Below are 144,179 nucleotides of genomic sequence, written 5' to 3' on the forward strand. Positions count from 1 at the left end.
GCCCTATTAGCAAGGGGTTCTATGTAGCAGACCTCTGTAAACGTTAGGGAATAGCAGAAGGTACTAGACATAGAAGGTCAAAAGATACTAGAAATAGCTGTAAACCAACAGTAGTCATCCCTCTTCTTATTTCACTGTTTAGTAGTTTTCTTAAGATTCTAGCCTGGGAAGTGGTTTGGTGCTCCTCATTTTCCTTTCCCATGCCTAAATACACATCCTAGTAATAAAGCAAAATACTTTGATTTCCCCTCTCCTGAGCATATCTGAAATCATAAGTGATTATTGTCCCAGTTACTAATAAAAGTTTTTTCTTGATTATTTAAATAATTTATTATTATATTATAAATATATAATAATTTTTTAAAATATGTGAGCTTTCTCTTCCAGGTAAAATGTGCTTCAGTGATATACAACTACATAAGATACTACAAGCCCACTATAACAATTTTCTTATGTGTTCTAACAGTTAACAAACTTCAAAAGGCTTATGAAGGGGTTTTATTATAGGGTTACATTATTTGTAAGATCAAATGATAATCTACTAGCTTTCAGAGACTTTCTCTAGCTAAAGTGTCAGGCAGCAGGAAATAAAAGGGGGTGGGAGAGAACCTGCATCTACCAGAGCTCTGGGGCTCTGGGCAGTCAGATGTGGGTGACTGCAGTATACTCTCTATGCTGCCCAAGTGAGCATCTGGCTGTGGAAAGCCATGGAACCCCAGTCCACGGGGCTAGAGAGGGAGTAATTCAGGGTCCCTGCGTCTCACAGAGGCCAGAGACTACAGGTTCTCAGTCTTGGACATCTCAGACATCGTTGTGTGTCAAGGAAGAGCTCTGAACAAAGTAAAGGCCCCGGGGGCAGCTCAGTCAGTCCAGGGTCCGAAGGGAGAAGAGCGCAGGGGGGAGAGGGAGAGAGAAAACTGGGTGGTTCCCATGAAAGATACCTTGGGCCATTCTATGGCTGGAGGATAGGAAGACCTTCCAGAGGGAAGTTAGATGTGGCTCTTTAGGGGAAGGCCTATTCCATCATTCAAGCACTGTGGGTCCTGATTAGCAGAGATGGTCTATGGTTTTAGAGCTTTATTGTAGAAAGGCATAGGGAAAGCAGAAAGGTAGAAAGAGGGAGGCTGACCATTGCCACATGGAGAGAGGGGAGAAGGGAGAGGGAAAAGGAGACCTAGAAATGAGAATAAGAGAGATGAGAGCTTAAGAGAAAGAGGGGCCAAGCAGTCCCTTTTATAGCGGACTGAGCTATCTTGCAGTTACATGGTAGCTGTGGTTACCTGACTATTGTGAGGTAACTGTGAGGGTGGAGTCTAGACAGAATGCTAGGAGCTTGGGACTTTGCAAGAGTGGTAGTCACAGGATTATGGATTTGGTGGCTCTGTGGTGTCAGGAACCTATGTCTGTCTGGGAGCATGGCTCACTGTTCCATCCTTGTAGAGTTTCTACTGGGTCTCCGGAGTAAGTTTCACTCACCCAAAAAACAAGCTGCCTTTCATGGTCCCCACACTAGAGGACATTGAATGTCTTTGTAATAGGAAGTACTGCTCATTAATATCTGTAAGGTAGAATATGAAAACAATGTACACTTTCAGGATTGTTCTACATTGAGTGAGATGTAAAACACAGCTTTGTTACTTAGATTATGACCTAATATGTGAGATTATAACTTGATAACCTTTAGGCAGAGGGTGAGCTATGTCTTGAGAAAATTCTATTTTGTTATGTGAAGAGAGTTTAAGAAGAGCAGTATCCTAGCTGACTACGTGCCTTGTGCTTAGTTGGCTTGTCTGCAATCATTCTTACTTTTTCTATCTCATACTTATAATGGTTCTCCGTGAGAGGTTTCATTTCTCTGACTCCAGTGTCATTCCAGTTTCTTTTATACCTTTAATATCTCCTTCCCATGACTCTATCTTTTGAACTTTAAATCTCCTCACAAGTCTCTCATCTTTGCACATTTTTCTAGATTAAACAAAAAAAAAACAAAAAAAAATTTACACTATATCTGAGCTGCTTTCATTTTGTTACATGAGAAAGTTTATAGTATTGATATAATTTGCTTCTGAGTTAGTACACAATAATTGTTTAAATTGTACAGACAAGAGTGGATCTTGATTTTAATATTTTTATTCAAATTTATATATATATAGGGATAATGTCACTTTTTTTCTGGTGCTGAATGCAACAGACATAGGAATTGAAAAAAGAAAACAAATGTTAGAAAGAGCAATAAGTGCTTTAATAAAGATGTGTTTTTTCTAAAATTTTTATGATATTTTTGTGAAACCAGCATATATTTTTATGTTATATGTTGACAGAGGACTATGAAACATTTTTTTAAATAAAAGTTTTTATCAAATGTAGAGATTGTAGCCAATTTGATCATCTGAACTTTGGATTCTTTTAAAAAATTTCATTTGCTAATCAAATGAAGACACAACCTTAAGAAATAGTAAATAATTATATCTCCCCCAAATTCTAGTTCATCATTCTGTTTGCTAACATCACATAACATTATGCACATGTCTTAACCAAGTAAAATTATATGTGCTTTTTATATAGCCACATTTCAACAATCCTCTCAATGTTATACAACAGTACATCATTGCATATCTTAAAATATGCAAATATGCAAACAAAAGCATAATTGTGTGTAATAATATTAAATGTATATTTATAACTTAGCATAATATATGTATAGCTCCCCGGTTTCACTCAGTAAATTCCCAAAATGGAAAAAAAAAGTCTATGCCAAGTCTGTAGGTAATAAAGCATGTCTAGAAATACGAAAATAAATCACCACAGGAAGATGGATTGTTGAATGAAAGGTGAAAGAACTGTTCCTTGTACAACAATCAGGAATTCACCGAACAAAACAAATTATTCCCTGTCAACCATTTAAATAGTGGCCTCTGAGAAATGAAAGGCTTTTTAAATATAAAAATCACCTACAAAATGTGTACAGCACTTTGCACATCAGATAGCATGATAATAAATTTCATACTTCTTAAGCTCACTTCAAATAACATTCCACTGCTTTGCTTATTTTATTAAAATAAAATGATATAAGGGCCTTTTCTTTTCCCCATTGAGAGGATTTCTGTAAATTTGTTTGTCCTTGAAAAAATTGGCATTGCTTGGAGATTACAAGACATTACTGGATAAAGGCAAATGCAAGAAGAGCTACCCATAAGTTACAGCAAACAAAATAAGAAATATATTTTACCTATGTATGTTATTTATGGGTAAAATAAATTTGGAACTCATTTATAATATCATAATGTAAATTTCTGAAAAGTTATTCCAGAAATCGTTTGGATGACTATGTTTTTATAATTTTACAGTAAAATAAAACAACAAAATGGTGCAAACTAAATTGCAAGGTTCTTTGTATTCTAAGATCAGTGACCCCTTTACTGCTTTCAGTTTTGAATGGCTAGTGGTGAGAGCTTATGTGCTTTGTCTCTTACACTACATTTCATCCTTTTGGGGGTACTAAAATGTTTCTGTTCTAATAAAGAACAGATATTAACCCTACTTGATTCATAAACCTAACTCACTGAGGTAATTGATTCTCCTAAATGGGTTTAAATATATATGCCTCTGCTGTTCTAAACATTCACTCACTGCAAAATTGATCTGGGTTGTCTGCCTGAGACTTTGTCTGACCTTGAGTTCTGTAGGACTCCTGAACTGACGAATCAATTACACTGCTCCAAAATCACCTTGGCTCCCTTTCACTTTTTCTTCTTGTTTATGCCAAAATACCTACAGACAGGCAGAGAGTATGTCTTAAAACGCCAGACAGGGTGTCGGTCAGCCATGACTCTTTTGAACTAAGCATTCTGAACCCTAATGAAAGGAGAGCTAGCTTTTGAATACTAGATGTGTTCTTACTATATGCCCTCCTCCGACCCCTCTCCTCCTTGAGATACCCAGTGATGCTAATGATAGCACTTGTGATCATATAAAAATATGATACATAAATAATACATAAGATGTTTATAACACATAAATGCTTAGCATTTGTTTTGAAAGGCCATAAAATATTTTAAATATATTTCAACTCTTTTATACATTATTGAGCACATATCATATATGTATTGTCCAATAAGCTCAATACTAGTTCCACAGAAGACAATACAACCAACAACTAAAGTCATTGTTATCCCCTTTTTGTGTCTTTGCTGAATTTTTGAAACATGATTTCACTATGTTGGTCCAGCAGGCCTAGAACTCAAAGCCTCTTCTAAAGATTCCTCATCAATCTTCGCTTTATGATTACTCATGTGTGCTTCTACACCCAGCCTCGACACTTTTTATCCTGATAATTTTTTTTCCATTTTTTATTAGGTATTTAGCTCATTTACATTTCCAATGCTATACCAAAAGTCCCCCATATCCACCCACCCCCACTCCCCTGCCCACCCACTCCCCCTTTTTGGCCCTGGTGTTCCCCTCTACTGGGGCATATATAGTTTGCAAGTCCAATGGGCCTCTCTTTCCAGTGATGGCCGACTAGGCCATCTTTTGAGATATATGCAGCTAGAGTCAAGACCTCCGGGGTACTGGTTAGTTCATAATGTTGTTCCACCTATAGGGTTGCAGATCCCTTTAGCTCCTTGGCTACTTTCTCTAGCTCCTCCATTGGGAGCCCTATGATCCATCCATTAGCTGACTGTGAGCATCCACTTCTGTGTTTGCTAGGCCCCGGCATAGTCTCACAAGAGACAGCTACATCTGGGTTCTTTCAATAAAATCTTGCTAGTGTATGCAATGGTGTCAGCGTTTGGATGCTGATTATGGGGTGGATCCCTGGATATGGCAGTCTCTACATGGTCCATCCTTTCATCTCAGCTCCAAACTTTGTCTTTGTAACTCCTTCCATGGGTGTTTTGTTCCCAAATCTAAGGAGGGGCATAGTGTCCACACTTCAGTCTTCATTCTTCTTGAGTTTCATGTGTTTAGCAAATTATATCTTATATCTTGGGTATCCTAGGTTTGGGGCTAATATCCACTTATCAGTGAGTATATATTGTGTGAGTTTCTTTGTGAATGTGTTACCTCACTCAGGATGATGCCCTCCAGGTCCATCCATTTGGCAAGGAATTTCATAAATTCATTCTTTTTAATAGCTGAGTAGTACTCCATTGTGTAGATGTACCACATTTTCTTTATCCATTCCTCTGTTGAGGGGCTTCTAGGTTCTTTCCAGCTTCTGGCTATTATAAATAAGGCTGCTATGAACATAGTGGAGCATGTGTCCTTCTTACCAGTTGGGGCATCTTCTGGATATATGCCCAGGAGAGGTATTGCTGGATCCTCCGGTAGTACTATGTCCAATTTTCTGAGGAACCGCCAGACTGATTTCCAGAGTGGTTGTACAAGCCTTCACTCCCACCAACAATGGAGGAGTGTTCCTCTTTCTCCACATCCACGCCAGCATCTGCTGTCACCTGAATTTTTGATCTTAGCCATTCTGACTGGTGTGAGCTGGAATCTCAGGGTTGTTTTGATTTGCATTTCCCTGATGATTAAGGATGTTGAACATTTTTTCAGGTGTTTCTCTGCCATTCGGTATTCCTCAGGTGAGAGTTCTTTGTTCAGTTCTGAGCCCCATTTTTTAATGGGGTTATTTGATTTTCTGAAGTCCACCTTCTTGAGTTCTTTATATATGTTGGATATTAGTCCCCTATCTGATTTAGGATAGGTAAAGATCCTTTCCCAATCTGTTGGTGGTCTTTTTGTCTTATTGACGGTGTCTTTTGCCTTGCAGAAACTTTGGAGTTTCATTAGGTCCCATTTGTCAATTCTCAATCTTACAGCACAAGCCATTGCTGTTCTGTTCAGGAATTTTTCCCCTGTGCCCATATCTTCAAGGCTTTTCCCCACTTTCTCCTCTATAAGTTTCAGTGTCTCTGGTTTTATGTGAAGTTCCTTGATCCACTTAGATTTGACCTTAGTACAAGGAGATAAGTTTGGATCGATTCGCATTCTTCTACATGATAACAACCAGTTGTGCCAGCACCAATTGTTGAAGATGCTGTCTTTCTTCCACTGGATGGTTTTAGCTCCCTTGTCGAAGATCAAGTGACCATAGGTGTGTGGGTTCATTTCTGGGTCTTCAATTCTATTCCATTGGTCTACTTGTCTGTCTCTATACCAGTACCATGCAGTTTTTATCACAATTGCTCTGTAGTAAAGCTTTAGGTCTGGCATGGTGATTCCGCCAGAAGTTCTTTTATCCTTGAGAAGACTTTTTTCTATCCTAGGTTTTTTGTTATTCCAGACAAATTTGCAAATTGCTGTGGGGAGCGGGTGTGGCGGCAGTCCCAAAGGCGCCAGGGACTGCAGCTAAGTCATATGACTTGCACCTGACTTCCTCATATAAGACACAAACATCTTGAGTGCTGCGCAGGTGTACCAGGATTCAGGTGAATCCAATTTGGTGGAGATTTGCCCCTGCTGCCCTGATTAGCTGAGGCTGCGTGCCTGGTGAGGCGGCGTGGCCTGCAGTGCGTGGATGAGAGAGAGTATAAAAGGAGTGAGAGGCCCAGGGTTCGGGGGAGATATAAAAACAAGGGAGATATAAAAACAAGGGAGATATAAAAACAAGGGAGATATAAAAACAAGGGAGATATAAACAGGGGAGATATAAAAACAAGGGAGATATATAAACAGGGGAGATATAAACAAGGGAGATATAAAAACAAGGGAGATATAAAAACAAGGGAGATATAAAAACAAGGGAGATATATAAACAAGGGAGATATAAAAACAAGGGAGATATAAACAAGGGAGATATATGGAGAAAGAAGAAACAGGACTGAATAAATGTGTGCAGAAGGATCCTGTAGCAGCGTCGTTCTTCCTGGCCAGTTGAGCGCGCGCAACAAATTGCTCCTTCCAATTCCTTGAAGAATTGAGTTGGAATTTTGATGGGGATTGCATTGAATCTGTAGATTGCTTTTGGCAAGATAGCCATTTTTACAATGTTGATCCTGCCAATCCATGAGCATGGGAGATCTTTCCATCTTCTGAGATCTTCCTTAATTTCTTTCTTCAGAGATTTGAAGTTTTTATCATACAGATCTTTCACTTCCTTAGTTAGAGTCACGCCAAGATATTTTATATTATTTGTGACTATTGAGAAGGGTGTTGTTTCCCTAATCTCTTTCTCAGCCTGTTTATTCTTTGTATAGAGAAAGGCCATTGACTTGTTTGAGTTTATTTTATATCCAGCTACTTCACCGAGGCTGTTTATCAGGTTTAGGAGTTCTCTGGTAGAATTTTTAGGGTCACTTATATATACTATCATATCATCTGCAAAAAGTGATATTTTGACTTCCTCTTTTCCAATTTGTATCCCCTTGATCTCCTTTTGTTGTCGAATTGCTCTGGCTAATACTTCAAGTACTATGTTGAAAAGGTAGGGAGAAAGTGGGCAGCCTTGTCTAGTCCCTGATTTTAGTGGGATTGCTTCCAGCTTCTCTCCATTTACTTTGATGTTGGCTACTGGTTTGCTGTAGATTGCTTTTATCATGTTTAGGTATGGGCCTTGAATTCCTGATCTTTCCAGAACTTTTATCATGAATGGGTGTTGGATCTTGTCAAATGCTTTTTCTGCATCTAACGAGATGATCATGTGGTTTTTGTCTTTGAGTTTGTTTATATAATGGATTACATTGATGGATTTTCGTATATTAAACCATCCCTGCATCCCTGGAATAAAACCTACTTGGTCAGGATGGATGATTGCTTTAATGTGTTCTTGGATTCGGTTAGCGAGAATTTTATTGAGGATTTTTGCATCGATATTCATAAGAGAAATTGGTCTGAAGTTCTCTATCTTTGTTGGGTCTTTCTGTGGTTTAGGTATCAGAGTAATAGTGGCTTCATAAAATGAGTTGGGTAGAGTACCTTCTACTACTATTTTGTGAAATAGTTTGTGCAGAACTGGAATTAGATCTTCTTTGAAGGTCTGATAGAACTCTGCACTAAACCCATCTGGTCCTGGGCTCTTTTTGGTTGGGAGACTATTACTAACTGCTTCTATTTCTTTAGGTGATATGGGACTGTTTAGATGGTCAACTTGATCCTGATTCAACTTTGGTACCTGGTATCTGTCCAGAAATTTGTCCATTTCGTCCAGGTTTTCCAGTTTTGTTGAGTATAGCCTTTTGTAGAAGGATCTGATGGTGTTTTGGATTTCTTCAGGATCTGTTGTTATGTCTCCCTTTTCATTTCTGATTTTGTTAATTAGGATTTTGTCCCTGTGCCCTTTAGTGAGTCTAGCTAAGGGTTTATCTATCTTGTTGATTTTCTCAAAGAACCAACTCCTCGTTTGGTTAATTCTTTGAATAGTTCTTCTTGTTTCCACTTGGTTGATTTCACTCCTGAGTTTGATTATTTCCTGCCGTCTACTCCTCTTGGGTGAATTTGCTTCCTTTTTTTCTAGGGCTTTTAGATGTGTTGTCAAGCTGCTAGTATGTGCTGTCTCCCGTTTCTTCTTGGAGGCACACAGAGCTATGAGTTTCCCTCTTAGAAATGCTTTCATTGTGTCCCATAGGTTTGGGTACGTTGTGGCTTCATTTTCATTAAACTCTAAAAAGTCTTTAATTTCTTTCTTTATTCCTTCCTTGACCAAGGTATCATTGAGAAGAGTGTTATTCAGTTTCCACGTGAATGTTGGCTTTCCATTATTTATGTTGTTATTGAAGATCAGTCTTAGGCCATGGTGGTCTGATAGGATACATGGGACAATTTCAATATTTTTGTATCTATTGAGGCCTGTTTTGTGACCAATTATATGGTCAATTTTGGAGAAGGTCCCGTGAGGTGCTGAGAAGAAGGTATATCCTTTTGTTTTAGGATAAAATGTTCTGTAGATATCTGTCAGGTTCATTTGTTTCATAACTTCTGTTAGTTTCACTGTGTCCCTGTTTAGTTTCTGTTTCCACGATCTGTCCTTTGAAGAAAGTGGTGTGTTGAAGTCTCCCACTATTATTGTGTGAGGTGCAATGTATGCTTTGAGCTTTACTAAAGTGGCTCTAATGAATGTGGCTGCCCTTGCATTTGGTGCGTAGATATTCAGAATTGAGAGTTCCTCTTGGAGGATTTTACCTTTGATGAGTATGAAGTGTCCCTCCTTGTCTTTTTTGATAACTTTGGGTTGGAAGTCGATTTTATCCGATATTAAAATGGCTACTCCAGCTTGTTTCTTCAGTCCATTTGCTTGGAAAATTGTTTTCCAGCCTTTCACTCTGAGGTAGTGTCTGTCTTTTTCCCTGAGATGGGTTTCCTGTAAGCAGCAGAATGTTGGGTCCTGTTTGTGTAGCCAGTCTGTTAGTCTATGTCTTTTTATTGGGGAATTGAGTCCATTGATATTAAGAGATATTAAGGAAAAGTAATTGCTGCTTCCTTTTATTTTTGTTGTTAGAGTTGGCATTCTGTTCTTGTGGCTGCCTTCTTTTTGGTTTGTTGAATGATTTCTTTCTTGGTTGTTCTAGGGCGTGATTTCCGTCCTTGTATTGCTTCTTTTCTGTTATTATCCTTTGAAGGGCTGGATTCGTGGAAAGATATTGTGTGAATTTGTTTTTGTCGTGGAATACTTTGGTTTCTCCATCTATGGTAATTGAGAGTTTGGCCGGGTATAGTAGCCTGGGCTGGCATTTGTGTTCTCTTAGTGTCTGTATAACATCTGTCCAGGCTCTTCTGGCTTTCATAGTCTCTGGTGAAAAGTCTGGTGTAATTCTGATAGGCCTTCCTTTATATGTTACTTGACCTTTCTCCCTTACTGCTTTTAATATTCTATCTTTATTTAGTGCATTTGTTGTTCTGATTATTATGTGTCGGGAGGAATTTCTTTTCTGGTCCAGTCTATTTGGAGTTCTGTAGGCTTCTTGTATGATCATGGGCATCTCTTTTTTTATGTTTGGGAAGTTTTCTTCTATTATTTTGTTGAAGATATTAGCTGGCCCTTTAAGTTGAAAATCTTCATTCTCATCAATTCATATTATCCGTAGGTTTGTTCTTCTCATTGTGTCCTGGATTACCTGGATGTTTTGAGTTAGGATCCTTTTGCATTTTGTATTTTCTTTGACTGTTGTGTCGATGTTCTCTATGGAATCTTCTGCACCTGAGATTCTCTCTTCCATTTCTTGTATTCTGTTGCTGATGCTCACATCTATGGTTCCAGATCTCTTTCCTAGGGTTTCTATCTCCAGCGTTGCCTCGCTTTGGGTTTTCTTTATTCTGTCTACTTCCCCTTTTAGTTCTAGTATGGTTTTGTTCATTTCCATCACCTGTTTGGATGTGTTTTCCTGTTTTTCTTTAATGATTTCTACCTGTTTGGCTGTGTTTTCCTGCTTTTCTTTAAGGGCCTGTAACTCTTTAGCAGTGCTCTCCTGTAATTCTTTAAGTGACTTATGAAAGTCCTTCTTAATGTCCTCTATCATCATCATGAGAAATGTTTTTAAATCTGGGTCTAGATTTTCGGTTGTGTTGGGGTGCCCAGGACTAGGTGGGGTGGGAGTGCTGCATTCTGATGATGGTGAGTGGTCTTGATTTCTGTTAGTAGGATTCTTACGTTTGCCTTTCGCCATCTGGTAATCTCTGAAGCTAGCTGTTTTAGTTGTCACTGTTAAGAGCTTGTTCTTCAGGTGACTCTGTTAGCCTCTATAAGCAGACCTGGAGGGTAGCACTCTCCTTGGTTTCAGTGGGCAGAGTATTCTCTGCAGGCAAGCTCTCTTCTTGCAGGGCAGGTACCCAGATATCTGGTGTTCGAACCAGACTCCTGGCAAAAGTTGTGTTCCACTCACTAGAGGTCTTAGGATCTTGTGTGGAATCCTGTGTGGGCCCTTGCAGGTGTCAGGTGACTCTGCTGGCAACGTAGCCCGGGGCTCGTGTGGAGTGGAAGGGGTTTGTGCCCCAGATCAAGCCCGGGTAGCCTGCTTCCCTATGTACCACAGTCTCAGGTTCTGCGCAATTGGATTGGGGCAGGCGCTGTGTTCCACTCACCAGAGGTCTTAGGATCCCGTGGGGAGTCCCGAGTGGGCCCTTGCGGGTGTTGGGCAAGACTTATCCTGATAATGTATAAAAGTTTTCTATCTCTAATTATCAGAGTCTGTATTGTAAACTCAGGGGGAAATTTTTGTGTATATTCTATGATTTTTTTATATTCAATTATAATGGATACTATTTTGGTCCCAATTTTAATGAGACTATAAGTGTTTGCTCAAAAGACTGTTAAGGGCATGATATGTATTTTAAAAGTCAGTGGAATTTTTATTTTACCTGAGTAAAAGTTTTTATCACAAATAGTTATCTTCCCTCTTTCTTTACTTTCCAATAAAGTTTCTGATAAAGGCCTACAATGAGTGGTCATGAAATTTACACCTTTGATCCTTCTATCAAAACTGATTATATAGTGTGTAGCATTGAGAACAATTTCCATGCAATTATTACACTGACATTTATCAGAATAATGTTCCTTGACATTTACCACAAATTGTACTATTTAGAATCTGTTCCTTGAATTATTTTTTAAAGTAGCCTCAAAGTATTTGCTGTCAGAATAAATTGCATATACTCTATATGGACTTTGATTATTTTGCAATTTTTCCTTTATTTTGAGTTTGATATCTTCACATAGTACAAGATTAGTTAGAATTTTACTGAAACTGGCATTCCTCTGGTAAGCTCTATTGCCTAGACTATGGCCAGCTTGACCACATACATTAATTGTAAAGTGTCTTTAAGCTTGCCTCATCAGTGTAAAACATGGAGCAGAGGAAACATCAGAATTTCCTCTCAGAAGCTGTCAAGGAAAACTGATGGGAATCATTTCCAGAGAGCATACATTCTTCTGACAAGATTGTAGAGCTTGTTGATTTGTTTTGTGCTGTTACTTTTTAAAATTTGCACTAGGTCTCTGTTTAGCAGTTTTATTAGAGCAGTAACCACAATTCAGTGGCATTTTGAACACTTTAGGGGTGTACCTTTGACAATAACAGCATTTCTTAAATCTAGTCTTAGAGGTTAGAAAACAATTTTCTCTCCATATACTAAGAAACTACAGAAATAGGTGAAAATCATAGGGATTTTGCAAAAATGACAAAATATCATTATGCATAGATTCTAGATATTGGATTATTTCTCATAATATATTTTATTTGAAAAATCAAGTTGTTCATATATTCATTATATCTATTAAAACTTTAAATTTATAATAGAGTTGAATATGCTCAATATCAAAAAACCTCTAATAATAATCTTAGTGTTTAAAATATATTTTTATTAATTCTTTGAGATTTCATAAGTGAATATAATGTATCTTCATCATGCTTACTTCCCCCCAGTAACTCCCCTGAATCCTCACATTGTCTTACTTTTTCAGAGAAAATAGAAAGGTAACAGTGACGGAATAAATAATCATGACAGTCTATGATTATGGTAAGGTCATTCAAATCAACACATTAATATTTATAATGTGTGGAATGATAATAATGGAAGGTCCTAAAAATTCATGGTGTTATGCAATCATAGAACTTGTAGATTATTTTAAAAGTCACTTTTGTTGTCATGATCTCACATTGAAGACAATAGGGACAGACTCTTCTAATTGATCTTCAGGAGCACTTAGAATGTTCAGTATGATGCCACAGAAAATAAACTTTGAAGTGGATATTGAATTGATTTAGGAATTGCCATGGATAAGTAAGTTAATAATTAAAAGTTTGTCCTGTATGAGATGTCAAAAAATATATATATTATTATATATAATATATAATATAATATATAATATATTATAAAATAATTATAATTAATATTATATATATATATAATTGCTATGTTTCCCTGAAAAAAAAGAAATGTAAAAACACTATAAAATTTGATTTAAAATGTTATATGGGGCCCAGCAAGCTAACTCTTTGGCTTAGGGTGCTTACCTACTGAATAATGTTCAGATGATCAACTCCTAGTAAGTTGTTATCTAACATCCACATGCATACTGTGGATCCATGTCCTGTTTCCCAAACAAAATACATACAAAAAATAAATAACAAATAAATAATCACTGAATACAAAATAGAAGAAATAAACTACATATAAATCCCAAGCTCCTTGCTTTCTTAAATCTATGCTGTCTTTCACAACTGAATAAATTCGAATTACATTTGTTTTGTTTCTATGTATCTCAAATAAAATATCCTCATCACACATGGAGGCATAATATATAAATGCTGTTACTGTATGCAATAGCCAATAAACGTTCTATCCCTTCACGTTTTCCTTCAGATTGACAATAGAAGGCTTTTGTTTTTTTAAATCAGGTCCAATATGAAAAGAACTATAGACTAGCTATCCCATATCCTTTGAACTTTTAGAGAATTCTGTAAAAGTATTGTTTATATTCCTATTGCTTATGTTCACCTTGGAAGCTTACTCCCTCAGTCTGCTAATCCAAGCCTAATCCTGGAAGCTTCTAGCTCCATAGACTCTCACCTGGCCCTGACTGCTTTTAGCCTCTGATATTTCCTGCTGTGTGAGCTTCCCTTTTCTAGTTCCTTCTGAACTGTACCTGGTTTGTTCAACTGAGCTATTCCTTTCTAAGCTGGCTGACTCAAACTGGCTTCTCTCCTAGGCTCTCCTAATTTGCTCTTCTTGACCTTATACTAATTTTGGCAGTACATTATAACTTTTCCTATTCTCTGGCTCAATCTTTCTTCATGCTGTCATGCTTGTTCTTTCTCTGAATCTTGATCTCTTTAAGTACCAGTTTTCTCTTTTTCTCTCCTTACCCTCTCTTAATTAGTTTCACTTCCCTTTCTCTTCTCATGAGAATTAGGCATATACCTATTCTGTCAAATGTTTCTCTGATTTGTCACTTTGTCTGCTGCTAAATTAGACATCACTCTCTAACATGGGTGTTCCTTCAAGCAACTAACTTTATTTACATTGTGTGGGATTAAAGACATATACTAAGGCTGAGCCGCACCACAACAGATACAACTTTTTCTTGGTAAATAACCCAATTTCAGATTCACAGTGAGATCAAATCTTGCAACAGAATTTTCAAAAGAAGTTGCATCCAGTCTTAGTAATTTGCTCTAGTTTATTAAACCACTGTAGTATGTAATACTCACATGTATACTAACATACTGAATCAATACTGACTAGATCAATTTGTTGGATCTTATTTTATAATACATGATGTTTATTTGCCTAAGAATACATTCATGAACATAATCTTTTCAAAAATATAGTTGGGTCTTAAGGTGATAGACAGAAAGAAAGAAATAACACAAGTATTTTTTACCATTGAATTAGCCTGTATTTGTTGGGGTTTTGTTGTTGTTGTTGCTGTTTTTACAGATTTACTAACTTAATCATATTTTTCAGGCTACTGTTGAAAGTTGGTTTCAATCTCTAAACATAATTATCAAAGATAAAATATAGTTTATGCGAATCCTGTTTTGCTAGAGAGTATCTGTATCCCAGTAACAATACAAGCTTGGGAAAAACTGCAATTGCACATAATTCACTGTCTTAGTTAGGGTTTTATTGCTGTAAAGAGACACTATGACCACAGCAAATCTTATAAAGAAAAACATTTTATTGGCATGCTAGCTTAAAACTCAAAGGCAGGCATCAGAAAGTGACAGCTGCACTGAACCTGTCCTGAGCATCAGAGACTGCCAAGCCTGATGCCACAGTGATAAACTTCCTTCAAAATAGCCATACCTTCTTCATAAAATCTATACGTCCTAATTCCATATGGCCTAGCATTCAAACATATGATTCTCTGGGGGCTGTCCTATTCAAACCACTACACACACACACACACACACACACACACACACACACACACACATTAAATTGCCTAGATATAGAGAGTAACATGGAAAGTTCATGTTACTCTATTTATTTAACCTCTTATATTTCAGCACTGAGCTCATATGATGCCAATACCATTCTACTGTGATTAACATAGCAATTTCCAGAACCACCCTAATTATCTAAGAAAATAGAAAGTTGGATTAGCTATATTCTTTTCTCATTGCTGGGCATCTTTGATACTAGATATCATATGTAGCAGAGCCATCAGGATTGAATTTTAATACACAAATCATTGCATTGCTCAGGAAAAAACTCTACTTGTGAGTAGAGAAAAAGATTAATTAAGTAAGATGAAATGGAGAGGTGAATGATTTAAGTATTGAAAATACTTACATGAGAAATTTGGTTAGAATTTATAGTAATGTGATAGATAATATGCTGAGTTAGCAATAACTAATGTATCTACCTCAATGTGTGAACTAGCCATCTACATCAACACAACACAGAGAGAAAGAAAAGCACATGTCTATGTCCAAGATCCTTTTATTTGGATTCCCTCTGACTAAAATACAAAATGACTTTGTATTTCCCTTGTCTGTTTTCATTGTTCTTTGCTGAATTGTGTTGATTTCATGTTGGTGCCCTGGAAGGCTTATTCTTTGACTTTTAGCTATCACCTTAATTCTTCTCAAGTGCATTGCAACAAATAGTCCCTTCGGAACATGAATAGTAAAGTGAGCATTGTTGTCAGAAAGGAAAGTCAATGCTGACAGCACAGACATGTATCTTTGGTTCTTGGAACAGTAGACATTAACATTTGTTCATTACACTTAACTACTAGACAGAATATTTGTGAGAGCACAATGTTTTGAAAGTCACTGATTATGAATTCTTAATTCAGTCTTTGTTGCACTTAGTGATTCAATCAATGCAACTGGGCAAGACATGGATAAAATTCCAATTCTTTCTCTCTCCTTTTTTCTCCCTCTGCCTCTCTACTCTCCACTCTGTCTCATTTCCCTTTCTGTCTCACCTCCCCTTCTCTTTCTCTTTTTCTCTCTCTTCTCTTCTTTTTATCTCCATTTCTCTTCCCCCCCTAGCTTTCATTATATTTCTCTCTTTTTAAATTTCACTTATTTTTGGAGCAGTTTTATGCATATAAAGTGTTATAGAATTAGGTCAGGAAAAAAATATCAGTTGGCATTTAGTTCTTTCCAAATCAATGAGCAGTTGAAATGTCCTTTTCATAGAGGAGACTCCTCAGCCAGCAGGGACATGCAAATTGAGCTTACTCTAAGATTCTATCTCACTATAGTCAGAATGGTTACATCTAGAAGTTCTTGAGAGAAAAAAATGTGAATAGCTAGTAGATATTTTTTAAAATATTCAAAATTGTTAGTGATCTGAAATTTTTAAATTAAAGTGCTCTGAGAACCTACTTAAACCCACATTGCATGACTATAACTGAAAAAAAACCAACAACATATTAGCTAATATGTTAAGAAAAAGAGGAAAGAATGGAAATTTGTGTGACTACCTTGGCACTCGTGGTGGTTCCTTATAAAATTAAAATTAGAACTACTGCTGGCCAGTCTATTCCACACTAAGTTACAAATTTGTAGCATTTTGAGTCTTAATATCAGAGAAACCATGTTTAATAAGATACTTATCACAATAGCTAGATGTTCATGAAGAGATGAATGGATGATGTCATTGTAATGCTTTTCTGCAGCACAGTCTTTCTAGCCAAGTTACTGATATCTTGGGACATGCCTCTGTGCCCCCTTGAAAAAGATCTTCCCAAGCTAAGTTTGCGATAATGCACACACACACACACACACACACACACACACACACACAAACACATACCATTCATGAGTATTCAACTGCTACTGCCTATTAAATGTAATCTCAGCATGTTGTTTTGGAGAGGGATTAAATTATATGAAGGTGAGTAAAGACTAGAGATGGTGCTTCATCTGTGAAGCTATAGGGAAGCTCCTCAACCCTGATGGGTAAAGTTTTCCAGGTGCTATCCATTATGGAAATACATACATCAATGTAAATAACCTCCCACCTATGATCTAGGAGAAAGCTCATTAAAAATAATTTGTTCCTCAAACAATGTTGGAATTCTAACTGGGTTTGATGTAAAGAGTTTAAGAGAAAAGGAGGTATTTTAAATTCTTCTCCTGGAAGGGAATTTTAGCAAAGTTATATATGCACAGTAAATACTTTTCAGCCACAGAGTAAAAGAAATGGTGATATTTTCAGAGGGAAAGATGTAACTGAAAATTATACTAAGTGAAGTAACCTAAACTTTGAAAAACAAATACAGTATGTTTTTCCTTATACAGAGATTTTAGATTTTAACTTTCATGTGTGAGTACATATGTATCTGTGAGTATGATTCTAGGTTGTGAAACTAGAATAAAAACAAATGAGGAGAAAAGGTGTTTCCAATGTAGGATGATGGCAATAGAATACATTTGCCATAAAAATGAAATACGGATCATTGAGTTAAACAAGGAATGAGCAGGTGAGGGTAGAAACAGTAGTCAATAGGAGAACAATGAAAACAAGGCATAGGCTGTTATGGATATATTGAGGCATGTGTCCTTGTTATATGTTGGAGCATCTTTTGGGTATATGGCCAGAACTGTTATAGCTGAGTCTTCAGGTAGAACTACGTCCTATTTCCTGAGGAACCACCAGATGAATTTCAAATTGGTTGTATCAGCTTGCCATTCCACCAGTAATGGAGGTGTTCCTCTTTCTACACATCCTGACCAGCATCTGCTGTTACCTGATTTTTTTTATAATAACCATTCTGACAGATGTGTGATGGACACTGAGTTGTTCTGATTTGCATTTATCTTGAAAACTGAGGATGCTGAACATCTCTTTAGGTGCTTCTTGGCCATTCAAGATTCGTCAGTTGAGAATTCTTTGTACCTCATTTTAAATAGGGTTATTCTATCTAAATTCTTGAGTTCTTTTTATATGTTGGATATTAGCCCTCTACTGGATGTAGAGTTGAAATGATCTTTTCCTGATCTGTAGGTTGCTATTTTGTCCTATTGCTAGTGTCCTTTGACTTACAGAAGCTTTTCAATTTTTTTGAGATCCCATTTGTCAATACTTGATCATAGAGCCTGAGGCATTGATGCTCTGTTCAGAAAATTTTCCCTTGTGCCAACGTGTTCCAGATTTTTTGTTTGTTTGTTTGTTTTTTGAGACAGGGTTTCTCTGTATAGCCCTGGCTGTCCTGGAACTCACTTTATAGATCAGGCTGGCCTTGAACTCAGAAATCTGCCTGCCTCTGCCTCTGCCTCTGCCTCTGCCTCCAAAGTGCTGTGATTAAAGGCGTGCGCCACCACTGCCCAGCTCCAGATTTTTTTCCACTTTTTAAATTTTTTTTATTAGGTATTTTCCTCGTTTACATTTTCAATGCTATCCCAAAGGTCCCCCATATCCACCCCCCCAATCCCCTACCCACCCACTCCCCCTTTTTGGCTCTGGTGTTGCCCTGTACTGGGGCATCTAAAGTTGGCAAGTCCAATGGGCCTCTCTTTGCAGTGAGGGCCGACTAGGCCATCTTTTGATGCATATGCAGCTAGAGTCAAGAGCTCCGGGGTACTGGTTAGTTCATATTGTTGTTCCATCTATAGGGTTGCAGTTCCCTTTAGCTCCTTGGGTAATATCTCTAGCTCCTGCATTGGGGGCCCTGTGACCCATCCAATAGCTGACTGTGATCATCCACTTCTGTATTTGCTAGGCCTCGGCATAGTCTCACAAGAGAGAGCTATATCTGGATCCTTTCAGCAAAATTTTGCTAGTGTGTGCAATGGTGTCAGCGTTTGGAAGCTGAGTATGGGATGGATCCCTGCATCGCTAGATGGTCCATCCTTTCGTCACAGCTCCAAATTTTGTCTCTGTAACTCCTTCCATGGGTGTTTTGTTCCCATTTCTAGGAAGGGGTAAAGTGTCCATACTTTGGTCTTCCTTCTTCTTGAATTTCATGTGTTTAGCAAGTTGTATCTTATATCTTGGGTATCCTAAGTTTCTAGGCTAATATCCACTTATCAGTGAGTACATATTGTGTGAGTTCCTTTGTGATTGGGTTACCTCACTCGGGATGATGCCCTCCAGGTCCATCCTAGGAATTTCATAAATTCATTTTTTTAATAGCTGAGTAGTATTCCATTGTGTAAATGTACCACATTTTCTGTATCCATTCCTCTGTTGAGGGGCATCTGGGTTCTTTCCAGCTTCTGGCTATTATAAATAAGGCTGCTATGAACATAGTGGAGCATGTGTCCTTCTTACCGGTTGGGACATCTTCTGGATATATGCCCAGGAGAGGTATTGCTGGATCCTCCAATAGTACTATGTCCAATTTTCTGAGGAACCGCCAGACTGATTTCCAGAGTGGTTGTACAAGCTTGCAATCCCACCAACAATGGAGGAGTGTTCCCCTTTCTCCACATCCTCACCAGCATCTGCTGTCACCTGAGTTTTTGATCTTAGCCATTCTGACTGGAGTGAAGTGGAATCTCAGGGTTGTTTTGATTTGCATTTCCCTGATGATTAAGGATGTTGAACATTTTTTCAGGTGCTTCTCAGCCATTCGGTATTCCTTAGGTGAGAATTCTTTGTTCAGCTCTGAGCCCCATTTTTTAATGGGGTTATTTGATTTTCTGGAGTCCACCTTCTTGAGTTCTTTATATATATTGGATATTATTCCCCTATCCGATTTGGGATTAGGTAAAGATCCTTTCCCAATCTGTTGGTGGTCTTTTTGTCTTATTTCTTCCATTAGATTTAGTGTATCTGGTTTTTTACTTGGTTTGCTTTGTTGGTTTTGTTTGTTTGTTTGTTTGTTTGTTTGTTTTCTGGTTTCCCCTCTTAAAAACCCCATCTCATCCCCCTTACCCCTCCTTCTATGAGGGTGTTCTCCAGCCACTCACCCACTCCTACCTCTTCGCCCTCACATTCCCTTCACTGGGGTATTGAGCCTTCACAGGACCAAAGACCTCTTCTCCCATCGATGCCTTACAAAACCATCTTCTGCTACATATGCGGCTGGAGCCATTGGACCCTCTGTGTGTACTCTGGTTAATCTGGTTTTATGTGGAGATCCTTGATCCACTTGGACTTGATCTTTGTACTAGGATATAAGAATGTATTAATTTGCATTCTTCTGCAGGATGACTTCCACTTGAACCAGCACCATTTTTTGAATATGCTGTTCCTCCCTTCCCCACTGGATGGTTTTGGTATTTTTGTCAAAGATCAGGGGACCATATATGTTTGAATTCAATTATAGGTCTTCAATTCTATTCCCTTGATCTACCTGTCTTTCTCTGTACCAATACCATCAAGTTTTTAATCACTATTGCTCTGTAGTACAGCTTTAGGTCAGGGATGGTGATTCCTCCCAGAAGTTCTCTTAGTGTTTGGATAATTTTCCCTATCCTTGAATTTTTATTGCTGTAAACAACCCAGATGTCCCTCAACAGAGGAATGGATACAGAAAATGGGGTACATTTACACATGGAGTACTACTAAGCTACTAAGAACAATGACTTCATGAAATTCACAGGCAAATGGATGTAACTAGAAAATATTATCCTGGGGCTGGCGAGATGGCTCAGTGGTTAAGAGCACCAACTGCTCTTCCGAAGGTCCCGAGTTCAAATCCCAGCAACCACATGGTGGCTCACAACCATCTGTAATGAAATCTAATGCCCTCTTGGAGTATCTGAGGACAAACACAGTGTACTTACATATAATAAATAAATAAATCTTTTAAAAAAATTAAAAAAAATATTATGCTGAAGGAGGTAACCCAGTCACAAATGGACACACATGAAATGTACTGACTGATAAGTGGATATTAGCTCAAAAACTCAGAATACCAGCTATACAAATCATAAACCATATGAAGCTCAGGAAGAAGGAAGACCAAAGTGTGGATGCTTCAGTCCTACTTAGAAGGGGGGAAAATAATTAAGGGAGTTAGAGAGGAAGGGAGGGACCTGGAAAGGAGAGAGGAGGGGGAGGGAACAAAGGAGGATCCAGGAGAGAAATAGGGAGGGTCAGGAAATTGAACAGAGCTGTGTAGCAGTGGGCAATGGGGAACTACAGGTAGTCACTACAAAGGACCAGATGCCAAGGAAGCAAGAGGTCCCCAGGATTCAACAGGGATGACATTGGCCAAAACATTCAACAAAGGGGAGATAGAACCTGTAAAGACAATATCAAGTATATAGGCACAGCCCCAGGTTGAGGGATGGAGCCATCCACACATCTCAATAATTTTAACCCATAATATTTCCTGTTTACAGGTAAAGCAGGGTCAAAGAGTGGAGCAGAGACTGAAGGAAAGGACATCCAGAGACTGTCCCACCTGGGGACCCATCCCATATGCAGCCACCAAACCCAGACACTATTGCTGATACTGAGAAGGGTTTGCTTATAGGAGCCTGTCATAGGTGTCCCCTGAGAGGTTCTGCCAGAAGCTGACCTATACAGATGTGAAGACTCACAGCCAACTATCAGGTTGAGCACTGGGACCCCAATGGAAGAGCTAGGGGAAGGACTTACGGAGCTGAAGAGGATTGCAACCCCATAGGAAGAACACCAATATCAAATAATTGCCCCCCCCCAGGGCTATACCACCAACCAAAGAGTATACATGAAGGGTTCTATAGCTCCAGCTTCATATATAGCAGAGGATCACTTTGCCTGGTATCAGTGGGATGGGAGGCCCTTGGTCCTTTGGAGACTCAATTCCCCAGTGTAAGGGGATGCTATGTCAGTGAGACAGGAGTGTGGGTGGGTGGGGTTTCAGCCTAAAAGAGGCAGGGGGGAGCTGGGATAGAGGGTTTACAGAGGGGAAACTAGAAATTGGGACAACATTTGAAATGTAAATAAATAAAATAACCAATTAAAAAAGCAAAAGAAAGAAAGAAGGAAAGAAAACAAGGCATAGATGAGGAAACAGTGGAACAGTTTTTATTGTGGACTAAGTTAACACAAAGAACAAAGGCATACAGGAGTTCTACTAAAAGCCATATAACAAATTCTATCCCTGACCCAGCACCCTTCAACCTATATGCACACACTTAAATTGGTGTAACTTTGAGGCAATTGTACCTCCCTATGTGTTCATTCTAGCTAGGGATGCTATAATACATGTTGGGATGCTAATGGAGAAAGAAATCTTACTGTTCTGAGGAGCTAGCTAGGAGTGTGGTTCCTAGATTGTGATGGCTATCAGTGGTCTTCTGGGAACAAGAAATCTAGTCCCTTCCCTCCATCTTGTACTAAGAGAATATCTAGCCAAGCTCCAATATCTCTGTGAGAGACATCTGACACACAATTTTAACCCCAGGTGGAGATGTCAAGGGTAATTTCTGCTAAACAGCATGAAGACCTATCTGCTCCTGAGAAGGAAAGACCTCTAAGGACCCAGTCTGATTTCCAGACAGAATAGAGCCCATTCATGCAGAAGGTTTCTATGCAAACTAGAGTTAATTCATTCAATGCTTATCATTCTTCGAAGTATAAAAGGCTTCAAATCCACTAGCTGTTGTGACTACTGGTGTCATTTCATGTAAGTCTCTCATGAAATGGTCCCATTGATCTCATACTATAGGTGGTATCACATATAAGAATATGTAAAGCAGAAAAGTCAGCATATGGATTGGGAAAGAACACTGCAGAATTCTGCAGATGGAACATATTTTTGTGGGCACTTTGCAGATAGCAACTCATTTAAGAAATATTTACCCCCAAATATGGGCATTTGGTTTTGTGATTATTTCAGTTGAACTCAAGAAACTATTATTGTAGAAAGGGCTCACCCTTTCTCACCAACCTCTTCTTTCTTAGTGAGAGCACACTCTAAGAATTATTTGAGAGAAGCAGTCTTTTATGTACTAGAATGAGAAATAACCCTTCTCCACCAGCAACACAGAATTGTTGCAATGGACCTACACAAATATTCTTACCGAGACAACCTTTCTGTCAGCTTTACAATTCACCTATATCTTCTAGTGATATCCTGGAATGGGTTGTCCCATCCTGTAGCCTTCTGTCCTATCCTTTCTTTTCACAGATTTATGATTCTTTGTCAAAAAAGATATAAAAGTTTCCTGCTCTTTCATTTCTTTAAATTTTTAGTATCCTGTGAGGATCTGCTTGTACCTGAAGAAGAAGAATAAAAAGGTGTATGATTTTTCTCTTGTAAAAGTAAAATATAAAAAAAAGAAAGAGAGAAATATCTAAATTAAATAAAGCTGATAATGATTTATATTCACATGTCACATTTTGGACATTTTATCTAAATAATCTGTTCATATAAAATTATTGGCTATGTTCTAAATGATTTGAAGTTGAGGACACTACATTTATATCTGATCACTTTCATTTACTTTAAAATATCTATTTTTATGTGTATTTATGATATGTGTGCATAAATGTGTGTTTGTTTCTGTTTGTAAATTTCAATACATACGTGCATACTACTCTTGTGTGAAGGTCAAGGGACAACCTTATATTTAGTCAGAATTATCCTACTTTCTTTGAGACAAAGTCTTTTCTTATTTACCACTGTGTACTCTAAAAGAATAAAGGACTCTTGAGTTTCTTTGACTAATCTTACCTTAGGAGCAAAGAAATTATAGATATGTGTTATAGCACCACTCATTGCACAGGTTTTTGGAATTTGAATTCAGGTTTTTATGTTTTCCCAGCAAGCCCTTTAACAACTGAACTATAGCCCCAGCCTTTCTTTCATTTTTAAACTTGTAGTCTAGATTCATGTTTGTGTTTGACACATATTGTTTTGAACATATTGTTTTCTCCACAGATTTACTTTGATTCTTTTCTGAAAAACATCAGGATAAAACTTCTATGACACTGTCCCTATGACTCTCCTTTTCTAAGCCATTTTTTGTTGTTGTTGCTGTTCATTATCACTTCATTTACAATATTGGTAGGTTATACTATCCTTCTTTGAATCTTTTTATTTGACAATTAGTGTATTCATTCAGAAGGCATATTTTAAAGCCCTAAACTTAAGTGCACTTTGTATGTATAAGGAATATTGTTTTCTGAAGTACAGTAACTTCTGAATTGGTAATCTTTGCACTGCAAAATATTACTTTCACCAAAATATGCAGGTCATGGTATGAATTAGTCCCATGTGATATTTCTCTTTGTGTAACTCTGCTCTTATCTCTTTATCCATCCATCTATATACTAAAAGAGACAAATATATATGTATATATAAATGAAGACTATTAGTTCCATTTCTCTGGCTCATTTGATAATCCCAGGATATATATTGTTAGATCATGAACTACTAAAATATATTAGCAAAATATATTTATTTATATATTATATATATGTTTATATATAATATATTTATATGTTATAAATATATTATATATATATATGTTTGTATATTAAATTTAAAAAAATTAGAAGTCAGTAAGAAAATAATCTAAAAGTTAGTAAAAAATATAGATTATCAAAATTCTGTAAAACAGCTGGGCAGTGGTTGCACATGCCTTTAATCCCAGCCCTTGGGAGGCAGAGGCAGGCGCATTTCTGAGTTCAAGGTCAGCCTGGTATACAGAGTGAGTTCCAGGACAGCCATGGCTATACAGAGAAACCCTCTCTTGAAAAAAACAAAAAACAAAAACCAGAAAAATAAATTAATTAATAAAAAAATTCTGTAAAGCGACAATAATATGTGAATGATAATTATAAACAGTATGTGATATGATAAAATTACAGATATAAATAATGAATATCATTATTCATCAGTTAAACTGCAAAAAAACTCCAATTTCAAGGTACCAAAAATTTGGGTGAATCAAAATCAGTAAGATTTTTGTCAGCATAAATTCATGTAATATGAACAAAGATGAAGAATCAGTTTACCAAGTCTTCTCCTATTCCAATTCTTAGGTGTTTTCTTCTTTTACATTTTTGAATCTGTATCTTAAGCTGTTCTTAAATTCACAAGACTCCCTAGCTCATTTGTTGAGAGCTAAAATTACAGGATTATACCATGACATTCTACCTTTACACTTAAGTAGAGATATCTATATTATTAGGAGAAATATCCACACATATTTTCCTCAATCACTTCCAGATATGTTCATTTGAATCCTCTATGTGAGTTTAAAAACACATTTATTCATACTTATTTTAAATAAGAAAAAAACACATATGACATTTAATAAATGAAGGAAACTAAGCTGAAAATCATCCAAAACATATTGAAAAGAACAAGCTATAATAACAAAAAATGAATTTGTTGGGTGTCAGTAAATAAGGGGAAGAAAGAAATAACTGGATTGGAAAAAAAGATAAGGAAATACATAGGATGTTGAATTTATTCTAGATAATATTGGGAACTATGGAGATATACTTCTATACATTTGTCAAAACTTGAAAAACGTAGCTACTATTGTTAAATTATTTAGAAAATTGATTTGGGGTGTAGATTTAAAAAATGATGAAGAAAACTAAATTTTCATTTGCAAGTGATAATCACTTGGAAATAGATGCTTTGGTAAGCATGTGTTCAGTTTCCTCCCCGTTCAACTCAAGTACTGCACCTGGTGTAGACCAAAGCAATCCATCCTTCCTCCATTAAGAAAGTTTCCTTTAGGAAACAAACTACTTCTCAGGGTAGGTCACTTGCCCTGTAGTAGATGGCCAACAGAAAATAAACTCAAAGGTATCTTTGGAGGTCCTTACCTCATAATTAAGTGTTGGGACTCTTCCTTCCTTCCTTCCTTCCTTCCTTTCTTCCTTCCTTCCTTCCTTCCTTCCTTCCTTCCTTCCTTCCTTCCTTCCTTCCTTCCTTTCTACTTTCTACTTCTTTCTTTCTTTCTTTCTTTCTTTCTTTCTTTCTCTTTCTTTCTTTCTTTCTTTCTTTCTTTCTTTCTTTCTTTTTTCTTTTTCTTTTGTATTTGTTAATAAGGCAAATGTTTATTAGTTAATTTACTTTCCTACCTCTCTTTCTTGTCCAAGTCATTACCTCTCACTTCCCCTTCCTCTGACATTCTCCTCTTTCTGCTAAGAAAAAGAGAGGCCTCTTATTGATATCAACCAATCTGGGCATATCAAGTTGCAGTAAGATTTGGCCAACTTCTCCTATTGAGGATAGACAAGGTTAAAGGAAGGGGATCCGAAAGTAGGCAGCAGAGTCAGAGACAGCTTTTGCTCCTGATGTTATGTGGCCCACATGAAGACCAAACTTTATAAGTGTTACAGATGTGCAGAGGGCATAGGTCTGTGGGGCATTGGGCTATGCACAGTCTGGTCTCCAGTCGAGCTGAGGTCTGAACCTCAGAGTGGTGATAATTCACCTACATGGCAGGGTAAGCATTCCCTCATCCCTCCTGGACTCAAGGCTCCTGTCAAAGTTACACACACACACACACATACACACACACACACACACACACTCACACACAGACCCTACAGAAGAAGCGTGGTTAGTAGTCACTTAGACAATGTCTCAAGCTTCTGACCTTCAGGCTAGACTGACCTTGATTATGTAATTGCACCCTGATTGGCTGAAAAACTGTATATAAGTTTATGTGTTGAGCAGTAAAGTTAGATGTGTATCCTGAGTCTCCAGATTCTGAATCCTGGGATTCTTCATGGACTCTGTCTCCACTCCACACCCAGTTACCTAGCAACAGTAAAGATAACAGCCTACCATAAGAGTGGCTGTTTGACCCTACCTTGCTCTCTAACCTCTCCTCATTCTCTCCTCATTCTCTCATCTCACTCTTTTACTCTCTCCTTATTCTCTTCTCTCACTCTCTTGCTCTCTTTCCCTCTTGCTCTCTCCCTCTTACTCTAGCCTTTCTTCCCTCTCCTTTTCCTCCTTCTGTCCTTTCTCCGTGCCTTTTTGTAATAAAGCTCTAAAAACATATTCTGTCTCTGTTCATCAAGGCCCGCTGCACTTGGACGATGGGATAGGTTTTTTTCTAATCTGATGGAAGCCTTCCTGTGCTCCAGTCAAGGCCTGGACTTATGACTTTCGCCTGCATGGGGACTTCTCTCCCTCTGCCCTCTCTTCTGTAAACACAGGGCTGAGGGTGTCACCCCGGGGCTGCTGGTATGGGGGCTACCCCTTGTCCACCCTCCGCCAAGTGGGGTCAGTGGTTTAGATGCCCACCGGGGACCAAGTGGAAAGTGTCTGGCAGCCCTCCCACGACCACCTGCCCAGAGCATAGAAGGAACTCTGGCCGGAAGTGGGTTCTTTACCTTCCCCTCCTTCTCCTGCACCCCCCCTTTTGTTCCCAACATAGGTCCATTCTATACTTACATTCTGGTAGGTCGTTCAATATCTGTGAGCTCCTATGGGTCCAGGTTAGTTGATTCTGTAGGCTTTCACGTAGTGTCCTTGACATATCTGTCTCCTATCACCCTTCTTCCCCATCTTCCACAGGGTTATCAGAGCTCCAGACATAATGTTGGATGTGGGTCTTTGAGGCAGCAGGAGCAAGGAGATGGGAGGGGTGGATAGTGGAGTGGAGACGGAGTCCATGAAGAATCCCAGAATTCAAAATCTGGAGACTCAGGGTACACATCTAACTTTACTGCTCAACACATAAACTTATATGCAGTTTTTCAGCCAATCAGGGTGCAATTACATAATCAAGGTGGTCAGGCAGGGCATCACAAATGTTGTCCAGCTGAATCTAATCAGCTTGGCCAGAACTCTGTAGGGAAGGGGCCAATCACCCAGGAAGATATCCATGAAGATGGAGAAGAAGCCATCGCCCTGTTGTTGGGTCCTTTTTTTTTTTTCCTGTCTCATTGGTGTGTTGAGAGCTATCTTAGATCATGTACAGTGTATGGTCGATTGGAACTCCAGGAGTCATGGAAATATATGGTGCTTTGCTCTCCATCCCATTTTTTTCTCCCACCAGGTTTATCTTTACATTCTCCACAGGTCCCCCTTTTTTCTTTATTACAAGGCTGAATACTTCTAGTAAAAGGGATTTGATGTGTAGCTGCTGAACCTTTATATGTCAATGGCACAGATTATAAAAAACACAATTCTACCTCCAACAAGAATAAAAGAATAAATGAAAAGGTTTGCAGGGGAAACAAATTGGAGTAGCTTTGACCCTACATACTTAAAAGATACAGTCATTTGTCCCAACCTAATAACATCTACATGAGTAGCATTAATTGAGAAAATAGTATTATTCAGCTGGTAAATGAGACAAAGAAATGGGGATTTCCATGTACCAGTTATGTAGCTATGTAAATTTAGTGCTGCCATATTATAAAGTGTGTTTGCTATTATGTCAAGCAGATAGTAGGATAATGTGGATCACAATTAACTCAAGCAAGATCCTGTACATGATTAGCATTGTCCTTTAAATATTCCACTTGATATAAATTTAACACACCTAGCTGCAAGAGTTGATTTACCTTCAACTGTTAATCAATGTAAAGGCTATCAGAGTAGAGATATTGTTAAGTAAATTGGCCATCTGCACAGAATGTAAGTCTATAATTACAGGGGCTATGGCTAATGAGGCCAAGAGCCTCACCATTTTGCCAGCAACAAAGAGAAATATGCCAAAATCACTTCTGTAGAAATGTAGAGATGGGGCAAGATTGGAAAAGACACATTCTAGCCATCATTGCATTTACAGGGACCCAGATTAGTGGTGGTTCCTGGAGGAGCATGGCAGTATCTCAGTTCACAGGATCCCAACAGAAGAAGAGCACAACTAATCTCTTAACAGTTTAACTTGGTGTTGGAAGTGTTGCTTTGTAACCAAGTCAGGAAGAAAAAAGGAGGCCTCATACAGGGATTCCCAGTGTATATCAAATTGGGGGCTGCTCCCCATGAGAAGTATGGATGGTAGTCCAACAACTCTCTGAGTAAGGTATGGTATGATTTCCTTCAAAGAAGAAGCCATAAAAAGAACCACCATGAATAAGAATGAATGGGTCATAATCCAAAAAAGACCAGGAGCTGAAGAGATAGTGCTGGCCCTATCATAGAGAGATAGAGAGGCTAATGATCAGTGGGTTGTGAATCTCACTGAAAAAAAAAAAAAAAGTAAGACGTCTGTAACTTACCAAAAAATTGGTCAGATGTATTGTGCAATTTTGGCCCCCAGAATACACTCAGAAGGCCACAGGTACTGATGAATGTGCTCAGAAATATCACATACATGTAAGTTTCCGTTCTGGACAAAGGTACCATCTCCCACATAGATTTTATGAGTCAATTAAGAAGGAGACCTCTGGGTGAGCAAAAGACATATAGTTGGTTAAAAGGGATGAATTCCTTGGGGATGATTGAAAAGTTCTTTTAAGGCCCATCTTGAAACTATTTATAAAAGTGTACTGGAAATGACTTGTGGGTTTATAACCTTTAGAAGGGGCACAATTGGGATATCCCAATATTATCCCAATATCCTCTGGGTTCACACTGCAAGTCTATCCAAATAGATAAGGCACATGTTACTGAGAGACCAAATATTTAGGTTCAGACTTCATCTTAGAAAACCTGACTTAAGTTTAAACTCAAGTAAACTAGAAGTCCAGTACCTAGCTCCAGTATCCATGTTACCCCCAATATAACCTGAGCCTTGCTCCAGTTTCCAGACTACCCTCAACACCTGTGTCTCCAAGTTAGCCCCCAATTAATCCAGCATCTAGCACAGATTTCCAGGTTTTTCTCCAACAATTCTGTACTTCCAGGTTACAAGTCCAACCCCCATCCCCGCCTAATAACCACCAATTATTAGGAAGGTAGAAGTTAAGTTTAAGTTTTCACTCCCAAAATCAGCCAATTATGGTAAAGGCCACAGTAATCCCACATTTAGATGCTTGCCAGGCTACAAACAGTCGCCCCTCGCTTGCCCTTCTCTATAAAACCTTGTCCCGATGAGTGTTCTGGGCTTTTAGCCACCAGATCCTTCATGTGGGTCAGCGGTGAGTTAAGCCTCAAGCTTGTGTATAAAGACCCTGGATCTGCTCCTGACTGGTCTTTTGGGGTTCACGAATCTCTCCACACAACATTGCTATTTTGGCTAGAGTAATAACGTCCAGTGGTCAGTTTTGTTCAGGCAGAATCCTACCAGACCAGACCGTTTGTAAGAAAGTATGAGACATTAAAAGTTTCTTTAGGATGGAATTAATTAGAAAGCGTTCTCTCCCATCACCGGGTTAGTGCAGTATATCACAAGGAGTCTCGAATCCGAACTCACAATGTGTAGTAGAACCTGAGGATTTCTCCCCTCTGCCCATGGAAGGAGAGTAGCATCTGTCTATGAATTGTCTGCTATAATGGCACTCATGAACAGATGAATAGAGTATAGGACCCTGTCTCTGCCCGGTCGGGGGACATTCAATAGTCTTGATTTAAGAGGATATTGAGGCTCACCCAAGTCACGTGGGGGTCGACAGAAGGGCGGCTTAATGAGTATGTCCTCTCCACTGGTGTTATCGCTGTGGGCCTTCCCCTGTTGATTGATAAGTCTGGAGACTGCTGCTCTGTTGCTGATGGGCATTTCTCTTCTGCATTGGGTTCACTCAATGAGCAGATCTGCAATGTGGTCTTCATTGGCTCCATTGGTTCCATCTGGGTCGTTGGTAGTACAGGCTTCATGGATTAGCCAGGAACTCAGATAGGTTTTTCAGTTCCTTCTGGGAAGTTAAAAAAACAAACCCACATCCCATAGTTATCAGCCAGGCCAGTCCTACCCAGGTGTTGGTTAGGGGAATCCTTCCAATAAACCAAGGGTAAAGGGGTGATCAGGGGCAGTATGGCACCACAGTGCTATGGGCAGGAGATAGGCCTTGTCAAAATATTAAAAATTAAAGGTAAATAAGGCATCTGTTTCTTTTTCCTGAGGCCTTAAACCTTGGATCTCCTGTATTTCCCACTTTATCTGTTTGCTGTTGTTGCTGTTTTTTGTTTGTTTGTTTTTGTTTTGTTTGGGGGGAGAAGTAAGCATGTTCAATGATACATTGTTCTTGGGGGTTGTGAAATATTGCAATGGAGTGGCGTATTCCCCATTCTTTGCAGAAAGAGGCAAATTTTCCACTGACCTATTGTCTGTTTTTATAGCATAGGGCACATTCATCACTAACATTATAGTTTTCATGGACACAATGACCATTCTTGTATTGTCCTTTAGTTCTGCCTTGACAAAGATGTAAGAGGAATAGGTACTAATTTGTGTATGTACATATTTGTGGTTGCCGAATTCTGGAATGTGCATCAGATCCATTTGCCACAGGGCATTTAGTCTAAGGACTCATAGTGGTTCATTCTAATTGGCTGGAGGGGTTCCAGGGGTAGCAGTGCTTCACAAGCAGTACAAATTCATATCAAATACGTGTACAAGGATGAAGTTAACTGGGGAAGCAGCTTGTGCAAGGAAATGGCAAAACTGTGGAACTGAGAGTGAAGGTTTTCAGCCTGATCTAGTGGTGATGTGAGAAATGATGCCATTAGGCTATCGGCAACAGTTTGGTCTTATGAGCTGTTAGATATCATCTTATTTGGGCTGATGAACAAATAACACAGTCTCAAAGTGAATAATTGCCCCATGGAAAGGGATGAGAGATTGTTGGGCCTTCCAGTTGTATGAGTAGGCCAAAGAGAAGGGCCAATATTGCATAGCCTGATTGCCCATTTTTATAAGGCCGTATGCTATCAGTGGCAGAGCCACTGTGGTATCAGGGAAGGTGGCTTTCAGATTTTGGGTACTCATGGTGAGATGAGGAAGTTGGGGGTCTCCTCTCTCTCCTCCCTCCAGTAAAGTGGTGTACAATGGCCCCAGTCCCATATGGTCTGAGGATCCTGGAGCCAGTGCTAGCACTGTCAGGCCTATGGGGGCAAGGGTAGGGGATGTGGAGGAGAAAGGTCTTGGAGAAACAGGGCCACAGTTGAAGGGTCTTGGAGGATTGACTTCTTCTCAGATTCAAATATCTCCTCCTGTGTTTCTGTTTTCCTGATGGCCAGAACATATGAGGTGGGTCTTGGGGAAAGAAAGGCTTTTATCCATCATGTGTGGGAGTGTGGATCCTCCACTAGATTCCAAGTTCTCTACAGAGGGCCACCATAATCTGAAGGTGGACCATTCAAAGAAGCTGACAAGTTTTCTCCTTCAGTGGTTAACTAGGATGTTTAACAGGGTAGATCCAGTCTGTCCAATGTCTAAAATTGTCATCAGTTCAAGTCCAAGAACACAATGAAATAACCAACACTAATAAACATAGAGAAAGACAATCAACACACAGACAGTCCTTCTTCCATGGTGCAGTTACAGTTTCTCCCTTCCACAGATGCTGAAACCAGGTTATAGCAAGACTCAGTTTCTACCGACACTGTCTTGCCTTTTTCAAATGGAAAGAAGCCCTCTTGACCCCTCTGTGGGTGGCCTGAAGCATCCTTCAGGAACCCTGCAGTTGCAGTCTTAAGGCTCATCTGCCCACTGCACTTGACCACACCAGACAATGTAGGTTCTTTGAGCCCCTTGGCGCTTGCAAGGAAATCAAAAGTTCAAACAGACTTACAGACTCAGACTTTGACAAACAAGAACAGTGGTACCAGCTGCAGACCTTCAATTCACTGTTCTCCCTACGTCTCCACAGTGGCGGTTAAATTCCTGGCCTATGCACCACTCAGATGAGCTTTAAATATTGAGGAACACCTGAGTGACTCAGTACATTCTGAGAAGTTTTTACTCAAGAATGTTCCTGTGGGTAGAGAATGGAATTTGACCTAGCCTTGACCCCAGGTGGGAGGGGAAGCTGTAAGGAGGGTACAGGACTGGAAAAAGCCCGTATGGATCCTCACTCCCATTTATTTGTCTCCAAATTTTATAATGTCATTGTTTTTAAGAGTTGAATAACACTACATTGTGCAAAATTTGTGGATATTTTTATGAGTCTATTGTCTTTTTTATATCTTCTGATTAGTATGGTTGGAACAATACATCATGTCAGATATTAAATTGGCTATACCAACTATCTACGGTGTTCATTTTCTTGGAATATTTTTAATGATCCTTTAATCTTGAGATGATGTCTATCTTTGATTTTGAGGAATGTTTCTTAGATGCATCAGAATGATGTACCTGTTTTTGAAACTAATCAGTTACTCTGTGTTGTGTGTTTTTTTTTTTTTCCAAAGAATAGAGGCCATTCATACTGAAAGTTATCAATTGGCATTTGTTATTGTATCCCATTATTTTGTTGTTGTGGTATGGGGATTTGCTTTTTTGCTTTACTCGTCCAAGATTAATTATTCTTTGTGTTTTAGAGCTAGATTTTAAATTGATACAGTTTAAATTTTGTTTTATCATGAAATATCTTTCTCCATATTTTGAGTGAATTGATTGGTTTTATGTCACCTTGACACAAACCAGAGTTATCATAGAGAATGTTATCTCAATTGAGAAAATGCTTCCATAAAATCCTTCTGTAAGGTATTTTCATTATCTGTAATCTATGTAAGTGGGCCTATTGTGAATGGACCCAAATATGGGCTGATGATTCTTGCTTGTGTAACAGCAGCCTGAGAAAGCTATGTGCAGAACGTGAGTAATCAGCATCCCTCCACAGCCTCTGTTTCAGCTCTGAGCTCCAGGTTCCTGCCTTGCTTTTGTTCCTATCCTGACTTCTTATTTATATGAAAAACAATTGGAAAGTGTAAGCTAAATTAAATCCTTTCTTCCCCAACTTTCTTTTAATCATTGTGTTTTATTGCAATGATACAAATCATAACTAAGATACTGCAATTGAATGTTTTGGTGGGCTGGTGTCTGTGGTCTGTTAGAGTTTGTAAAATATTAGGATCAGGATCTATTGCCTATTAGGCTTCCCATCAAGTTTTATTCTAATAAGTCTGACATTATCCATTATTTTTTTCCCAACTTTCAATGTTCTCTTTTGCTGGTACGGTGTCCATTTAGTGTCTCGATTATTTTGTGAAAAGACTGCTTTCACTTATGATTCATTACGTTTTGTATTCTGTTTAACTTTGTACATTAACAAGTATCTCCTTTCATATATGGCAAGGTCCAGCTTCAGTCTGAGAGAGGGTCCTGAAGTAAGGGTGAATGAATGCAGGAAAAAGAAAAGGCTCAGAGTCAGTGATGGATGCAAGTTGAAAGTTCTGTAATAGCTCTCTCTTGAAGATAAAAACCCAGTCTTTATTTACTACATTGTGTATGCTAGCTACTTCCTTTTACATTGCCTAACAATTTAATCATTTACCCCACTTTTCATTTTGATCATTGCTCAAATCAGCATTTTATGATCTTAACTACTTATCTCTTAAAAATAGAAGCTTAAATACAGAGCACATTTAAGGCAACTGAACCAAACAGCAAGTTAGCATGTTCTAGGTTCTTTTCTAGGTATGTCAGATCCTATGTGATTTTACAGTCCCACACCACCTTTAGAGCTTCCCCTCCTACCTGTAGTCAAGGCTAGGCCAAGTTCCATTCTCCACCCACATGAACATTCCTGAGTAGAAAAAATCATCTCAGAATGTACTGACTGATGGTTACCTGACCCTCTGGAAAGTCCCAGGTAGAATTTAAATGTGTGTCATGCTTGCTAGCCAATAGATTTAAATGTCAAGCTGCTTAGCCTATAAGCTTGAACTGTAACCTTTTTTATGTAACCTGTGGGCCTAAAGATTATAAAAACAGCTTGTAATAGCCATTCAAGGTCACCTTCTTAAGTAATTCTCCTTGAGAGACTAATTAAATGTTGACGGCAATGCAGAAAATAAACCTCTTGCTTTTGCATTGATCTGTGTCTTGGTATCTCACTTGGGGGCATCTCGAAGTAAGAACCACTGACCTAGGGTTAGGGCCTCACATTTGGGAGCTCATCCAGGATTTGAGGAGACCCCTGAGTAACCATCAAGTAGGCTGATCAGAGCGGAAAAGACCAGGCTCGGTGACAGGTGTCAACTTGTGTTTGTCAGTGTTTATCTCTCTGTCTTTTGCTTTCACTTTTGCCTCATGATCATGGTCTGGAAAGCCTCTGGTCTGGTGCAGTCAATAGCATTAGGTAGACATGCCTTAATGCCATGGCCTTAGGGAGTCTGGAGGATACTTCAAACCTCCTGGAGTGAGTTGAGAGGACTAAGCTCCTTTTAGAAACAGCAAGACACAGTATTGGAGGAAGCTGACAAAGTCTTGGTATAACCTGGTGTATTAGTTAGAATTTTACTGCTGTGAACAGACAGCATGACCAAGGCAAGTCTTATAAAAAACAACATTTAATTGGGGCTGGCTTACAGATTCAGACATTCAGTCCATTACCATCAAGGTGGAAGCATGGCAGCATCCAGGCAGGCATGGTGCAGTAAGAAACATCCCTCCATGGACTCTGAATCATCTCCTGCTTCTTGACCTGCTTGAGTTCAGTGATGAACAGCAATGTGGAAATGTAAGCTGAATAAATCCTTTCCTCACCACCTTGCATCTTGGTCCTGATGTTTTGTCCAGGAATAGAAACCCTGACTAAGACATCTGGTTTCTATGTCAGTGGTGAGGTGAACTGTGTTGATTGTTTTTATCTGTGTTCTTGGACTTGGACTGATGACAATTTTAGAAATTGGACAGACTGGATCTACCCTGTTAAACATCCTAGTTAACCACTGAAGGAGAAAACTTGTCAGCTTCTTTGAATGATCCACCTTCGGATTATGGTGGCCCCCTGTAGAGACCTTGGATGTGTAGGTGATGAGAGCAGTAGAGGTAAGAGTCTTCAGGCAACAATTACTTGGTCACTCAGAATAAGTACCCTGTATAGTTACCTGGAAGAATCTAGTGGAGGACCCACACTCCCACACATGATGGATAAAAGGCTTTCTTTCCCCAAGATCCACCTCATAAGTTCTGGCCATCAGGAAGAAGGGAAAATGTGAAGAGGGATCAAGACCTGAGAAGAAGTTGACCTTCCAAGAACCTTGAACAGAGGACATATTGCTCTAAGACCTTCTTCTCTATTGCGTCCCGCTCGACCAGCAAGAAAGACGCAACAAACCAGAATCTTCCGCGGCAAGAGCTTTATTGCTTGCTTCTCAGGAAGATCTCGAACCGGGAAAATGGCGCTGCTTTTATAACCCGCAGCGTGACGTTTCAGCACCTGATATGGCGTGACAGCTCCCGATTCGTTGCTTGCCCATCACCCCACTATTACACCCCGAGAATGGGAGTGACTAGGAGTGAATTCACTCTCGCACCTGCGTACAAGGCTTGTTTACTAGTTAGGCACAGCGGAGGCCCGCGCCATCTTATAATGGCGATTGCTCGCGGCACACACAGCTCTCCTCAGAGATTACTGGCAGCAAGCACGCAATTGCTCGCAGCACGTACCGGCTTTCCACACTTCTCCATATCCTCCTATCCTTAGCCCCCACGGTCCTACAAGTGCCAGCACCCACCGGCTACAGGATCCTCAACACATATAGGACTGAGGTCATTGTACATACATTTACCAGAGAGTGGAACAGGAGGAGACCCTCAACTTCCTGGTCCCATCATGGGGACCTGAAGTCTGAGAGCCACCTCACCTAATACCAGTGTTTTTCTCCTGCTGAGGGCATTTGTGGCAGTAGATGATAAGTGAATCAGGCTATGCAGTTTTGGCCCTTTTTTTTTTTTTTTGGCTGACTTGTACAACTGGTAGGCCCAACACCTATCTTCCCTCCTTTTCAGATAACCACCAAGAGGCAGGTTAATCTATTTGAGACTTTTATCTACTCATCAGCATACCTGGGATGATATCCAATAACTCATGAGAGTGTTCTTCATGACTGAAGAGTGAGAGAGGATAATTCAGGAAGCCAGAAAGAATGTCCCCTGAGACACAAGGGGCACCATTGATTGACCAGGCTATCATCGACATCGGGTTTCTCCTGACTAGACCTGACTGGGACTTTAATACAGCAGAAGGTAAAGAGCACCTGAAGGTCTACTGCCAAGCTCTATTGGCAGGTCTCAAGGGGGCTGTGCAATGACCCACAAATTTGACCACGGTACCTAAGGTTAAGCAGGGACCAGAAGAGTCACCTACAGCCTTTCTAGAGTGACTTATGGAGGCATCCCATCAGTACACACCCTATGACTCCAGCAGCAAGAATCACAATGCTACAGTGACTACGGCTTTTATAAACCAGGCTAGTAGAGATATTACAAAAAAAGCTTCAGGGACTATAGGAACTACAGGACAAGCCTTTGAGGGATTTAGTGCAGGTAGCTGAGAAAGTCTACCATAACAGGGAGAGAAAGGAGGAGGATCAGAGAAAGAGAAAAGAAGAAGATGAGAGGGAGATAAAAAAATAGGAAAAGGAAAAGTGACAGGAAAGGAATTTACAGGATTACTAATATAATCTTGGTTATATTAGATAGGGAAAGCAGAGAAAGAGACTCTAACCAAAGAGAGACAGAAAACCCCTTGAAAAGAACCAATGCACATATTGCAAGGTGAGGGGCCACTGGGCCAAGGAGTGTTCCAACAAACAGAAGTTATGGGTGGGAAATCCCAAGACATTGGAAAAGTGCCTCAAAACAACAAAGGTGTTAGCCCTGAATGAAGACAGTGATTAAAGGATAAAGGGTTAGTACCCTCCCTAAACCCAGGGTATCTCTGAAAGTGGAGGGGAAACCAACTAAATTCTTGATGGACACATGGGGTCACCACTTGGTCCTCCTTCAAGCTGATGGCCCTGTTTCAAAGAAAAGAATCTTAGGTCCAAGGGGCCACTGACACCAAAATGTACTCATGAACTATCCAAAGAGTGGACCAAGGGATGGGCTGGATATCCCATTCATTTAGAGTTGTCCCAGACTGTCCCTACTCTCTGTTAGGATGAGGCTTACTCTCCAAGATAGGGGCCAAGATATACTTCCTGCCTGATGGGCCACAACTAACTGACCCAAAAGGAGAGCCCATGGGTGGAAGAAAGATCTCTCTGACTGACCTCTGCTGGGAGCCAAGGCTTCCTGCTTTACAGACGAATGCATATTTCTCCATGAAGGTCAGAAGAGTGAGTGCTGCAGTGGTAGACCACTCAAATGTTATCCGGGATGAGCATTTATGCCCCCCCCCCAGTCAAAAGCAGATGCAATTGCCCTCACAAAAGCCTTGGAACTTGAGGCTGGCAAGAAAAGTTACCTCTATACTGATAGCAGGTATGCCTTGGCCACAGCCCTCGTTCATGGGATTATATACCAAGAGAGAAGACTGCTTAAATCAGAGGGAAAAAAAGTGAAAAATAAGCAGGAGATCTTGAATCTCCTAGATGCCTTGATGAAGCCATCAACTATGAGTATTATTAATTTCCCAGGACATCAGAAGGGAAGAGACTCAGTGGCCTGTGGCAATGACCAGGCAGATAATCTGTAGGAGCCTATCCAGAATATGGGCCTGCAAGAGACATCTGCAGCCTCACTTAGAATATACTGCAGAAGAAAGGACTCAGATTGAAAGGCATCCTACCAACTATTACCTAGAGAAGGAAGAGCAAAGGTACACACAAGGAAAAACTATACTTGTCAGAAAGCAAGCAAAATGCTTACTAGACCAAATGCACAGATGGACTCATTTAGGTGATAAAAAGCTTGTCCAAGCAGTTAAGGGATCTAAATTATATATAATGGACCTCAGGTTTTGAGACAGAGAGATAGTAGAACAGTGTAAGCTATGACAGCAAGTGAATACTTATGCCAGGAAAATATAGTTACAAATACCTTCTAGTGTTTGAGGATACTTTTTCTGGATGGGTTGAGGCTTTACCCACCAAGAAGGAAACCACTATCTCAGTAGCCAAAAAGATATTAGAGAAAAATTTCCTGAGGTTTGGAGTGCCCAATGTAATTGGATTGGACAATGGCCTTGGTTTTATCTTTTATCTCTAAGGCAAGTCAGGGATTGACAGAGATATTGGGGAATAACTGGAAGCTCCATGTTGCTTACCATACCCAGAGTTCAGGGCAGGAAGGGAGAATGAACACAGCCCTAAAAGAGACCTTAACTAAATTGTCCTTTGAGACTCTCAGTGACTGGGTGGTGCTCCTTCCCCTGGCCCTGTTCCAAGCCCAGAAGAACCCCCACCATTTTAACCTGACCCTTTTTGAGATCCTGTTTGGTATCCCAACTCCCTTGTTGTCCACTAGGCCCTTTCTGGAAATATCTTAACTCACTAATAGGAACCTCTTCTTCAGTCTCCAAACCCTTCAGTCAGAACAACATGAGATTTTCCCCACACTGTCTGCCTTAAATGCCTCAGAGATGCCAGAGGCCCCTCACTTGTGACTGTGTTAGGAGGCCTCATGCACAGTTGCTGGAACCCTGATGGAAGAGGCCATTCCTGGTGCTGTTAACCACTCTCACAGCCCTCAAGATCGATGGTATTGCTGCCTGGGTGCAAACCTCCCATGTGAAACCTACAGATGCCCAGCTCCCCAGCATCCAGGAAATGCTCCTGGATGGTACAGAAGACAGACAATCCACCCATACTCAAGATCAATCTCCTGACTGCCTGGTGCTACCTTAGGATTCTGGTTTCTTACCCCATCCTATGTGCCCATCCAAAAAATCCTCTTATAGCACTCACTATCTCCCTTCTGTTGGGGTTGGGGCTGCCCAGTGCAGCCACCAGAACTTTGCTTTGGTCTTATAAAGGAAAATTATGACAGTCTGAGAGCAGCTATTGATTTAGATATAGAGAGAATAGAAACCTCTACCAGTCACCTTCAAGAATCCTTGAATTCATTATCAGAAGTAGTACAAGTAGGGGGGAATAGGATTTAACTTTTCCTCCAGCAAGGATAGCCATGTGCTGTCTTATCTGAGGAGTATTGCTTTTACATAGAACATTCTGGGGCTGTTAAAGATTCCATAGCCAAGGTGAGAGAAGGACTGGTAAAGCAGAAGAGAGAAAGAGAACACAGTCATGGCTGCTTCGAGTCTTGGTTTAACTTCTCTCCTTGGTTAACTACCCTCATATCCACCTTGTTAGGACTTTTTATTTTTATGCTATTGTTGACCTTTGGACCCTGCATATTGAACAATCTTACAGCCTTCATAAAAGAGAGAATAGGAGCAGTGCAGCTGATGGTTCTGCTGAAATAATGAGAACCTGAGGACAGGATCTAAAGAACATGAGTTAGTTATCCAAGACCCCTGAGCATAGCTCCAGGTTTGGAGCTTGTAGAAGAAAAAGTGGACAATGAGGGACCCTCTGGGGCTTTCTAGTGCCATAGCCTCCTTACAGTTTCCCCCAACACCTAGAGTCAAGGCTAGGCCAAGATCCATTTTCCACCCACATGAATGTTCTTCAGTAACATTCTTGACCCTCTGGAAAGTCCCAGGTAGAGTTCAAATGTATGTCATCCTTGCTAGCCAATAGATTTAAAGGTCAAGATGCTTATCCAATAAGGTTTAACTCTAACCTGTGCCCCTGAAAAGTATAACGCCTGAAGTAGCCATTCAGGGTTGCCTTCTTAGTAACTCACCTTGAGGGACTAATTGAAGGTCGACCCCAATGTGGAAAATAAGCCTCTTGCTTTTGCATCGATCTGGGTCTAGGTGTCTCACTCAGGGGTACCTCAAAATAAGTATCACTGAGTAACAGTTGGGGTCTTACAGGCACAGTGCTAGTGGTGTCAAGTCTAGATATAGATGATATTTTTATGTAAGAAAATTAACTTTAAGTATAATAGTTCTTATAATTTATTTTGCTATTTAGCAAGCTCTTTTTTATGCCAAATGAAAGAGGCATTGAAACTCATTTTTATAATTTTTGCTACATCAATATATCCCTTTAATCTTCAGATTTTTTTCTTTTGTTGTCCCGGTAACTCCAAGGCTTATTACCAGGAAGTATTTATTGATCCTAGAAAGGAAAAATAGCATTAAGCTATCATTTTTTTCTTGATACCTGACTTTTGTCCATCCTCATCCACTATTTGGATTACACACAAAGCTTCCTTCTTTAGGGAACAGAACATCTCTCAAATTTAGGTTTTTTATTTTTTTATGGCTTCTGTGGAGAAGACCACCATTTTATCAGTAACATTCTATATCTGGATTTAAGAGGGATTAGATAGGCTAATTCCATGACAGGCTTCAAATTCAAAGTTAAGGAGACTAGGCTAAATCTCTGTTTTGAAGAACTGGGTAATTCCAGAAAAGGCCAATCCTCAGAAGCTGTCCTGCCACCTGGTCTGAGGCAAGGAAAATTCATCAGTAGCTGTTTCCACACTTCCTCAGCTACTTCCTCAGCAAATTTCTGACCCCAATACCTCAATAATGGGATATCGATAAAGGCTGCCTGAGACAGACTTTTGCTTTGTTTTTGTTTTACTGGGAATGTCCTGCATCTGTCTGTATGTACTCTGTGCTTTTTGTCCTCTCATACAAATTTGTCTTTGATTCCTAGGATTGGACAGCCACTAAACGCCCCACTAGGCTTGGTCCTGAACCATTTTAAGGACTTCTGCCAAGTTACCGAAGACTCCAGTCTTTTTGTTTGTCCTAACAAATTAACCATCTTTTGAAGGAATGAATGGCTCACCTATAAAGTAGGATGGTGTGAGGAGGGGACTTTACATCTCCCATTATTTACAGGGTGAAGGTTTAGTTTATGTGACATTGGGCCACACAAACTAAGTGCTATGGGACTCGACACTTCCCACTCTTCTTCCTCTAAAGGAGGGTGAGAAAGCCCCGACTTGGGACTTCCCACTGGGCCTTAGGGGAAGACCCCAGAGTCCTACTCCCTGCCCAGCCAATTAATGAAAAGGTTACCAGAACCACCAATCATTAAATGCCTAGTTGCTGTTGCTATAATTTACCCTCAAAAACTGTATAAAAAGCTTATGAAAGAAAGAGAAGGGGTCACCTCCTCTCGGTGCAGGATGACTTAAGTGTCATGGAAAAATAAACCTCTTGCTTTTGCATTGAACTCTTGTTCTCTAGCCTCAGTTGGGAGTCTCCCGGTAGCTAAGTCTCTCTTTGAGTCTTACAAGGATCAGCCTTGACCTCCTGTCTTGCTCCCCCTTTCTCTTCCTGAGGAGGACCTTCATAACTCTCCTTATGTTCCTGCTACCCCTGTCACTGCCCCTGCCCAGCCAGCACAGGCAGAGGATGGAGCAGACCCTAACTCCCCCTGACTTTCCTGACTCTACTTAGAGTCCACCTAACACTCTGGCCCTTACTACCCAGAGGGCTGACTCTACTACAGCCTTATCCCTCCAAGCTATAAGGAGCCCCAAGATGCAAAAGGGAGACAGCTCATGACATATGTGTCATTTGCCAGTAATAGTCCTTACAATTGGAAGTTGCAGATCTCCCCAACTCCCTTTTTGTTTGTTTGTTTGTTTGTTTGTTTGTTTGTTTGTTTGAGACAGGGTTTCTTTGTATAGCCCTGGCTATCCTGGAAATCACTCTGTAGACCAAGCTAGCCTTGAACTCAGATATCTGCCTGCCTCTGCCTCCCAATTTCTGGGATTAAAGGCATGTGGAACCACTTCCTGGCTAGATCTCCCCATTTTTACAAAGTGTCAGCTTTCATGGGTCTTCTAGATTCCATCATGCTGACTCATCAGCCCACCTGAGATGACTGTCAGCACATACTCTAGGTCATCTTCAAGTCAGAGGAGAGAGAGAGAGGGGATTGTTGGATCTGCCTGAAAATTGGTTCCAGGAGCAAATGGGCTGACCACTCAAGTTCAAGCAGATGTTGATGAAGCCTTTCCTTTGACTTGACCCAAATGGGATTTTAACACTGCTAAAAGTAAGGAGAGGCTCTGGGTTCTTTGCCAGATTCGGATGGGGGCCTAGAGAGGCTGAGAAACAGCCCACAAGTTTATCTTAAGTAAGCCAAGTAAAGTAGGGAAAGAATGGGAGTACAGGGGGAATATCTAAAAAGACTTTTAAAATCCTATAGGAACTATACTCCTTTTAACCCAGAAGCCAAAGAATACCTGTCAGATGTAAACATGGCTTTTGTTAACCAAATTGCCTGTGGTATCCCTTGGAAGCTTTAGCCACTGAATGGCTTTCTGGCCTGCCCCTAGCATCCAAAAGCCAGACTTTATTTGGCAAGACTAGGAGAATGGCTTCAAGGGACAAAAGGATACAAAAGCTCACCCACCACTTCTGAGGAGGCACTACATGAGAACTTGGGTGAGTGTCAGTAGGCACACACTCAAATAATGTCAGTATGTATTTCTGGCCTCCAACTTGAAGACATACCAGATGGCCACATGAGGCCTGCTATAGGAGCTGAGTCAAGTTGGCTACTGAGTGTCTGCTAAGAAGCCCCAGCTTTGTTGACTTGTGGTCACCTGTCTGGGGTACATATTCAAGGGGGGGGGGCTTGTCAATTCATGCTGTTGGACACCTCAGAAGCAAACCATTTTTAGCATCCCATCAACCCAAAGACATGTAAGGGAATTTCTGGGATCTGCTGTGTTTTGTAGACTTTGGGTGCCAGGTTTCTCTGAGATAGCTAACCCATTATATGATACCACCAGGGGTCAAGAAGACAAAATAGAATGGACCCCTAAGATGGACATGACTTTTAGGACTCTGAGCAAAGACATTTGAAAGTGCTAGCCTTGGCCATCCAAGACATCACAAACCTTTCCTTTCATCTGTATGTGTATCAGAGAAAGGGGATAGCAAAGAGTGTGCTAACCTAAACTTTGGGACCATAGAAAAGTTATGTGGTTTATTTATTTAAGAAGCTGGACCTAGTGGCCCAAGGATGGTAAACCTGCCTCCAGATCATAGATGTCACTGACCTGCTAGTCAAGGATGCTGACAAAATAACCTTGTAACAGGAACTTGTTATCACCACCCTCATTCCTATCTCAAGAATCCATCCAGCTGGTGGCAGTTCAATGCCAGACTGGTGTACTTTCAGGCTCTACTTTTGAATTCAACTTGCATAAGATATAACCCATCATCTATCTGCCCTAAGCCCAGGTACCCACTATATGATCCATCCTCAAACATGCAGCATGATTGTGCTATAGTTCTGGTGCACTGCCAGTACGTCAGGCCAGAATTGACTGACATAACCTGGACAGACGATGAACTATGTACTTCTCAGATGGATGGGAACAGCTTCATCCAGAATAGAGTCAGGTATGCAAGGGTGGCAGTAATGAACTTGGACTCTACAACTGCTTTTCGGCTGGGAAATTCATCCCAAAAAGCTGAATTAAAGGCTCTAACTCAGGCTGTAAAACTGGCAAAAGGAGTCATAGCTAATTATGGCTTCCTCTCAAATTGGTCGTAACTCATTTACTCAGCCATCAGAATGGGGCATCATTTATAGCCCGAGGGAAGAGGCTAGCTGTTAAAGCTGAAAGAAAGACCACTCAAGCTTCCACTGCCAACATCATGGTAGCTTTGGTGACACTACAGGCTCTGAACCATCCCTGAATATAGTGATGAAGACAAATGACATCAGGGGAAATGCCAAAGAGTTTACAGAAGAGATGGGGGTGTTTGCTGAACTCTGAAGGCTGCAACATCCTACCTAAGGAGTTTGCTAAGCAACTCATCCATCAAAATCATCAAGCTTTATACATGGTCACTAAAAACTGAAGGGATTGCAGTGAGGGGCAAGGTATGAAATATTTGACCCTTGGTTGATCAGGTAATCTCAGATTATCTACTGGTTCTGAATTCACCTCTCCCTGAACTTAACATAGAACTGTTGGTTTCCGGACAGGGATTCTACATTGGAAATAAGGTACCATCAGCCTATTTATTTCCACCTCTGTAGGCACACTGTAACCCATACTGTTGCAGGACATATCCTTCCTCCAGAGAATACTTGGTGGGCTTGCACCTCAGAGGTAATTCAATGCATTTATGACCTGGTTGGGTTACAAATACTATGGAGGATTTTTATGTTCCTGTATAGCTTATACCCATGGTGGCTAGTTACACTGGGGAAGATCTTTCAACCAGATAGCACCTCTAAACATGTATCCATTTCCCCTGTTTTACTAGGTTTTCTCCTTGACATAGGGCTGGCCTGAGCTGCTAGTATAGGGACTGCAGCCCTAATCCTCCAAAATGAAAATTACAAAGCTGTGCAAATGGTGATAGGTGCAAATATGCAGGAGATGGAAAAGTACATCAAGGCCCTGCAGGATCCCTTATCTTTCCTGGCAGAATTAGTCTTACAGAAGATGCCTAGACTTGCTGTTCCTCCAGCACGTAGGACTCTTTGCAGCATAGGTAAGGAATGTTGTTTTTATGTTGACCACATAGGGGTAGTCAAAATATCCATTGCCTTAGGCAGAAAGCATAAAAGATAGATATTCCTACTGATGTTAGCTTTGACTTGTGGTCCCTATGTTAGCAATGCTTTAGTTGGGTTTGTTAAGAAATTGATTTATTCTCAAACAATACCAACCCATAGAAACATCTCAAGGATTTGAAATGGCCCAAAACTGAAAAGGGGGATGAGAGGGAAGAGATAGACAGATTCCATGACAGTTGGAGTTAGGGAGACTAGGCCTAAATCTCTGTTTCTAAGAACTGGGCAATTCTAGGCAAGTCCAGTCTCAGAAGCTGCCCTACTACCAGGCCTGAGACAAGGACAATGGATCAGCAGCAGTTTCCAGAATTCTTAAACTCAGCAAGTCTCCAAACCTCCACAGTGATTTTCCAGCTCACTTGCCCTGGTAATGGATTGTCCCTAGAGATGGAGCAAGATTCAGGTCACCTAGCGTGGAATCTCTAAAGGTTCTCTAAATCAGGCTGGCCAGCTAACTTGGTTATCTCTCTATCTTGGTAATTGGAAACCCCAGAATCCTGGACTTCTGAATAATAAAATTCTCTGTGCATTTACATACTATTTGAGTCCAGGATATCATTCTTCAGTAAATCATAGACCCTTACAATCTGAACCTTGTTTCTTTATAACTACTCCTTTCTCTTTAGCGATCCAGGTTTTCCCTTTCTTTACCAAGTCATATGAGCTTCCCTTATAGCTTTAAGGTTGAGGTGACTCATTAGTGGATCTGTGTCTGTTCATTTAGGTCTGTGAAGCCTGAAATTCTCTAAAGAAGACTACTTACACTGATTTGTGTATTCTTGAACTTCTTTTGAACTCAGGTTTTCAGAATTTTTTTCCCAGAGCCTAAGGGCTGCCCTAAATGTCACAGTGTCACCATATTGATGAGGGTCACAAGATACACTTTTGAGAATCATACTGTTTCTGAATTGTAATGAAGTCATTAATCTTTTTCAATTAATTAATTTAAATTTCATATTGTATTCCCCCTACACCCCTCTACCCTCGAACTGTTCCACATCCCATTCCCCTGTCTCCATGTGGATGTCCCCACCCTTCCACCACACCTGACCTCTAAACTCCCTGGGGCCTCCAGTCTCTTGAGGGTTGGGCACATCACCTCTGAATGAACACATACCTGGAATTACTCTACTGCATGTGTGTTAGGGGTCTCATATCAGCTAGTATATGATGCCTGTTTGGTGGTCCAGTGCTTGAGAGATCTTGCGGGTTCAGATTAATTAAGACTGTTTGTTCCGCTACAGGACTTCCCTTCTCCTCAGCTTCTTTCAGTCTTCCTAATTCAACAACAGAGGTCAGCTGCTTCTGTCCATTTGTTGGGTGCAAATATCTGCATCTGACACTTTTAGCTGCTTGTTAGATCTTCTGGGGTATGGTCATACCAGGTCCCTTTTTGTGAGTGCTCCATAGCCTTAGTAATAGTGTAAGGCCTTGGTAGCTCCCCTTGAGCTGGATACCACTTTGGGCCTGTCACTGGACCTTCTATTCCTCAGTCTCTGCTCCATCTCCATCCCTGTAATTCTTTCAGAAAGGAACAATTGTGGGTCAGAGTTATGACCGTGGAATGCCTCCCCTTGCCCCTCATTTGATGACCTATCTTCCTGCTGGAGGTGGGCTTTATATGTTCCCTGCCCCTCCTGTCAGGCATTTTATCTAAGGTCTCTCTCTTTGAATCCTGAGAGTCTCTCGCCTCCCAAGTCACTAGTGCCTTCTAGACCGTCATCCCCCCAACATCCAATCTCCTCAGGTTGCTATTTCCATACTTTCTGCTAGCTCTCAGGGCTTCAGTACTTTTCCCGTACCCAATACCAGATCAGAATCCACTCTAACCCCAATCCCTCCCCACCAACTGTCCAATTTCCCTCCCAAGTCCCTCCCTCCCTCCCCATTCTCTCCTTCCCTTCTCACTTGTGATAGCTTTCTTCTTCCTCCCAAGTGGGACTGAGGAATTCTTACTTGGGCACTTCAGCTTGTTGACCATTATGAGTTCTGTGGACTGTATCTTTGGTATTCTATTCTATTCTATTCTATTCTTTCTTTCTTTCTTTCTTTCTTTCTTTCTTTCTTTCTTTCTTTCTTTCTTTCTTTCTTCCTCCCTCCCTCCCACCCACTCCCTCTCCCTCCCTCTCTCTCTCTCTCTCTCTCTCTCTCTCTCTTTCTTTCTTTCTTTCTTTCTTTCCTTATTATCTTTCTTTCTTTTGATTAACAGCCACCTATTAGTGAGTGCATATCATGCATGCCCTTCTGTGTCTGAGTTAACTCACTCAGGATGGCATTTTCTTGTTCCATGCATTTGCCTGCAAAACTCAGGATGTCTTTATTCTTAAGAGGTGTGTAGTATTCCATTGTGTAAATGAACCACATTTTCTGTACCCATTATATTTTGGGACACCTGGGTTGTTTCCAGCTCTGGATATTGCACATAAGACCACTATAAACATAGTAGAACCTGTGACCCTGTGGCATGGTAGAACGTATTTTGGGTATATTCTCAAGACTGGTATAGCTTTGGGTATATCTATTTTCAATGTTCTATGGAACATCCAGATTGATTTCCATTGTGACTGTGCCAGTTTACCATCCCACCAGCAATGGAGGAGTGATCCTCTTTCTCCACATCCTCTTCAACATGTATTTTCAACTGTGGTTTTGATCTTAGCCATTCTGATTGGTGTAAGGTGGAATCTCAGGGTAGTTTTAATTTCCATTTCTCTGATCACTAAGGACTTTGAACATTTCTTTAGGTGCTTCTCAGGCATTCAAGATTCCTTTGTATATATTATATTTTAGCCCTGTATTGGATATAGGTATTTGTAGATTTAATTAATGGACTTATACCTGTTTTCCAAGGTCTTTGAGTATATGCATCATATATTAGAGACCTTATAGTGAGCTTCTACTATATTGTATGTCTTAGGACTTAGTATAGTATAGTTGTTGGGCTCAAGGGGAGAAATATTTTCCTGGCTGTTATTGATCATGTCTTTATATTGGTATCTGGGTTGGAATGATTGTAATTCCATGTGTTGATATCTCGTTTTTTAGTAGTAAATGTTTAAATACTGGCTGAGGTATTCTACCCTGCCTTGATCATTGAGTTCAGAAGAAAGACAGACTCACAGTCTTTATGTTTGCAATAATCCTTAAGCAGCATAATAACTGGGGAGCTACCAGATCACCATGCTGTTAGAATCTAGTTTCCTATTGATAATTCCAAGTTATTACTTACTCTTTACTATGCTCCATCTAGGCTGCTCTTAGCTCCAACTGGGTAGCCCATAGGTCAATGCTCTCTTAACCCTTAACTTATGGCAGATTCTACATCACTATCTTCTTTCTCTTCCTCTTACTATTCCTGTACTTCTACTTCTTCCTCTTCCTATTTCTCTTCTCCTCCTCCTCCTCTTTCTTCTTCTTCTTCTTCTTCTTCTTCTTCTTCTTCTTCTTCTTCCCCCAAGCCTGCGCAATGTAACTCCCACCTATGTCTCTTATGCCTAACTATTGGGTGTTATCATCTTTATTTACCAATTACAGTTAAGTGGGGGCTGGTTCACTTACCTAGCATCTACATGTCTGTCGACTGTTTTGTGTCTGGAGCAAGAAGTTTTGGGGGCCCAAATTAGCATTAGAATACAAAAAACACCAGACCAACTCAGTACATGGTCTTGTCTTTGTTAGATATATTCTATTTCTTGGTTTCTGTTTACCTTTCTGGTTCATAGGAGAATGTGGTGGCTGCACATTGGAGAAAGTGCTCATAAGATCATGAGATCGTGCCATGTGTAACAACCTGGTTGGAATTATTTTAAGTTTTGAGAACTGTCTTAATTAAGGTTCTATTGCTGTGAACAGACCCATGATCATAGCAACACTTATAAGGACAGTATTTTATTGGGGCTAGCTTAGAGAATCAGAGGTTCAGTCCATTATCATCAAGGTGGGGATGTTTAGCCAGGCAAACATGAGGCTGGAAGTGCTGAGAGTTCCACCCTTTCCTTGAAAGCCAGCTAGGAGAAGACTAGCTTCTAGGTAGCTAGGACATGGGTCTTAAAGTCAACGGCCATAGTGATACACTTTCTCAAACAACGACACACTTATTCACACATGGCCATACCTCCAAATATTGCCACTCCAAATCATCACCAGTGCTTGCACTAAGAATTGTAAATGATTTAGAAGGGGGAAGCTGAGAAAGCCCGCAGAAATAAGGAAAACTGTGTATACCATAAAGATCTGTATAGACTATGAATGGTTACAGAAATGAAAAAAGAGGTGCAGAAGATGATTTGCTATAAAGAAAAAGCTAAGACTAAGAGGTTGAAATTGGAAGGTAGAAAGTATAGTGATAATAAGCTACTTAATTCTCTGGCCTGAGTGGCTGGAAGATTACCATAGATTACTTCAAAGAAGGATTAATTTTAAGTCTTACTAAAAATGTATACACACTACTTTTGTCTTTAGGTTTCTTAGGTACAACAATGAAGACTGCAGTGACAATGATTTTGTATTTATTGAATTTTTTTTCTGATTTTGTTTTAAATCAGTTATATTTGGCAAAATTCTGAATTGTTCATCACTGCTAGTAGCCCTAAGAAAATAATATTATCTTTATTGAATATGATCATAGTTTTTGTGAGACATAATATAATCACAACATTTAAAACTGTATTTTTGAGAACAGCCTATATGAGAGTCTCTGATAATGAAGCTTGTCTATGCTCCAAGAAAAGAACTAAAAAAGTTGTTTTTTATTCTCCTTTCTTCTTACTCAGGAATATATCAACTGTCTTCAAAAACTTTAAATTATGTGTATGGGGCTGATGCATAAAATCAATCCTTATTTTATAATTTGTAATTTGTAACCCAATTTTATAGCAAACACAGAAAAAGAATCAATGATAATTTCTTGATTCTTTAGTAGGTGTAATAGGTCCATAAATGACAGAAATGATTTAACTCTCTTAAGAACTTAATATCATTAACTGATAAAATATGAATACTAATTATTTGTCACTCTGGACCATATTCATTTATCTTGCTACTCCATTACCATGGGCATAAGTGCTGACATTCTTGAGCTTGAAGAATTTATTTACTTATGATCAACATTGATGGCTGTGACTAGTTTCCATTCATCATTTCCCATTTTCATTATGTTTGAATTCCAGATAAATTTGATTCAAGATCAGCAGCCTATGGCAATTTCACTGAGATGAAGGAAGATGAAAATAGAAAGATGAAAAATTGAACTGACAAGGTTGTAAGGAAAGGTAGTGATGTACAGTCACTAAACTCTCTGCTCAATTTCATAATCAGCTCACATAAGAGCCATAGATTGGAAGACACATAGCCTAACTCAGCAAATGATGTTAATATACATTACATTATATAAGCCTTAAAGGGCTTTCACATCAGAACATTTTAGTATGTCTTAAGAGAGATAGGAAATACAAATATACAATATTTTTGCATGCTTTTTTCAAATCATTACATCATAAAAATATATTTGGAAATAATTGGAATTCATAAAATAACTAGCTGTACAAAGGCCTGATTTTAGTTAAGAAAGCATGTATGTTGAGCTTGGTAATATTACTGTTTTTAAATCCTACAAATAAATTATTCATTTGTTTACTTGCTCAACTACAATCTTCAGGAATGTAGAATTGACATTTATCTGACTCAATGGTGGGTCAAATCCCCATTGTACACGTTACACCAAGCTTGCAATCTACTGACTACAGGAAAGGCAAAGCCTAGTGGTGAAAAGTCTTTTAGGAAGGATTGGACAAAGTAGAGATAATGTCCCATAAGGTGTTGGGTCTGAGTAAACTGACATAAAAACTACATTAATAGATACATTTTTCCCATATTTGTACCTTTGATAAGTGCTTGTGCAGTTCCCAGATCATTTCTGGATACACACAGGGAGAACAATGAACAACATGAGTGTCTCTTTTTATCCCCATTTTTTAATTTAATCTTTTTTTACAGTCCAGACTTTATCCCCCTCCTTGTCCAACCTTTGACTGTTTCAAATCCCATACTTCCTTCCTCCACCACCTTGTCTCCACAAGGATATACCCACCCACCCCTAGCGCATTCCACCAGACCTCCCCAATCCCTAGGGCCTCCAATCTTTTGAGGGTTAGGTGCAGCTTCTCTGACTGAGTACAGATCCAACAGTCTTCTGCTGTATATATGTTGGGGACCTCATATCAGCTGATGCATGCTGCCTGATTGGTGGATCAGTGTCTTAGAGACCTCCAGGGTCTAGGTTAGTTGAGATTGCTGGTCTTCTTATTAGTGACACCCTCCTCATCACCTTCCTCCAGCTGTTTCCTAATTCTACCACAGGGGTCACAAGCTTCTATCTATTGGTTGGAATAGATATCTGCACCTGACTTTTTCAGCTGCTTGTTGGGACTTTCAGAGGGCAGTCATAATAGTTCCCTTTTTGTGAGCACACCATAACATCAGTAATAATGTCAGGCCTTGGCGCCTCCCTGAAGATGGATCTCAATTTGGGGCTGTCATTGGACCTCCTTTCTCTCAGGCTCTTTATATTTTTGTCCCTACTGCTCTTTCAGACAGGAACAATTCTGGGTCTGAGTTTTTGACAGTGGGATGGAAAACCCATCTCTCCACTTAATACCTTGTCTTTATACTGAAGGTGTGCTCTACAAGTTCCCTCTCCCCATTGTAGAGCATTTCATCTAAGGTCCCTCCCTTTGAGTCCTGAGAGTCTCTCACCTCCCAGGTCCCTGGTACATTCTAGAGGGTTCCACCACCTCCTACCTCCTGAGTTTGCCTGATTCCGTTCTTTCTGCTGGTCCTCGGGGCTGTCCCCTTTCCTACCCAGGTCCTGTCCTCCTTCTCTCCCCACTCCTATGATTGCTTTCTTCTAATACCAATATTCCTCAAAGTATTCCACAAAATAGAAACAGAAGGAACACTATCTAATTCATTTTATGAAGGCACAATTACTCTAATACATAAACACACAGGGATGCAACAAAAAGGAGAATTTTGGACCAATTTCACTTATAAATATCAATGCAAAAATACTCAATAAAATTCTTGCAAACTGAATCCAAGAACACATCAAAACCATCATTCACCACAATCAAGTAGGCTTCATTCTAGGGATGCAAGTTTGGTTCAATATAAGAAAATCCATCAACATAATCCACTATATAAACAAACTCAAAGAAAAAACTCACATGATCATCTCCTTAGATGCTGAAAAACATTTGATAAAATATAACACCCCTTCACCTTAGAAGTATTGGAGAGCTCAGGAATTTAACACCCATACTAAAACACAATAAAAATCCAATTTACTGCAAAGCAACAGCTAATATTAAATTAAATGGAGACTTAAAATAACCCCACTAAAATCATGGACAAGTGAATGATACCCAGTCTCCCCATAACTTTTCAATATAGTACTCAAAGATCTAGCTAAAGCAATAAGACAACAAAAAGAGACCAAGGGGATACAATTTGGCAGAAAAGAAGTTAAGTTATCACTATTTGCAGATGATATGAACATAAGCAACCACAATTTGTGATAGCCAGAAGCTGGAAACAACCCAGATGTCCCAAAACAGAAGAATGGATTCAGAAAATGTAGTTTATTTACACAGTGAAATTCTATTCAGCTATTAAGAACAAGGATATCATGAGTTTTGCAGGCAAATGGATGGAACTAGAAAATATCTTCCTGAATCAGGTAACTCAGACCAAGAAGAACAAGCATGACATGTACTCTGTAATAAGTGGCTATCAAAAAGTAAAGAATACCCAGAATACAATCCACAGCACTCAAGAAAGGTAACAGATTAAAGGGCCCAAGACAGAACACCACAATCACACTTGGGAAGGAGGAGAGTGTGTCTCTCGATGGCAGTGGTCATTCTCCTACCTATTTCATTTTCTGACTAAGATTTTGCTGCTTGAAATCTACTTTTCTTCGATGGAATGAGGACAAATTCTTAGTTTACCCATACAGATACCTGTTTTGTTCTTTTCTCATTGCTGTAAAATGATAGACATGATAGCAGAAAGTTTCTAGTACCCACATGGTGGGTCATAACCAACTATAACTCCAGCTCCAATAGGTTTGACACCCCCTGGCTTGAACAGCTTGCAAATCTCCCCGATCTCATCTTTCTCTCTGTCACACACACACACACACACACACACACACACACACCAATTGTAAAATTATTACATTTTAATTTTATCACTAAGGGGTACTAAAAATAAAACATTAAGTCAATCTAATAATTATGTTTTTACTGTCTTAAAAGGAGTTGAAGAAAATGGGCAATTGCATTTTTAAAAATTTATTTTATATATAATAAAAAAATAATAAAATAAAATAAATAATAAATAAAAATAAATAAATTAAATAAAATAAATTAAAACAAAACAAAACAAAACAAAAAAAGAATCGAAGACCCTGAAATGAACTCATATACCTACAGTCACTTGATCTTTGAGAAAGGAGCTCAAACCATCCAGTGGAAAAAAGACAGCATATGCAACAAGTGGTGCTGGTTCAACTGGCAGTCAGTATGGAGAAAAATGCTAATCAAGCCATTAATATTTCCTTGTACAAAGCTCAACTCTGAGTGTATCAAGGACCTCCACATAAAACCAAATGCACTAAAACTAATGGAAGAGAAAATGGTGAAGAGCCTCTAACACATGGGCACAGGGGAAATTTTACTGAACAGAACAGCAATGGCTTATGCTTCAAGATCAGCAATTGACAAATGAGACCTCATAAAATTGCAACACTTCTGTAAGGCAAAGGACACTGTCAGTATGATAAAATAGCTACCAAGAGACTGGGAAAAGATCTTTACTAACCTTCCATCTGGTGAAGGGTTAATAGCCAATCTCTAAAAACAAATTCAAGAAGTTAGACTCCAGAGAACCAAATAGCCCTATGAAAAATGAGCTACAGAGCTAAACAAAGAATTATCAACTGAGGATATCAAATGGCCAAGAAACATTATCTAAAGAAATGTTAAACATCCTGCATCATAAAGGAAGTACAAATCAAAATAACTATGAGATTCCACCTCATACCAGCCAGAATAACTAAAATAAAAAAACTCAGGTGACAGCAGATGCCAGCAAGCATGTAGAGAAATAGGGACACTCCTCAATTGTTGGAGAGATTACAAGTAGTTACAACCACTTGGTGGAAAGCAGCCTAGCAGGTCCACAGAAATTAGGACCTAGTACTACCTGAGGACCCAGGTATACTACTTCTGGTTATATACCCAAAAGATGACCCAACATATAGCAAGGACATCTGTACCACAATTCTTATAGTAGACTTATTTATAATAGCCAGAAGCTGGCTTCAAGATGTCTTTCAGTAGATGAATGGATACAAAAAATGGGGGTCATTTTTAGAATGGAGTACTACTCATCTGTTAAAACAATGAATTTATGAAATTCTTAGGCAAATGGATGAAACTAGAAAATAGCATCCTGAGTGAGGTAACTCAATCTCAAATGAAGACACATGGTATGCACTCACTGATAAATGTATATTAACCCAAATGCCTGAGAAACCCATGATACAATTCACAAATTTTATGAAACTCAAGAAGAAGGAAGACCAAAGTGTGGATGTTTCAGACCTTTGAAAGGGGAACAAAATACTCATGGGAGGTAATACAGAGACAAAGTGTGGAGCAGAGACTTAATGAAAGGCCATCCAGGGCCTGTCCCACCTGGGGATCCATCCCATATATAGTTGCCAAACCAAGACACGACTGCAGATGCCAAGAAGTACCTGCTGACAGGAGCCTGTTATAGCTGTCTCCTGAGAAGCTCTGCCAGATCCTGACAAATACATAGGTGGATCCTCTCAGCCAACCATTGGACTGAGCACAAGTTCCCCAATGTAGGAGCTAGAGAAAGGACCCAAGGAGCTAAAGGGTTTTGCAACCCCATAGGAAAAACAACAATAGCAACCAACCAAACCCCAGAGCTTCCAGAGACTAAACCAGGAACCAAAGATTACACGTGGAGAGACTCATGGCTCCAGCTGTATATGCAGCAAAGTATGGCATTGTCAGATATCAATGGGAGGAGAGGTCCTTGGTCCTGTGAAGGCTTGATACCACACTGTAGGGGAATGCCAGTGCACTGAGGCTGAAGTGCTTGAGTCTTTGGGGGAGCACCCTCATAGAAGCAGGGGGAGTGGGAATGGAGAAAAAGGTTTCTTGAGCAGAAACTGGGAAAAGGGATAATATTTGAAAGGTAAACAAATAAAATATCCAATAAAACAAAAGAAAAATGGGCTATTTGGGTTTTTGGAAGTTAACATCTTCAATCCCTTATATATTTTCAATAAAAGCCCTTTGTAGGATGCAGGGTTAGTAAATGTTTTTTGTTTGTTTGTTTGTTTGCTTGTTTCCAATATGTAGTTTTTGATTTATTCTATTGGTGGTGTCTTTTGCCTTACAGAAACTTCTCAGTTTCATGAGGTCCTATTTATCAATTGCAAATCTAAGAGACTAAGCCATTGGTGTTCTGTTCAGGAAATTTCCCTCTGCCAATGAGTTCAAGGCTCTTTCCCACTTTCTCCTCTATTAGATTCAGCATATCTGGTTTTATGTTGAGGTCCTTGATCTCTATGGACTTGAGTTTGTGTAAGGTTATAAATAAGTGTCTATTTTCATTGCTCTACATAAAAACTTCCAGTTAGACCAGCACCACTTATTGAAGATGCTTTCTTTATTTCACTGTATGTTTTAGGCTTCTATGTCAAAGATGAAGTGTTCATAGGTATGTGGGTTTACTTCTGGGTCTTTGATTCTATTCCTTTTATTAACTTGTCTCTCTTTGTACTAATACCATGTTGTTTTTAGCAATATTGCTTTGTACTGTGGCAAATAGTCCTGTCAGTTTTGTTTTGTTTTTTGTTTGGTTTGGTTTTTTGTTTTTGCTTTTTTTTTTTCCTGGTTATCCTTTTTCTTTTTGGAGTTGAAAATTACATAATTAAGAAACACTATATTATGCATATTTTCCTAGTAAGTTATACGTTTATTGTCATATATTTTATTATAGAGTTTCTCTACAGATAGAATAAATAGCATTATATAGATATAAATTATAATTTATGTTGAATTTTATTTCAGGTATTGTTTACTTTTATTTAGAAAGAAAGGGATTTCTGAACAGTATTATACAACTTCAACCTTTCAAAAGAGAAGCCTATGGAAATGTTTCAAACAAGTGTGCATCTTTTTCACATCAAAGTTATTGTATTTACATATAGACATACATGTATGCACACATAGATCCTACAAAATTTCCAGACTTCTGTATCAATATGACAATCTAAGTATCTATTATTAATGCAGTTTTGGCATAAAACACTATCTCTCTTTCAAAAGTATCACTTGCTCCTTTTTTTTTTCTCTACATTAGCTGGAGGCCATTCTCTATCTAGCTGCTATGTTAATGTTCTTTTGAAATCATTGTGGCAGATTTTTGTTCAAAATTCCCTAATAGCATCTTGTCTCATAAAGGCAAAATTTTTATGTATATACTTTTCCAATTTGACGCTGTTCCAGGGTCACCTGAATAGAATTTTAAAATTAACTATCACTGGAAGTTAGCCCAGATCAATTGAATCAGAATGTGTGGAATTACTGACCAGGCAAGAGTACTTTTTGATTGGCAATATTAATGGACAGCTGGGGCCCATTATGCTATTATGTTTAGCTCTTACTTTCCCTTGACTTTATCTACCATTTTTCTCCTAGACTCCTGTACTCACAATGGCATCCTGGCTAGTTATCAAATGGCTACTGCTGTAAGACTTAAGAAGTTCAAGTCTCCTGAACATAGCACAATACTTTCAGTGATCACATTCTGGCCTTCCTCCAATTGCATCCTTTCCATAAGTGGGAGTCTATAAAAACATGAAGGGCTGTGCACACTCATTTTCCTCACAGTTCCATAGTATAAGATGACTCATCTCCCGATACTTCAAATGCCTCTTCCCTGGATCATCTTTCCAAAGGTGACTCTATTTTATAGCATGTAAACTAGCTTTGCTGAAGAGCAAAATTAAAGCTTGTTATTAAGAACTTGAAATATACTCAATCTGTAAGATAGATATGAAAACTTTCAGGGTCCTTGAGGGATGGGAGAAATCCCTGAGACTGTGAGAAGAGATGAGCTGCCAGCAGACTGATGTCATAATTTGAATATATGCTCTCTCAGAATAGTATATGTTCTATGTGGAAATATGTAGTACTATATAATTACAAAGATTTAATTGTCATGCGTGTACATTAATTTAACTTAATTTGTGCTTTAATGTTATTAAACAACTGATTTATAAGTGACCATTTGTGTTTATTCATTTGTTAAAGTCAGTTAAGCATACTTAAGTGTGTCTATGCACTCTACTTGATTGCAAGAACAAACTGTTTTTCTTCATGAACAAACTAGGGTAATTGTATAATTATTCTTCAGTTTACATCATTTATGATAATTGACAATATAAAATATTATAATTCTATAGTAGTACCACTGTAATGAAAAGCCCATATATATTAACAGAATGATAAAACTACAAACCTGTACAAATCTGTATTACTGATTGCTATTTGACACTGTTAAATTTAGTATTTATGAAATATTAAAGTCCTATACTTTTTATTTTTATATCAGTAGAAATATGAGAACTCAGTTTTAAGTGTTGAATTTAATGACCCCTTTATTGCAATTGTTGTACCTTGATAAAAGAAACACAGCCTGTAAGAACAACTGATTAAGTAGTCCATAAGACTGTAGCTTATCAATCAACTCTATTTTGAATTCCTCCAGCATCCACAGTCCTTGGAAAAAGAAAATGAATAAAGATGTACTAAAGAGGACTAAAGACAAGTCAGAATATGAAAGGATATGGAATAGATCATTGTAACCGGCCACAGCTACCACAGCTACACGAACCAAGTTCCTGAAAGGGAGGCTGAGGATGTATGGGAGAAAATGCAAGAGAAATAACCAATCAAGACAAAGTTTTCTGATCAAGGCCCAAAGTTTACTTAAGAGTCTGATCTTATAAAAGGGAAGGCCCATCCCCCACCACACCAGGCTCTCATTACTTTGTTGCCAGGTTGTTGCTTATTTAGGATTGCCTCAGGAAGACAGGATCAGCCTCTCAGCAGGTAATGACATTTTGGAGAAAACCTGCTTAGGTGGCAGAACAATAGACCTATCTAGGTCTGAAGACTCCACCCTAGGTGGCCTAGCTGACAGTGGCAGAACAGGTCTGAGCCAGTCTGCTCAAGGCTGGGGGAGACTAGAGTTCCTCCTTAGTTTATTAAAAGTTAGCTGAACTGGGGCATAAAAATTATTACGCTCCATTGTCCTGCCTGGGAATTATGGTGGCTGGCAGCTGCACCTGTCTTAGGACTGAATCTAATTGTACGTATTCTTACCTGTCATGGAGAACACATGCAGCTTGTTTGTGTTTATTTGCACAAACATGGCTCTATGGTGTTATTATGAACAAACCATGGATTCTTGGTACACGACTCTGTCTTATATTGAAATAAGCCATAGACCAATTTGCCCATCATTGGCTGTCAGCCCTCATTACAACACACCTTTTTCTCAATCAGACCAAAGCCACAATATGCACTCAATGCATCTCTTCATATTGGTGAATTACTGCCATCTGTGCTTGCTGAAGGTGAGCCTGAACAGAGGTAACTGACCTGCTTGAAAGACAAAGCTGAAAGTTGAAAAGCAACAGTATTAAGGTTGTCAGTGGGGAAGTCCAGGTACTCTATTCAGTTGCAAATTAGCAAAGGTCAAGCCCAAGATCTGGCCTCCCAGTGTGGGGGAGGTGACTTTGAGAATCATCAGAAGAGCTGTTACTTCTCATGTAAATAGACTCTACTCCAAGTTAACTCTGCTAATAAAGATTTTTAGCTATCTTCATAATAGGAATCTCTAATATTTGATTTATTACTAGACCAGTCCATGATTGAGTCAGAATAACTGGTCACATAAAAGGAAAGAAAAGAGTCATTATAACTCCTCCTTATGATTAATTTTTCTAAATCAGTTTCTACAGTCTATGTTCTCTGTCCCATAAGGTTAAAAAGTTTGAAGCAAGGCAGCTTAGCTTGTCTAATCTGAGAAAAAGGCAAGCAAAGGTGGGTCAAGACCATATACTCAATACAGCTTTCTTGTCACCATTGTCAGAGCACTCAGCAAACTCACAGGCCAGCCTGTCACACAAATCATTCTGGCAGTTGGCATGCTCCTGCTGCATTCTGTGGAAAAAAAACACCAACATGTTATCTTCCCCATATTAAATACCTGTTCAGGATCATGCCATATGCCAACAAGTGAATCCTTTTCATCTACCCTAGGCCTGAGTATGCCTAGTTTTAGGAAACTATAAGGCACTCAGCAAGGAGTTCTTAGGCATCCAAATTTTAAAATTTTCTAAAAATATAAAAAGCATGATTTAAGTAATGTGCACAGGGATATAATTCCCCCTTTATTGTTTTTTAAGAAAATATAGTTTTAAAGGTCTACAATACCTGTCTTTGAGAAATATATATAAAAAATCTTAGTAACATGGATTTAAATTGTTGACAAAACATCTCAAATACTTGACTGTAGTAGCCAGTTCTAATATCTGTTTTAATCTGATTTGTAACACCAAGCATAAAATATTAACATAGGCAATGACTAATTATACTTTTAGTTGTTTCTCCTGTTAGAGCAGTTGCAACTAAAAAGCCTGAAAAGGTATCAGTAATCACATGTGCATATTTTACTTTTCTAAAATCAGAAATATGAGTATCTATTTGCAATAATTGATTAAGTATAAGTCCTCAGAAAATAACACCATTGTGTGTGTGTGTGTGTGTGTGTGTGTGTGTTTGTGTGTTTGTATATATATATATATATATATATATATATATATATATATATATATACTATTAGTATACAAATTAAAGGTTGACTTTTTAACATTTCAAAGCACTGGCTATGAAAGAGTAAACCATAAAAACAAAATTCTAGACCTTTAGGCCCAGGCTTGGGAATTTGGCCTTTGTGACTCAATGCTCCAAGGTATGCTAATCATAAAACAGATAGCAACATCCCTCTACCCACCCACTTCCTGGGTTCAAGGAGTATTCATTCAAAGAAAGTCACCCTGACCCACCCTGACCATTGCTGGAACCCGCTATGCAAAGGTGCTGTTGTTAGGGGGCTCTTAGAAACTGTCTTAAGAGATAACCTGAACAATGTGACTTTGCACTTCCTTGTGACTCTTAACTGGTATCTTTGGTATTTTTTTCCAACAACGCCCTCCCCACTTCCTTGAGTTGTGGTTTCTTCCTTTAAATACCCTCTTATCCAGCTACTCGGGGCACCAAGGTCCTCTACCCCTGCGTGGTGTATGACCGTGGGCCCTAGAGCACTCTTGAATAAAAATCCTCTTACAGTTTGCAGGAAGACTATTTCTTGTGGGTGATTTTGGGGTGTCGTCTCTCCTGAGTCAGAACGTGGGGGAGTCCTCACGTTGTGGTTCTTTCATTTGGTGCGTTGGCCGGGAAACGCGACCACCCCTCACATCAGAGAACCAACTTGGAGGTATGGGGATCCCCTCTGTTTTGAGTGTCTGTTTTCTGAAACGAACATTGGAACATGTGCTTGTTGTGTTGGCTTGTTTGTGTCTTGTCCTATGTTTCTGAAGCACAGCAAACTCTTAGTTTGGATCCATCTGAGTTTATTGAATTTGTGTCTTGATTTCAGGGTTACGAGATCATGGGTTCGAGTCCCACCTCCTGCCTTGGTTTTACATCTGGCAGAGTGAGGAACGAGTGTGCTTCTCTGGTTTTGGTCGTCTAGGTAGAAGTGGACGACAGTGTTTGTAGACAATGGGGTGATGGGGTTTTCTGAAATGCTCGAGGTCTGTATTTGCAGCTGTCCTTTTGGGCAGTAAGGACCAGAGGATTGTGGTCGGCAGACGTGCTAGGAGGACCACAGGCTGCCACCCTGGGGGATGCCCTGGGAAGTAAGGAGAGCCAGGGACGCCTGGCCGTCTCCAGAGATCAGTCAGAGGGACCGAGTTCTGTTGAAGCTGAAGCTTCCCCCTCCAACATTTTCTAATTCTTTTGCCTGCTTGTGGAGGACAAGAAAGGGTTGAGTGTGTCTGGATCTGTTGGTTTCTGTTTTGTGTGTTTTTGTGTATGTGTTTAGAGCTATGTGAAAATCTAGAGAAGCAAAGGTAATTCTCATAGGTGCTTTATACCCTGACTAGAGATAGTTTACACCTGAGACGTGAGAGAATGGGTTTTGAGAAAAGCAGTACTCTCCGACTATCTGAGGATAATTTGGAAGAAAATAATAATAATAAAATAAACTAAACTAAAATAAAATAAACAGTATCAATTGGTCTTTGGAGCCCTGCACCTGTAGTTAGGAATCTAGTGTGCCTGGAGAAGCCCTGCTAGGAGCTGATTATAAATGCTGCTCTTATAGGGACCAGCAGCTTCTCAAGTTCTATGGTAAGGGAACAGATGGCTGTTTTTCCTACTAAAATCTCTGTGCTTGGGATTATTGGATTCATCAGGTGACAAGGTGCTCCTCTCTTGAAATTACAGCTAGAAAAATGAAGAATTTTGTTTGGTTTAAATGGGCAAATGTATATGGCCATTTCATTTTTGTTTCTGAATAGTTTTAAAGGTATAAGTATGTTTTACATGTCTTGGTTATAAATTATTGGCTCATAAGTTATTTGTCATGATTAAAAATGTGTAACATTGGTAACAAAATTGGCTTAAAACTGGTAACTCTGGGTTAAAGTAATTTAGAACTACAACATGCAGCATGAGACAACTCATGGAAACAGGTCTCTAAAGATACACCTGAATTGGGTAATTTTCTATGTAATTCTTATCCTAGAAACCCGATTTATAAAAGATAAGATTTAGGGTAGTATCTTTTTGAAATATTGGCGGCTACACCTTCTTGTGTTTGTGTTCAGGAACAGGCAGCCAATCTTTGTAGCAAGTAATGTTTTTGGAGTTCATTTAAAAAAAAAATAGGTTGTTTACACTGTTAAAATTGTGTTTTTCTTCTCAAAATTGTGGTTGTACTCTCATGTTACAAGAGAAATTGAAGGCTTCTCCCGAATCGGAGCCACCAGCTAAACCCATCAGCTCCTCCAAAATCTAGAGGCGGACAGCTGTGGGTATATGGAGCCACAGAGCACAGAGTACGGGAGGACTCTGGTGGACCCGCCCAAACTTCAAACCCTTCAGTACTGGTCATTTTCCTCTGCTGATCTTTATAACTGGAAAACTAACCAACCCCGTTCTCAGGATCCCCAACGCCTCACAGGGTTGGTGGAGTCCTTTATCTCATCAGCCTACTTGGGATGATTGTCAACAGCTGTTGCAGATGCTCTTCACAACCGAAAAGCAAGAGAAAATTCTGTTAATAACTAGAAAAATAACCCAGGAGCCAACGGGCGGTCTACACAGCGACAAAATGAGATCGACATGGGATTCCCTTTGACTCGCCCCAGTTGGGACTGCAACATGGCTGAAGGTAGGGAGAGCTTGAAAATCTATCGCCAGGCTCTGATCTCCAAGGTGCCTCAAAACGGGCCCACTAATTTGGCTAAGGTAAGAGGTAATGCAGGAGCCAATCGAACCTCCCTCGGTGTTCCTTAAAAAGCTTATAAAAGCCTTCAGGCGGTTCACTCCCTTTGATCTTGCCTCAGAAGCCCAGAAGGCCTCAGTGGCCATGGCCTTTCATAAGGCAGTCAGCTCCAGATATCAGAAAGGAACTTCAGAGATTAGAAGGCGTATTACAAGAGGGAGACAGTTACTCAATCTAGTGAAAGAGGCAGAGAAAGTGTGTGTGTGTGTGTGTGTGTGAGAGAGAGAGAGAGAGAGAGGCAGGAGGCAAAAGAAAGAAAACAGGAAGGATCATAGACAAGAAAGAAATTTGCCACAGTGGTAGGAGAAAAAGAAAAGACAGGATCTAGACAGGAAACCTGGGCAACTGAAAATCGAGCCTCAGCTAAAAAGGCTCAGCTGTGTCAGACTCAAGTTATCTATTTGAGATACACCCTCGGAGGTGGAAAACAGTGGCTAAAAGAAGCCAGAAAAAGACTGTAACTCAGATCCCCACCCCAACTACACCAAGGCAAGTAAGAGAATTCTTGGGTACTGCTGGCTTCTACAGACTCTAGATACCTGGGTTGGCGACCTTAGCTGCCCAGTTGTACCCCCTAACCAAGGAAGGGGAGGTGTTTATTTGGACCCCAGACCACCAGAAAGCCTTTGAAGAAATTAATCCTTACTCAGACTTTGGGACTTTGAAAAAGGCTAGTGGCTCACCTATCCAAGAAGTTACACCCTGGTGCCAGCAGGTGGTTTTCTTGCCTGAAAGCTATTGCTGCTATAACACTGTTTTTCAAGGATGCTGATAAGCTCACTCTGGGACAGCAAATAGCTGTAGTGGCACCCCACGCTCTCTAAAGCATTATCCAAAAGCCCCCTGACTGGATGACTACCAAAGCTCCTGCAACACATTATCAGAACTTTTTTTTTTTTTTAATTTTTTATTAGGTATTTAGCTCATTTACATTTCCAATGCTATACCAAAAGTCCCCCATACCCGCCCACCCCCACTCCCCTACCCACCCACTCCCCCTTTTTGGCCCTGGCGTTCCCCTGTACTGGGGCATATAAAATTTGCGTGTCCAATGGGCCTCCCTTGGAAGTGATGGCCGACTAGGCCATCTTTTGATACATATGCAGCTAGAGTCAAGAGCTCCAGGGTACTGGTTAGTTCATAATGTTGTTCCACCTATAGGGTTGTAGATCCCTTTAGCTCCTTGGGTACTTTCTCTAGCTCCTCCATTGGGAGCCCTGTGATCCATCCATTAGCCGACTCTGAGCATCCACTTCTGTGTTTGCTAGGCCCCGGCATAGTCTCACAAGAGACAGCTACATCTGGGTCCTTTCGATAAAATCTTGCTAGTGTATGCAATGGTGTCAGCGTTTGGATGCTGATTATGGGGTGGATCCCTGGATATGGCAGTCTCTACATGGTCCATCCTTTCATCTCAGCTCCAAACTTTGTCTCTGTAACTCCTTCCAAGGGTGTTTTGTTCCCACTTCTAAGGAGGGGCATAGTGTCCACACTTCAGTCTTCATTTTTCTTGAGTTTCATGTGTTTAGGAAATTGTATCTTATATCTTGGGTATCCTAGGTTTTGGGCTAATATCCACTTATCAGTGAGTACATATTGTGTGAGTTCCTTTGTGAATGTGTTACCTCACTCAGGATGATGCCCTCCAGGTCCATCCATTTGGCTAGGAATTTCATAAATTCATTCTTTTTAATAGCTGAGTAGTACTCCATTGTGTAGATGTACCACATTTTCTGTATCCATTCCTCTGTTGGGGGGCATCTGAGTTCTTTCCAGCTTCTGGCTATTATAAATAGGGCTGCTATGAACATAGTGGAGCATGTGTCCTTCTTACCAGTTGGGGCATCTACTGGATATATGCCCAGGAGAGGTATTGCTGGATCCTCCAGTAGTACTATGTCCAATTTTCTGAGGAACCGCCAGACTGATTTCCAGAGTGGTTGTAAAAGCCTGCAATCCCACCAACAATGGAGGAGTGTTCCTCTTTCTCCACATCCTCGCCAGCATCTGCTGTCACCTGAATTTTTGATCTTAGCCATTCTGACTGGTGTGAGGTGGAATCTCAGGGTTGTTTTGATTTGCATTTCCCTGATGATTAAGGATGTTGAACATTTTTTCAGGTGCTTTTCTGCCATTCGGTATTCCTCAGGTGAGAATTCTTTGTTCAGTTCTGAGCCCCATTTTTTAATGGGGTTATTTGATTTTCTGAAGTCCACCTTCTTGAGTTCTTTATATATGTTGGATATTATTCCCCTATCTGATTTAGGATAGGTAAAGATCCTTTCCCAATCTGTTGGTGGTCTTTTTGTCTTATTGACGGTGTCTTTTGCCTTGCAGAAACTTTGGAGTTTCATTAGGTCCCATTTGTCAATTCTCGATCTTACAGCACAAGCCATTGCTGTTCTGTTCAGGAATTTTTCCCCTGTGCCCATATCTTCAAGGCTTTTCCCCACTTTCTCCTCTATATGTTTCAGTGTCTCTGGTTTTAAGTGAAGTTCCTTGATCCACTTAGATTTGACCTTAGTACAAGGAGATAAGTATGGATCGATTCGCATTCTTCTACATGATAACAGCCAGTTGTGCCAGCACCAATTGTTGAAGATGCTGTCTTTCTTCCACTGGATGGTTTTAGCTCCCTTGTCGAAGATCAAGTGACCATAGGTGTGTGGGTTCATTTCTGGGTCTTCAATTCTATTCCATTGGTCTACTTGTCTGTCTCTATACCAGTACCATGCAGTTTTTATCACAATTGCTCTGTAGTAAAGCTTTAGGTCAGGCATGGTGATTCCACCAGAGGTTCTTTTATCCTTGAGAAGAGTTTTTGCTATCCTAGTTTTTTTGTTATTCCAGATGAATTTGCAAATTGCTCCTTCTAATTCGTTGAAGAATTGAGTTGGAATTTTGATGGGGATTGCATTGAATCTTTAAATTGCTTTTGGCAAAATAGCCATCTTTACAATGTTGATCCTGCCAATCCATGAGCATGGGAGATCCTTCCATATTCTGAGATCTTCTTTAATTTCTTTCTTCAGAGACTTGAAGTTTTTATCATACAGATCTTTCACTTCCTTAGTTAGAGTCACGCCAAGATATTTTATATTATTTGTGACTATTGAGAAGGGTGTTGTTTCCCTAATTTCTTTCTCAGCCTGTTTATTCTTTGTATAGAGAAAGGCCATTGACTTGTTTGAGTTTATTTTATATCCAGCTACTTCACCGAAGCTGTTTATCAGGTTTAGGAGTTCTCTGGTGGAATTTTTGGGGTCACTTATATATACTATCATATCATCTGCAAAAAGTGATATTTTGACTTCCTCTTTTCCAATTTGTATCCCCTTGATCTCCTTTTGTTGTCAAATTGCTCTGGCTAATACTTCAAGTACTAGGTTGAAAAGGTAGGGAGAAAGTGGGCAGCCTTGTCTAGTCCCTGATTTTAGTGGGATTGCTTCCAGCTTCTCTCCATTTACTTGGATGTTGGCTACTGGTTTGCTGTAGATTGCTTTTATCATGTTTAGGTATGGGCCTTGAATTCCTGATCTTTCCAGAACTTTTATCATGAATGGGTGTTGGATCTTGTCAAATGCTTTTTCTGCATCTAACGAGATGATCATGTGGTTTTTGTCTTTGAGTTTGTTTATATAATGGATTACATTGATAGATTTTCGTATATTAAACCATCCCTGCATCCCTGAAATAAAACCTACTTGGTCAGGATGGATGATTGCTTTAATGTGTTCTTGGATTCGGTTAGCGAGAATTTTATTGAGGATTTTTGCATCGATATTCATAAGAGATATTGGTCTGAAGTTCTCTATCTTTGTTGGATCTTTCTGTGGTTTAGGTATCAGAGTAATAGTGGCTTCATAAAATGAGTTGGGTAGAGTACCTTCTACTTTTATCTTGTGAAAAAGTTTGTGCAGAACTGGAATTAGATCTTCTTTGAAGGTCTGATAGAACTCTGCACTAAACCCGTCTGGTCCTGGGCTTTTTTTGGCTGGGAGACTATTTATAACTGCTTCTATTTCTTTAGGGGATATGGGATTGTTTAGAAGGTCAACTTGATCCTGATTCAACTTTGGTACCTGGTATCTGTCCAGAAATTTGTCCATTTCGTCCAGGTTTTCCAGTTTTGTTGAGTATAGCCTTTTGTAGAAGGATCTGATGGTGTTTTGGATTTCTTCAGGATCTGTTGTTATGTGTCCCTTTTCAGTTCTGATTTTGTTAATTAGGATTTTGTCCCTGTGCCCTCTAGTGAGTCTAGCTAAGGGTTTATCTATCTTGTTGATTTTCTCAAAGAACCAACTCCTCGTTTGGTTAATTCTTTGAATAGTTCTTCTTGTTTCCACTTGGTTGATTTCACCCCTGAGTTTGATTATTTCCTGCCGTCTACTCCTCTTGGGTGAATTTGTTTCCTTTTTTTCTAGAGTTTTTAGATGTGTTGTCAAGCTGATAGTATGTGCTCTCTCCCATTTCTTCTTGGAGGCACTCAGAGCTATGAGTTTCCCTCTTAGAAATGTTTTCATTGTGTCCCAAAGTTTTGGGTACGTTGTGGCTTCATTTTCATTAAACTCTAAAAAGTCCTTAATTTCTTTCTTTATTCCTTCCTTGACCAAGGTATCATTGAGAAGAGTGTTGTTCAGTTTCCACGTGAATGTTGGTTTTCTATTATTTATTTTGTTATTGAAGATCATCCTTAGTGCATGGTGATCTGGTAGGATACATGGGACAATATCAATATTTTTGAATCTATTGAGGCCTGTTTTGTGACCTATTATGTGGTCAATTTTGGAGAAGGTACCATGAGGTGCTGAGAAGAAGGTATATTCTTTTGTTTTAGGATAAAATGTTCTGTAGATATCTGTCAGATCCATTTGTTTCATCACTTCTGTTAGTTTCAGTGTGTCCCTGTTTATTTTCTGTTTCCATGATCTGTCCATTTGTGAAAGTGGTGTGTTGAAGTCTCCCACTATTATTGTGTGAGGTGCAATGTGTGCTTTGTGCTTTACTAAAGTTTCTCTAATGAATGTGGCTGCCCTTGTATTTGGAGCATAGATATTCAGTATTGAGAGTTCCTCTTGGAGGATTTTACCTTTGTTGAGAACGAAGTGCCCCTCCTTGTCTTTTTTGATGACTTTGGGTTGGAAGTCAGTCTTATCAGATATTAGGATGGCTACTCCAGCTTGTTTCTTCATACCATTTGCTTGGAAAATTGTTTTCCAGCCTTTCATTCTGAGGTAGTGTCTATCTTTTTCTCTGAGATGTGTTTCCTGTAAGCAGCAAAATGTTGGGTCTTGTTTGTGTAGCCTGTTTGTTAGTCTATGTCTTTTTATTGGGGAGTTGAGACCATTGATGTTAAGAGATATTAAGGAAAAGTAATTATTGCTTCCTGTTATTTTTGTTGTTAAAGTTGGCATTCTGTTCTTGTGGCTGTTCTTTTAGGTTTGTTGAGGGATTACCTTCCTGTTTTTTCTAGGGCGTTGTTCCCATTCTTGTATTGGTTTTTTCTGTTATTATCCTTTGGAGGGCTGGATTCGTGGAGAGATAATGTGTGAATTTGGTTTTGTCGTAGAATACTTTGGTTTCTCCATCTATGGTAATTGAGAGTTTGGCTGGGTATAGTAGCCTGGGCTGGAATTTGTGTTCTCTTAGTGTCTGTATAACATCTGTCCAGGCTCTTCTGGCTTTCATAGTCTCTGGTGAAAAATCTGGTGTAATTCTGATAGGCTTGCCTTTATATGTTACTTGACCTTTTTCCCTTACTGCTTTTAGTATTCTATCTTTATTTAGTGCATTTGTTGTTCTGATTATTATGTGTCGGGAGGAATTTCTTTTCTGGTCCAGTCTATTTGGAGTTCTGTAGGCTTCTTATATGTTCATAGGCATCTCTTTCTTTAGATTTGGGAAGTTTTCTTCAATAATTTTGTTGAAGATGTTTGCTGGTCCTTTGAGTTGAAAATCTTCATTCTCATCCACTCCTATTATCCGTAGGTTTGGTCTTCTCATTGTGTCCTGGATTTCCTGGATATTTTGAGTTAGGATCTTTTTGCATTTTCCATTTTCTTTGATTGTTGTGTGGATGTTCTCTATGGAATCTTCTGCACCTGAGATTCTCTCTTCCATCTCTTGTATTCTGTTGCTGATGCTTGCATCTATGGTTCCAGATTTCTTTCCTAGGGTTTCTATCTCCAGTGTTGCCTCACTTTGAGTTTTCTTTATTGTGTCTACTTCCCTTTTTAGGTCTAGTATAGTTTTGTTCATTTCCATCACCTGTTTGTATGTTTTTTCCTCTTTTTCTGTAAGGACTTCTACCTGTTTGATTGTGTTTTCCTGTTTTTCGTTAAGGACTTGTAACTCTTTAGCAGTGTTCTCCTGTATTTCTTTAAGTGATTTATTAAAGTCCTTCTTGATGTCCTCTACCATCATCATGAGATATGCTTTTATATCTAGGTCTAGGTTTTCGGGTGTGTTGGGGTGTCCTGGACTGGACGAAGTGGGAGTGCTGGGTTCTGATGATGGTGAGTGGTCTTGGTTCCTGTTAGAAAGATTCCTACATAATCTCTGGAGTTAGTAGTTATAGTTGACTCTGTTTAGAGATTGTTCTTCTGGTGATTCTGTTACTGTCTATCAGCAGACCTGGGAGACAGATTCTCTCCTCTGAGTTTCAGTGCTCAGAGCATTCTCTGTTGGCAAGCTCTTTTACAGGGAAGGTGCACAGATATCTTGTTTTTGGACCTCCTCCTGGCCGAAAAAGAAGGCCCAAAACAGGGCCTTTCTCAGAAGCTGTGTTGCTTTGGCAGTTCCCAGAAGCTGTGAGCTTCTGTGGTGCAGACTCTCACCTGTGCAGACTAAATTCCTAAGTTCCAGGGAGTCCTGGAACCAAGATGGCGACCGCTGCTGCTCAGGCTGAGGCCGCCTCCCAAGCCAGGCGGACACCTGTCCTCTGGTCCGGATGGTGGCCGGCTGTCTGCGGCCCGCCCAGGGTGCTGCCTCAGCGGCTCTGTGCTTCTGCCTATCCCAGAAGCTGTCCGGTTCTCTGGCGCACCCTCTCACCTGTCCAGACTAATTTCCTAAGTTCTGCTGAGTCCCGGAACCAAGAGGGTGACCGCTGCTGCTGAGGCTGAGGTCGCCTCCCAAGCCAGGCGGACACCTGTCCTCTGGTCCGGACAGTGGCCGCCTGTCTGGGGCCCGCCCAGGGTGCTGCCTCAGCAGCTCTGTGCTTCTGCCTATCCCAGAAGCTGTCCGGTTCTCTGGCGCACCCTCTCACCTGTTCAGACTAATTTCCTAAGTTCTGCTGAGTCCCGGAACCAAGATGGCGACCGCTGCTGCTGAGACTGAGGTCGCCTCCCAAGCCAGGCGGACACCTGTCCTCTGGTCCGGACGGTGGCCGGCTGTCTCTTATCAGAACTTTTTGTTGACTGAACGAGTGACCTTTGCTTCATTCCACCTGCTGTCCCACTGCGTGACTCATCACTGTGCTGATGGCAGTAGCCTCGTGGTTGAAGGTAAGCAGAAGGCGGGGACAGCAGTATGGTGGTGAACAGAAAGCAAGTGATCTAGGCCAGCAGCCTCCCTGAAGGGACGTCAGCCCAGAAAGTTGAACTTGTGACTTTGAGACAAGCTCTAGGAATGGCAAAAGAAAAGTCTACACTGACAGCAGGTATGCTTTTGCCACTGTACGGGGCAATATACAAAGAGGACTGTTGACATCTGCAGGGAAAGACCTAAGATGCTGTGGCTAAAGAAAATCAGATGGCAGATCTAACAGCCAAACAGGTGGAGTAGGCAAGCCAAACTGTATTGCCTCTTTTAGTTCTATGACTCATAGACCTTTCATAAATCTTAAATTTAAACTTTATTTTTGACAACACTTTTATAATGTGTAATAATGTTGTTTTACCTTAAAAAATAATTCCCAGAAGGCAAGGAGAAGCAAGGTCCCAAAATCTTCCCTAGGCAGGGTGTGCAAAACAAAAGAAATGCCACACAAGCCATGATGAAACTCCTCTTAGCTTTGCATTTACTCAAATGTAAGTATTTCTTAAACTGAGCATCCCACCTGAGTCTTGACCCAAAGATTATCCCTTCTGCAATGAGAACAAATTCTAGGGGGAACATTTGGACTATCTGTCTATGTCTCCAATTTTGGACAGTCTTTCTTTTTTTTTTATTTTTTTTTTTTTCTAAAGAGAATTTTTTTTAAAAGATTTATTTATTTATTATATGTAAGTACACTGTAGTTGTCTTCAGACACACCAGAAGAGGGAGTCAGATCTCGTTACGGATGGTTGTGAGCCACCATGTGATTGCTGGGATTTGAACTCCTGACCTTCAGAAGAGCAGTTGGGTGCTCTTACCCACTGAGCCATCTCACCAACGGACAGTCTTTCTTAAGATGACTTACAGTTAAAACATTCCTAATAACCTTAGTGCTGAAAAAGTATTGCTTGTACCTTAGTCTACTGCAAGGCAGCAACCATAGCCAAACTGATTATAGAAGAGTCCAGTTTCTGTACAAAGACAAATATATCTCGATAAGTCTGTTTTTGCTTTGTATGTCTGGATGGCCACAATGAGCTACATTAGTGCTCTCATAAGATGATTACTCTTGTAATCATCCTAATTAAAATATATGGTTGAGGTAAAATCTTAAGCTTGTGAACAAACTGTAAATTGCAGTCAGTGGAACACTGGTAATTTTAACCATAATTTTTAAGTTTCTTTTGCAATATTAGAATATATCCATAACTTTTGGAAAGCAAAACCCAATTTTAAATAATTTATTTTTTAAATCAATACCAGAAACATCACTGAATTCATGACACTGCAAATTTTAATGCTTTATTAAAGAGACATTATTTTAACTCTTCTCTTATAAGTCTAGTTTCTAGGATAAGAATCACATAAAATATTATCCCAATTTAGAAATATCCTTAGAGACCTAGTTTCTTGGGATGATTTATGTCACGTACTGTTGTTTCAAATGACTCCAAACCTGAGTTACCAGTTTTAAGCTAACTTTCTTGTTACCGATGTTACAGCTTTTTAATCATACCCAGTAACTCATAAGCCAATACTCTATGACTAAGGCATATAGAGCATATTTATACCTTTAAGACCAGTCAGAAACCAAATGAAGCAGACACACAGATCTTATAAATTTAGACCAATCAGAGAATTTTACTTTTTCTAGCTATAATTTCAAGATAGAAAACACTTTGTCATTTGCTACACCCAATAATCACAATTGCAGAGAATTGTCTAGGAAAAAACAACTCTCAGCTTATTTGCCTTAGGACTTAGAAGCTCCAGACTCCTTTTTAAAGTCAGTTTTTCAGCAGGATCTATCCTGTTGTGCTTGACTTCTGGCTAAGGTCCAAGGCAACTTTAATCAGCCTCCACTGTGTAAACTGAGACTGAATCAAGAGATGGATAGTCAGCAGATAAAGATTTAACCACTTTTTTTTTTTTTTTCAACAAGAAACATAGAACAACCGTCATTCAGACAATGAAACAAAAACAGACATGAATTGACGCATGAACAGATTGGTGCACCAAACACAGACAATAAAGAGAGGGTAGAGAACTGGATGTAACCAGAACTAAGGATGTCTCCTGTAGGGGTCAGGGAGAAATCAGGATGATTCCTGATGTCCCTCTGTCCCTGGGTGACTTCTGAAATTCATTTTCCTTCTCTCTTGATCTCTATCTCTCTCATGTAACTTGTATATCTAGCATCTCCCTTTATTATTATTATTATTTATTATCATCAATTTTAAGCCCTAGTCCTCTAGCCTAATGCAGTTCTTGACTGCAGACAAATGCCTGTTTAGAATTTTTCACTCCCCTTTTCCACTGTCAACCCCTAGCTGATATTAGCGCTGGGCAAATGATGACTCAGTCTAGCCTGCATCCTTTTTGCACCCTTGTGATCAACAGCCTTCAAAATGTTAGCTTCATTTATAACGCTAACATTAATGCTGTATGTTGCTTACTGTGTAGCGATACATCTTTTTCTTACATTTCCTGTGGAGCTCCACCAAGAAAGTGTTTCCCTTAGTTGGTCCTTCTGTATTTAGATCCCACTTTCAAGGCATCACCTGTACCTGTCTGCAGCTACATGAACCAGGTTCCTGAAAAGGAGCCTGGTGCTGTATGAGAGAAAATGTGAGAGAAATAGCGAGCCAAGACGAAGTTTTCTGATCAAGGTCCAAAGTTTACTTAAGAATCTGAGTTTATAAAGGGGAAGGCCAATCCCCCAGCACACCAGGCCCTCATTGCTTTGTCTGCCAGGGTCTCATCGCTCTGTCACCAGGCTGTTGCTTATTCAGGTCCACCTCAGGAAGACAGGTTCAGCCTCTCAGCAGGTAGTAGTGTCTTGGAGAAAACCACAGAGAATAGACCTACCTAGGTCAGAAGACTCCACCATAGGTGGGCTAGCTGATAATGGCAGAATAGGTCTGAGCCAGCCTGCTCAAGGCTGGGGGAGGCTACAGATCATGAGTAAAAACAGCACTAGTAACCTAAAATGTTTTTGATTTAAGAGACTAGGAAAAAAGCAGTAATATACTTGATCATGAAACTACATATATATCATATATATGACATGGGGATTCAGATGAATAATTTTGGGTCAGCTGTCCATTATACAGATGGAAAGCAAAATACACTATTTTATAAAACAGGACTCAAAAGCTACTTTAACATTTCTGTGTGTTCCTTACTCATTCTCCTTCTAGAGAAACCAATTTTCTTTCAAATTTAATTTTGATTAAATACTGAGCTACATCATCAGTTTCTAGTAACATATGTGATAGATGCATATAGGAATAAGTAATTGTAAATTTATCCAAATGATTTTATGACAGTAAAAAGAAATTATTAAGTTAATAATGCTTTTGTTCCTGAAGACAGTACAGTCTCTGCTGTTTATAGCTCTTTTACTCCATACTTCTTCATTTTCTCTCATGGATTATGCCTATAGCTGTTTATATAGTTTTATCTAATAGATGGAAATAAACTTCACTTTGGAACATTCTGAGCCTTAAGTTTTATAGTTTTAAAGTAACTATTGGTACAGATATAGGCCTTTTAAAACATTCTTCAAAAAAAATCAAATACAATTAAAAATAGTCTATTTTACTGTGTAATGCAATCTAGCCTTTAAAGACACCACATTATCTCTCATCTGAGCATCTATTCTAGGGGTCGTCTTCTTTGGTCATGGATTCATTGACATTAGAAAGCTGAAGTGGTGAAGAAACTGATTTATATTCCAACTCATACAAGTTCTAAATACTAGATTTCCTTGCCATAAAATGAACAACATGTTCAGAAGCAACATCTCATGGAATATTTCAATTACCATAAACCTGTTTTATAAATATATGGATGGCAGGTTGTAACAAACTATCTAACACAAGGCATAAATTCATATTCAAGAGAGTACAGGTCATTTTATGCCCATGTTGGAAACTATCCACTATGATTATTATGCCAATAGAAGAGTGGTTGGTCTTCTGTAATACTGCATACTACTTAGTATTGATTTCTGTTTCTGTCAGGTTAGTCACTCAATTATACTTAGCTTGTCTCTAATTCTATAGGTAGGACAGAACAGAAATGTTTTGAGAGACAGCCTGAGTTACATCTGCAGAATGGATCATTTTTGTCTATAGTTTTGACAATTTCCTACATTCAGAAATATAATTTTTCTTTTTATATATGTCACAAATGTCTTTTTACATTGTGCTCATTCAAAAAATATTACACATAATTTTTCCTAGAATGCTTGTTCAGCAATTTTCTAGTGATATTCTTTCTCTGTTCTTGATCAACCAATGAAATAATTTACAACTCATCACACATCAATTAAGATAATTATAGCTCATACTTTCTCTTTCTTGGCAAAGTTAGCAAGTGCATGTTAGGCTCAAAATCTTAACTACCTGAATAATTTTATTTAATTTTCCTTGAGGGATTTTCCAGAAGGAAACCATAATCCTATAATTTTCCATTTTTAGGTGGTGCCATATTTTTCAGATAATCATTAATAAATGTATTAAAATCATGTTTTAGTCTAATGAACAAAAGACCCACATTCAATCTTGTAAAGACGTAGGTAGTACTGTAGAGGACTCAGAAGTAAACCAGACATGAAATAGGGAAACAAAATAATGAATGAGATTGGAAAATAAACCTGACAGAATGCTAAAAGTTTCTTTCATAGTCTACAGTACCAAACCATTTATTTAAATGTGGTAGAATGAGATTAGATATTCTTAGAGTATTTATTTTCAAAGGCATTCTGTTTCTATTAGTAGAATGGACAGCTTAATCAACTATAAACTCAAAATTCTAATGGATACAAATTAGTAGTATGCTTTAAGAAACTTTTTGTATGCTCTTTATTCTTACAATAAAAATAAATACTATAATAATTTTCTAAAATTAAAAACATAAAGTTAGCTCATATATTAAAATAAAAGGTATTGGATTGAAAATAATCAAGAATACTTTCCTGGTTTTAAGTATTAGCAATATTGTGAAATGGTTGCTGTTTAATAAGAGGAATGACTGTGTTAGTAGCAGTTTAAACTACAAGCAAGAAGAAATGAAGAAATTAAAAATCATGTATGTAATTAATGTATACTATCAATGTACAGTGACCTGTCCAGCAGGTCCAGTTACTCGAGGGTCTCGAGGGGACCTTCTCCTAAGAACCAAATGGGGAGAGAGAGAGATGGACACCAAGTGCAGGAACGACATGGCGGAAGCAGTCTGAGTAGCATCAAGGTGTCACTGTATTCAGCAAGGCTCAAGGCTTAAATGCACAAGCAAAAGAGGAAGTACTTTCAGCAGGAGGGATGCACAAGCAAAAGAGGAAATACTTCTCAGCAGGAGGGATGGGGCAGGGATATTTTTCTTTTGGCAACTACACCACGTGGAAGCAGGAACTTGGTGATATCAGGGTACATCTTGTGGTCAGGACATCTGGCGCTGACTTAGGGCCAGAACATATTGTGGTTGTTCTTGGAATGGTGCGTCAGTGGCCCGCTTTTGACCCCCTTTTCTTCTTGGGGGGAGAGGCCCAATTCAGAGATCAAGACAATAGAGTTGTCTTAATAGCTCCCAACAGTAAAGATTTTAATCTCTCTAAAATATGAAATATTCTTGCCATATAAAACACATGTCATCAATTCTAAACATTTTTATCACCTAATATTATATACCTTAAAACAATAACTCAGGGACTTAAACACAAGTTCAGATTTACAAAAATGGAAGTGTCTTAAGATATTAATATTATTTGATGTTATTAACTTAAATGAGACCGTGAGATAGCAATATACATAAACCAAAGTGAATTCATTGATGAATTTGAAATATATAAGAGCAGATTTGAAATACAATAAGAAATATCACAAAAAGCAGCAGAAGTAAGTAAAATTCCAAATGCTTTCTTCTATTCATTTTTTATTTTTTCTATTAATTTATATGTTTATTCTCTTTACACCTGTATGGCATCTGCTCTTTCCTCCCATTCCTCCCTTACACAGGCCCTCATTATCACCTTCTATGCTCCTTTAAGAAGGGGAAGGACCACCCTCAGTACCAAGCTACTCTAGTAGATCAAGTCACTAGCCACACCAGTATTAGGCACTTTCTGTCCAAGTGCCTCAGTTCTTTCCCAAATTCTCCCATAAGACTCTGTGGGCTTCAACTAGTATTCAGCTGTGGGTTATTGCATCTTTTTCTGTCAGCTTTGAGGTAGAGCCTCTCATAGAACATTTTTGCAAGGCTCCTGTGGGCAAGCATAACGGAATATAATTAATAGTGTCAGTGTCATTCTTGATATCTCATTCATTGACACATTTTCAAAATTTATTGGAACTAAAATTTATGTATCTGTAATAACTCCATTTTATTTCCTATACCAGCTTATAGCAACTATTCCATAAAATATTAACAAATTAGAATTACTATAAAATAAATGTTAAAGCATTGTATTTTGTTAAATCATGCAATGATTTAACACTGAGACTCTATTTTTATATTTACTTGATAAATAGTGTAAAGCAATTTGAACATTTCAATTTTCTTTTAGTCTTGAACAGATGGTTGACTTTATGTCTTCATAATCCATATGTAGTACAGGTATATATTATTCATATTTATTCACCATTTTTATGTTTGTTGTACTTGGTTACAAATGCAAAAAAAAAATGTAACTTGAGAATGAAAACAGTTTTGGTACAATATAAATTTCTCCTTTGGAGAACATGAATATCAAGAATAAACCTCTACCTTCTTTAATCTTTCACCATTTAGTGCTTTGCTTCAGTTACACCCACTTCAAATATTTTACCAACTATGGATGACGTCAAATTAGTTTTGCTTAAATGATTGTCGCCATCTCTTTTTTAAGGATTTTTTTCCCCCAGGGGAAGATAAGCAAATGTTCCTTAAAACTGAAAAGGCGTGGTGGCGCATGCCTTTAATCCCAGCACTTGGGAGGCAGAGGCAGGTGGATCTCTGAGTTCGAGGCCAGCCTGGTCTACAGAGTGAGTTCCAGGACAGCCAAGGCTATACAGAGAAACTCTGTCTCAAAAAAAAAAAAAAAAAAAAAAAAAAAAACCTGAAAGAAAAACTGCCCAAAAATGCAGAATAGATTCTAAAATTCTAATGTCTGAAATTTCTATTAAAAAAATATCCACAGTTATAAGGAACCATTTGAAAATATATTAAATCTCTCTCATTTAACCCTGGCCTAGAAAGCACATTCAGCATAAAATACCTGAAATACTCTGTTTGAAACATATGTTTTTAAAATATTCATATGTTTGTCTAACTGCCCATGTGTGCACTAGTGAATCTGACATTCATGATTTAAAAGCTGAGACGCTCAAAGTCTTCCCCCTCCCTTTGGAGGCGAGATTTGTTTCTTGTACAATTTAGTTTACATTTAGAAAACTGGATTCAAGGAAATATTTCCATGTAACAACAAATATCAGAGTCTAGCATAACTTAGTACTGAGTCATAATAGTTATGTATTAATTCATGGTTACCTCATGTTGATTAAAAATCATTGTAGGCTTTTATACACTGGAAAGAGATGAAAATAAGGTTCCTGATAAACAATTGAGAAACACGTAAGAGAATCTAGTCATGTTCCCAACAATTTTGTCTACAGCTAAATACAGTAATTTGGCACTGACTGGATAATTAATCTAGAATGTGTGCTTGGAAAATGAAAATAAAGCAATATAACACATACCTTGTATAGGTTTATGATTCTTTGTGAGAGATAATACATGGAGGGTTTGGGTATTACACACGTTATTATAGAAATGAAATCATAACAATGATATCTGCCTGGCATTTGGAAGAAATGATTCCATTCATTGATCACTTACAAAGTGAATTTTAATGACAATATCTACATGAGAGAAAATTCTAGTGCTGTAACTTAAAGCACTGTCTCAGATTTGGATGTTCTGAATGCACAGAATGTCTTCATCTTCTATTTACTTCCTTTTAGGCATTCAAACTCGGTTTAGTGGGTTATTTTGTGCATGTGTCTATGTGTGTGTTTTTAAATCAGGACACCTGCATCTAGAAGCTTACATGATTTTGTTATGCTAAATATACTTAAGCTCTTCAGACTTCTGCACATACACTGCAGCACTGCGTTCTACGGTAAATATCAGTGAGACAGGTGTTTTGAATCAGCCTGTTCAGTTTGTCAAGCTGAAAACAAAACAAAATACTGTGCCTCTTTTGCATTTTAAATATCACAGAAATACCATTTTCAAGGTCATTAAATCTAGGAAGTTATTTTAAGTGGTCCTCTAGTTTCTTTTGAAAACCTTTCCTGCTCACTTTTCTGCTATTTGGTCTTTCAAAGGTCAATGAGTTAATGGTCAAAATAAAACCCATTTTTCCCCACAAAAAGACCTTCATTGCATGTTGGTATATCTCTTGTTTGACTGTCTAATATTGGATTAGGTACTGATGTTCTGTAATAGAAGTGTATTTTCTACTTTTTATATTAAAATTTCTTTTTTGTTCATTGATTTTTTTACATGGATATTAAAATGTACATTCTTAAGGCTTTTGAGATTTCTGAAAAACACATGGAAGTTTCTCCATATTGGAAAATGTCACATATCATATGTTCCTGACAAATTAGAATCATGATTTTTGCCCAGGACTAATTCAATAATTCAATAATTCTCTCTATCTCTCTCTCTCTGTCTCTCTCTGTCTCTCTGTCTCTCTGTCTCTCTGACTCTCTCTCTCTGTCTCTATGTCTCTGTCTCTGTCTGTGTGTGTGTCTGCTTTATCTTTCCTATGTTGTCTTGTTTGTCAACCTTGTTGCTTGAAGACGTCATTTTAATTTTCAGAGATTATTTTTAATGTCTATAGATACATTCTGGATATTCATGTTTATATTTTCTACAAGAAACACTTGAATAAGGAACTTTAGTTTATAAAATATTTGAAATTGTCAATAAAACATATCTTAGGAAGAATTTTGATATTTTCAGCTCTTTCTTTTCAATGGCTACTCTCAGCTTAAATGGAGAGACAAGAACACGTAGTGTTGTAATGTTGTTTTCCAGAAGCTGAGCTCAATGAAATCATTGGTGGGAGAAACAGGATCTAGAAATATTGAACTTAGAAATATTAAAAGTGTGACATTTGCATTTCTGAAATCTTTCAGAAAGTAACTCTTAGGGATATAAATATTTTAAACATTATTTCCACACCATACTGCCATTTATTCTTCTATTCAAGTTAATTTCATTACATAACACAATATTTTTGAAACTTTACATACTTCATGGAATTAAAAAGCTCAAAGGCAATGAAATGGAGAGTTAAAATTATGAAAGTTCATCTTTGAAAGTCAAGAAAAACAGGAAATCTCTTTTCAAGGAAGAGACTTTAGACAAGACTTTCTATATTACTTTCCATTCTCTGATAACAAAAGGAACAGACTGAAGAAAGCAGGTGTTTGATTAGACAAGGAGGTGGGGAAAAAAGCCCTGGAAGCATGAGCCTATTGCTGATTTTAACCATACATGAAAGCTGGGATAAATTGGGACTCCAGCCAAATGGAACAGAACAAGGCAACAGAAACGAATCATGCTGTGCTTCACTGAGGACATTAGCAGCTTGATAATTGTGCCTGAAAATGCCTTCCTTTGTTTCTGTCTAATTGCCAGTAAATTCATCATTTCACACAGAAGTTAAAGCCAGACCTCAAGGAACAATCTGAGTCATGTCAGTTCATTTTAGAACTTGGCGTGTTTAAAATCAAGCCAATTTTCCACCTTAAAACCCATTAATACCAAAGGAATTATTATAAATGACCTGAAAAAATATAGAATACATGTTGAAAGATCAGTTGTGCCTATTTTCCTACTATGTTTCTGTCACTAATAAGGATTAAGGGCATATTTCCCCATCTTAATGATGAAAATTTGTGTTGAGGAATAATAACAATTCATACCATGGAAATAATCATTCAACTAAAAGTTCTAAATTTAAATGACATAGAGTTTTTAACCAAGCAATCTTACTAAGCAAATAGATTTCACATACATGTATGTTTCTAAAAATTGCAAATTCAAAAATAATTTCCCAAGTAAACAGAAAGTATCTCTTCTCAGAGGTAAAACAACAAAGAAAAATTCTATACCCACAAAGTCCACTGTTGCATGCTATCTGGAAGTTATGTTCCTAGGTAAAAGAAGTGGAATTGGTGAGTCACAGAAATATATAAAACCAATATTTTCAATACCAGGCCAACTCATGTTTTCTTAAAATATGTAATACATACAGGTTTTAAAAGTGTCCTGAGTTATGGTAGATGATACTTCCTGGTACCAATTCCAGGTAAGAAATCACTCCTAGTTAAGAATGCAACCAAGCAAATACTTCCATCACTTCACATTTTCCATAAGAACTCTGACTCCTAGCGTGCATGCACACACACACGCACGCGCACACACACACACACACACACACACACACACACACACACACACACATACACACACAGAGACAGAGAGAGAGAGAGAGAGAGAGAGAGAGAGAGAGAGGGAGGATGGAGGACCATTCAGTGAGTGTAGTTCAGACAATGCAGGGGATTTCAGATGAGTTCAATTTAGTGCAGGTTTGTGCAGTTCAGTTGAATGCAGTTAGGTTTAGTTGAATTTATGCAATTCCATTCCATTTTACTCAGTTTGTAAAGTCAGTGAAGTAGGTACATTGCAGTTCAGTTTGTGGAATTCAGAGGCACCTTTTCCAAGCAGAGTTATTCACTGAGAAGACAAGAGAAGCAAGTTTGAATCAGTCTTGGAGAGCAATTTTGAGTCAGAACCCCTGAGTTGAACCAGACAGCCAGAATTTAGAAAGAACTAGAAAGGATGAGCTTATTTATAAGCCTCCAAGATGACAAGTACATCAGGCAAAAATAAGTTAATTTTACATTCTTGTAACGGGAAGCATCCTATATTAAAAAAAAAATCTAAAGGATTTAATTTTTTAACAGTATGTGTTGGTATCAAAATCTTTTTTTTTCTGCCTTAAAATATTTATTTTTGAAAACAAAATACAGAGAACATTTTCTTAACTATGAAATTGATATAACCGCAGATGAACAAAATACCCATAATGACAATCCAATACACGTAACAAATGGTTGAGTTTTGCACAGAATTTGCAAATACACAAATTGGTCCCCTTCTGAGGACCCCCTTCTTTATGGACTTGGTTTACTGAGTTTATTTATAAGATTTCCCTCTGTTGCTTCTCATCATTCCATAATATAAGCATTTCTCCTGTATTGTTGATTGTTTTCCTAGCATTGTTAAACTGTATGTACTCCTAGACCAATGAGGTTCTTTAGACTGCTGCTTATAAGTGTTCTTTTTTTTTAATTCTTTATTGTGATGGTACTATTTTATTAGTACAATTCATATAGAAAAATATTTAACTTTATGTTTGAGAGTTGAGAAATATTTATGCTCCTCTACATCTGCATGTTTAGAATAGCTTTCAAATTTGTTTCTCTTCCTAATTTATTATAAAATCACCTGAATTCAAAATAACTTTTGCTATCTTTATACATATTCATATTTATACCAAGTCATTGGATGTATTGAGAGCATCTTGAAGCCAAGTCTTTGAAGTAGCAGTTTAATGTCTAAATTCAGTTCAGAGTGGCTTGGCTGAGACTGTCCCATCAGAGCTGTGAGTCATACATGAGTGTCCACATGTACAGACACTGCTGGACCTCCCCAGTCAAAGCAATTCAAGAGAAAGAGTTCCCAGATGCATATGCGTAGCCGGCAGTTCATATTCCAGAAATAAAAACCACTACCAATTTGTACAATTACAAGAGACATTTCCCCCCTTGAAAACCTAACTACAGAGCACTCATGTAAACATGTAACATTCATACTTCACTACCTTTCCTGTGATATACTGAGGGTGGTGTTCATTCAGGTCCCCAAGAAAATCAAAGGAAGGACTGTATTCACTGATCAGCACTTGAAAGTATTTCATTTTTTTTTTTTTTTGGTATTGTTGGGATTTAAGACCAGCCTTAATTCCTGGTGAACTGATAGGGTACATGGGATTATTTCAATCTTCTTGTACTTATTGAGGCCTCTTTTGTGACAAATTATTTGGAAAATTTTGGAGAAGATTCCATGAAGTGATAAGAAGAAGGTATAATGTTTTGATTTAGAATGAAATTCCCTAAAAGAATCTGTTAGATCCATTTGGTTCATAACTTCTGTTAGTTTCACTGTGTTTCTGTTTAGTGTCTGTTTCTATGATCTGTCCATTGCTGAGAGTGGAGTGTTGAAGTCTCCCACTATTAATGTGTGGGATGCAATATGTGCATTGATGCATTGAGCTTTAGTAAAATTACTTTTATAAATGTGGGTCCCCTTGCATTTGGAGCAAAGGTGTTCAGAATTGAGAATTCTTCTTGGTAGATTTTTTTTCTTTGACCAGTATGAAGTCCCTCCTGACCTTTTTTGATAACTTTTGGATAAAAGTTGATTTTATTAGATACTAGAATAACTACTCTAGATTGTTTCTTAGGACCATTTTCTTGAAAATTGTTTTCCAAACTTTTACTCTGAGGTAGTTTCTATCTTTGTCACTGAGGTCTGTTTTCTGTATGCAGCAAAATGCTGGGTTCTGTTTACTTACCCAGTCTTTCAGTTTATTTCTTTTTATTAGGAATTGAGTCCATTGATTTTAAGAGATATTAAGGAAGAGTGATTGTTACTTCCTGTTATTTTTGTTGATAGAGATGGGATTATGTTTGTGTGGCTATCTTCTTTTGTGTTTGTCGAAAGATTACTTTCTTGCTTTTTCTAAGGTGTATTTTCTCTTCTTGTGTCAGTGTTTTCCATTTATTATCCTTTGAATGGCTGGATTTATGGAAAGAATATTGTGTAAACTTGGTTTTGTCATGGAATACCTTGGTTTCTCTGTCTATGGTAATTGAGAATTTTGTTGGGTATAGTCACCTGGGCTGACATTTGTATTCTCTTAGTTTCTGTATGACATCTCTCCAGGACCTACTAGCTTTCATAGTCTCTGGTGAGCGGTCTAGTGTAATTTTAATACATCTGCCTTTATATGTCACTTGACCTTTTTCCCTTACTGCTTTTAATATTTCTTTCTTTGTTTTATGCTTTTGGTGTTTTGACTATTATGTGAGGGGGGGGCGGGGAATTTCTTCTCTGGACCAATCTATCTATTTATAGTTCTGTAGGGTTCTTGTATATTCCTTGGCATCTCTTTAGGTTGTGGAAGTTTTCTTGTATAATTTTGTTGAAGATATTTACTGGCCCTATAAGTTGGGAATTTTCACTCTCTTCTATAGCTATTATTCTTAGTTTGGTCTTTTCATTGTATCCTGGAATTCCTGGATATCTTGGGTTAGCAGCTTTTTGCATTTTTGTTAACTGTTGTGTCAATCTTTTCTATGGTACCTTTTGCCACGGAGATTTTCTTTTATATCTCTTGTATTCTGTTGCTGATGCTTACATCTATGACTACTGATCTTTTTTCTGGTTTTTTTTTTTAACTCTAGAGTTTTCTCCCTTGGTGATTTCTTTATTGTTTATATTTCCATTTTTAGATCTTGGATTATTTCCTTTGCCTGTTTGACTGGCTTTTTCTTTAATTCTTTAAGGGATCTTTGTGTTTCCTCTTTAAGGGCTTCTAGCTGTTTACCTGTATTCTACTGTATTTCTTTAGGGGAGTTATATATGTCTTTCTTAAAGTCCTTTATCACCATCATGAGAAGTGATTTTAGGTTCAAGTCTTGCTTTTCTAGTATGATAGTTTATCCAGGACTTGCTACGGTGGGAGAATTGGTTCTGATGATGTCAAGTAACCTTGGTTTCTGTTGCTTATGTTCTTATGCTGGCCTCCCAACATCTGCTTATCTCTAATGCTACCTGCCCTTGCTATTTCTGACTGGAGCCTGTCCTTCCTGTTATCCTGTTTTTTGTTGTTGTTGTTGTTGTTTGTTTGTTTTTTCATTGTTTTGTTTTGTTTTGTTTTCAGATCTTCTCAGACATCAGCTGTATCTGTGATCCTGTGATTCTGCAATTCTGTGATCCTAAGATCCTGGGTGTTTCAGAGCTCCTGGGAATCAAGGTGCCTCTGGGACCCTGAGATCCTGGTGTGACTAAGCTCCTGGTTTCCTGTGATCCTGTGATCCTGTGGTCCTGGGTATGCTAGAGTACCTGGGAGTGTATCTTCCTATGGGTGTTTTGGGACTGGCTGCAAAGTTCGCCAAAGGTCTTCTCAGGGCACTGGCCTAGACTGAAAGGAACCTATGCTACTGGTTGGGCAGCATTTCTGGGTGTCTGGGTCCCTCTGGTCCCTGTTACTTCCAGTGTTGGGGTAGATGTTGTGTCCTCCTCAACTTTGATCCAAGGTATGAAAGACTTATATTTCAGCAGGTTTTAGGTCATGTCTCCCCTTGGAGTACTCTAATTCAAATTACTGATTGCTTAGATGTGCTTACTTTGATTGCATATCCTCTTTAATTATGAGTATATATCAATTGCTAAGTTCCCCATGGGATCTTATGGGGCAGCTTTGTGATACAGTTTCCTGTTCTACCCAACCCAAGAAATGTTATTTATTAAACTTCCAGTACTCTATCCCCCAACAGAGAGTCAGCCCCTGGGGATGTATCTCATATTCTAACACAATGTTTCTGAGGTATCATTGGGTTTATGCTCATTGGTTGCTATTCATGTCCTTAATCTTGAGTCTATATTTTCCAAGTTTTTTTTTTGGAACAGTTTAGAAAAAATGCTCACAGATATGCAGTGAATGATAGTGGAAATAAATATGAACTAGGATTTTCATGGGCTAGTCCTGGTTTCTTTGTCAGAAGATGGAAAGCTTAAACAAATTTTAGATTTATTATTTCATGATCTAGGCAGTATAGAAAAACATACACTCTGAAATTTATTCTGAAAGATGTTTATATTATAAAACTGTAGCTGTGAATGCTTAAGCCATCAATCAGGTATTTTACTTAGTTTATTTATAGACAGAGTAACAATATAATTTGTCATCCAAACAAGCACTGTTCACAAAGTGAACAGGGGCACAGTTATCAATCAACATAATATGTCAGAAACAATCAGAACTGTACCAGAAAAGCAGCCATTATGTTTTCTGCCCTGCATGTACATTGCAAAAGACAAGATTTCTGTTCAATGGTGATTATACATCATTTCACTAGAACTGATCAATAATAATCTATTCTAACCAATTTTAGAGATTAGTTTTGAACTGAACATAGAGAGACATGAATTTATTTTAGGTTATTCACAGGGGAATTAATAGCAGATTAGAAAGGAAACCAATTTACATGGATAAAGATTATCCTGGTTTAATGATACAGAAGTATATTTGCATTAGGCATGCAGTTTTATTATGTGTGGGTTTAATTTGGTTATTCATATTTCTAATTATATAATCATCTGTCTTGTTTCTCAAGACAGATGATTCCATTAGAAGAGACAAAGACATGAGACCAAGACTAAGTAAAACAGTGAATAAGAAAACCATTGAGAAACATTAGGTTACCAAATGTGTGGTAGTAAAATAATTCATACCAAAATTGGTAGTGGAACAATTAGTCAATGAAGCAAAAACCAAGAATTTGTTCTTGGCTCATAGAACATCTATGAAATACCATTTCATTATGGTAGACATTTTTCTTTAATATTGTTTTATTTGAATTATATGACTAACAATATGCTGAAAGTTCATTTAGTAATTGTCTGAAATACATATCCTATCAATTGATTTACCAATTCTTCCTTTAAAGAATATAGTTAATGAAGAATATGACCCGAGTAAGCTATTTCTATTACAGACTTTGATGAGCCAGCACATTTACAAGTAGACAGTTACAATAAATTACCTAATGCCTAACACACATTAGCCAGACTTCATTAGAGACACAATACTCATTGTTTCTCTGTGTATTTTGCAACTCACTGAACATATTCATCATTTAATGAGTTGTGTTCTATTCACAGTCATACTCAAAAGTTCACGGAGGTGAAATTCTGCACAAATTCATTAGTAATACCTGGAAGTCATGGTTTGACTCTAAAGCACATTAGTCAGGAAAATGAATGGGAATCAAAAGAAGTAATAAGGATCAGGGTGATTTCTTTCACCCTGGTTTAAGCCATCTATTAGAAAATCTGAGAACTGACAGGCAATCTCTCTCCTAAACAAGGAGAACTCCTAGATAATAGTTTCACATTGGGAACTGCGCTAAACAAGTACTTTATAATACTGCACTTAATATGAACGACTGTGCAAACTGCAATTTGACTGTTTTCTTTATCCCTCAATTCTGTTTCTTTCTCTTCCTCTTTCTCTTTCTTGCTTGAAGTAGTTTACTCAGCTCCTCCAGCCCAACATATACCTGTACACTGCCATGCTCCTGTCTTGATAATGTACTGAACCTCTGAACCTGTAAGCCAGCATCAATTAAACATCATCCTTATAAGAATTACCTTTGCCATGGTTTCTATTCACAGCAGTAAAACACTAAGACAGGAGTAGATGTAGTTCTGAGGGAATGTTTATCATTTGTCAAAACCACTGTGATGTTAGTGAACCTAGTGCCTCAGAACAATGAGAATAGCAGAGCCTTTTAAAGGTCAGGCTGAAAGAAATGACAATGCCTTTCTCTGGTCTCATATAGATTTGTGGCTTTGTTTTTTTGGTTCTTCCTTTTGTGTGTCCAGGTGCTGCTACACACCAAGTGGGGAAAAATTGATTGGTGTCCAGGTCCATGTTTCTGGTCTTTCCTTACAGTGTCCAGACACCTGGAAAATGTACACCAGCCAGGAAGGATGGAGTTGAGTTCTGAGGTCCATGACTTGCCTTGGGGTGTCTGTACCCTGGTTTATTCCAGAATAGGAAATGATAAAGAGTAGTCTAAAAGGGATGGGTAAGCAGAGTTCTGGTCCAACAGTGAGTTTTGAGTGTTTGGGGGATCTTCTTTGAAGATTTTTGTGTTACAGCTCATTCATGGTATAACTTTTTTAGACACTATTCAATGACTACCTCTCATTCAATGAAAAAGCTTGTGCACTTTATTCAGAATAAAAAAAAAGGATTATATATACCTTGGAAAGTGAGAAGTAGTTCTTCTTAGGGTGAAGTTATATTGGCTGAGGTTTAAGTTTCTTGGAATACCTCATTTCCATGGAGACATATTTCAGGAAGGTGAATCTATTGTTTCACCAAGAATTATATGAAATTCCTTGGGTGTGGGATTTGTGGTTCCCCAGATAAGGTGGAGAAGAGGAACCCCTGCTAAGAACAGAATTCATCCATTTTTCACTCAGCTCATGGGAACTATCTGAACATAGTAGACTTAAGTATAAGAGTTTCCCAACAATAGATATTATGAATGTTTACTCTTATCTAACACCATAATATGAAGAAAATATTAACCATGGCTTGCTTCTCCTTCATTACTGCAACTAGAAACTTCTTTTGTATAGAGACATCTCATTGAGCTTAAATAACCCATGTCCACATTTAGCTATATATAATAAACTCATCTCTTTTATTTGTGTGGAGTAAACCCATCTCCTTAGTCAGTGGTGTGTATCAAAGTTTTTTGGCTGCTAGTACTTCTCTATCTGATCACATGACACATCATGTCTTCCAATTCTCTCCCCCTTCCTTTTTCTTTTCTTTTCCTCCTCCTCCTCTTTCTCTTCTTCTTCTCCTCCCTCTCTATTTTCTCTCTCTTTCTTCCTCTCTTCTCTCTCTCTCTCTCTCTCTCTCTCTCTCTCTCTCCCCACATTTGCATGCAAGGATCCTCTCTTCATCACTTTACTGCCTGAATCAAATTAATTCCGAAACTCTTCATGTCATGGTAACTGACAAAACTAAAATAAACAATATCAAGCATCTGAGGGTTATCACTTTAATCCCTTTTCTATCATAGTTTACTCATTAATTAATACTGTTAGTAACACTAAATTTAATTTTTGAAAACTTGTTTTATTTTTTTTTTCTATCAACATTGTAATAATCACTATTCAAGCAACCATCATACCCACTGGAAAACTTCTAAATCTTTATCAATTCCTGCCTTTATTTTATGTCTGTTTTTTAGGCAACTGATTTTGTTTGCCATAGCACAAACTATCAAATTTACATTATTACTGTAATTAATGCTTCTATAACATAAAATAAAAATTTCTTTTCTTATTAAATTTTTCCTGTTACTCTCTAAGAACTCATTTCCAACTATCATATATGAAATATGTATGACCAAATTCAACTGCCTTCAAACTCCCTTTTCTGATACATATCCTTTGAAATCACTAATATTTATGATTAGAGTGATCTCAGGCACTCTTCTCTCTCATTCTGTATAACAGCTTTTTGTTCTATAGATCCAGCACAAATATATGGTCTACTAAATATTGAAAATTAGGCAATCTTCCTCATGTTAATAATTTTTCTTTTATATTTAGTATGCATGTATGTGTTTGTGTATGTTTGCATATTTGTGCCTATGACCATGTGGGAAGTACTAACTCCTTTGTTTTTATGTACACCTATGTTTGCAACAGTAACACAAAGTAAAATTTGGAAAATTTCACATTGATATGCCCCATTATAATTTATATATAAAAAATTTCAGTTCTAAGAAAACATAACTCCAATGGACAACTAATTTTAGATTAGATTAAAGAATAAGCAGAAACACCATAATTTATATAATAAAAGAAAACCCTTTAAAAGTGAGTTTTCTCAAGAGTACATAGGCAGAGGGACAGGAAAATAAATATTAAGTAAAATTAATTTGATCATATTTGTATTTGTTGCTTTCATACTTAGAGCAGAATTTAATAATTCTGTTATTTTATTGTGAATTTTTCAATTTACACATGTAGATATAGTATGTTTTGAAATTTGCTGATAATGTCATGATTTTGTGGATTTTTAAATGTAATAATAAAAATAATTAGTTTATTTTATTTGTAATAACTAAAATTTGTAACTACATAGTTTCACACATGTAGACAGTACATACTGATTATTCTTGTTTCCTATCTTTGTATAAATACTGCCCACTGCAGTTCCTCTCTGCAAATAAACTTGCTCTCTTGCTCTTGTTATTATTTAATTTTATAATTAAACTGAGATATTTATTCAAATTACATTTATATTTAATTTTGTAAGTTTGATTTAATTTTATATTAATTTTGTTTAGTCATTTCTGCATTCAACCATTTGTGAGACCACAGGTTTGGAGCTCTCTAATGGAGCCTCTTCTCCAAGAACATAGGAGTAGCTGATAGCTCAAGTATAATGGGCTATGTCATGTGAGATCTTGCTGGTCCATGACTTTTACGTCCTTTGTAGATACAATGCAAGTAACCATTATTGTTATGAGTTATTGATGAGTCATGATTTATTGCATTCGGGGCTATTCACAGTTAAGAAAATCTCTGACTAAGGCTTAGAGCAGCTGTTATTTATCAATTTAGACATTGATATAAGGCAGTTTGGTGATATGTCTATTTAACTAACAATATTAATACATCTCATATTCATATCTATGACCTATGTTAGCAGGGATATCAGGATCATTCATAGGTTTTTTTCTCTGTACAGTGGCTTTTAAATTAAATCAGAAGACTGTTTGTTACGTCAATAACCGTCATGGCACTATTGTCCAAATGGGCATAGTTTACTGGTAAATTATTCTTTTGTTTCATAAGATTTACATATAAGCCAAAATTTCCACTCAGTTCTACCTAGAGGGATATTTAAACTTAACAATTTATAAATTAAAATACATGTTTTTACTGAGGAAAGAAATCCCACCTAATAAATAGCGTATAGTTTAATAGCATATGCAAAATATTTATTTTATACAGGTAGATGATAGATAGATAGATAGGTAGATAGATAGATAGATAGATAGATAGATAGATAGATAGATAGATAGGTTTTTGTATATGTCTGTGTGCTCGTGTGTGTGTGTGTGTGTGTGTGTGTGTGTGCATGTATGTATGTGTGTGTGCGTGTGTGTGTTTAGGTATGTGTGTTTAGGATGTATCCAAATTCCATCTTTCCCTATGAAAAAAAAGTAGAATTACCTTTTACAATTAATCTGGGACAAATGTTAGTCCTAGCTAATCCTAAAAAATTACATTATTATAGAAAAATTTCTTTTCAATATATCAAAGGTATAACTATTTACTGCACTCAACAGTTTCTTTTTAATCACTACAGTATAATTATATGAAAAAGTTTCAAATATTAAAAATGAAGAAAAGCAATTCTATACTTTTAAATTAAGACTCTATAATACATTAACATAGTTTATTTGAATTTATCTAGATGTACTCCTCCTAATAGTGGCTTTTGCAAATGATATGAATTTTTTCCCAAAATATTTCTGTGAAATAAGGAGAGGTGATAATGATTGCAAGCAAATTATTGGACTTGGAGTATTTATTTTACTCTGAATATATCAGAAAATAAGCAATAGCCTTGAGGTGGGATAGAGAGAGAAGGTAAATATTAGAATTTTAAAAGGTTTCAAATTCATTTAAAGATAGAGAGCACAGGGGTCTACAAACACAAGTTACTGTAATGTACTTTTATCTACTTCTCAATAGCCTATTGACAGAAAAAAATTATATATACACTCACACACACATGTATGTACATAAATACTGTTGCAATTTTCAGAATTCTAAGACATTTATTCTCCCTTCCATGTTTATATGTACATAGTTGTCAAGAATCTTAATATAGAATATCTGTATTTTTTCCTCCAGCGTGGGCTAAATTAACTTATAAAGCACATATGCTAAGTGTAACAAGTCACAGTGTAAATTCCTTATTGTAACCTCCCTGATGAAAATCTTTTTGAAGAGACTTGAAGGCAAATATAGAACTAAAGCCTCCTTATGGCCAGAATAAGAACATTTCTGGTGAACTGCTGATCAGCTTATAATGGCATACCCTCTGAATCATTTAACTGTCAAAGAGACATTCGACTCTTCAGGGAATGAACAGGAATCCATGACTGGCTGTAGTTAGCTCTTCTAATGCTTTGAGACTGTGAGGACAAAAATACCAGGAACCCAGAAACTCAAGTGAAGCAGAATATTTATTCCTTACAGTTGTGAATATCAAGCTAAAGTTCAAATCAAAGTGCAAACAGATTTCTTGTTTGATGAAGGCTCACTGTCCAGTCCAGAGAGAATACCTTTCATTCCTGGTAATTTCTTGAAAGTCTTATCTTCTTCCTCTTCCATAAAGGGATACATTCCTTAATAAGTGACTATATACTCATATTTTTGGTTGTTTTCCCCTTTTATGAAAATAGATTAATTTTTGGCATATAATAGATCTTGGTTATTGCTCTCTCTCCCCTACTCCACTTAATTCCTCCTTACTTCCCCTCCCATCTGGATCCATTCCTTTCTGTTTCTCATTGATAAACAGGGTTGTATGGCACAAAAATGTAATTTAATAATTAAATAACAAACAAACAAATCAAACAAATAGAGTGGAAACAGCCCAAGAGAAGGCACAAGGAAGGGACACCTAATCTTTGAGATTAAAACTCTAAACTTAAACCCATAATATATACACAAAGACTTAGAAAAATAAAAAAAAAAGACTGGAAAAATAAAAAAATACATAGAAAAAAAGAAGTAAAAAATAAATAATATTAATAACAATTCAAAGGAGGCAGAGCTCTGAGATGGCATTATGGTAGAAGGGACCATTGCAGATGTTGTTGAGTTAATTTTATGTAGGCGATATAGTGCTGCTGCCTTCATAATTTAATTATTCCCCAAATACTCTATCCATAAATGCCATCATACTGATAATGTCACCACACATATAGAATCTATGTGACATAAGCATTCCGACTACAGCAACAACTGTGTAAATGGCACTGAAAAGGTGGAAACCAAGTAAGGATTCTCACTACTATTTTCTGAGTTAACAACTTCCTATCGAATTAAGGTCAAGAAAACTATTAAATTTCTCTTACATTTGCTCCTCAATGAAATATTTCGAAAGGATTACTACGTAAAGTGAAGTCATTCTAGAGGAACTACTTCAAAGAGTAAGTGAGATTTTCAAGTTTACGTGAAAATTCAAATTTCATTCACTAAATTTTTTAATTTATATTTATGACTATATCTCAGAAATATAAAATCTGCAAAACTTAATTTTCTGTGTACTGAATCTCCAACACCAACAATATCTTTATGGCTAAGAAGGTAAAAGATCCATGGATACTGAGCAATGAAAAAATTTTGGTAGACACTTGGATTCACATAACCAGACCACAACACATCAAATGTCAGTTAAATCCACTGTTGTGACATGTGGCAGAAAATATAAGGACTAACAAACGCATTGTTTTCACTTGCCCTAATATGAGCTTGTTGAACATTAATAAGTTATTAGTACTTAGAAGGCTGAGCTAAATATGGGAAATTCACGAGACAATAAATAGATGTTCAATGTGAATTTTTCTAACTTAGGAGTTTTCATATATTTGGAATGGGAGAATTAAATAGAACCATAGAATTGTAGGATCTCTATATAATTGAAAGGAGCTGAAGGGTATGAAGTAATGAAAGTACTTATGATGAAACACAGGTAACAGTGTCACACTGACTTTGTTGATAAGTTCTGCTGTGTTGAAGAGTTATAATATCTCAATGTCATTTAGGCAAGAGAGTGAAGACAGGGTCCTTTATCTTAGTGCTACTAGACAGTACATTTAGACATCCAAGTTATGCCCAGAGTGTAGGTATAATCCTAATTGCACTGTGTAAAAGCATGACCTGTTAATAAATATAGCAAGGGAGGAGAAAAGAGGCAGGAATTTCAAGAAGAGAGAGGAACTCTGGGAAAGAATCAAGCATGGGAAGACTTGCCAGCTGGACTGTGAGGAAGTCTTATTTCAGAAACTGAGAAGAAACCAGCAAGGTACTTGAATTCAGGTTAGAATAAACAGTATAGTAAATTAAGAGCTACTTGAGAAACCAGACTAGCTTATAGGCTAGACATGTTTTAGTAACTTTAAGCTTCAGAGTTGTATTCGAGAATTAGGGTATGGGTAGAAAAGCCCGAGGATCCATGAGAGCTGTGGTTCTGAGAACAAGGGCAGTATACAGTGTTTTTCCAACTTCAGTTAGAGTTTCTAGAAAAACAAGGACAAATTAATATGATATAACAACAATGATAGTTATCTGTATTTTACAATAGAAACCTAATAGAATAGAATATTTGTTTTCCTGACACTGAGTAAATCTAATATTATACCTGAATTAACCTGGGAAATTATGTGAAAAAAATCATATGGTAGAATGTATTGTCTCAGTATTATGTAGAAAGTTGTTAGAAATTTTAACCAGAGTAAATTTTTTTTCATGTTGAAACCTTCTATTATGTACCAGCATGAAGACATTTTTAAATCCAATAACTTTTCATCATCACAAAGGAATGTTTTATATTTCCTTGAAAGTGGATGTCAGTTGCTTATTCAAGTTGTGATATTACAAGTTTCCGATTAATTGGAGATTTGTCATGACAAATATTTTCTAAACTATTTCCTTAAGAGGGAATTATTTAGGAATGAATGACTAAATAACATCCAGCTGCTTCTTTTATTTTGTGTCTTCTTATTTGTTCAGACATTTTCCACACCATTCTTTCCTTCTAACAATATATATCTTGTGAATTTGCAACATGTAAAAGGCTGAAATTTCTTTGTTGTTAATATTGTTAACAAGAACTTCTTTAAAACTGGAGTGACAATTTATGTTTTTTTTTTTTTCACTGTGATAACCTATCAAGCATTGGTAGATGTTTCCCACTGTTCCTGAAATTCATTCTTGGAGGAATTTTGAATAGCAGTGAAGTCTAACATTAACCTTGATCATTAAACTGACTATCTAAAAATGAATGCCATGTCTTAATGTGATATGAAGACCCTTTAAAAATTATATAGTAAAATTTATACTTAGGAATTCTAAAAGTTTGAAATAATTTCTTGAAAAGTTATTTTGCTAGCACTAGTTAAATGGCAATCAATACTTGAAATGTGATGATGATAATACCATAATTCAATAGAAAATTGTGTAAACATTCACAGTATTTAATAAAACAAGTATTTACACACGGCTTATTCTAAAATGAGATATGCTTATTTTAAAACCTAAACCAGGTTATGTTTAGCAAACAGAACCTCCATCATCAACAAAAGGAAACACAACTTCAAATTACTCACAAGAATAGAGATGTATCAAAAGATGAAATGATATCTTCTTTATATCATTTTTCAAACAAAATGACAATTGCCATAATTGTAGTAATAAATACATAGAGAGCAAAAGATGATGGGGCAGACATCAATGGTGTTACAATTGACCAATTTTGAAATGTATTCCAATTTTCCAATATGTTTTAAAGTAATTATTTCAAAAGTAAACACACAATATATTCAGTACATTTAATTAGCTGATTAAGGTTGATTTAATATCTAACCAAATATTTAATGCTCTAACTTTAATTTCTAGATTATGTCTTTTAAATTCCATTTCTTTTAAATATTTTAAATTTTAAAAATTTAAAAAATTTTAAATATCCACATACATTAATGACTTTTATTAATTAATACTTGCTTTATTGAAGCCAAATTTGAATTATATTTACTAGCACTTACTGTTCTAGTTAGCTTCAATATGTTTTTCACAAATATCCAGAAAAAAACTAAGATAGTTAATCATTTTTAATATTCTCATTCATTTACCATTATTTCTTCCTATCTTCTGTTTTATCTTGGTAAAGTCAATTTGTACTTAAAAGTTTATTTGATGTGTGATCACTGATTGTTTCTGGTTCTAGTTGACAGTACCATATCCAGTAACATACATTCCCCTGGCTAAAGTAGGTGAGTTACAGGACAGGACAGCAAGTCATGGATATGGGAGTGATAGTAAAGGGGAGGTAGAGATGACAGGCACAAGAAAGAAGAATGAGTAGGAGAATAGAATGTAGAAAAAATACCCAACTGTGGGGAGATGAAACCTGAAAAGTTCTCCTGAAGATAGACAGGGCCATCAGTGGAGAGATGGAACCATACACTCATCTTCAAAATTTTTGACTCAGAACTGTTTCTGTCTAAAGGAAATGCAGGGAAAAAAAATGGAGCAGAGACAGAAAGAAAGGCCATCCAGTTACAGGCCCAACTTGGGATCTATCCCATTGGTGGGCACCAAACCCCTGACATCATCCAATAGTTTTTAGATGCTAGTGTTTACTAATTCCAGACCAGAGTATTTGGCATTCTTTCCTGAGTGTTTCCTAAGAATGAAGGAAACTACTTATGAAAACCTCAGTGTGTCCACTGTACAAAGGGACACAGAGCACATGTATTGCATCACAATATTTTGACCCATTAGGATGGAATCATTTAAGAATGTATCTCCTCTGGATACAATATTCTTTTCTTTCAAATGTGGGGTGGTTTTGTGTGTGTGTGTGTTTGTGTGTGTGTATGTACGTATAAGTAAACCATATTACTGATATTTGTGGTAATTTTTTTTTTTTTTTGGTTTTTCAAGACTGGGTTTCTCTGTATAGCCCTGGCTGTCCTGGAATTCACTTTGTAGACCAGGCTGACCTCGACCTCAGAAATCTGCCTGCCTCTGCCTCCTGAGTGCTAGGATTAAAGGTGTGCACCACCATGCCAGGCTTCGGTCATATCTTTTAAAGTTTATTAACAGTGATTTTCAATTTTCCTAAGATTGTGACCCTTTAGTATAGTTCCTCATGTTATACTGACCCCAACTATAGAATCATTTAGTGGATACTTCATAACTGCAAATTTTGCTACTGTCAAGAATTATAATATAAATATGTGATATGAAGAATATCTGACATGTGACTGCTTTGAAAGGGTCATTTAACCTACAAAGGAGTCACAACCCAGAGGTTGTTGTACTGTTATGGGGTCCTGTGTCTGCTCTGCTACAGGTCTTGACCACTTGGAGAGGCAGGACACAGAAAGATTGACTGCGCTTATCTTATTCTGTTTTTGTTGTTGTTGTTGTTGTTGTTGTTTGTTTATTTTGAGACAGGGTTTCTCTGTATAGCCTTGGCTGTCCTGGAACTTGGTGTTAGGCTATAGGGAAGCCTCAGGACACAGCTCTTGGGGTGGGGAAGCACAGTTTGAGGTATCAGACCACCAGAGCTGGCTTGGGGGTCCCTGGGCCTGCAGGAAGGCTGGGGCTGTCTGGTTCTCAGACTCTCAGACACCCAGGTGCCGTTGGAAGCCACAGAAGAGCTGAGAACAGAGTGGAGGCCGTGGGATGGATTTGGCCGGGGTTGGGAGGCACTGAGAGGGAAAAGAGGAGAGCTCTGGCTGGTCCATGGGAAGAGCCCTTTGCTTGGTGATGGCCGTGGGTGGGACCACAGAGAGGCCTTCTACTGGAGATTAGATGGTGGTTCTATAGGTGAAGTCCTTCTCCATGGCTCTTCACAGCAGATTCTGATGAAAAGAGGCAGTCCATGGTTTTAAGACACTTATTGCCGTGTCAGAAAATGGATGAGTGAAACCATACCCCCCTTCTCAGAGTCAGCTGAAGTTAAATACCTCTTCCAGACACAGAGAAGTGTCTGGGAAGGAAAGCTTAGTAACCGAGTCTCCAAGTCTTTAGGTATCTCATTAAAATGGAGATCTGTCCTGAGCCTGTGTGACCTATGGTCATGTCTTCTACAAGTGGAGGGGCTGGGGTATAGCCCTTGTGTGACTGATGGCCACAAATCTATGGAAGCCTGTGGCTTGTGCCCAGCAAAAAGCAAAGTGCCTACAATCCCTTCGGAATCCCCGGGGTTTCAAGGTTTAGCTCAACCATTACATTTCATCGTCCCACAGTTGAGAACTGCTGCTTTGAAGTAGAAAAAAAAATGTTAGAGATTTTCAGGAAAATAAAAAGGTGTAAATATTTTGTGCTAAATGATTAAACTCATATTACAAATGTTAAAAAAAAGGCCCTGTATGTTATAAAACTCTAGATGTAACACATAAAATTCAACAAATTACTATTTTAATCTACCATAATAGGTAAAGTATATAATAAAGTAATATTTGACACCATTTTTTAATTTGTGCCTATATGTGTGAGACCTTATAGGATTACACAAAGCTATGGGCCTCTATTTTTTTTTTTGTAATTTTCCTTTATAAGTACTTTTCCCATTTTATTTTATTTTAGTGACTGCATGTTAACTACCAAAATTGATTTCTGATATCTTTTCTATTTTTCACTCTATAAAAATGATATATCTTAGGCAAGTCTCTCAGCACTTGAGTATTGAATAAATTTTTCAAGATAGATCAATGATAATTTAATAAGAGTATGATTGTGAGCAATTTAGATAAATGTTTATGATTCAAATTTTATGTGCCATTTGAAGATTTACTATGGTCAATTAACTAAAGTTCTATTACATCTAAATAGTGCCTGTTTCTTTCATGAAACTTTTTTTTTTCCATGTTGTTATCTTACGTGACACTATGCGTTTTCCTCTAGGTTGTATAAAGCCATAAAATTATAAGGTATATCAAAAATAGCATTTTGTTATGTTATTATGACTGTTACTGTGCTATCACTGTGTTTTCCAGTAGTGAGATATTAAAACAGGATAAGAGAGATGATAGATAGGTCAAAGGAAGAAACACAGATACCATATCATTCAGCTTGCTATTTGAGCTCAAATAGTATGTGATTTAATGGGATTTTGTAGATTCAGAGTTCTGAACCATTGCTAAAAATCAATATTTGAACATTTTTTGTTCCCCTCAAAAGAAATCCCATAACAAGTTGCAGCATGACCTCAGTAGCTGCCTTTTGCTTTAGAAATTCTCTGTTTTAAATTATTTTTCCATGAATTATTACTAGCTCTTCACATTAATGTCTTTACTGAATTTCATAGCTAGTACAAGGGAGATTAGAATCTTTACTCTCTTCGGTAGCAGAGCACAGCCACATAACCATCCACTACAACTGAAATATTTTTTTTAGCAATTCTTTTCATATTACTAACGATGACATGAAAGGTTGGATAAATTTTTTTCTTTTAAAGCAACCTCCAAGCATTTTTGCAACAATCATATGCATATCTAATTATGAGGAGGGGCCTAATTAGTTAAAAAAGAGTATGTTATTTACCACTGAGTGTGATTTATCAGAACAATTAGCAGCATTCCTAATAACTGTTCTTCTTATACAAGAAATGAAATGAGCCTACTATCTCAGCAAAAATCAACAAGCTCCATAGGATGCTTCAGGTCAACAGGGGAAATAAATTGAGAAAAAAAAATGTGTTAAAATAAAGTGCCACTACCCTTATACTTTATTTATGCTTACAAGTCTAAGATCTGTTTATTGCAGTCATGAATCTCCTGTTTTCAATAGAAGCAATACCATCATCTGAATAAAGCTTTCTGTCAGATGAACTTATTTTCTCTCTCTCTTATATATGGGAAATTCCTCTCTTCTGAGTGTAATTCTTAATCTCACTCTAAATAGCCATGCCTCCAGAGAAAGGTGTCTTTTAATAATAAATTTACTATGGCAAAAATAGAAGATGGGTATTTTAAGGGGGAACATAATATATTTTATGAATATAGCTATTTTGTACTAATATGCCAGATGGAGGAGGGTCGAAAGATTCAGTTGCAATAAGCTTTCACAGTTACGTGTGTTGGTTAGGGTTCCCAACACTGCAATTAGATTCTTACAAAGTATACAGTGCACATGGGAGATGGATGACTGATGACACATCTTGTTAATGGTCTAACTCAATTATTACCTGGGTTGTTTTGGAGACCAAATAACCAATTTAAATTTTATTGCAGCTGCAAATCACTCTTAAAGAGACAAACAAATGACTGCACAAATATTGCTGCAGTGTGGATTATTTTTCAGATATTTACCCATCAGACTTTACGACAGGATTATAAGCACTTGCTCTCTGTACATTAAAATTATGTTTCTCAATAGTAGGAGTCTCCAAATTACTTTGATTTAACACTCCATCTAGGATTAAATTTGAAGCTTCTACCATGCTTTTGAAACAGATGCTGACTCCAGGATATAATTTCTTGCTAAGGCAGCCAAGTGGTGTTGCCTCCAGTACCAGACACAGCTATCACAGTGGATAATAGACTGCCAGGAGAGCAGGAAATGGAGCTTATAGATTTTTCTTTAAGTAGGAGCATGTGGCTGGTAATATAACAGTATACATCCTGTCTAAAGTAACAATTGTACAGACAGTGAGTTAGCAATAAAAAGATTCACATTTTACTATGTCTTTATAGTGAAACACATTTTCTATGCAACATGAATTTTTATACAAATGTACAGTATCCTTTACAAAGTATACAAAAGAGAAATCCTATTAACTTGTGTTGAAATTACAGTTCATCTTTAAACATGAAAGAGAACTACCTTTAGCTGAAACATTTTTCTAGAATTTTTTTATTGGAAACTTTTATCATTTATAAGCAGATCAAGTTAACTTTTAGAGGCTGTATATCTTAATGTTAGATGAAAACTACTTAATTTTATATTTGTTAAATAACTCAAAACTTAATTATTGTTTAAAATGAGAAAATAGATATGGTAACCATCACAAAATATGTGTTAACTAAAACTGTCAAATAAACTATATTCCATTAATGATCGGGAGAGTGTATATTAACTATGATGAAAGATATTTGATAAAGATTAGTTAGGCCATAGTCAAAGCATAGACATGGTAAAAAAACAAAAACAAAAAACCAAAAAACAGAAGACTAAACAATTCCTAACGGAAGTGCAACTTGAATGACCACCTTGAGAAAAAATTTGAATTTACTAAAAATTGATTAAACATATAAGCAACTTGGAGCCTGGTCACATGGATTAGTTGCATTCCATGTTGTAAAAGAAAATCAGCAGGTTAATGGTGAACACAAGAAGGTGGTGTGTGTGTGTGTGTGTGTGTGTGTGTGTGTGTGTGTGTGATATATGGAGAGGGAGAGAGAAAGAGAGAAGAGAGAGAGAGAGAGAGAAAGAGAGAGGAAGAGAGAGAGAGAGAGAGAGAGAACCATATATTGTAAACATTTAGTAAACAGGAAAATTAAGAAGTTAGGGTACAGACAAACTATAATAAAAATGTATGGAATAAGGCTATTTTCAGAAATGAAGGTGGTTACACATCAATTATAAATATAATCTTAAAAAGAAAGCAGAAAGTACCATGGAATTTTCATAAAAAATAAAAAAATAAGTTTAAATGTTTTCATGAATACATAAGTGTATAACTTCTCTAAGCATAGCAATGACAAACATTAAATTAAAAATCATTTTGCCAGGAATACCAAATGGCTGAGAAGCACCTGAAAAAATGTTCAACAACCTTAAAATTATCAGGGAAATACAAAGCAAAACAACACTGAGATTCCACCTCACACCAGTCAGAATGGCTAAGATCAAAAATTAAAGTGACAGTAGATGCTGGTGAGGATGTGGAGAAAGAGGGACACTCCTCTATTGTTGGTGGGATTGGATTGCAAGCTGGTATAACCACTCTGGAAATCAGTTTGGCAGTTCCTGAGAATATTGAACATAGTATTATGGGAGGATCCATCAATATCACACCTGGGCATATACACAGAAGATGCTCTAACTTGTAATAAGGACACATGCTCCACTATATTCATAGCTGCCTTATTTATAATAGCCAGAAGTTGGAAAGAACCAAGATGTCCCTCAACAGAGGAATGGATACAGAAAATGTTATACATTGAGTACTATGCAACTATTAAAACAATGGATTCATGAAATTCTTAGACAAATGGGTGGATCTGGAGGCTATCATCCTGAGTGAGGTAACCCAATCACAAAAGATCACACATGATATGCACTCACTCATAAGTAGATATTAGCCCAGAAACTTAGAATATCCAAGGTATAATTTGCAAAACACATGAAATTCAAGAAGAAGGAACACCAAAGTGTGGATACTTCACTCCTTCTTAGAATGGGGAACAAAATACCCATGGAAGGAGTTACAGAGACAGAGTTCAGAACTGAGACAGAAGGAACGACCATCCAGAGACTGCCCCACCCGGGGATCTGTCCCATATAAAACCACCAAACCCAAATGCTACTGCATATGCCAGAAATATTTTGCTGACAGGACCGTGATATAGCTCTCTCTTCTGAGGCTATAAAAGTGGATGCTCACAGTCATCTATTGGATGGAACACAGGGCCCCTAATGAAGGAGCTAGAGAAAGTACCCAAGGAGCTAAAGGGGTCTGCAACCCTATAGGAGGAACAACAATATGAACTAACCAGTACCCCCAGAGCTCATGTCTCTAGCTACATATGTAGCAGAGGATGGCCTAGTCGGCCATTGATGGGAGGAGAGGCCAGTGTTCTTATGAAGATCATATGCCTCAGTACAGGGGAATGCCATGGACAGGAAACAGGAGTGGGTGGGTTGGGGAGCAGGGAATTGGGAGGGTATAGGAGATTTTCGGGATAACATTTCAAATGTAAATGAAGAAAATATCAAATAAAAAATTCTAAAAATAAAAAAGGAGACAATATAAAGAAAATAATGATAATGCAAATGATGCTCAAGACAATCATAAAAGAAGTAATCTAGCAAGCTGCAGGAAAGCAGGGCAGCTCTTCTCTGATGTTGGCTGCCACCCACTGAAGATGCAGTGTTTAACTCGCCCTAGAAACTTCTTATTGTCGTTGTTAGTCCAGAGACTCATGACTGGTCAAAGTGTTAAGTATAAATAATTCTTGAGACACTCTGAACAAAAATTCTATACCAGCATTGAGCTTTTTTAATAGCCAATGTCCCTGGGAGCAACATTGTCTATCAATGAAATGTATTTATGCTCAAACCCCCTTTTTATATATGTATGTATGTGTATGTATATATTTTAATTAGATTACAAAATAGTATATTTCCCCCAAAAAATAGTTTTGCCTCCAGGACAATCTTAAAGATTAGTAAGTGAGATGTCACAGGCTCTGTTTTAATTCCTACCTTCTGAGTTTTATATATGTTATTTATATATTAATGTATCATTATACAAATAAGTATAATGTTATTTATACAAAAATCAAGAAATACATAAATCTTGGTTCTCTAAAATATGATATATCTCAAAAATTATAAATGCATTATTTTCAGTGTCTGAATTCTGAGGTGAGGTCTGATTTTATTAAAATTTTCCACTATGTGTCACATTATTGTCACGTATTTTCATATTGAATTTATTTCTTAAAATTATTATTTGGAGTTTTATTTCCTATTTTATACTTGGGACATTTGAAAGGTAGAATTTTTTATTAAGCAAATTCTTCTTTGTTAATATTTTGGAGACTTTTATTTTTATAGGTCATTACCAATATTAAGAAATAATTAAGGATCACAGATTTTAAAAATTGAAATTTATATATAAAATAGTAATTGCATATATTTGGAAATCATACAAGTTTAAAAATTTGTAGACATCATTTTATGATCTTCGACTCTTCAGGAAAGTTACAATTCCTCCAAATTTGCATTTTAATAAATCTTGTGTTTTTCTTCTTCCCAGCCTACTGTCATTAGTAATGTCACTATGGATTTTGCCAGCTTATTTAGTAGTATATTAAACCTAAACTCTTACCAATTGTCTTTTGTTGTCTTTGTCAGTTTTTCACAAAATAATAAACTCTTGTTTTATTGCTTATGTAAATTTTTGAAAAAAAAACTAAAGAAATGGAGAGGTGATCATATTTGTACTCCATTAGTTTACTTGTAAGCTTTGTGCATATTTTATAGATATATAAAATTTTGCTTTTTTATTATGGTGGATTCTAACTAAGATTAAAATGCACATTGCACTGTCAATGAAAGGGCTCTAAGACATATTATATATATATATATATATATATATATATATATATTGGGGGGTGTTCCTTTCTTTCACATACTGTTTGTCTTAGTCATTGTTCTATTGTTGTGAAGATAAACCATGACCAAGGCAACTTATAATTTAAAAAACAAAAAGCATTTAAATGTGACTCGCTTACAATTTCAGGTGTCTAGTTCATTATCATTATGGGGGGGGCGGTGTCATGGCAGCACAGATGGTGCTGGAGCAGTAGCTGAAAGATACATCATCCTCAGTGTATTAGTCAGAGTTCTCTAGAGTCACAGAATGTCCGGGTAGTGTCTATATCAGGAATGAAAGGATGGGTCAGTCCTCCAAGAAAAGAGCCAAGACCAGCTGAGGTGCTTGCTGAGGGTGAAGGAAATACAGAATGGATAGTAGATGAAGATAGTTATAAATACCAGCTAAGGCCACATAACCAGTTGTAGAAACAAAGATTATAAAGTAATATGAATGCTTCTGTCTTATTTTGGTAAGAATACATTTGTCTTCCAATTTCTTTAACATCAGTTGATACTTAAGTTGAGGTATTAAAAGACTGTTCCAAAGGGACATTACCCCACTGTAAATTTATAAATTCATTTGCAATTATATGAGGAATAGTTATATCATATTAGGTGTATTCATGACCTTTTTATTGTTTCATGTGAACATGAGATATTGTTTCAAGTTGACAAGTGGATGGACTGTAGTGGCTATTCCTAGTTGTCAACTTGACTATATCTGGATTGAACTTTGATCTTGGCTTGGAGATCTTGAGACATAGTGGCTAAGAATCCCAAAAGATTAAGACAGAGAGATCTCTAAATTCAAGGTCATCTGGGGAAAGTAAGTCCCACATCCAGGGGTGGTGACATACATCTTTAATCTGAGCCACACTTTCTGCTGGAGACTTACATAAGGACATTGGAAGAAGAAAGAGTGACTCTCTCTTCTTCGCCTGCTTGCCTTGTGGAACTAAGCAACTGCTAGATCCTTGGACTTCCATCTGCAGCTGCTGCTGACCATTGTTGGGGACTTGGACTACAGACTGTAAGTCATCCACAAATTCCCTTATTATGTAGAGATTACCCATATGTTCTGTAACTCTAGAAAACCCTAATACACCCAGACAGAGATGAAGAGGAGAGATGGGACTTATTCTAACAAGAACACACCTATTCCAACTTTTTCCAATCCTTCTAATCCTGCCAAATAGTGGTACTTCCTGATGACTAAGCATTCTAATATATGAGAATGGCAGAGGCAGGGAGCAAACCACTGTACTATTAAATATACATTTTGAAAATGTTAATATACAGATATGGTAGCTTTGTAAGTATTAACTGACCATTATATGTTAAAAACATACAAGAATAAATGTCAAATGTATTCATAAATTTCAGTTTTTAAAAACTACAATTTTAAGGTTATGGAAAAATTATAATAATTTCTTAGAAAAAAATGAAGAAAGGGAGTTTCTAAAACAATATACAATGGCTGAAGGCTTAGTTTTTTCATAGGTTAATTATTACTGTAATGATGTACTAAAAAAAAACAAACAATAGAAAATGTAATTTAAGGCAAGATTCCATGCAAAAAGATTCATTTTCTAACCTTACCCACAAAATAAATATGAGATAGTAAAATCAGTCTGCAACTAGCACTAGGGATGAGGCACATGAATATTTTGTTCCCACATGCTTTGTTGCTGAAGGACACTGGTTGGAAATGTGCCTATTCTAAATATCTATTGCATCATAGCAAATGGGAATGAAGACTGATGACATGACCTTTGCCTTCAATCGATAGGGTCTTCATCTTGGAGCTGGACCATGCCTTAGCTGGGTTCTTTGCTTCAGAGTTCTGACATCCCTGCAGTCTAAGTGCCCATTACCAGGGCAACAGTCACCTGGAGGCTCAAAGAGTGAAGAATCATTTCTGTCCTCAGTGCTATTGTTTGCATTTTATTTCTGTTGAGAAGACCGTTACTTAGGTTGTGTATTAGGTCTCTTTAGATGCAATAGTGAGTTTATAGACACTGTGGTTTATAGATGATAGTTCATTGCCACTGAAGAGTATCCAGTGATCCCGGTGCCATTCTATTACCTGCCAACAAAGCTACAATGTTAAAAAAAATGAAGTGTTATATTTGAACTACTTGAAGAAAGGAACTTGTAGTATGTGGCTTCACTTTTGACTAAGCTATAATTATAAAAATACTGAATTAAATAATCATGCAAGGCTTTAGAAAATTTACAAAATATTGAATTAAAATTCCCATAATGAAATATGACAATAAACAGAACTAAATGTAGTATAAGTTAATCCAATTATATTTTGAAGAGATTAGATAGGTTATATTTGAGATTTGTGTAAGTAGTAGTTACAGTAATAGAATGCATATATTTTATTGATTATTAGATAAATATGATTCTAGTAGAGATAAGCATGCTAACAATAACCTGGAAAAGTGACAACTCCTAAGATCTCCATTTTTGTTGACTGAGGAATAGATATTAACAAAATTCAGGACCTAGAAAATTAAAATACTTTAATTACAGTAGTAAAAGATTGTTTTTTAAAACCTTGAAAAATGTACAAATTAATTTTTGGATATTTCTAACTTTAAAAAGTGTTATTTTCTGTGTTGCTTGCCTTTCTCACTCAGAGTTCTATAAATCATTTCTTTTCTTGTCTTTCTTTGGAATACAGACGGATTTAATATGCAAATATGCTGTTCATTATTATAGTAGCCTCAGAGAAAATATGCAAACTGTGGACATGACAGTAAAACATGACATCAGGGTCTAGGTTGTCACTTTAGTTATATTCATTGCAACCTTTGGTAAAATGAGATCCTTGTAAAACAAGAAGTTTAAGGACCTTAAGAGTGGGTGGCTTGGGTTGACTTTCTGTTTAAGTCAGAAGATCTTAGAGTTTTAAAGGCAATTTTCTCATCTCTTTTTGTCAGCAAGAAGAACTTACTCAAACTACATTTTGAATGTGTTTTTTTGGCCAATGTGGGTAAACACAGTAAAAATATAAAAATCTTACCATACGTTTAAGATAATTATATTTTTGAAAATAATTTTAATAGACAGATAATAGATAATTTTAAAAAAGAAAAAATAAATGCATTGAATAACTATGTATTTAAAAGACTATTATAGCTTTAAATCTGTTACACATTGAGAACTGGATTGGCAGGATCAACATTGTAAAAATGGCTATCCTGCCAAAAGCAATCTACAGATTCAATGCAATCCCCATCAAAATTCCAACTCAATTCTTCAAAGAATTAGAAAGAGCAATCTGCAACTGCATCTGGAATAACAAAAAACCTAGGATAGCAAAAACTCTTCTCAAGGATAAAAGAACCTCTGGTGGAATCACCATGCCTGACCTAAAGCTGTACTACAGAGCAATTGTGATAAAAACTGCATGGTACTGGTATAGCGACAGACAAGTAGAGCAATGGAGAATTGAAGACCCAGAGATGAACCCACACACCCCTGGTCATTTGATCTTTGACAAGGGAGCTAAAACCATCCAGTGAAAAAAGACAGCATTTTCAACAAATGGTGCTGGCACAACTGGCAGTTATCATGTAGAAGAATGGGAATTGATCCATTCCTATCTCCTTGGACTAAGGTCAAATCTAGGTGGATTAAGGAACTGCACATAAAACCAGAGACACTGAAACTTATAGAGGAGAAAGTAGGGAAAAGCCTCGAAAATATGGGTACAGTGGAAAAGTTCCTGAATAGAACAGCAATGGCTTGTGCAATAAGATCGAGAATCGATAAATGGGACCTCATAAAGTTGCAAAGCTTCTGCAAGAAAAAAGACACCATCAACAAGACAAAAAGACCACCAACATATTGGGAAAGGAACTTTACCTATCCTAAATCAGATAGGGGAATAATATCCAATATATATAAAGAACTCAAGAAGGTGGGCTCCAGAAAATCAAATAACCCCATTAAAAAATGGGGCTGAGAGCTGAACAAAGAATTCTCACCTGAGGGATACGGAATGGCTGAGAAGCACCTGAAAAAATGTTCAACATTCTTAATCATCAGGGAAATGCAAATCAAAACAACCCTAAGATTCCACCTTACATCAGTCAGAATGACTAAGATCAAAACAGGTGACAGCAGATGCTGGCAAGGATGTGGAGAAAGAAGAACACTCCTCCATTGTTGGTGGGATTGCAAGCTTGTGCAACCACTCTGGAAATCAGTCTGGCAGTTCCTCAGAAAATTGGACATAGTAATAACAGAGTATCCCACAATACTTCTCCTGGGCATATATCCAGAAGATGTTCCAACTAGTAAGAAAGACACATGCTCCACTATGTTCATAGCAGCCTTATTTATAATAGCCAGAAGCTGGAAAGAACCCAGATGCACCTCAACAGAGGAATGGATACAGAAAATGTGGTACATCTACAAAATGGAGTACTACTCAGCTATTAAAAAGAATGAATTTTTGAAATTCCTAGGCAAATGGATGGACCTGGAGGGCATCATCCTGAGTGAGGTAACCCAATCACAAAGGAACTCACACAATATGTACTCACTGATAAGTGGATATTAGCCCAGAAACTTAGGATACCCAAGATATAAGATACAATTTGCCAAATGCATGAAACTCTAGAAGAACGAAGACCAAAGTGTGGACACTTTGCCCCTTCTTAGAATTGGGAACAAAACATCCATGGCAGGGGTTACAGAGACAATGTTTGGAGCTGTGACAAAAGGATGGACCATCTAGAGACTGCCATATCTGGGGATCCATCCCATAATCAGCTTCCAGACGCTGACACCATTGCACACACTAGCAAGATTTTGCTGAATGGACCCAGATAGAGCTCTCTCCTTGAGATTGTGCCCGGGCCTAGCAAACACAGAAGTGGATGCTCACAGTCAGCTATTGGATGGATCACAGGGCTCCCAATGGAGGAGCTAGAGAAAGTACCCAAGGAGCTCAAGGGATCTGCAACACTATAGGTGGAACAACATTATGAACTAACAAGTACCCCTGAGCTCTTGACTCTAGCTGCATATGTATCAAAAGATGACCTAGTCGGCCATCACTGGAAAGAGAGGCCCACTGGACTTGCAAACTTTATATGCCCCAGTACAGGGGAATGCCAGGGCCAAAACGTGGGAGTGGGTGGGTAGGGGAGTGGGGGGGAGGGTATGGGGGACTTTTGGGATAGCATTGGAAATGTAAATGAGGAAAATACCTAATAAAAATATTTTAAAAAATCATGAGAGAGCAAAACTGAGATTGTTCTGTCTTTACGTTTGTTATTTTTGTGATGCTAAAAATGATTCCTAGAAGGAACAAGACAAGGGAGAGATTTGTTCCAGTTCATTTTTAATGTGCTTACATTCTTCAGGGTGACATGGAAGACATGGCAATTGGAACATTTTCTTTTTGCAGGATTCAGCTATCACAACAGTTCTGAAGCAGCAGGCAAGGAAGGATGCAAGGTAGATGTATGTGTGATTTTGTGTGTGCAACTGACAGTTGTTCTATAACTTGCTACCTGCAAACTAGTATATAATTTGAATTAATCAATGTGAGGTAATTTTTTCCTGTTCCCCATCCCCCTCCCCTCTCCTATGTAGATCTCTCCCTCCTTATTTTGTTCCTCCTTCTAAGTGAGATTGAATAGTCATCATTTGGGCCTCCCTTATTGTTAATTTCTTATGGTCTGTGGGTTGTGTCCTGTAGTTTTAGGCTAATATCCACTTATCAATGAGTACATACCATTCATGTCCTTTTGATGTGGTATTTTCTAGTTTTGTCCATTTGACTGCAAAATTCATTATGTCCTCATTTATAATAGCGGAATAGCATTCCACATTTTCTTTATCAGTTGTTTGGTTGAGTGACTTATGGGTTATTTCCAGCTTCTGACTATTACAAATAAGGCTGCTATGAACATAGTGGAGCACATGCCTTTGTGGTATGATGGAACATCTTTTGGATATATGTCCAGGAGTGGTGTAGCTGGGTGTTCAAGAAAAAGTATTTCCAGTTTTCTGAGAAACCATCAGATTGAGAGTGGTTGTCTCAGTTTTCAGTTCCTCCAGCAATGGGGGAATTTTCCTCTTTCACTACATCCTTGCCAGTATGTTTTGTAACATGAAGTTCTTAGGTTAGCCATTTTTAATGTAGTAAGGTGGAATCACTGTATTTTTAATTTGCATTTTCCTGATGACTAATGTTTTTAACATTCTTTTTCTTTCTTTATTTTTTTTCCAGCCACTGAACTTTTTATTTGGCAATCATATGTTACTTGGTAGAAAGTTTCCCTTGCTTTCCAGTTGAGCCTTCTCCTTCTTCTTTTTTTAAAATTTTTATTAGGTATTTTCTTCATTTACATTTCCATTGCTATCCCAAAAGACCCCATACTCTCCCCCTCACTCCCCTACCCACCCACTCCCACTTCTTCGTCCTGGCGTTCCTCTATACTGAAGCATATAAAGTTTGCAGGACCAATGTAAATCTCTTTCCACAGATGTCCGACTAGGCCATCTTCTGATACATATGCAGCTAGAGACACGAACTCCAGGGGGTACTGGTTAGTTCATAATGTTGTTCCACCTATAGGGTTGCAGATCCCTTTAGCTCCTTGGGTACAATCTCTAACTCCTCCATTGGGTGCCCTGTGATCCATTCAATAGCTGACTGTGAGCATCCACTTATGTGTTTGCTAGACCCCAACATAGTCTCAAAAGAGACAGCTATATCAGGGTCCTTTCAGCAAAATCTTGCTAGTGTATGCAATGGTGTCAGCGTTTGGAGCCAAATTATGGGATGGATCCCCGGATATGGAAGTCTCTAGATGTCTATCCTTTCATCTCAGCTCCAAACTTTGTCTCTGTAACTCCTTCCATGGGTGTTTTGTTCCCAATTCTAAGGAGGGGCAAAATATTCTCACTTTGGTCTTCTTGAGTTTCATGAGTTTCACAAATTCTATCTTATATCTTGGGTATTCTAAGTATCCGGGCTAATATCCACTTATCGGTGAGCACATATTATGTGAGTTCTATTGTGATTGGGTTACCTCACTCAGGATGATGCCCTCCAGGTCCTTCCATTTGCCTAGGAATTTCATAAATTCATTCTTTTTAATACCTGAGTAGTACTCCATTGTGTAAATGAACCACTTTTTCTGTATCCATTACTCTATTGAGGATCATCTGGGTTCTTTCCAGCTTCTGGCTATTATATATAAGGCTGCTATGAACATAGTGGAGCATGTGTCCTTCTTACCGGTTGGGACATCTTCTGGATCTATGCCCAGGAGAGGTATTGCAGGATCCTCTGGTAGTATTATGTCCAATTTTTTTGAGGAACCGCCAGACTGATTTCCAGAGTGGTTGTACAACCTTGCAATCCCAACAATGGAGGAGTGTTCCTTTCTCCACATCCTCACCAGCATCTGCTGTCACCTGAACATTTGATCTTAGCCATTCTGACTGATGTGAGGTGGAATCTCAGGGTTGTTTTGATTTGCATTTCCCTGATGATTAAGGATGTTGAATATTTTTTCAGGTATTTCTTAGCCATTCCATATTCCTCAGCTGAAAATTCTTTGTTTAGCTCTGAGCCCCATTTTTTAATGGGGTTATTTGATTTTCTGGAGTCCACCTTCTTGAGTTCTTTATATATATTGGATATTAGACCCCTATCTGATTTAGGATAGGTAAAGATCCTTTCCCAATCTGTTAGTGGCATTTTTTTCTTATTGATGTTTTTTTTTTTTTTTTTTTTGCTTACAGAAGCTTTGCAATTTTATGAGGTCTCATTTGCCGATTCTCGATCTTACAGCACAAGCCTTTGCTGTTCTATTTAGGAATTTTTCCCTTGTGCCCATGTCTTTGAGGATTTTTCCCACTTTCTCTTCTATAAGTTTCATATCACTGTCTCTGGTTTTATGTCAGTTCCTTGATCCACTTAGATTTGATCTTAGTACAAGGAGATAGGAATGAATCAATTCACATTCTTCTACATGTTAACTGCCAGTTGTGTCTACTCCTCTTGGGTGTATATGTTTCCTTTTGTTCTAGCTTTTAGGTGTGTTGTCAAGCTGCTTGTGTGTGCTCTCTCTAGTATCTTTTTGGAGGCACTCAGAGCTATGAGTTTCGGCTTAGAAATGCCTTCATTGTGTCCCATAAGTTTGGGTATGTTGTGGCTTCATTTTCATTAAACTCTAAAAAGTCCTTAATTTTTTTCTTTATTCCTTCCTTGACCAAGGTATTATTGAGAAGAGTGTTGTTCAGTTTCTACATGAATGTTGACTTTCTATTATTTATGTTGTTATTGAAGTTCAGCTTTAGTCCATGGTTATCTGATAGGATGCATGGGACAATTTCAATATTTTTGTATCTCTTGAGGCCTTTTTGTGACCAATTATATGGTCAATTTTGGAGAGGGTACCACAAGGTGCTGAGAAGAAGGTATATCCTTTTGTTTTAGGATAAAATTTTCTGTAGATATCATTAAATCCATTTGTTTCATAACTTCTGTTAGTTTCACTGTGTCCCTTTTAGTTTCTGTTTCCATGATCTGTCCATTGATGAAAGTGGTGTGTTGAAGTCTCCCACTATTATTGTGTGAGGTGCAATGTATGTTTTGAGCTTTACTAAAGTTTCTTTAATGAATGTGGCTGCCCTTGCATTTGGAGCCTAGATATTCAGAATTGAGAGTTCCTCCTGGAGGATTTTACCTTTGATGAGTATGAAGTGTCCCTCCTAGTCTTTTTTATAACATTGGTTTGGAAGTTGATTTTATTAGGTATTAGAATGGCTACTCCAGCTTGCTTCTTCAGACCATTTGCTTGGAAAATAGTTTTTCAGCCTTTCATTCTGAGGTAGTGTCTGTCCTTTTCCCTGAGATGGGTTTCCTGTAAGTAGCAAAATGTTGGGTCCTGTTTGTGTAGCCTGGCTGTTAGTTTATGTCTTTTTATTGGGGAATTGAGTCCACTGATATTAAGAGATTTTAAGGAAAAGTAATTGTTGCTTCCTATTATTTTTGTTGTTAGAGTTGGCATTCTGTTCTTGTGGCTGCCTTCTTTTAGGTTTGATAAAGGATTACTTTCTTGCTTTTTCTAGGGCATGGTTTCCGTCCTTTTATTCGTTTTTTCCTGTTATTATCCTTTGAAGGGCTGGATTCGTGGAAAGTTAATGTTTGAATTTGGTTCGGTCATGGAATACTTTGGCTTCTCCATCTACAGTAATTGCAAGTTTGGCTGGGTATAGTAGATTTGTGTTCTCTTAGTGTCTGTATAACATCTGTCCAGGATCTTATGGCTTTCATAGTCTCTAGTGAAAAGTCCTGTGTAATTCTAATAGGCCTGCCTTTATATGTTACTTGACCCTTTTCCCTTACTGCTTTTAATATTCTATCTTTATTTAGTACATTTGTTGTTCTGATTATTATGTGTTGGGAGGAATTTCTTTTCTGGTCCAGTCTTTTTGGAGTTCTGTAGGCTTCTTTTATGTTCATGGATATCTCTTTCTTTAGGTTTAGAATTTTTCTTCTACAATTTTGTTGAAGATATTTACTGGCCATTTAAGTTGAAAATCTTTATTCTCATCTACTCCTATTATCTGTAGGTTTGGTCTTCTCATTGTGTCCTGGATTTCCTGGATGTTTTAAGTTAGGATCTTTTTGCATTTTGCATTTTTTTTTGGTTGTTGTGCAGATGTTCTCTATGGAATCTTCTGAAACTGAGGTTCTCTCTTCCATCTCTTGTATTCTCTTGCTGATGCTCGTTTCTATGGTTCTAGATTTCTTTCCTAGGGTTTCTATCTCCAGCATGGCCTCACTTTGGGTTTTCTTTATTGTGTCTCCTTCCCTTTTTTGGTCTAGTATTGTTTTATTCATTTCCATTACGTGTTTGGATGTGTTTTCCTGTTTTTCTTTAAGGACTTCTACCTGTTTGGTTGTGTTTTCCTGTTTTTCTTTAAGGACTTGTCACTTTTTAGCATTGTTCTCCTGTATTTCTTTAAGTGAGTTATTAAAGTCCTTCTTGATGTCCTCTACTATCATCAAGAGATATGCTTTGGGGTGTCCACTAACTCTGCACCTAGGTGATCCACTGCTGGTGCTGACCAGAAGGGACTTCTGACCCTGGTCAGTCTTGGTTTCCTGATTCCCTAATGCTGTCTCAGGTCCCACACGATTGGATTGGAACAGATGTTGTGTTTCACTCATCGGTGGTCCTATGATAGCGTGGAGAGTCCTCTAGTTGACCTTGGGGGTGGCTGCGGACTCTATGCCCAAGGTGACCAGGTGCTGGTGCTGACTGGAAGGGACTTTTGATGCTGGTCAGGCCGGGTTTCCTGCTTCTCTAATTCTGTCTTAGGTCCAGCAAGATTGGATTGGAACAGAAGTTGCGTTCAACTCACCAGTGGTCCTAAGATCATGTGGAGAGTTCTCTAGGGGACCTTAGGGGTGTCCACAGATTCCGTGCCCAAGGTGACCAGGTGCTGGCACAGACCGGAATGGCTCTTTTCATTTTTAAGTTTTAAAATTTTATTTTTAACATGTCTTTGATCAATAAAAAAAATTATAATTGCTTTCAACTTTATCAGGAAATTTCATTGGGGTACACCCTCTGGTAACTAGATAGTCATGAACATGTATTAACAGCTCTCACATAGTTTCATAGGACTCTTGAATATTTGAATGGGAAACCATTCACTGTTTATGACCTGATTGATACAGATCAAGCTGTGACTACATCATCTTACCCTTTTCATAGAAACTTGTCATACTTTAAGAAGAAAAATAGACAAGAATCTCCTAGTGAGAGTAAACATTTTCTCCATCTTAACACAGAACCTATTTTTAATACTTACATTAAAATAAGAGCAGTTTAGCATATGTGCTGTGCGATAAGCATGCATTAAAAAGAACCCAAGCACCTTCCCAGCTCATATGATATTTCCTGAGAATGACCTCATCTATGCTGTATTCTACTTTATGTGGGGTTTCCTGTACAGATAAGAAAGCCTGACTGCAAAAATTATTCCACTAAATAGCTTTCTGCTCTTATGTCATAGGTCAATATATGCCTTAGTTTAGTCTAATGCTCTGCATATCAAGATAAACAGGAACTGCCAAATGACAGAATATCTGAATATAAAGCTACAAGTTACAAAGGTGTTTATTAACACTACTTATGGTGGTGAGAGGTCAAACTTGGATCCTTAATAACTAATTGGTTTTCTAGATCTTGTAAACATGTAAGAAGTCCACTATTCTCAATTTCCTACTGTTAGTTATATGTAAAAATATATATTTTTTAAAAAAGTATTGTGACTAAACATATAGGGTTTTAAAAATGTAGCAAAGGAAAGGGTTACATTTAGCATGTGAGTTACAATCTAGACATACAAAAATAAAACAAAGAGAATGTTTTCTTAGTTTTCCCTATTTTATCTTCCATATTTTATTCCAATATAGTGAAAATATTTTTCAACACAGTGATAATTTATGCAGCTAAAATTTAAAATAAGATGAAATAAAATGAATACTTTTTTTTTAACCAAAGACCAGGGAAATCCTTGAGTAAAGATAGGGGTAATCTATCGAGTACTCTGCTAAAGTATATGAACATATGTTCCTTCTCAATTCTTCTGAGCTTCTTTAATGGGAGAGAGCAAATTAGAACATCAAATAGGTGGAAAAATCAGTCTACTATAGATTTCTACCAAGTTACCAGTGTATGGAATGCACTGGTACATCACAAAGAAGTAATCAAACATTGCATTAAGACTATACTGGTTTCTAGTACTCAAACTAATTCCTGTGTAGCACTTAAACAGGAAAGATGCTATACAACTACCACCACAACAAAAAAGGAACATCTATGCTGGTACTGTGGTTATGCGTTAGAGAGGAAAGCCCAAACTTATTGTCAAATTTAACCAGGCAAGCACTGGGTCAGGCAAGTATGTTAACAGACTAAATTCAGAGGGAAAGTCAGCTTCCTGCTGTTTTAATAATTTAAGTGGTACTTGTACATATCCACACATATTTATTATTATATTATCTATAACTGCTCATGTGGTAAAATAGTACAGTTTGCTGTCATATTAGGGCCTAGATATGCTAAGCTAAGATATTGTTATATATGTTTACATAAATGACTCACTGGTAAAAATTTGAGGATAAAGTGGCAGACTTGTATTAGCTTCATTGAGATCTTATAAAAAGGAGAGAGGCAGAAATATACTTTAAACAAAATTTAGTAATTATGAAAAATGCTTTGTAAAGGATTATAGGAACCTTTTATTCTATAGGCATAAGAAGTGCTGTTACTGATGTCTAGCAAGAAATATTAGCAATGCTGTTCACCACTGACAAACAATCTTAGAGTCTATGCTACTGTGTCATTTCTTGAAAAGGACTTGTACCTGTCTCCTCAAACCATATAGAATGCTTTGTGTCCAGCACTTTTATGATTTTGTTATAATCTCTCTCAGAATTACCTTGAGGCTGGTCTTGACCACTCAGAAAACAATGAAGAAATCCAGTAGTATCCACACTTTTCTACAAACCTGGTAATTGTCTTATCATCTGCAAAACTAACTGCAGACCAGAAAAACTCACTTTCTTGTCAGTGTCAGCAACACAAATCTAGGCACTGAATCTCATCTGCTACCATATCATGAATCTACATCCAGCCCAGTCTTAGGAACATAATTTTGATTAGTACATTCCTCTATAGACACAGCAGAAAGCATGTGCCCTCAGCTTAAACAAGAAATAAACAACAGATACAATATTATTAACTTATTGTGTATGTATAAAATTACTCAGACACTTGATGTTTTTATGGGTAATGTCTTTCATATTTCCACATTTATATTTGTATTTCAGAATCACAGAAAAACAGGAATAAAAATGAGTTAGAAAAATGCATGTATAACAAAGAAAAAAAAGAGCTGTGGAGGAGAACTCCAGAGCCAAAAGAAAAACAAAACAAAAGGAAAATTACAACAAAGAACTTTTCACAGAAACTGTTTAGGGAATAATCATGACATGTTCAACAAATACATTTATATTCATGAAATTACACTTTTAACTGAGAAAGTTAAGTATTTAACAATTATAATTAAATTATCCATTGTAATAGCCTTTATTGTTTAGCTAAGAATTACTATAATAGACTTGTATTAATGGATTAAGTATGATTTTAATTATCATTAGAAAAACAATCAAAATAATTATTTCATGGTAATGAAAGAATCTAAACAATAAATTATGTATGCTGAGTAAAGGTTAACAAAAGTGAAATAGTTTGTGAAAATGTTAAAATTATCATGTCCTATTGTAATTATAAAATTTAAGAAGATAAAGGCCTGAAGAAAGAAAATTCATCATAGGCTATTTATTAAATATTAAATGTTCAACTTGTCCACACATCCTATAATGTTTAATAGTGAGTATCCTAACACAGTCAATGAAAACCTGGAATTAATTAGTATATATGAACAGCATTTGAAGTCTTTGCATTAATTTTTAATATACTGTGAATCTATGCCAAATAAATTAGAAAATTAATTTTGTGATTGATCATTTATCTCTTTAGATTCTTTAAATATAGGTAGATAACCATGACTGGGTATAGTACCAACTTACAATAATAAAAAAGCCTATCTTCATGCCTCAATAATTAATTTAATTATATATAATGTTTAACACTGATTTATACATAGCTAAGAAGAGAGCTCAATTAGAAAGTATTCTCCCTGTAATTATGAGGAACTGAGGTCAATTTCCAAAATCCGTGTAATAACCGGGTGGAATGTTCTCCTCACTTCACTCTTAAAGTAGGAGAGCAAGAGTCCTGAAGTCAATCTAGCTTAATAAATGAGATGTGAACCCACGAGCGATATGAGAGACCCTGTTTGACAGACTGTAAATAGAATTCCCAAGGATGACACCTGATATTGATTTTTTATATCTAGACTCTATATACAGTATATTCTCTCTCTCTCTCTCTCTCTCTCTCTCTCTCTCTCTCTCTCTCTCTCCCTCCCTTCCTCCCTCCCTCCCTCTCTCCCTCAAACACACACACAAACTCAAGCATGTATGCATGTACACATATGCATGCATTAGTCATTAGAACACACTAGCACCCATATACATAAACATGTAAACACAAAAGAGACATACATGGACACATATATAAGAATACCACATATCTGAGTCATAGGAATGGAGATGTCAAGCTATTTCCATCCTGCAGGCTGCATTTCTCCTGAATATCTTTTATAATGCTACAAGAGACTACACATGTTCTCTGGGAAGAAAAAATCATCATCAGTCTTACCCAGATGTGACATTTAGTTCTGACTATATATGCAGCTCAACAGTTAAGAAAATGGCTGTGTAATATTACATTTTGTATTTGCTAATGTAAAATTACATTCATATAATGCTTAATGATATATAATATAGAGATATGAACAGAAAATTATATGTAGATTGCCAAAATATTTACCATCTAGATTTGGTTGTAAATATAATTTTTATTCACCTGTAGTAATTATCATCTCCAAGGTTTATTGCCTCATTCTGCTAACCTAGGCCTAGTCCTGTAAGTTTCTACCCTCCATATAATCATATTTAGGCCTAGAATGTTTTCAGCCTCTGAGATTTCTGAACGAGCTCTTCTTTTCTTATTCCTTCTAAACTCTCTTGGCTAGTTTAACTCAGCTGTTGTCTCAAATTCTGCTCCAAGCTGACTGATTCAAACTGGGCTTCTTACTGAATTGTTCTGCTTGACCACACACTAGCTCTGGCAATCTGTTCTAATCTGTCTCATTCTCAGGATCATTCTGTCATCACCTGTGCCTTGCTCATTCTCTTTCTGCAACCTGTTTCACTATAATTTTCTGGGTAAAATTGCCCCCTCTGTCCTTCTGCTCTGCCCCTTAAGTAGCCTCACTTCCCATTCTCTTCTTGTAAGAGTTGGGCATTTCTTATTTCTGTAAATCTTTATTGAATTTGTCACTGTGTCTGCCACTCAATTAGGCATCACTTTGAAACATGGGTGATTACTTCTACAAAATATCTTTCCCTTCACTGTGTTTTGTTAAATACACAGTGTACTTTATACTTAGGGTCTGTATTCCAGGCAGAGGGATTAAAATTATGAGCTAAGGGCTGAGTCACTCTACAACTAACAACTGATTATTTCTGTAAATAATACAATGTCTGGTTTCCCACTGTGATAAAATACCCTGCCCCTTTGAGTGCTGCCTTCTAAAATTAAGAAATTAGAAATATTCGACTTTCTGAAATGAAGAAACAAATTTTAAATAATGTGCGATTTAGATAAAAATATGTATTCTAGGTCCCTCCCTCCCTCTATCTCCTGTGATTATTTTGTTCCCCCTTAGAAGCACAATGAAGCATCCACATTTTGGTCCTCCTCCTCCTCCTCCTCCTCCTCCTCCTCCTCCTCCTCCTCCTCCTCCTCCTCCTCCTCCTCCTCCTCCTCTTCTTCTTCTTCTTCTTCTTCTTCTTCTTCTTCTCCTTCTTCTCCTTCCTTCCTCCTCTTCCTCTTCCTCTCCCTCTTTCTTCCTCTCCCATTCTCCCCTCCAACAGTTCCTCATCCTCTTTTATCGATAAGAGGATATCCTACCCCAACTCCAAACACCTGCTAGGCGTCCCCATCCCGTGGGGTCTCAAGTCTTTCAAGGGTTAAGTGTGTCTTCTCTCACTGAAATCAAACCAGGGATTTCTTTAGTGTATATACATCAGGGTCTCAGACTAGTTAGTGTATGTTGCCTGGTAGGTGGCTCAGAGTCTGAGAGATCTAAGAGGTCCAGGTTTGTTGAGACTAATGATCTTCCTATGGGGTCCTTGTCCTCCTCAACTTCTTCTAGTTTTTCCCTAATTCAACTGCAGGGATCCTCAACTTCAGACTACTCTTTGGGTATAAGTATCTGCGTCTGTATTAGTCAGCTTGTTGTTTGACCTCTCAGAGGACAGCCATGCTAGTCTGGAAGTATATCACAGCAAGAGTAACCGTGTCAGAACTTGGAGCTTCTCCTTGTAATGGGTACCAAGTTCAGCTGGTCACTGGACTTCCTTTCTCTGAATATCTTCTCCATTTTTGTGCCTGCATTATTTTTTCCCAGATTGGAGGGAAACAAGAGGCTCCCAGGACCCAAAATGGATGACATTAGCTAAAATTCTCAGTAAAGGGAAGATAGTACCAGTAGAGACCACTTCCAATAGATAGGCATGGGCCCCAGTTGAGGGAGGGGACCACTCACCCACTTAAACTTATTTTTTTTTTTTTTTGGTTATTTGAGACAGTGTTTCTCTGTATAGCCCTGGCTGTCCTGGAACTCACTTTGAAGACCAGGCTGGCCTCGAACTCAGAAATCCGCCTGCCTCTGCCTCCTGAGTACTGGGATTAAAGGTGTGTGCCACCATGCCCAGCCCACTTCAACATTATTATTATTATTATTATTATTATTATTATTATTATTATTATTATTACTACTATTTTAATTTTAATTTTAATTTTATTTTAATTAGGTATTTTCTTCATTTACATTTCCAATTCTATCCCAAAAGTCCCCCATACCCTCCCCCCACTACCCATCCACTCCCATTTCTTGGCCCTGGTGTTCCCCTGTACTGAGGCATATAAAGTTTGCAAGACCAATGGGCCTCTCTTTCCATTGATGGCCGACTAGGCCATCTTCTGATATATATGCAGCTAGAGGCACAAGCTCTGGTGGGTACTGGTTAGTTCATATTGTTGTTCCACCTATAGGGTTGGAGATCCTTGATTACTTTCTCTAGCTCCTCCATTGGGGGCCCTGTGATCCATCCAATAGCTGACTGTGAGCATCCACTTATGTGTTTGCTATGCCCTGGCATAGCTTCACAAGAGACAGCTATATCAGGGTCCTTTCAGCAAAATCTTGCTAGTATGTGCAATGGTGTCAGTGTTTGGAGGCTGATTATGTGATGGATCCCTGGGTATGGCAGTCTCTAGATGGTCCATCCTTTCATCTCAGCTCCAAACTTTGTCTCTGTAACTCCTTCCATGGGTGTTTATTCCCACTTCAACATTTTTAACCCCCAGGATCATTTCTATCTAAAGGAAATGCAGAGACAAAATTGGAGCAGAGACTGAGAAAAGACCACCCAAAGACCATCCTACTGAGGGATCTATCCCATCTGCAGTCACCAAACCCAACACTATTACTGAGGCCAAGGAGCATGTGCTAACTGGAGCCTGGCATAGCTCTCGCCTGAGAGGCTCTGCGATCACTTGACCAATAGAGATTCAGATACTCACAGTCAACCATTGAGCTGAGCCCAGGGATCCCAATGGAAGAATTAGGGGAAGAACTGATAGAACTGAAAGTGACTGCAACCCCATAGGAAGAAAATCAAAATTGACTAACCAGACCTCCCATGGCCCCCAGGGTCTAAACCACCAACCAAAGAGTATAGATGGAGGAATCTATAGGTCCAGCTACACATGTAGCAGAGGATTGGATTATCTGGCATAAAAGGGAGGGAAGGCCCTTTGTCCTGTGGAGGCTTGATACCCCAGTGTAAGGAGATGCTAGAGTGATATAGGAATGGATGAGTAGGTAGTGAAGCTCCCTCATAGTAGTCAAGTGGATTGGGGATGGGATGACAAGTTTATGAAAGGAAACTCGGAAGGGGGACATACAACATGTAAACAAATAAAATGTAAACAAATAAAATAACCAATAAAATATGTATTCTATTTTTTTATTTTCTTTTTTCCATACTTATGGATTTATTAGTTATTTTCTTTTTTTACATTTCAAATGTTATCCCCTTTCTGAGTTTCCCCTCTGAAAATCCCCTATACCCTCCTCCCTGTCCCTGCTCTCCAACCCACCCACTCCTGCTTCCTGAACTTCCCCTGTATGGGACATAGAACCTTCACAAGACCAAGGGCCTTTTCTTCCATTGATGATCAACTAAGCCATTCTCTGCTACATATGCAGCTAGAGCTATGAGTTCCACGATGTGCTTTCTTTGATTGGTGGTTTACTCCAAGAAACCTATGGGGGTAATGGTTAGTTCATATTGTTGTTCCTCCTATGGAGCAGCAAACCCCTTCTACTCCTTGGGTACTTTCTCTAATTCCTTCATTGGAGACCCTGTACTTTGTCCAATGGGTAGCTGTGAACATCCACTTCTATGTTTGTCAGGCCCTGGCAAAGCCTCTCAGGAGACAGCTTTATCAGCCTCCTGTCAGCTGGCTTTTGTTGACATCTACAATAGTGTCTGAGTTTAGTGGTTGTTTATGTGATGCATCACCAGGTGGGACAGTCTGTAGATGATAATTTCTTCAGTATCTGCTCTGAACTTTGTCTCTGTAACTGCTTCCATGGGTATTTTGTTCCCCCTTCTAAGATGGATCAAAGTATTGAAACTTTGGTCTTCCTTCTTCTTGAGTTTCATGTGTTTTACAAATTGAATGTTGGCTGCTCTGAGCTTCTGGGCTAACATACACTTATCAATGAGTGCATATCATGTTTGTTCTTTTGTGATTGGGTTACCTCACTCAGGATGATAGCCTCCAGATCCATCCATTTTTCTAAGAATTTCATGAATCCATTGTTTTAATAGCTGCATAATACTTGATTGTATAAATGTATAATATTTTCTGTATCCATTCCTCTGTTGAGGGACATCTGGGTTCTTTTCATCTTCTGGCTATTATAAATAAGGCAGCTATGAACATAGTGGAGTATGTGTCCTTATTACAAGTTGGAGAATCTTCTGGGCATATGCCCAGGAGTGGTATTGCTGGATCCTCCCATAATAGTATGTCCAATATTCTCAGGAACTGCCAAACTGATTTCCAGAGTGGTTGTACCAGCTTGCAATCCCATCAGCAATAGAGGAGTGTATCTCTTTTGCCACATCTTCACCAGCATCTGCTGTCACTTGAGTTTTTTATCTTAGCCATTATGACTGGTGTGAGGTGGAATCTCAGGATTGTTTTGATTTGCATTTCCCAGATGATTAAGGATGTTGAACATTTTTAGGTGCTTCTCAGCCATTCAGGATTCCTCAATTGAGAATTCTTTGTTTAGCTCTGTACCCCATTTGGTTATTTGGTTTTCTGGAGTCCAACTTCTTGAGTTCTTTGTATATATTGGATACTAGCACCCTATTGGATTTAGGATTGGTAAAGATCCTTTCCCAAACTGTTGGTTGCATTTTATCTTATTGACCATGACCTTTGCCTTACAGAAGCTTTGCAATTTTATGAGGTCCAAATTGTCAAATCTTGATCTTACAGCACAAGCCATTGGTGTTCTGTTAAGGAATATTTTCCCCTGTGCAGAGATATCTTTGAGGCTCTTCCTCACTTTCTCCTCTATAGTTTTCAGTGTCTCTGGCTTTATGTGGAGTTCCTTGATCCACTTAGACTTGAGCTTTGTACAAGGAGATAACAATGGATCAGTTCACATTCTACATGATAAGTGTTATTTGAGCCAGCACCATTTTTTAACAGTGTTGTCTTTTTTCCACTAGATGGTTTTATCTCCTTTGTCAAAGATCAAGTGACCATTGGTGTGGGAGTTCATTTCTATGTCTTCAATTCTATTCCATTGATCAACCTGTCGCTATACCAGTACCATACAGTTTTTATCATAATTGCTCTGTAGTTTTGATTTAAATCAGGGATGGTGATTCCACCAGATATTCTTTTATTGTCGAGTATATTTATATGTATGTATGTATGTATATTGCTATTCTAGGGATTTTTGGCTGTTCCAGATGAATTTTCAAATTGCCCTTGCTAACTCTGTGAAGAATTAGTTGGAATTGTGATGCGAATTTTATTGAATCTGTAGTTGATTTTGGCAAGATAGCCATTTTTTACTATATTAATCCTGTCAATCTATGAGCAAGGGAGACTTTTTCTTCTTCTGAGATCTTTGATTTCTTTCTTCAGACACTTGAAGTTCTTATCATACAGATGTTTCATTTGCTTAGTAAGAGTCACACCAAGGTATTGCATATTTTTTGTGACTATTGTGAATGGTGTTGTTTCTCTAATTGCTTTGTCAGTCTGTTTATCCTTTGTGTACAGAAAGGCCACTGATTTGTTTGAGTTTATATTATACCTAGCTAATTCACTGAAGTAGTTCATCAGGCTTAGGAGTCCTCTGGTGGAGTTTTGGGGTCACTTATGTACACTATCATATCATTTGCAAATAGTGATAATTTGACTTCTTCCTTTCCAATTTATGTCCCTTAGATCTCCATCTGTTTTCTAGTTGCTCTGGCAAGGACTTCAAGTACTATATTGAATGCATAGGGAGAGGGTGGGCAGCCTTGTCTAGTCCATTGAGTAGACTGTTGTTCAGTTTCCATGTGTATGTAAGTTTTCTATTATTTATGTTATTATTGAAGAACAGCCTTAGTCTGTGGTGATCTGAAAGAATGCATGGAATTATTTTAATATTTTTGTATCTGTTTAGGCCTGTTCTGTGACCAATTATATGGTCAACATTGCAGAAGTACCATGAGGTGCTGAGAAAAATGTACATCCTTTTGTTTTAGGATAAAATGTTCTGTAGATATCTGTTAAATCCATTTGTTTCATAACTTCTGTTAGTTTCACTGTGTCTCTGCTTATTTTCTGTTTCCAGGATCTCTCCATTGATGAGAGTGGGTGTTGAAGTCTTCTACTATTATTGTGTGTGGTGCAATGTGTGCATTGAGCTTTAATAAAGTTTTTTTTATGAATGTGCATGGCCTTGCATTTGGAGGATAGGTTTTTTTTTTTTTAAAAAGAATTTAGAGTTTATCTTGGTAGATTTTAGCTTTAATGAGTATGATGTGTCCTTCCTCATCTCATTTGATAACTTTAGGTTGAAAGTCAGTTTTATTCAATATTAGAATGGCTACTCCAGCCCGTTTCTTGGGACTATTTGCTTGGAAAATTGTGTTCCACCCTTTTACTCTGAGGAAGTATCTGTCTTTGTTCTTGAGGTCGGTATTCTGTATACAGAAAAACATTGTCTTCGGTTTAGGTAGCCAGTCTGTTAGTCTTTGTCTTTTTATTGGGGACTTGAATCCACAGATACTAGGAGATATTAAGGAAAAATAATTGATGCTTCCTGTTATTTTTGTTGTTATATTTGGAATTCTGTTCATGTGGCTATCTTCTTTTATGTTTGTTGAAATATTCCTTTTTTGCTTTTTCTAGGGTGTAGTTTCCCTCCTTGTCTTGTTGTTTTCCCATTATTATCTTTTGAAGGGCTGGATTCAGGGAAAGATATTGTGTAAATTTGGTTTTGCCATAAAAAACTTTGGTTTCTCCATCTATGCTAATTGAGATTTTTGCTGAGTATAGTACCATGGGCTGGCATTTCTGTTCTCTTAGTGTCTGTATAACATCTGTCCAGAATCTTCTGGCTTTCATAATCACTGGTGAGAAGTCTGGAGTAATTCTAATAGGCATGCCTATTACTTGACCTTTTTCCTATGTTACTTGACCTTTTTCCCTTACTGCTTTTAATATTCTATCTTTATTTAGTGCATTTGTTGTTCTGAATATTATGTGTTGAGAGGAATTTCTTTTCTGGTCCAGTCTATTTGGAGTTCTGTAGGCTTCTTGTATGTTCATGGGCATATCTTTCTTTAGGTATGGGAAGTTTTCTTCTATAATTTTGTTGAAGATATTTGCTGGCCCTTTAAGTTGAAAAACTTCATTCTCATCTACTCCTATTATCTGTAGGTTTGGTCTTCTCATTGTGTCCTGGATTTCCTGGATGTTTTGAGTTAGGATCTTTTTGCATTTATTTATTTATTTATTTATTTATTTATTTATTTAATTAATTTATTACGTATTTTCCTCAATTACATTTCCAATGCTATCCCAAAAGTCCCCCATACCCTCCCCCCAACTTCCCTCACAACCCATTCCCATTTTTTTGGACCTGGCGTTCCCCTGTACTGGGGCATATAAAGTTTGTGTGTCCAATGGGCCTCTCTTTCCAGTGATGGCAGACCAGGCTATCTTTTGATACATATGTAGCTAGAGTCAAGAGCTCCGGGGTACTGGTTAGTTCATAATATTGTTGCACATACAGGGTTGCAGATCTCTTTAGCTCCTTGGATACTTTCTCTAGCTCCTACATTGGGGGCCCTGTGATCCAACCAATAGCTATATGTGAGCATCTACTTATGTGTTTGCTAGGCCACGGCTTAGTCTTACAAGAGACAGCTATATCTGGGTCCTTTCAGCAAAATCTTGCTAGTGTATGCAATGGTGTCAGCGTTTGGAAGCTGATTATGGGGTGGATCCCTAGATATGGCAGTCTCTAGATGGTCCAGCCTTTTGTCACAGCTCCAAACTTTGTCACTGTAACTCCTTCCATGGGTGTTTTGTTCCCAATTCTAAGAAGGGGCACAGTGTCCACACTTTGGTCTTCATTCTTCTAGAGTTTCATGCATTTGGAAAATTGTATCTTATATCTTGGGTATCCTAAGTTTTGAGCTAAAATCCACTTATCAGTGAGAACATATTGTGTGAGTTCCTTTGTGATTGGGTTACCTCGCAAGGGTTGATGCCCTCGAGGTCCTTCCATTTGCCTAGGAATTTCATAAATTCATTCTTTTTAATAGCTGAGTAGTACTCCATTGTGTAAATGGATACATTTTCTGTATCCATTCCTCTGTTGAGGGGCACCTGTATTCTTTCCAGCTTCTGGCTACTATAAATAAATCTGCTATGAACATAGTGGAGCTTGTGTCCTTCTTACCGGTTGGGACATCTTCTGGATATATGCCCAGAAGAGGAATTGCTGGATCCTCCGGTAGTACTGTGTTCAATTTTCTAAGGAACCGCCAGACTGATTTCCAGAGTGGTTGTACAAGCTTGCAATTCCACCAACAATGGAGGAGTGTTCCTTTTTCTCCACATCCTCGCCAGCATCTGCTCTCACCTGAATTTTTGATCTTAGCCATTCTGACTGTTGTGAGGTGGAATCTCAGGGTTGTTTTGATTTGCATTTCCCTGATAATTAAGGATGTTGAACATTTTTTTTCAGGTGCTTCTCTGTCATTCGGTATTCCTCAGGTGAGAATTCTTTGTTCAATTCTGAGCCCCATATTTTAATGGGGTTATTTGATTTTTCTGGAGTCTACCCTCTTCAGTTCTTTATATATATTGGATATTAATCCCCTATCTGATATAGGATAGGTAAAGATCCTTTCCCAAACTGTTGGTAGTCTTTTTCTCTTATTGACAGTATCTTTTGCCTTGCAGAAGCTTTGCAGTTTCATGAGGTCCCATTTGTCAATTCTCGATCTTACAGCAGAAGCCATTGCTGTTCTATTCAGGAATTTTTCCCCTATGCCCATATCTTCGAGGCTTTTCCCCACTCTCTCCTCTATAAGTTTCAGTGTCTCTGGTTTTATGTGAAGTTCCTTGATCCACTTAGATTTGACCTTAGTACAAGAAGATAGGAATGGATGGATTCCTATTCTTCTACATGATAACAACCAGTTGTGCCAGCACCATTTGTTGAAAATTCTGTCTTTCTTCCACTGGATGGTTTTAGCTCCCGTGTTGAAGATCAAGTGGCCATAGGTGTGTGGGTTCATTTCTGGGTCTTCAATTCTATTCCATTGGTCTACTTGTCTGTCACTATACCAGTACCATGCAGTTTTTAATCACAATTGCTCTGTAGTAAAGCTTTAGGTCAGGTATGGTGATTCTACCAGAGGTTCTTTTATCCTTGAGAAGAGTTTTTGCTATCCTAGGTTTTTTGTTATTCCAGATGAATTTGCAGATTGCTCTTTCTAATTCGTTGAAGAATTGAGTTGGAATTTTGATGGGGATTGCTTTAAATCTGTAGATTGCTTTTGGCAAGATAGCCATTTTTACAATGTTGATCCTGCCAATCCATGAGCATGGGAGATTTTTCCATTTTCTGAGTTCTTCTTTAATTTCTTTCTTCAGAGACTTGAAGTTCTTATCATACAGATCTTTCACTTCCTTAGTTAGAGTCATGCCAGCCAAGATATTTTTTATTATTTGTGACTATTGAGAAGGGTGTTGTTTCCCTAATTTCTTTCTCAGCCTGTTTATTCTTTGTGTATAGAAAGGCCATTGCCTTGTTTGTGTTAATTTTATATCCTACTACTTCACCGAAGCTGTTTATCAGTTTTAGGAGTTCTCTGGTGGAATTTTTAGGGTCACTTATATATACTATCGTATCATCTACAAAAAGTGATATTTTGACTTCCTCTTTTCCTATTTGTATCCCCTCGATCTCCTTTTGTTGTCGAATTGCTCTGGCTAGGACTTCAATTACAATGTTGAATAGGTATGGAGAGAGTGGACAGCCTTGTCTAGTCCCTGATTTTAGTGGGATTGCTTCAAGCTTCTCACCATTTACTTTGATGTTGGCTACTGGTTTGCTGTAGATTGCTTTTAAAATGGTTAGGTATGGGCCTTGAATTCCTGATCTTTCCAAGACTTTTATCATGAATGGGTGTTGGATCTTGTTGAATGCTTTTTCTGCATCTAACGAGATGATCATGTGGTTTTTGTCTTTTAGTTTGTTTATATAACGGATTACATTGGTGGATTTCCGTATATTAAACCATCCCTGCATCCCTGGAATAAAACCTTCTTGGTCAGGATGGATGATTGCTTTAATGTGTTCTTGGATTCAGTTAGCAAGAATTTTATTGAGGATTTTTGCATCTATATTCATAAAGGAAATTGGTCTGAAGTTCTCTATCTTTGTTGGATCTTTCTGTAGTTTAGGTATCAGAGTAATTGTGGTTTCATAGAATGAGTTGGGTAGAGTTCCTTCTACTTCTATTTTGTGGAATAGTTTTTGCAGAACTGGAATTAGATCTTCTTTGAAGGTCTGGTAGAACTCTGCACTAAACCCACCTGGTACTGGGCTTTTTTTGGCTGGGAGATTATTAATGACTGCTTCTATTTCTTTAGGGGATATGGGACTGTTTAGATCATTAACTTGATCCATATTTAACTTTGGTATATGGTATCTGTCTAGAAATTTGTCCATTTCGTCCAGGTTTTCCAGTTTTGTTGAGTATAGCCTTTTGTAGAAGGATCTGAAGGTGTTTTGAATTTCTTCAGGATCTTTTGTTATGTCTCCCTTTTCATTTCTGATTTTGTTAATTAGGATGTTGTCCCTCGTGAGTCTAGCTAAGATTTATCTATCTTGTTGATTTTCTCAAAGAACCAACTCCTCATTTGGTTAATTCTTTGAATAGTTCTAGTTTCAACTTGGTTGATTTCACCCCGGAGTTTGATTATTTCCTGCAGTCTACTCTTCTTGGGTGAATTTTCTTCCTTTTTTTCTAGAGATTTTAGATATGTTGTCAAGCTGCTAGTGTGTGCTCTCTCCCGTTTCTTTTTGGAGGCACTCAGAGCTATGAGTTTCCCTCTTAGAAATGATTTCATTGTGTCCCATAAATTCAGGTATGTTGTGGCTTCATTTTGATTAAACTCTAAAAAGTCTTTAATTTCTTTCTTTATTCCTTTCTTGACCAAAGTGTCATTGAGAAGAGTGTTGTACAGTTTCTACATGAATGTTGGCTTTGCATTATTTATGTTGTTATTGAAGATCAGCCTTAGTCCATTTTGGTCCTTTAGGATGCATGGGACAATTTCAATATTTTTGTATCTGTTGAGGCCTGTTTTGTGACCAATTATATGGTCAATTTTGGAGAAGGTCCCATGAGGTGCTGAGAAGAACATAAATCCTTTTGTTTTAGGATAAAATGTTCTGTAGATATCTGTTAAGTGCATTTGTTTCATAACTTCTGTTAGTTTCACTGTGTCCCTGTTTAGTTTCTGTTTCCATGATCTGTCCATTGATGAAAGTGGTGCGTTGAAGTCTCCCACTATTATTGTGTGAGGTGCAATGGTTGCTTTGAGCTTTACTAAAGTTTCTTTAATGAATATGGCTGCCCTTGCATTTGGAGCATAGATATTCAGGATTGAGAGTCCCTCTTGGAGGATTTTACCTTTGATGAATATGAACTGTCCCTCCTTGACTTTTTTGATAACTTTTGGTTGGAAGTCGATTTTATCAGATATTAGAATGGCTACTCCAGCTTGTTTCTTCAGACCATTTGGTTGGAAAATAGTTTTTCAGCCTTTCACTCTGAGGTAGTGTCTGTCTTTTTCCCTGAGATGGGTTTCCTGTAAGCAGCAGAATGTTGGGTCCTGTTTGTGTAGCCAGTCAGTTAGCCTATGTCTTTTTATTGGGGAATTGAGTCCATTGATATTAAGAGATATTAAGGAAAAGTAAATGTTGATTCCTTTTATTTTTGTTGTTAGAGTTGGCATTCTGTTCTTGTGGCTGTCTTCTTTTTGGTTTGTTGAGGGATTACTTTCTTGCTTTTTCTAGGGCATGATTTCCATCCTTGTATTTTTTTTTTCTGTAAATATCCTTTTAAGGGCTGGATTCCTGGAAAGATAATGTGTAAATTTGGTTTTGTCGTGGAATACTTTGGTTTCTCCATCTATGGTAATTGAAAGTTTGGCCGGGTATAGTAGCCTGGGCTGGCATTTGTGTTCTCTTAGTGTCTGTATAACATCTGTCCATGCTCTTCTCGCTTTCATCGTCTCTGGTGAAAAGTCTGGTGTAATTCTGATAGGCCTGCCTTTATATGTTAGTTGGCCTTTCTCCCTTACTGCTTTTAATATTCTATCTTTATTTAGTGCATTTGTTGTTCTGATTATTATTTGTCCGGAGGAATTTCTTTTCTGGTCCAGTATATTTGGAGTTGTGTAGGCTTCCTGTATGTTCATGGGCATTTCCTTCTTTAGGTTTGGGAAGTTTTCTCCTATAATTTTTTGAATATATTTGCTGGCTCTTTAAGTTGAAAATCTTCATTCTCATCAACTCCTATTATTTGTAGGTTTGGTCTTCTCATTGTGTCCTGTATTTCCTGGATATTTTGAGTTAGAATCCTTCTGCATTTTGTATTTTCTTTGATTGTTGTGCCGATGTTCTCTATGGTCTCTTCTGCACCTGAGATTCTCTCTTCTATTTCTTGTATTCTTTTGCTGATGCTCGCATCTATGGTTCCAGATTTCTTTCCTAGAGTTTCTATCTCCAGTGTTGCCTCACTTTAAGTTTTCTTTATTGTGTCTACTTCCCTTTTTATGTCTAGTATGGTTTTGTTCATTTCCATCACTTGTTTGGATATGTTTTCCTGTTTTTCTTTAAGGACTTCTACCTGTTTGGTTGTGTTTTCATGTTTTTCTTTAAGGGCTTGTAACTCTTTAGCAGTGTTCTCCTGTAATTCTTTAATTGAGTTATTAAAGTCCTTCTTGATGTCCTCTACCATCATCATGAGATATGCTTTTAAATCCGGGTCTAGCTTTTCAGTTCTGTTGGGGTTCCCAGGACTAGGTGGGGTGGGAGTGCTGCGTTCTGATGATGGTGAGTGGTCTTGATTTCTGTTAGTAGGATTCTTACGTTTGCCTTTAGCCATCTTGTATTCTCTGGAGCTGTGCAGGATACACTCTACGGGGTCCTGGAACCAAGATGTCTGTGCAGGATACACTTGGCAGGGTCACGAAACAAAGATGTCTGCTGCAGATGCTCAGGCAAAGCACTCCTGCACCGAGCAGATCCCTATCCTACTGCTGGGAAAATGGCCAGCTGCCTGTGCAGGATACACTTGGCGGGGTCCTGGAACCGAGATGTCTGCTACTGATGCTCAGGCAAAGCGCTGCCTTGCTGGGCAGATCCCTATCCTCAGAAGTCTTAAAATCCTGTGGTGGGTTTTGTGGGTAGCTGGCGGGTGTCAGCCGACTCTGAGCCCTAGCTACCCCGGTGCTACTCAGACTGGAAGCATCTTTTTGCATTTTCTTTGATTGTTGTGTCCATGTTTTCTATGGAATCTTCTGCAACTGAGATTCTTTCTTCCATCTCTTGTATTCTGTTGCTGGTGCTCACATCTATGGTTCCTGATTTCTTTCCAAGGATTTCTATCTCCAGATTTGTCTCCCTTTGTGTGTGAGGGGGTGGTGGTGGTGGTTTGTTTGTTTGTTTGTTTGTTTCTACTTCCATATTTAGATTCTGGATGGTTTTGTCCAGTTCCTTCACATGTTTGGTTGTGTTTTCCTGTAATTCTTTAAGGGATTTTTGTGGTTTTTTTTCTTTAAGGCTTCTACCCATTTACTTGTGTTCTCCTGTAATTCTTTAAAGAATTTTTGTGGTTCCTCTTTAAGGGCTTCCACTTGTTTAGCTGTGTTCTCCTGTGTTTCTTTAAGGTAGTTATTAATGTCTTTCTTAAAATCCCCTACCAGCATCATGATGAGATATGATTTCAAATTCAAATTTTGCTTTTTGGGGAATCCAGGGCTCACTGTGTTGGGAGTACTGGGTTCATATAATGCCCTGTAATCTTTGTTCCTGTTGGTAAGAGTTTTACATTTTCCTTTTGCCATCTGGTAATTTCTGGTGTTCTTCCTGTCTTTGGCTAGAGCTTGTTCCTCCAGTAAGTCTATAACATTGTGTTAGCACTCCTAGGAGATCCAACTCTCTCCTGGTAAGACAAGGGCATAGAGGGCTGTGGAACAGCTCCACCTCCTGGCTGCAGAAGTAGTCCAGAATGTCCCTGTCTCATTTGTTCTGCTGCTCCTGCAGCCTGTGCACTCCTCAGTGGATTCACCTTAGAGAGTCACAGAAGAGAAAATGGAAATCACCCCCAAGTCCCCGGGTCTGAGCTCTCCCCAGAGTCAATCTCTCCTCTGGCAGAGAAGTTGTACAGATGACCAGAGGTTCAGCTCGACTGCCTGGCCATAGAAGTAGACCTGAAGGACCCTGTCCCAGAAGCTCTGCCACTTCTGTGGCCTGTGCACTCCTGAGTGGACCCACCTTAGAGAATCACTGGAGAGAAAAATTGTATTCTATTTCTTTAACTATTTCAGATACAATTAAATTATTGAGAAGAATAATTTGAAATATCAATTTTGCATTTGCATTTTTAGCACAAATTAATTTTGGGACATTATTTTAAAAATATAACTTAATGTAAAACCAGTTTCATTGGCAATCTTTTCTAAATATTTGTTATTGTTTTATAAATTACTTGCTAGTAATTGTTTTTCATTGTTATTTTGGCATGTAGTCATAGTATGCATTCATTAGAATAATTACTCTGAGTCAGAGAACATATAAAGAGTTATTTTTCTGGATGATATTTTGATTTACATTAGTAAATTCACTGCAACTTTCTCTGGAGCTTTACAAAAGCTTCAAAAAGCTTCAGCTTGACTGTAACAATTATGGACTTGTTTTCTTCTTTCTTCACTTTGGACACGAAGGTTTTAAATAAACATCCCTTCACCTCTCCTTTTGTTTATTTTAAGTGTAAAAAGCTGAAAAGTATCCTCCAATGATACCTATATACTATCCCCACCAAATGAGATTACTGTTTATGTGAAATAATGTTTGACTATACATACTTATACATACTTTTGTTTGGAAGGACATATTTCAGTGACTTAATTTTATGTGTGTGTGTGTGTGTGTGTGTGTGTGTGTGTGTTTGTGTGTATGCAAAATCATGCATTTGAGAATGATTCTTTACTCCATGATTTATCAATAGATATTATAATCACAAAGGAATACAATGATTTCCTTTCACTATCTTTCTTACAACAATTTGAGAAATTGATAGTAATTATATAATGAAGAAAGAACATCAACATAAGGATATTTATTATCTCTTTTTAAACAATAAATCTCTGTGTATCTGAATGTTCTTTGTGTACTTTAATTGTCCCCAAGAACAAAGAGCAGGTTGAATTAGGAGACAGGGGTGATATATTCTACTATAATCTATTGACCCAAATATCAATGAAATGTAAAAATGGGGAAAAGAATCATTATTCTTACTGAGCTTTCGGTAGTATTTATGATTTTTTTTTACTGATTTGATGGAAAGATCAAGCACAAAGTTTTAATAAATTTTTGAGTATATCTTTGAAATGTAGATTAAAAAACATAAATTAATGTATAGATTTGGTGACTTTATGTGAGATGGATTCACAGGTAGGTCAGTCTCTGGATGTCCTTTCCTTTAGTCTGTTCCACACTTTGTCTCCGAATTTCCTCCTGTGAGAATTTTGTTCCCCCTGCTAAGAAGGACCAAAGTATCCACACTTTGCTGTTCCTTCATTTTGAGCTTCATGTGGTCTGTGAATTGTATCTTGTGTATTCCAAGCTTCAGGGCTAGTATCCACTTATAAGTGATTGCATATGATGTGTGTTCTTTTGTGTCTGGGTTGCCTCACTCAGGATAATATTTTCTTGATCCACTTGGACTTGAACTTTGTACAGGAGACAATATTAGAACGATTTTCATTCTCCTACATGCTGACCATCGGTTGAACCAGCACCATTTGTCGAAAATGTTGTCTTTTTTTTTTTTCCCCCCAGTGGATGGTTTTAGCTCCTTTATCAAAGGTCAAGTGACCATAGCTCTGTGGATCTTCAATTATATTCCAGTGATCTATCTGTCTCTGTACCAATACCATAGATGTTTTTTGGGTTTTTCATTTGTTTGTTTGTTTGTTTTTAAATCACTATTGCTTTGTAATAAGAATTGAAGTTAGGGATTGTGATTCTTCCAGTTCTTTTTATTGTTGAGAATACTTTTCACTATCCTGGGTTTTTTGTTATTCCAAATGGATCTGCAAATTGCTTTCTAACTTTAGAAAGAAATGAGTTGGCATTGTGATGAGGATTGCATTGACTCTGTAGATTGCTTTTGGCAAGAGAGCCATTTTTACTATATTAATCTTGTCAATCCATTAGCATGGGGAAATCTTTCCATCTTCTAAGATCTTCTTTGATTTCTTTCTTTAGAGACTTGAAGTTCTTGTTATACAGATCTTTCACTTGCTTGGTTCCCTTAGGGTCTGTTTGACATCCTTCCAGGATCTTCTAGTTTTCATAGTCTCTGGTGAGAGGTCTGGTGTAATAGTGATATGTCTGCCTTTACGTGTTGCTTGACCTTTATCCCTTAATGCTTTTAATGTTCTTTCTTTGTTTAGTTCATTTGGTGTTTTGGTTATGTGACAGGAGGAATTTCTTTTCTGGTTTAATCTATTTTGGGTTATGCAGTCTTCTTGTATGTTTATGGGAATCTCATTCTTTAGGTTAGGGAAGTTTTCTTCTATAATTTTGTTGAAGATACTTACTGGCCCTTGGGAATCTTCATTCCCTTCTTTACCCATTATCTTTAGGTTTGGTCTTTTCATTGTGTCCTGAAATTCCTGGATGTTTTGGGTTTGGAGCTTTTTTGCTTCTTGCTTTTCTTTGTTGTGTCAATGTTTTCTATGGTATCTTCTGCACCTGAGATTCTCTCTTCTATATCTTCTATATATGATGCCTGCATATGTGACTCCTGATGTCTTTCCTAGGCTTTCTATTGCCAGGGTTGTCTCCCTTTGGGATTTCCTTATTGTTTCTCTTTCCATTTTTAGATCCTGAATGGTTTTGCTCAATTCCTTCACCTGTTTGTTTGTGTTTTCCTGTAATTCTTTAAGGGACTTTTGTGTTTCTTCTTTAAGTGTGTCTCTCTGTTTACCTGTGTTCTCTTGTATTTCTTTAAGGGCATTATTTATGACCTTCTTAAAATCCTCTATCATCATCATGAGATGCAATTCTAATCTGAATCTTGCCTTTCTTTCCCATCCAGCAGGACGTAGTTATTCTGTGGATCATGGAGAACTGAGGCCTGCAAACGAAGCAAGTGGAGAAAGGGGAGGGAGACCAAACAAAGAGTTGTCAAGGTCTGTTTAATGAAGGCTAGGAGCCTGATATAAGAACACAGTGAGAGAAAATAGGGAGGGGTTGAGAGGGCATAATAAAATACAGAGAAAGGGATGGACATCTGGGGCGAATGCTGATTTCAGGCTTCTTGAAGCTTATCTTGGAATGTTGGTCCCCTAACAGTCCCGAGCACCAGAAACATGGAGGAGGAGGTGAAGCTGCCTTAATCTAAGCAGTTCTAGGCACCAAGTGAAGACATGAAGGAGGGAGTAAAACTGGCGGTCTCAGGTGCCAGGTGGAGGCAATGAAGGAGATGGTGACATAATTCCCTTCAAAGGGTCAGCGGATCTTTAGGGTGAGAGTTACTGAGGGCCTAGTTTCCCACAGTTTGGTCTCTCATACTTTTCCTGTATAATGGGGTATCCATGAATTGTAGTGGGAGAACTGGTTTCTGATTATGCCAAACAGGCTTGATTTCAGTTGCCTATGTCCTTGAACTTGTCTCTTGCATCTGGCAATCTCTAGTGCTATCTACCCTTGCTGTCTCTGACTGGAGCATGTCCCTCCTGTGGTCTTGGTTTTCATCAGAACTCCTCAGAGTCCAGCTGTCTCTGTGATCCTGTGATTCTGGGATCCTGTAATCCTGTGATCCTGAGTGTTTCAGACCTCCTGGGATTTCAAGCTTCATCTGTGATCCTGAAATGCTGGTGTGGCTAAGCTCCCGAGATCCTATTATTTCAGTGCTCTTGGGAGTCATGCTTTCTCTGGGTGTTGCAGGCGTGAGTGGGGAGCCAGAGCCCTGGCTTCTTTTCTAGGTAGAGGTTCAAGCGGGAAGAAATCCCTGACTCTGGCTAGTTGTGGGGTTTGTGTTTCCCTGGTCCCTTTGGGGGTCCCAGTTATGCTTGGTGTTGGGAAAGATTTTTTTGATGTCAACTGTGATCTTGAGTGTGTCAGAGCTCCAGTGCTCCTGGGTTTGTCCATTCTCCTGGGAGTTGAGCATCCTATGTTTTTCTGCGATCCTGTGATCCTGGGCATTTCAGAGCACCTGAGAATCAGGCTCCTTCTGGGTATTTTAAGAGTGGATGCAGAGCCATCATTCCAGGTTTGCTCTGGGTGCAGGTTCAAACTGGATGGAACCCATACCACTGGCAGGGTGAGGGTTCCTAAGTCCCTGGAACCCATAGCTTCCAATTACTCTGAGTGTTGGGGCAGATGCTGTAGCCTCCCTAATTGTTATCCTGGGCATGTTAGAGCATCTGGGAGTCCAGCTTCCTCTGGGTGTTGTGGGACTGGGTCAGAGCCTGTGCCCAGGTCTGCTGAGGACCCACAATAAATATTAATTAATTGATATTTACAATATACTCAAGAATAAAGGGTTTTTCGCACGTGAACACATTCTCATATAACGAAACATGAGAGAAAGGAGGAGAGACAGAGAGAGACAGAAACAGAGACAGATACAATGAGACAGAGAAACAGAGGAAGACAAAGAGCGATACAGAGAACATAGAAAGAGAGATATTTTATGAATTAATATCTTCTAAACCTAATGTAGCTATAAAATTTGTTCATAGAAGTTAATGCTGTTTGCGGTATGGTAAGTCATTTCCTTCAGTGGTGTAGCCAGTTTATTGTCTATAATCGTATATACATATAACCATTCTACACAGGACTATGCCATTAATCTTAATTAAACTCATACATACATGCACACACACATACATTCACACACATGACACCATTCAGTCTCACACACACATGCACAAACACACAAACATTAACACACAACTACAAGCACATGCACAAACACACACACAAACACACACACATGTATACACATGTATGCATACATGCTCACATAGACACATGCACCACACAGAGACACACTTATGATGAAAGTAAAAGTGGAGTTTGTTATGAAGACATTCAATGAAAGTGAAAGATGCAAGAGAAGATAATGGGTTATATGTACTATGGAATATATTATATAGGTTGAAAGTTTTAATTAAACAAAAATGTTAAGTATGTCTTATTCAAGATTAAAATATATAACCCATATGAAAGAATGTTCTGAGGTCCTCAATAACATTTAAATGAATGAAGGAATTCTAAAGATCCAAAATTGCAACACTATATATTGTAAAATCCATGAGTACATATATACATTTCTTCTACACTGATGCATAAACACTACCTATTGTATAATGTAGGCCAGAGAACTATTCAATGATAATGTTCTTTTCAGTATTATCTCAATGATAGTGGTATCATTCAACACATGATCCCTGTTTCCAACAGAACGAATTACTACATAATGTCAATCTTTAACATGAAGAATATATGTATTTTATATATAACACATATTAATAAATTACGTTTATATAATATTTGGAGTTCACCTTCATTTTATTTAAAGTAACTTTGGCTTCAATCTATGAAGGATCTTCTGTGTGCTTACTTTATATGTCTAATATTTAACAGTTTATCACACATTCTTACATTTGATATTTGCTGTCAAAACTAGTAGATTTTGCATAGGCACTATAAAAATAATGTTTGGAGTAGAATTTCATACTTTGTATATAGTTTGTCCTTATTGTATATCATTAATTTTCTGATTACTAAAAATTCCAATAAACTTTGGAATTATTATTTCCAATTATTTCTTGCATTTTTAGCTGTACCATAGCATTTAGATTCTCTCTTCTAACAACCACATCATTTTATAGAAGTAATCTTTCTTCACAAAAACTCCAGATGTTTTCTTACTGCTATTGCTTTTGCTTTCTGAAGTGGTTGTTCTCTGTTACCAAGAGAACTGTAATCATATTTTCTTTTTTATTTTTCTCCTGTTTCCTGTTCTCATGTTTGACATTAACAACTGCCCACCTCTACAGCCATAAATTTTCATATTTTAAATACTTGTTCTCCAGCTGATCACACTGTTTTATGTAAGTTGTGGAAAATAGGAGGTGTAACCTGGTTGTCCACAGTTTTCCCAGTAGATTGAGACTACTACACAGAGAACAACTGATCAAAATGCAGAGACTCTAAGATGCTCAGTTGCAGTTGATAAACTCACAACATAATGGCTACTCCAAAGACTCAGAGAACACAGAAGAGGTGGGGAAAAGACTGTAAAAGCTGGAGGACCAGGACACATGCAGCAATACAGTATTTCCTAAGAACTGGAAATTTTATTTATGAAATTCTAAGAATATAGTTGGACTAAACAACATCTGCACAATAAGTCACCCAATTGACATGCCTGTCTGGATATAGGGAATCTCACAAGTCCCCACCCCCAGTTTGAGAACTAAAGAGGATTAATGATATCTGACAGAAGATGATCCCTGTTCCAGGGTTTAGAACCTGATGGGTACTCTAAACCTAATTGGTCAATTTAAAATAAATATGCATATAATCAATTCTAAATTAACCTAGCAGGATATATATGTACATATATATGTATATATGTGTTTGTATTCATTATTAAATTAATATATTTTAATTAAAAATAATAGGCCCTGAATTTGAGAAGGATAAGAAGTGCAAGACAGGAAAATAAGGAGAGAAATGATGTGATTACAACATTTTCAAAATTGTCAAACATATATAAAGAAGAAACTATGAACCAAAACAAATATTAACTTCTGTAATCTCTTCGGTAGCACATTTCACAGAAACAGGTAAAATTAAGTTATGCCCTCTGTTAGGCTATATTTTTTGCTAATTTGATAGACAGGTTTCTAAAAATAAGAATGAAACTGAAAATGAAGGGATTGTATGTGAGAAATAGAGAAAATTCTTATAAAGAATTATCACAGTGATCAATGTAAGCCTGACTTCATAAGAGGATGTTCTAGGTTCATAGCCTGGGTTCTGATAGAAACTATTGTCCATAAGCAGAATTAACTCTCGATCAGGGGAGCCTGATGGTAGTTATGTTCCTTTAACTGGCTTAATTTGGCAAATCCAGTTACCCAAAATAATCTCTTTCACTTAAAGCCAAGTGAGTAGGTGATGGACTTACATCTATAAAAATACAACACACCATCACATGGGTGAAGGGCTAAGCAATTGTAGATTTGTAGCCTGTATAAATTGATACTTCAAAATACATTTTCAGAAGCACATGACACGTTATACTCCTTGAGTTTGTCAGTGTGCTAAATCTATAGTTATTCTGGCTTCATAATTTATTGTGATGCAGGGTAAAAAATTTTACACTAAAGAATTATTTTCCATTATAAGCCTGAAGATTATTTCATTCCTTCTTACTGTTCAATATTGACTGATGATAATTCTAATGCTAAGTAGATTTCAGAACTATGTAGGAAACTGTATTTGTCTTCCTGTCAACGATATTTTTTAAAAGTCTGTTTTCATGGATCTGAAAATTTCTTTGTATTGAATATGTGTGGATAATTTATCTACTTATTTTTTAAAAATTTATTATTCTGCTATATTATAGAAAAGTAATTTGGAAACTCATCTCTTTTCAACTTCTGTAAATTACTTTTTCCTCCCTTTGGCAACAGTCTCCTTTCCATTTTCTCCATTAACAGTCTCTGGGACTGCTAGTAATTGAATGCTTTATATCCTAAATGGACAGTTACATCTTTCAGCTGAATTTCCTATATTCTCTTCAACAGCTTTATCCTACCCTTTGGAAAACTTGAAAATTTATTTAATTTTATTTTTTAATATTTTTCTCTTGTTTCACTTTCAATATCTTGGTGTGCCTTCATCAAGTACTTACTCCTGTGTACTGGTTCTGTAATGTTCATATTTTAAATTATTGTAAAGCTTTGTATGTATGCATGTACATGTGTGTGTGTGTATGTGTGTGTGTGAGAGTATGTGTGTGTGTCTGCATATATGATTAGATATAATCATTCTGCTGTAAGGATATTCATGGTGAGTATGCTCTCAGGGCATTATAAAAAGTAATTTTCCTTTTGTAAATACTATTTATTCACATTTACTTTCATGTGACAATATCAACACCTGGGTTACTCTAGCCAGTTGGCCTGTTGAAAAATATCTGGAGAACCTAAGAGATACATATATATAATATTTTTAACACCTCAGAACGTCTTCAAGCTGACTTCTACTCTCCTCACTTGCTTTCTCACCACTATTTACTCTCTTTATTCCTGAGATTAGCAAAACTACTCTCTCATTTTATTTTCATTTCAAAAAAATTACATAAATATAAACATGGAAAACCCAATGTATTGAGATTTGCCCTTTTAATTCAGTAGGTTTTGTTGTTTAAATTGTGCATGTCAATAACTAGTAACTAATATGTTTATGTGTTTGTTATGGGTGTAATTAAAAGCAAAAAGTACCACAGACTGGCTAATTTAAAAAACCTTATATTTACCTTTTTTTCAGTTTTGGATGATAAAATATCAAGATAAATATTTTATAGTTTTGATGTTGTACTGGCTGGTTTTGTGTGTCAACTTGACACAGGCTGGAGTTATCACAGAGAAAGGAGCTTCAGTTGGGGAAGTGCCACCATGAATGAGATCCAGCTGTAAGGCATTTTCTCAATTAGTGATCAAGGGGGAAGGGCCCCTTGTGGGTGGGGCCATCTCTGGGCTGGTAGTCTTAGGTTCTATAAAAGAGTAGGCTGAACAAATCAGGAGAAGCAAGTGAGTAAGAGCCATCCCTCCACAGCTTCTGCATCAGCTACTGCTTCCTGACCTGCTTGAGTTCCGGTCCTGACTTCTTATGGTGATAAACAGCCATGTGGAAAATGTAAGCTGAATAAACCTTTTCCTCCCCAACTTGCTTCTTGGTCATGATTTTTGTGCAGGAATAGAAACCCTGACTGAGACAGATGTCTTCTGGGGTTCTCTCATATGCTTCCAGAAAATCAGTGTGTGTCTTCATGTGTTGTTTCCTCTGTGCATGCACACAATGTCTCTTTATGAGTGAAAATTTTGTCTTCTAGGACTAAAATGATGGTTCAGGATTTATGAGCACCTACTTTTTCTGCAGAGAATATAAGTCAACTTTCCACAACCTACATCAATTGTCTCCTAACTGTCTATTACATTAGTTCCAGGATATTCAAATTCCTCTTCTTGCCACTATGGGGACATGTATACATGTAGTATACTTAATACAGGTGCAAACACACATATACATAAAAAATTCTTCTAACAAAATGTATTTTCACAATTCCCCCACATATATGGCTTGACAAACTTAATTGTGTGTGTGTGTGTGTGTGTGTGTGTGTGTGAATGATATGTATCTATAGGTATATGTGCCATAGCATGTATGTAGAAGTCAGACTTTCCATTTGAACATTCTTAGAAACACCCTCCTCTCCCTGTCAACAGGTTCCTTCCTACTTTGAGTCACATCTTTTCTGTTACTTTCTCTCTTCAGCCCAGTCTCATGACATTTCCTCCTTCTCAGGAATGCTGCTATCATGGGTTATACCCACCCATCTGTAAATATATTTATTTACATAAAAATTAAAATGTGATCTTTTGTTTCTTTGGATTTGAAAAACTTATAATAATGACTTTTTCCTCTATATTTCTGCAAATGTTTAATTTCATTTTTCTTTATAGCATAATTAAAAGTTCCATAATGTATGTGTAGCACATTCTAATTATGGATTTACTTGCTGGTGGGCATGAAAGCTGCTTCCATTTTTTACTATTGCTTGTGGTTGAACATTTCCTATTTTGCTAGGTAACCTTTTTCTAGAGCTGGTAATTACAGATGTAATCAACTATAGGAGCTTTAGTGATACATTTGTATTTATTCTCTAGGACAAGTTTTCTAACTTCAAGCAAGGTAAAGGGAAATAAAAGAATTAGTAACCATGCTAATTTTTTTCGGTCATGAAGAATATGAGTTCCATTCTCTCCCTCTGTAAAAATCTCTTTATAGGCACAAGTCCCTTCCGCTCGACTCGAGCCCCGGGCTACCTGCCAGCAGAGTCTTGCCCAACAACCGCAAGGGCCCACACGGGACTCCCCACGGGATCCTAAGACCTCTGGTGAGTGGAACACAGCGCCTGCCCCAATCCAATCGCACAGAACCTGAGACTGGGGTACATAGGGAAGCAGGCTACCCGGGCTTGATCTGGGGCACAAACCCCTTCCATTCCACTCGAGCCCCGGGCTACCTGCCAGCAGAGTCTTGCCCAACAAGCGCAAGGGCCCACACAGGATTCCACACAAGATCCTAAGACCTCTAGTGAGTGGAACACAACTTCTGCCAGGAGTCTGGTTCGAACACCAGATATCTGGGTACCTGCCCTGCAAGAAGAGAGCTTGCCTGCAGAGAATACTCTGCCCACTGAAACCAAGGAGAGTGCTACCCTCCAGGTCTGATTATAGAGGCTAACAGAGTCACCTGAAGAACAAGCTCTTAACAGTGACAACTAAAACAGCTAGCTTCAGAGATTACCAGATGGCGAAAGGCAAACGTAAGAATCCTACTAACAGAAATCAAGACCACTCACCATCATCAGAACACAGCACTACCACCCCACCTAGTCCTGGGCACCCCAACACAACCGAAAATCTAGACACAGATTTAAAAACATTTCTCATGATGATGATAGAGGACATCAAGAAGGACTTTCATAAGTCACTTAAAGAATTACAGGAGAGCACTGCTAAAGAGTTACAGGCCCTTAAAGAAAAGCAGGAAAACACAGCCAGACAGGTAGAAATCATTAAAGAAAAACAGGAAAACACATCCAAACAGGTGATGGAAATGAACAAAACCATACTAGAACAAAAAGGGGAAGTAGACAGAATAAAGAAAACCCAAAGCGAGGCAACGCTGGAGATAGAAACCCTAGGAAAGAGATCTGGAACCATAGATGCGAGCATCAGCAACAGAATACAAGAAATGGAAGAGAGAATCTCAGGTGCAGAAGATTTCATAGAGAACATCGACACAACAGTCAAAGAAAATACAAAATGCAAAAGGATCCTAACTCAAAACATCCAGGTAATGCAGGACACAATGAGAAGACCAAACCTACGGATAATAGGAATTGATGAGAATGAAGATTTTCAACTTAAAGGGCCAGCTAATATCTTCAACAAAATAATAGAAGAAAACTTCCCAAACATAAAAAAAAGAGATGCCCATGATCATACAAGAAGCCTACAGAACTCCAAATAGACTGGACCAGAAAAGAAATTCCTCCCGACACATAATAATCAGAACAACAAATGCACTAAATAAAGATAGAATATTAAAAGCAGTAAGGGAGAAAGGTCAAGTAACATATAAAGGAAGGCCTATCAGAATTACACCAGACTTTTCACCAGAGACTATGAAAGCCAGAAGAGCCTGGACAGATGTTATACAGACACTAAGAGAACACAAATGCCAGCCCAGGCTACTATACCCGGCCAAACTCTCAATTACCATAGATGGAGAAACCAAAGTATTCCACGACAAAACCAAATTCACACAATATCTTTCCACGAATCCAGCCCTTCAAAGGATAATAACAGAAAAGAAGCAATACAAGGATGGAAATCACGCCCTAGAACAACCAAGAAAGTAATCATTCAACAAACCAAAAAGAAGACAGCCACAAGAACAGAATGCCAACTCTAACAACAAAAATAAAAGGAAGCAACAATTACTTTTCCTTAATATCTCTTAATATCAATGGACTCAATTCCCCAATAAAAAGACATAGACTAACAGACTGGCTACACAAACAGGACCCAACATTCTG

Source organism: Mus musculus, chromosome 15 (genome assembly GCF_000001635.26).
Source record: "Mus musculus strain C57BL/6J chromosome 15, GRCm38.p6 C57BL/6J".
In the NCBI taxonomy this organism is placed as follows: domain Eukaryota; kingdom Metazoa; phylum Chordata; class Mammalia; order Rodentia; family Muridae; genus Mus; species Mus musculus.